This window comes from Lygodium microphyllum, chromosome 3 (assembly GCF_053477565.2).
Source record: "Lygodium microphyllum isolate KBCC chromosome 3, Lygodium_microphyllum_v1.1.10, whole genome shotgun sequence".
Classification (NCBI taxonomy): domain Eukaryota; kingdom Viridiplantae; phylum Streptophyta; class Polypodiopsida; order Schizaeales; family Lygodiaceae; genus Lygodium; species Lygodium microphyllum.
Genome location: NC_141137.1, coordinates 110,715,674 through 110,859,852, shown reverse-complemented (window position 1 = coordinate 110,859,852; position 144,179 = coordinate 110,715,674). Strand labels below are relative to the sequence as shown.

The window sequence follows — 144,179 nt, the reverse complement described above, 5'->3', positions numbered from 1 at the left end:
AATACCATTTTTACACATTTTTACATACAGAAGGGTCCCATATATAAAAGGGTTACTTATACATTGAATAGAAAAATATTATGTTTTATTCAGGATATTTATAAATAAGCCTTGAACACACGTGATATGGAGGGTATACATTCATTGAATTACCCAAGGATATTACACACGCCTCTATGTGTGTGTGTGTGTGTGTGTGTCCCCAATGTTTCACATGGGATATAAAAACTCTTTATGGTTTTTGAATAGACTAGCTCTTTTCTTGTACTTTTATACTCTTGAGATCTTGTAACCACCATTAGAATAAGCTTTTTGTGTCACAAACTGAAAGTCTTTGTGGTAGCTCTTTTTAATTCCATTCTAAAAGGCAAAGCTTTGATCCAAAATGTCATTTTTATTGTAATAAACAAACACTCATCCATATATCCATTAGCCATCCATTCGTGACCATATGTTTGTCAGCCTAGGCACACATGTTTCGTATGCGGTTATGATGTCATTTCTTATCTGTTCTTTTGAATCCACATTTAGTATTATATGTTCAATTAGAATATTTTTAAAAGGAATCCTCTTGCCACTTGCACGTATTCAAAGGGTTAAGATTTACCTTGGGCTGGTGGATTGGTGGGATGAGGGATTTGAGGGTTTTGAAATGCTCATTGAGTTTGTGGCGGCGGTTGCGCTCGGCCATCATGTGTTGACGGGCAGCCTCCTCTTGTTGTTGGCCACTACCCAAATTAGTAGGGTGCTGGGGGTCGCTGGCACTTGAGAAAGAACGGGGGCTGCCCATCATTGCCGCCGCCATGTCCCCCATTCCAGGTTGCATTATCATCATGTGCATCCGCATCCATGGAACCACCTCCCTCAGACATCTCTTCAGTAAGGAGCCCCTCCCATAAGAACAACCCCTCCCAGCATTGATGCCCCGATAATGATCGCCTGCCGTATTAGTACTGATCAGCATTTGATCCCTGCCGATCCATCGATGAAATGCAGATTCGTTGGAATGCCTGTGATTACTTGCGTTGCTGCTGGCTGCATGATCACGCGGCCACATGATCTGCTGTTGATCACCAACCATTAATTCGGACGTCACATGAATACTGGGCTGTAGTATTGTTAGAGATTCACTTGCGGTACTCGAATATGATCTAGTGAGAGGGGAAGGAAGATACTCTAGTCCGGGGCAGTTGTACCTATTCATCACGCTGGCTGCTGCTGGCGCACTCGCAGTACTGCTCATGCAGCAGCTTGCGGAGTAATTCGCATTAATCAAGGAGATCAGCTGCGCAGTACTGTTGTAATCATCCATCGGAATGTTAGTAGTGGCAGCGGAGCCCCGGAATTGAAGTGGATCAGTGAAAATTGAGGGATGATTAGTGTAAATTGGGGGCGTAATTGGCGAGGAGGAGGTGGAAGAGGAGATCAGAGGTGGCGTACTCCCTGCCAGCTGCTGCATCACGTGCCCGTGTAACAGATGCATTAGAGCTGCGTCTTCATCGAGCAGCTGTCCATGATTAATTGCTGAAGCCGAAGTCATCACTCCTAATTCCGGCCCTCCAATTACTACTCCATCAAGGACGTGGCAGCTTGGGCCAGTGATGGCCTGTGAAGATGGCTCCATATCCAGGTGATCCGACCTTAATACAGCTGCTACTTCAGTCTCGAATTCCGATTGTGAATTCAGCTGAAGCAGCTGCCTGATTCTCGCGAGCGTACGTTCATCATCATTTTGCTGTGAAATTATAGCAACACAGTACTTCCTTGTTAGGAGCAAATTGATGCTAACAATAAGTGCGCTATAAGGTTCCTAAAATTAGCCACAGATTGATGCTAAGATCAATAAGCATTAATGGTAAGAATAGCGATGAATGCGGGGATGAGAAAATTGATGAGGTAGTTATAAAGTAGATTAAGCGTCAATTGAGCGGACGAAAGCTCCAGAGTATGAGCAGCGCACCATATTGTATGATGATGATCGACGCTTGCGGGTGGAGCTAGCAGGTGCTGGTGATCGATTGTTGACCAATTTGAACCGGGGGTAAGATTATGAATGCAGAGGAATAGATTGAAAGGAAAGATGGCAGCAAAACTCTTGACGTGGAGGGTCGAGATGAGATGGGAAATGAGAGAGAGAGAGAGAGAGAGAGCGAGCTTAAGCTTAAAGCTTGAGAGTGGAAAGATGAGATAGGCGCTGTTTTATATAGTCGGTCCTTGCTGAAACCAGAGAGAGAGAGAGAGCGCTTTCGAGTGGAAAGATGTTTTAGAGGCGCTGTTTTATATTGTCGACCTTGCTAAGCGCACGTTGCTTAAATCGCCGCGCGAGAGAGAGAGAGAGAGAGAGAGAGAGAGGAAGAAAAGGAGAGACTCGGCGAAGTCAAGTGAGAGTGTGGTATGAGGCTCATTGCAGATGCAACCACACCTCACTTTTTAAAGGGTTGTCATTTGACCTCAATTTTTTAAGGGTTGCCCCACTTCTCATTTAGAGGGTAAGACATAAGGGTTGCCCCACTTCTCATGTTTTATGATTGGTTTTCATCCTAATCTTTTCAACCTAAGGGTAAGACATAGTTGGACTACTTAATCCATGATTTGAATTCAAAACTGCACCAAAGTCAATAGTCTTAAACAAACAAAAGCGAGTGTGAAATAACCAAGGCTACCCACGCATTGACTATGCAAGGACCCCGCTTGTGCCAACAAGGAGAGAGTGCGTGTGTGTTTGAGGTGAGATAGCTATTTAGAGGATAGAGAAATAAGTCTTAAGAGGGAGCGTGATTTCCACCAATCAATGATTGCCATGTCTTTGGACTTCTCCAAGTGGAGAGGTACTCCATAAGCTCCCTAAAGTTTCAACACAAAGTAAGAGTGGTCAATTAAACGATTCGTGCACTATTAAAGTTGACTAATAAACTTGTGCAAGTGAAATTTACTTAGGCGTGACTAGGTGCTTAGCTAATGTGATTATTGACAATCTCCAAATATATATATATATATATATATATATATATATATATATATATATATATATATATATATTCAAGTATGTGTAAACTTGAGTATATAAACTTGTACAAATGAAATTTGCTTGGGGGTGACTAAGCGCGTGATTTTTTACAATTTCCAAGTATTTACATATATCGTGTGTGTGTGTGTGTGTGTGTGTGTGTGTGTGTGTGTGTGTGTGTGTGTGTGTGATGTGTTTAAATTTGAAGCCCAAAATGGGCGTCATGGCCATTTTGGGCATCAAACGATACCTAAAAACTTGGGGCAAGGTGTCAAGATGAAGTCTAAGAATTAAGGTCAAGGTTGCAACTGAAGTCTAATAACGTTAGGTAAGGTGTCACCATATACATCTATCCATATATGTAGAATGAAGTGAGAAGACACACAAACATAATTCCCATGCTCAATAGCTTTTTTTAGCATTGATTTAAAAGCTTGGTCATGACTCAATTAAGCCTTATAATTCGCAATGAGTGACAGGACCACTTTCAAATCTATAAGGCTATATTAAGATATGGAGCCACATGTTTTGAGGAGAAACCTATACTTGTGTGACTTGTGAATATCTACTATAAATTGCATTTGGATTGTGACTCTACACCTTTTGCTCGATTTTTCCTCATTAGCTCGGCCCAACTTATTTGTGCACACTCTACCTGATGTGTTTGAACTTACACTCATAACTTATGAAGGTGCAAGCATTGAGGGTTGAGTAATCAAAGGCTGAATGTTGATAGGCTACATAGGTTTGTACAAGTGTAGTGGCAAAGTATCTAGTTGCCTTTAGCATCACACATTCAACCTTCAGGAGCTCTTTGAGTTAAAGCTCCTACCTTTCCCTCTATTACTTTTGGGCCTATTATTATCTTTGTACCCCTCATAACCATTGTGGTAGTCTCCTCCAAAACAGTCGACCCTTAAATTCATATGTCGACTCCACTTTTTGACAATTACTAGCAATCACTAATCAATGAGTAACACGTGTTGGAAGTTTTGACGCCCGAAATCACTGTGAAAGTGTCAATTTGATGGCCATTAAAAAGGCCAAAGGTGTTAGTAAAATTTGATTGAAGCACAACATCGAGAGTCAAATTTAAAGCCTGCAGGCTGAGTGAACAGTAACAGTATATGTATGTATTCTAAAGCGTGCAAAAAAAAATCACTCGCTTTCATTGGAGTGTGAGTCGTGACTGGACGTGAAGTTACATCAGTGTTGATGACGAGCGCCTTCTTGCCACTTGGCAGGTCAACGGCCAACAAACCGCTTCCACACCAAACCGCTTTGAATCCTTCTTGGCAGCAAACTGCTCCCGAGTCTCACGCGCCAAGCCCCGAAACCACGTTGGGCTGTTGGAGCCCCCTCGGGAGTCGGGCCTCCCCCTCTCTTTTCATCATCATCCATGTCACATGATCCATCCGAGGACCGACACCTTTCACTGCTTCCAACTCCAAGACCATGCGTGGATCCACGGCCGCCGTCGGACCCCCACGATCCTTGGAATGAGCCCCGATTCTGGAGCCCGGAGGGCCCCCCGCATCATATGCACTTCGCCAACATACATGGCCCACGGGCCATTTGCCTCATTCAGTCATGGCATTAATCCGCCGCATATGAACCTCCCACAACCCCAAGAAAACGAAAACCAAAATTAATCTCATCAAATCCTTTGATTAGGCAGGGCCATGTCCCGTTGGCTACAGGTATCACTAGGGTGAAGGGTTCGAACCCCTCCCCCTTCCCCTTACCAGCCTGCTGTCATGCGCGTTGTGCACAAGAATCCTAGGTTTATGGTAAACCTAGGGCATGCTAGCACCATGGTCAAGCAAGCGACGCTTCCCTACTAATACATTCGGTTGTCCTTTCTCAAACATAACAATATGATGAATAACCATTGACAACAAACTTTAATGGCTAATGCCTTTTGCACCAATTTGTTGATGAGGCAACTAGGAGCAACCACAAGTTTAGCAAGGGAGGGTTACTACTCGCGTTACCCACATGATAGCTGGTGCGACCTAGCTCTTAAGGGGGCATTTTTTCCTTCCTCCAAAACCCACACACAAAAAGATACCGATAAAAATTAAAGAGGGGTTTTGCACAAACCATGTCAAACAGGGCTTCTACACACTTAATATTTTGAATTTCATTTGCACATAGGGAACAATGTCAATTGTTACACCTTTTTAATAAAAAAATTAAAAAGGTTTATTTTCAAAAAATATATTTAAAAAATGAATATTTGAGAGCATCGACAATAGGGCATTAGACAAGGACACAAAGACTAAATGTGTGTACATGCTAATTATTCCATAAATTGTGTCATGAAGTCTTGTGCAAAACCCTTGTTATTGGCTGCAAATATACCAAGCCATGATTGTTTTGAAAGTATACTTCTTTTCTTTTCTTTTATATTATAGAGAGAACCTTGCAACATAAGGTTCATTTTAAAGTGGACCAAGTCATGATGAAAAGTGTTTGTTTGCCACAATGAACTCCTCTTGTAGTATGGACATGTCTATGTTTTGTAGTGGGGGTTGTGTGCTAGTCTTGATTTGGCTACATTTGGATATAGCATGGTACCTCATCCAACCGCTAGCGTGATAGTAAGACGAGTAGAGAAATAGTAAAAACAGTGGTAAGTGGAGGTTTGGGTATGTCAAGAGAAGCAAATCCAAGAAGATACACATACACCAAGAGAAGATTCAAGTATAAGAAGTTGACTTGTGATACAAGTGTTGGCCACCCTACCTTGATATACTCAATTCGAAGCTTGATATGGCGAAGATTATTTGAAGATGATATGGTATGATAAGTGGAGTTTCATTTATGCTTGAGATTATCAAGGTACGGTTGATGTTGGTGTCACAAGTTTTTTCTCTTGTGAGAGGATCTTCTCTTGGTACATGTATATGATGTAGAGTTTTTTAACTTGTAAGAGGATTTTCCATTTGTGTATTTGACTATTCAGGGTGAAGTCTATTCTAGAGATTGAGATGAACTAAATAGCTATCCTGGATAGGATGTAAATTTAGGCAACGTTATGGAATCAAACTTTGATACAAATTGAGACAAGCCTAAAGAAAAGAGGGAGAGAAAGTAGTAGAAAGATGGAGAGATACAGAGAAAGTACACTAATTATACACATGAATTTATTGTTATATGTTGTGACTATACTTCACTATGAGCTGGAGTCATTGGCTAATAGATGAGAAGATATTCTTGTTCATACATAGCAATGGCCATCAATAGAGAGAGTGGTTTGTTGAGGCCATGCAACAATCATTGTCACACTCAACATTGTGGGTAGAGTTGAAATGCTAGGCAAAGCCAACCCACTTGTCATCATCATCACTTGGGTTATGGCAACTCTAGTGGTTGCTCTTACAATTGTGCTAGTGATGCTTTCTTACTAGAGAGTCAATGATCCTCAACTCAATGGAGCATCCTTCCCCTATCATCAAAGAGAAAATGGCTAGGCCCTTCCACATCATCCCCTTAGTCCGTTCCTCAATCCAATGAGTCATTAGAGGCCCCTTTCATTAGCAAAAAAATGAACTCACAAATGGGCTTTTTAGCCCCTCCCTCTCTCCTCCTTAAAACAAGGAAAAGAGGAGAGAAGAATAGTAAAATAATCATATTCTCTCTCCACTTTTGCAATCTCCTTTTGCCTTTTTTATATTATCTACAAAGATATACTTAGATTCCTTCTCTCTCCTCATTCAAGAAGTCTTTTTCAACCAAATTTTATATTTAAAAAGGAGTTAGTTACGGGAGTGTGGTGCTTCGTTTTCAATGCAAAATGATTAGTAGATATGAGGTAATTGATTTTTAAATTGAGAACAAGGAAAATGAAAATTTCAAAATTCTTTTTAAGATAATTTGGGGATTTTTTATATTCTAACTTTTGGTTTAAAAAAAACCAACTGGTCAAATTTCGTGTTTTTTGAAAAAAAAAATTGGAGGTAAAATAGAAATTTCTAAAATCCGAAAAGTTTTGGACATCCCTACTCTCTAAGATATTTTCCTCCATATCTATACTCTCTCATGGCTCTATTGTGACCTCTTCTCCATGTTTATGCAACATTCATTAATAAAGTGAATTACTTACACCCTTCTTTCCCTTGGCACCTTTGTATGCCTCTCTGTGCATCTCCACTCTACCTCCTATGACAACCAAGTAGGCTCCCCATTTTTATTAATAAGTAAAATGAATACAGGAAAGAAGGAGTTGCATATTGAGGTAGAGATTGAATACGCCTCATTATTCAAAAGAAATCAGTGTACCAATGTCAACCCTCAAGTTCTACAGAGTTACAAGCAAATGGGATTGAAACATGTGGACTTGTGGGTTGATAGGGGAATCTACCCAATTGATCCCTTAAATAATAGATCTCCAACTTTCTCAGGAATCACAAATTTGCTGAAGTATGTGTGTGAGGGTGAAAATGGGTTGCTCACTTACACTAGACGGCTCAATGATCAGGCGTTCAAAGTATTTACAACTTGCCAAGCAACAAAAAAAATTGTCATGATGTAATCGCTGCACATCAACTTTGTTGAGATTCAGCACAATCACACTCACTGATAGCCTCTTTGTATGGAGCTTCAGGGCCAAGGACATGCATGCTTACCTATCCCATATGCACAGTGGTGCCTACTGCAGTTTCCTACTTTCCTATAAAGCATTGTACTTACTTACTCTTTTCTTTCCAGTAAAGTGTCAGTGTCATTGTCCACACATAAGATTGTGTTTATGAGTTCAAGTCTCAATCTTGAAACCTAATTCACTTGTGTGACAGTCAGTGTCTGAGTCTATGTCTACATGAGTCTTATTCCTATCTTTGAACCACCATAGCCATGCTCTAGATCCGTGTTTCTCAACATGGTATCAGAGCTCAGTCGGGCATGGCTCAACTTGGCTTAGGTCTCCTATGCTCTCTCTCATCTCATATTAACCTATGGTCAGCTTAGCTTCATCCCATGACTTCATTTCCCAACTCTACCTTCACTTGAGCTTCCATGGCAGCCATAGCCAATACCACGCTGTCAGATTGAGTCACTTATATCTCACTCCACAGGTCAAATCTCTTGGATCTTCCTTCTGGAAAAGTGTTCCCTAGCTCACAAAGCTTCCCTGTATCACATCATCCATGACACATTGTGAAAATTCTCAGTCTCACTGCCATAGTCTTCAACTGTGACCTGCAGGACATACCCTCCATGGAGCCTTCATATCTCTCTCTGTAGAGCATATCTTCATGAACTCTCTTCTAGATATATCTTTCTCTACTTAGGCACTCCCACCTGGCACAAAAATCGTCCACATTGTTGATCAACCAGCACGGCATTGTCAAAATTCGTGTTTGCTGAGAAAATTTGCGCCTGGTCTGTTCGTCCGCTCTGCGCGCGCTGTAGATGCTACGATCTTGACGAGGAGGATAGGGCTTTGGAAGAGCTTTAAGTAAGCTTCATTTCTATTTTTTTTTAAAAATCAAAATGATCAATTACAACTCCTGCAATCTGTAAAAAACCAAGCCCTTGTCTGAAACCCTAAACTGTCAGCCATAGCCAGTTTCATCAAAGCTCAAAAATCTCATCATTTTCTCTCTTCGGCCACCTGGAGCAACCCACTGCCACTCTGATCTACTGTCCTAGCACCAAATCAAGGAGGGGAAGAACCTGAGAAGATTGAAGAAGGATCGACAACCCCGAGCAAGGAAGATTCAAGCTCAACAACAAGTCTCTACATAGTGTGTTTTCACACTACCATTACTTGTGTCTCTTGACACATTGTAATCTGCTCTTTCACTTATAAAATCTAAGAATCTTGGAGCTGATTTGCTACTGCTCCAGCCATCCAACATGGGAAAAGACTCTCCAAATGCTCAGTTCAAGGGAGTCGGGTTTTACACCTGGCAAACCCGCATCAAGCTCATCCTGATGAAGAAGGATCTCTGGGCCATCACAAATGGCAAAGAAAAGAAACCTCGAGATGCGGACCTTGCAGTTACTTGGTAGAAGAATGATGACAAGGCACAAGCCATCATTAAGCTGGAATTGGATGGCAGCTACATCCATCATGTGGATGCCTGTGACACGTCCCATGACATTTGGGACAAATTGGATACCTTGTTTGGTGCACAGTCAAAGTTGTCTAAGTATGGTCTATTGATTGAATTTTTCCAACTTGATATGAAGCCTCATACATCCCTGGCATCCCATCTAAATTACATGGAAAGTCTCCTAACCCAGCTTGCAGGGATAAAGCTAAAAATGGATGAAGATGTTTGTATTGGTGTCTTATTAAAAAGTCTGCCTCCTGCCTATGATAATGTATCAACCACTCTAACCAATATGCCTGATCCTCAACTTGTTGATATTAAAGCCTCTCTGCTAGAGGAAGAAAAGAAACTTAAAAGCAAAGAAGAGCCTAGCACTTCAAAGGATGAACAAATGTTATATGTAAGACAAAGGTAAAAAGGAACCACTCTTCTGTGACTTCTGCAAAAGGACCGGACACATTGAGAAGTTCTGTCATGCTAGGAAGAGGTCCCAAAAGGCCTATCTTGCAGCTATGAAAGAAGAAGAAGACCATGGACCAAAAGATGAAGATGAAGACCACCAGGATCAGAAGGACAAGCCTCATCAGTCCTTCTACTCTCATTACTCTGATAGATTGTTTTAAAAGCCTTGTATTTCCTAGCCCTAATGCTTCTTGCCATAAGCTTTGTAAACTCCTCATGTAACTTGGCACTACAGTCCTTGTACACTTTGTGAGGCCCCTATTACAGCCTCTGGATGTCCATCATGTTTTGGTGCCTACACTTAGCATTTTCTGCGACAGCCTCTGGTGTTTACCATGTTTGTGGTGTGCCCACACTTTGCAGGTGGTTCTCATTACAGCCTCTAAACACTTTGTCTTTCTAGTTGTGATTGAGGAGGGGTGTTGAGATTCAGCAATCACACTCACTGACAGCCTCTTTGTATGGAGCTTCAGGGCCAAGGACATGCAGGCTTACCTATCCCATATGCACAGTGGTGCCTACTGCAGTTTTCCACTTTCCTATAAAGCATTGTACTTGCTTCCTTTTTTTATTGCAATGATAGTACTCTTTTCTTTCCAGTAAAGTGTTAGTGTCATTGTCCACACACAAGATTGTGTTTATGAGTTCAAGTCTCAATCTTGAAACCTAATTCACTTGTGTGACAGTCAGTGTCTGAGTCTATGTCTACATGAGTCTTCTTCCCATCTTTGAACCACCATAGCCATGCTCTAGATCCGTGTTTCTCAACAAACTTCATATACAATACCTCATAGGACAAGTGGTATAGTTGAATGATACTATAATTCAACAAAACAATCAAATTATTACAATGCTTGCAGGACACTATCCATGACATTGGTATCTCATATGAGGAGGCAAAGGCACAATTGGACGACTTGAGAAAGATCAATAGCAAGGTAACACAGGAGCGCAAACGAAAGAAGAAGCATTAAGGCCAAAAACGCTTCAAAAAATGCACTTTTGTTAATCATCATGAGATTAAGAAAATGTCTAAAAAGAGTTTTCCACATGTGCAAAAATATGGTATTCTTGTCTTCTCTTTTTTGGAGATAGTAGAGTCCACTTCATGATTCTCTCCTCCTTTTTAGCCAAAATCTCCAAATTCTGACATGTTTTGGTAGTCCCAATGTCCTTATTTACATATAAAATCTGACAAAGGGCATTATAAAGATACTGTGAAGTTAATGATGACTTTTGTGAAAGTCGAGAACTTTTTGGCGCCCAATATATTTTCATTAATCTTCTAATTAATATTCCTTTTTAGTTCATTCACCTTTCTCGGTGAGCTTCTTTCTCTACTTTTTAGTTCATTCACATTTCTCGCAATGAGCTTCTTTCTCTGCGAATTTAATTTAAGTATGGCATTTAGAAGGTGCCCTTGTTTTTTAGTAAACTCTTGCACCTTCTATAGCCAGGGAGCTGACAAAAATTGGAAGCCAAATATATTTAGCATAAACGATTAGGTTGCCATGCTGCCCTCTTGCAAGGACTCTCATAAGGTGAAAAGAAAAAAATGAGAGGTTATAAAACATCACTAGAAGGAATGTATCATTTCTTTCAAAATTATGCTTGAAGGGTGGTTTATCAAAGTGTAACATATTTACATGGCCAACGATATGCACTTGTCTCCAAATGAGCATGTTTCACAGCAAACACATTGTAAGTCTTGAGTTGATACTGTATGTAATATTTTTTTAATTTAAGCAAGTACTAATAATGAATTCTTGGTTGTAGATATATTTTTGTCAATAAGAACTGAATGGCAACCTATGGAAAGCTTAAGTGAAACCTTCCATGCAATTCATAAGGTGTTCATAGGCATTATCCATGCTGATCAAATTGTGGGTTCTTTTATTGAGGGAAGGGTTTTTATATATTATGTATGTTTCATGGCTTTGTGGAGGGGAATCAACTAGTGTGATTGCCCTATCCAAAATCAACTCAATACATTGCTCTCTTATTCACCACATATATCTTATGCAACAATAAACTACAAATTTGACAATTGAATATCCTTTTTAACAACTAGCATGGACTTGTCCTCAAGAGATATGCTTAGATAGTCCTCTTCCTCAGAAGTGCAAGAAACATTGATAACCATTTGTCCATACACCTCACCCATTCTCTTATAATTAACACGGCCAAGCACATTGATTTTTCTCATGCAAACATCATCCTTGGTTTCTATAACCTCTTGTGTTTTTTCTTCTTGGACAAACTCTTGCTGGGATGTAGTCTTTGTTAGGTATAGATATATCACATCCTCGATCTTTGGCCCTTTCGCTTTCCTAGACAATTTTGGGGGAATGTTAAGGATCTCAAACACTTTTTTATCGATAGTGAGCAAGGGCCTCAATACCTTGTCAAACATGTACTTTATTCTACTGATCATACTAAAATCTTTGTTCATCAAGGTGATCCTATCAACATGAGCAGCAACAATGTAAGCATTATGCATAAAGTCAATAATAAAGTCTTCAACTACCTCCTAAAGGCAAAGAATCCCTACAAGCTACCATTTCTTTTGCAAGTCGGTATTAGTCAATACTCTTGATAATCTATCAGAAATATCCTTGACAACTTTGATAAAAGCTATCTTTGGAATGACATGCTGTAAAGCTCTCTGGGCCTTCCTTATCTCACTAAAACACTTTTACATATAGTAAAACCTAGATCTTCTCTTTTTCCTTGGCTTGGAAGGCTCATTTCCTTGAGTAGAAGAGGGTCTAGATTCATTTATTGGCTGATCAGGTACTGTAGGGGAGATTGGAACCTTGGTAGTTGTCTGCATTGTCCTTGCCATCATTGTTACCTGAGAGAAAATGACAAAAAAATTAATAAAAACCTATTTGTTGATATCATTGATACAACATGTAGAGGATAAGTTGATACGACGTGAGAGCAGCAAAGCCAAATCTCTGCAAGGTCATATTCACGTCATATCGTGGAGTTGTTAATATGACGAGAGTGCGGCAAAGCATATTCTTCGGCACCATACTTTTTGCTCCGTATTGTGGAAAGCTAGTATGGCACAAGAGTGGCATAACAAAATCTTTGTAGGGGTCCTCCTTGCTCCGTATCGTGGAGGAGCAAACATGCCATTGCAAAGTACAACCCCCTATTCGCGTCATTTTGTAATGTCTTATTTTTTGTGAGACCTTACACCTATAAAAAAAAGTTTAAAAATTTTTCATTAAAGTATTAGACTTTCTAAAAAGTTGAAAATTTTTTAATATTTTGTTAAGCTTGTTTGCTATTTTAACACTATTTTTAAGAAAAAAGCCTAAAAATGACCAAAAAAGAAAAGAAAAATCAAAAAATAGGTTACCATGATATGATGTGAATAGGAGGGGTTGGGTGATAATTAACAAGCTCAAAAATAGTTTTAAAATAGCAAATGAGCTCAAAAATTTCTTGAAAATTTTTAATGTTTTTTCAAATCCTAATACTTTTATGAAAAAAATTTAGGATTTTTTTGATAGGTGTAAGGTCTTACTAAAAATAAAGATCATAACATTATTATAGAGTTACATGTGACCATTATCCTAAAGCTTAAAAAATTTTGGGCTACTCCTTTACTTTTTTTTCTATCCATCATTACATAATTTGGATCCAAAAGAGACTATCTTTCTGAATATATACTGCATCTTATTATAGCTTGATTTATAAATGTATCTTATTGTGGATTAAGAGGGAGCATATTGTCATGCTTTATAATCCAATATCACTTGGCATTGGGGGGGAGGGGGGGAGGGAGAGGTGTTGAGAGTGTATGCATTTGTATCATCCTTATGCTAAAGAGGATAAGGGGAGTTGAGTGTGAATGGACTTGAGGGGAAGGGAAAACCCTAATCCCAAAAAAACACAAAAAAGCATAAAAAATAGGCCATCATGATATGACACGAATAGAGGGGTTGCATGATGACCCAACCCCCTATCTTTTTGTGCTTTTTTGGGGTTAGGATTTTCTTTTCCCCTCAAGGCCATTAAAAAAATAGGCCATCGTGATATGACGCAAATAGGGGGATTGGGGGATGAGTGATGGCCCAACCCCCTATTCACGCCATATCATGATGGCCTATTTTTTGTGATTTTTTAATGCTTTTTTGGGATTAGGGTTTCCCTTCCCCTCAAGACCATTCACTATAAGATACAGGCCTCATACCGATGTTTAAAGTAACAAGAATGTTCATTAAAAATTTATCCCCATCGTCGCTAAACGCGTCTCCATAAAATTGTCACTATATGCATCGGTATTTCCATCGCAAATATAGCAACGGTTTGTGACGCGTATTGTGATGCCAATAGCGATGCGTATAGTAAATTTGTGACGTTAATAGTGACTATTATAGAGAAAAAAAATTGTGGCATGGCAACTTGTGCTATATTTATATTCTACAAATGAATTATATGTTAGGTGCACAATGGTCGTCAAGATGAGTGCAAAATATACTTGAACCCACAAGACTGATACATAGAATAAGTACAAGATCACTGATGAAAACTCATGGAATTATGGCAAGATACAAAGGATGATAACACCATAGTACATAGAAGATACCTACATAAATCACAGGACCAAAAAAGAAGGGAATGTGTGCTCCATGAATCCAAGCGCGAGCTATAGATCCTCGCCATTTGAAAGCTCATCCCGACGCAATGGAGCATTGAATAGACTCTACAAAATGAACAACTATACATCACTCCACCATACATAATGCATTTTTTAAAAAATAGTAACTATGGACAAGAAAGATAATTGACTTACTGGGCCATTGTGTGCATACAGTCTATCGATAAATTCAGTGAGACCGTGTCTCTCTGCATATTGAGTCTCTATACCGGTGGGATAGCGGTTTGTGATGGAGTCCGTCATATCTCTGAATTAGGCCATCTGATCTTCTAGAAACATACGTATTAATATCACTTGCAACTCCTTGTCACTCATTCGTCGACTCATCTTGCTCTCCAAATATCATCAAAGGTAACTTGTACAAACAGAAAATGATGTTAGCATAATCAATATAAAGATTTAAGAAAAGTACGGTAATATAATTCTAAAAAAATGATGTTACTTAAAATGCATATTCTAGAGTACTCTTATAAGTGATTCATCAACGAATTGAGTAGGCGAATGCTGCAAGTGTATGATGTAGCCTATGGTCCCATGTTAATCTCCTAACACAACTCCATGTACACTAGAAGGTCGATAGATAGGTCACCACAAAAGGATGAGTCCACTTTATTCTCAAAGAATTCATGGTCTCTTGTCTTTCTATCATCGTCACCCGAATCTGTCTCCTTTACACGCTCCAAGCCATTTTTGACCTCCACCCCTTGCAATATCGACCCCTTGTAGTCATCAACTAATGGACGGAGATAGACGTCCATATTCTTGACTTTGTAGTGCCCAGGAATAAGCAAGTTAAGGATCATGTGTCCTTTCTTCGTAGAAAGCCATGGCGGGATGTTGTAGTTAACAAGGACTAAAGGCCACACACACTGTAAGAAGTTGAGCAGAGACCAAATGGATTCACACCATCCATAGCAAGATCAAGCTGAAAATTCCTTGGCTCTTGTGCAAAGCCTGGAAAGGTAGAGTCAATGTGGCTCCATGTGCATGAATCCACTGATATTTGTTGAACTCCATCTGTGGATCTATTTTGTGCATGGCACATTGTCAAGCTCGCCATGCCCAATGTACGAAACATGTGACATATATGCGGGATAAGTGGAAAGTATCTAAGAAATTTCTAACAGATGGTTTACCCTCCCGAGTTGTCATGTTGATACTTGTGAGTATCACACTTTGGACATGTCTCCATAATCCCGTACTCTTCTCGAAATAGTATGCAATCGTTGACACATGCATGGATGCTATTGTGATCCATGTCAAGCTTTTGTAAAACATGTCGCTTATCATCATGAGACTCAGGCATGGTATTTCCAAGTGATAATATATGATACTTTAGCAACCTAAAATAAAATCATAAAACACTCTGAAAAAGCATAAGTTTATTTTATAATGGTACAAAAAAAATCAGCGAAGCATACGTAGAATGTACCTGAATAACTCTATCACACTCGCATCGCTCCACTTGTATTTTTCGTGCACACTTAGAAGTGCAAGCAGTGTCTTCAAGCGAGATACTCGACACCCATCATATATGATATAGACGCTTCCTCTCTTAGCAAATCAGATCCCTCGGCATCCATAGGCATCAATGCATCGATCATTGCCTCCATCTCAGGCTCCAAGATTGGAGGAAGGTCCGAAGGGCTACGGATCTCCTCTAGTATTGATGATATAGACTAAGTCGTGCTTTCCAAGTGGTGGATTGGCTCAGGCACTCCACCCATCGCACGCCCACAAACTCTTCTAGCTGGCTGCAAAATGTACATTCCTCCTTGGGATGAGACATCACCTCCCTGTATAAATTGTACAACCACATCTAATGTTTTTGTATATGATATTCAATTAGTTTACAAATGTAAGGCATGATTGATACATATTTTTCTTACCGTTCGCTCAAAGTCTGAGATCACCTAATCAATGATCTTTGATTGGAACTTGCCAAAGCTTCATATGTGTTCTATAGACAAGTGACACTTTTATCTGATTGCCAGCTTGCATTGAAAGCAAAGACATGGGACATGCTAATTAAGATATGCCTCGCGATCTTGGACATCACGACCATCATCGTTTTCCTTTTTGTCTACGTTACGATAAATAACATGTTTTTGTTCTCATTCTCTTTTTCTTTTTTTATTTGTCTCCCTTCATCCTTCTTTGCTTCTCTCTCCCCCTCTATTCTATAAATGTCTCTTTATCCCCCCATCTTCCCTTCCCACTCTCACATCTTCTCTCTTTACCTTCCATTCGTACTCGACTCACCTCGCTAAAATCAAAATCAAAGATCAAAAATAAAAAGCTCATAAAATAATGCATTGAAAGACTTTCTCTCCCCACCCCTCTTAATGCCTCTCTTTCCCCTCTACCATTCTCTTTCTATAATTTTGTTCTCTCTAATTCTCTCGTTGTTTTTCGTTTTTCTCTCTATTTCTCTCCCTCTCTATTTATTGTTTTTTCTCTCTCTCTTTCTCTCCCTCTTTTTGTCTCTTTTTCTCCAATTCTCTTTCTAGCTCTCTTTTTTTTTCCCACTATCCTTCTTCTCTTTACTTCACCCTTTTATCCACCTCTCCCTTCACTCTTAATTTATGTTCTCTCCCCCCTCTCTTTCCTTCTCTCTTTCTCTTTCTTTGTTACCCCTCTCTTTGTTTCTCTTCGCCCCCTCATTGTTTTCTCAGTCATTCTCCTCTCTCCCTCCCTTTTTCTCTCTCTCTCTCTCTTTTCCCACTATCCTTCTTCTCTTTACTTTGTGTTCTCTCCCCCCTCTCTTTCTTTCTCTCTTTCTCTTTCTTTGTTGTCCCTCTCTTTGTTTCTCTCCATCCCCTCGTTGTTTTCTTACTCGTTCTTCTCTCTCCCTTGCTCTCTCTCTCTCTCTCTCTCTCTCTCTCTCTCTCTCTCTCTCTCTCTCTCTCTCTCTCTCTCTCTCTCTTTCCCACTATCATTCTTCTCTTTACTTCACCCTTTTATCTACCTCTCCCTTCACTCGTCGTTTCTGTTCTCTCCCCCTTCTCTTTCTTTATTGCCCCTCTCTTTGTTTCTCTCCACTCTCTCTTTGTTTTCTCACTCATTCTCCTCTCTCCCTCCATTTCTCTCTCTCTTTCTCTCTTTCTTTGTTATCCTTCATGTTTATTCTCTCTCTCTCTCTCTCTCTCTCTCTCTCTCTCTCTCTCTCTCTCTCTCTCTCTCTCTCTCTCTCTCTCTCTCTCCACTTTTCCTTTTTTCTTCTCTCTCTCTCTCCCATTTCTTCTCTTTCTCCCTCAATGCATCTCATTCTCAAGAAAAACAAACAAAAGAAAAGAAGAAAGAACAAGAACAAACCAAGAGAAGGCAATTCACTTACCGCAAAGGCTTGAGGATGGATTCTTTGTCTCCTATTCGTGACATCCTCTCTTTCTCCTTCGCACATTTCTTCATCTTCTTCGCAAATGGTGGTGATGGCGACAGCGGCAGTGAGAAGCTCTCCTTCTCTCTCCCTCTCCCTCTCCCTCCCAAAGCAATGATCTCTTTCGCTCTCTCTCAAACTCTTTGCAGTAAAATGCCGTACTCAGGTTTTCGTCGTTTTTTTTTCCTAGAGTAGCATCGCTATTTTACATCGGAAACGACCATTGCTATACCCCCATTCCCTTGTATTTATTCACACTCAACTCCCCTTATCCCCTCTAGTATAAGGAGGATCCCCTTCTTCTTTTTTACTTAAAAATAGTTTTAAAATAGCGAATGAGCTCAAAATTTTCTTTTAAAATTTTCAAATTTTTTTAAAGCCTAACAATTTTATGAAAAAAAATTATACTTTTTTTTATAGATGTAAGGTCTTACTAAAAATAAAGATCTTAACATTATCACAAAGTGATATGTGACAATTATCCTAAAGCTTAAAAATGTTTGGACTATTCCTTTGGTTTTTTTTTCTACCTATCATTACATAATTTGGATCATCCAAAAGAGACTATCTTTTTGAATAGATATTGTATTAGTATATATTTACTATAGAAATTCTATCTTCTTTAAGAGATTTAAAAATATATATGAGATATTGAATAGTTATATATTTTTAAGATAATATATGTTTTTAATAATTTATTTACTAATCATTCTATTAGTTTACTAAAATATTTTTATTTTAGAGAGAGTATCTTTTTGAAGAGTTATGGAATATAGTTTATCTTTACTAAATAATTTATTTTATCCTTTTGAGCTATAGAAAAAGATTGAAGAGCTATTGAATAATTACATCTATTATCATGGGTTTCATGTAAGAATTTGACTACTGATGACTTATTTATTCAACTCCATTGATTTATCAAAAGTTTATATTATTATATAAATGACTCCACTAATAATTTATTTATCTAACTTCATTGACTTGTGATCAAAAGTTCATGTTATTTCATGTAGAGGACTTTGTATAATACTCTTTAAACTATTTTTAAAAAATAAATAAGATTATGAATGCTATAGAGTAAAGGAGATTTATAGTCATAAGGATTGTTTTGATGGTAATATTTTTTGTGAAATGTGAGATATATTACATTTGAAGAAAGATATACAAGGATAAGGTATCAATAATGTAGTGATGCTTTCAATAATAAAATCAGTCTGCATTAGTATTAGAGTTCTGAGAGAAAGAAATAGAGTCAATTCCTTTCTATTTCTTCCTACAAATCAAGGGAAGAGATCTTAAGAGATTTGCCATGATATGATAGCATAAGTAGTATTATCCCGTGACATTAAGCCACCATTTAGATATTGAAATCTGATAGTGCTATTAAGAATCACAATCGAGGATATTAAAACTAGATAGTGCTATTAAGAATCACAGTTGAGGGTATGATGAGAAAAAGACTCCCAAAAGCTAATATCAAGTAAAAAGTTGCATCCTTCATATTCTCCAAAGCATCCTGCTCACATAGAATCCTCTTAGTCCTAAAGTTGATATGATACACAATATCACTAATACTTTTATATATTACTAGGTTAATGTTTTTATATTTTAATTGACTAATAATTGAATAATAAATATTTTTAATCTATTACTAGATAAATATTTTTTTCTCGCAAAAATCAAAGTACTTCCTTTTTTCTAATTATATTACAACATTGTATAATGAATATATTATATTTTCAAGTGCCAAGATCAAGGTGAAATTTTTCACTTTCTATTCTATTAGCTTGAGGTTCATCCTTAGAATATCTATCCCTATCAATTTGTATCAACACCATGGGACTATTTTAACCATTTTCTTATTAATCAAATTGAAGAGATGAAAGAAAAAGCTTGGATTTGGTTGAAACAAAATCTTACAAAATGGATGTCTTAGGGGACAAAGTAAAGATGCGGCTTGGATATCCCAACCTAGTTGGATTTGCTGAAAACTAATGAGCTGATCTTGTTTTAGGTCCATGAAGTACCATATCTCTATAGCTCAAAATCGGCAAGTAAGTGGTATTAGTCCTCTGTGTGGTAGAGACTCTTTTGATTATTGATCACCTTCTCAAGATTTTACGAAAAGAGGTGAAGAGAGACGAAGTGAGACCAATGCAAACTGTTGGTAAGAACCGGACGTGATTTTGGTAAGAAATTTTACGACACAATAAAATCTTCTTTAAGAACTAAGAAACAAAGAGAAGAGGAGAGAACGATGGTTCAACTGAATGTAGACAAAAAAAGAAGCATGGTTTTGGTGCAACATGTAGGAATGTGAAGTGAGTGCTATTAGAAATTGGGCTATAGCATCAGTGATTATTGAAAAAGATGAGAAGAGATCAAGAAAATATGGTAACTTGCCAAAAAAGCATTGCTTTGTAGGAGCAAAGGCTAGGAAGTTTCTTTCAGCACCCATCAATGAGGAAGGGAATGTCATGGTTCATAGGCCATAGGACTACGATGGGTGAAAAAAGTTACATTTTGCAGTTCCTGATCGAAGTAATGGAGGAAAAACAAGGTTGGCCAAAGCTAAGGTTTAGATTAGTCTTAACAAATTGGCTCCCTTACCTCAAAAGATGGTATTTAACAATGAAGATAAGTAAGAATTTATCGATGTTGTGCATAGCTTCTATGAAAACATGGTGGAAGCGTGGGGCAAAAGCTCTATCACATATTACATGGTGCGTACTAAGTCAATATTTAAAATTGTATGAATTGTATAAACTATTGAGCATAGTTTTACTCATGTGTAACATATGTCTTTGTAGCATATCCTTGAGGCACATGGGCCATACTTTGCAAAAAAGGGAAGCATCAGAGTTTGGTCCACACAAGGGATGGAAAATTCACATTTGATAGCATGTGGTGCATACCAAAGAAAAACCGATCATGATGGAGGGGTGGATGGTAGCGATCCAATGATCCATTTGCTATCTTAGTGGTATAGGATTATAGTAGTTGATGAAGCTAAACTCTTGCAAAAGAGAGAAAATGAAAGCATTGAAGAAATGCAGATATGATGGAATCACATTGTGTCACTAAAAGAGTGCGTTATGAAGCCTCAAGTGCCAAAGAAAACCATGCCAAGTGGCTAGAAACAAGGCTTCAAGAAGTCAGCAAATGGGTTCGAAGAGAGCTAAGATAGTAAGATGAACAATATATTTAGTATGAATGTAATCCATTGTATAAGAGAGAAAGACAGAGTGTGCATCTATGTGAATGAGTCTTACAGTTTAGGATTATATAAAAGAGGTTTATCCTTTCTATCTTGTTCATTGAGTTCTCACATATATTGTGCAAGAAAGATGGCTAGGCCTAAGGTAGTGTTGGGGGTAAAGGCGCCTCCGCCGTGCTGCCCCGTGTATTACTACACTGACAGTACCCGCCACTGCACACTGCAGGTGGCGGGCGCCCGTCGCGTCACTTTATTCTTTATTCTTTTAGTGACAGTTTGAATAAAGGAAGGCCCGGTCACACATTGTGACTGTTGGAGTTCCCATTTCTTGTCTCTCTCTTTCTTGCTCTTGCTCTCCCGCCATAGATCGCATGCAAGCTTCGATCCTTCTCACCTTTCAACTGGTATCAGAGCTTGGCATTCTCTTACTCGAGCTCGACTCGGTGCTTCCCGACCTTCGCATCAACTTGCTTCACACATTGGGTCTCCATCCCGGCAGCCATAGCCGACCTCTCGAGCTCCCGTCACTCCCCAGCTTCCCGAGCACCTTCCCAGCCTATTGAGGCACCTTCAAGGCATTGATACTGAGGTATTTGATCATTCTTTCAGGGTTTTATTTCAGTCTACAGGTTGCAAACAGCAAGGGTAGACATGGCTTCAAACCCTTGAAGCTTATTCCCCTCATATTGTGCCTTACACCTATCAAGGCTCAAAGAGGCTTGTCATAGGCCTTTGATAGGCCCTTCTTGAGCCCCCCATTACCCCCTTTTCAGCCCATGTGGAGCAGTAGCAAGTTCAGCACCAACAGGGTAGATTGCACCATTTTTTTCCAGGTTGTTAGCACTCGTCTACTTCAGCTCCACACTTGGCCTTTGCTTCTCGCTCTCTACCTTGATCAAGAGGACTATAGACTTCATGTTTGATGTCATTCAAGCTTTGGACATTGGTCTTGATCATTCGGGGCTGATTTCTTCAATTTTGGGACTGTCATAAACTGTCATAACATGCTGAAAATAGGGCAGCACCATTGGCATTAGCGTTTGTTGCTTATACTCCATTTCGGTTGTGCTATTTGATGCCCGTATGCGGTCTACATGATGCCTAGTGCCTTGGGAATGTATGCACATGATTATGCCATGATTTTGGCCTGAAATATTGGCTGATTTGGGACTGTTATTTACTGTTATACAGTGCTGGAAACAGGGCAGCCACACTTGGCATTGGCATTTGATGCTTATACTCTAATCCGGTTACCTTATTTGATGCCCGTATGCGGTCTACTTCCTACCCGGATGTATTGGGGATGTATGCATTTGGTTTGACCATGATTTTGGCTTGAATTCGGGGCTGAAATATACTGTTTAGAATAGTAAATACATGCTGGAATAATAGTGGGCTGAAGGTACTTTACATGCTTTGGCACTTACCTACCGATACCGGATGTATGCTTTGAGCTTTGGCATGATGTCTTTGACATTTGGGGACGGCTTGGAGCATATGTATGAGATTATGGGATGCTTTTGAGCTTCGCATTAGCTCCGTCTTCAGTGGCATTTGGATTGACTTGGCATGCTCATGGACCGCCTATGCCTCATGTCTCTACTTGACAGTTAGGCTTTTGCATTACATGCTTTGGTTCGTGACATATGCTATTTGGTTCGTGTATGCCATACCGACATTTGGAGCTTGGATTTGGATGTATTTGAGCACTCCCGGCTTACTTGATCACTAATCTTGGTTGCTATTTGGATGTCATTGAGTTGACCGAGAGCTTATTTGGGCTTATGTATTGCTTCATGGTTAATACGACCGGTGCTTCATATATGTCATGCTCTCTTGGATGCGCTTGATGCATTGACAAGGTCACTTATCACTGGTGCTTTCTCTTGGTTTGTTTGAGCTTCTGAGCTCGCTTTGTACGCCTTTTGTGCCAGTGGGAGCATTTTACATGCTTGCTTGACCTTTGACAGTTGCATGCTATTGGAGCACTTACATGTATTTGGAGCAGTTTATGTCTTGAGCAGCTACATACGCATTGAGACTTTGGGATCATACTCCGATCTTTATGGATATGCATTGATGTACTCTTGGTTCACAGGATACTTATGATCTGAGTCTCATATTTGGATCTTTCTCTTTGAGCAGACACCTATTTGTGTCAGGTTTTGGCAGTTACAAGAACACTTTGCCTAGAGTGTCTGGGGGTGTGCCTTTCACTGACAGATGTTATTTTGACATGCTTCGGTGTTGAGCTCATGTTCTTTTCACTGTCATTGGCCTTGCTTATGTCCGTTTCATGCCGGCTTTGGACCTAGCATTGTTTGCTTGACATTGGATCCTATTTTGGGACAGTTTGCTCTCTAGACTGCATACCTGCAATTTATTACAGCAAGCAGTTATTGGTGGACTGAGGTGTACTTTTCATGCTGAAATATCCTGATTCGGTGTACCGCACCTAGTACTGTGGGCAGCAACTTTTGGCACACTTTGCTCGCCCTTTGGACCCCGTTTTGGTCATTTTTGGGCAGTTTCTGCAGTAAAACAACAAAAAGTTTTGGACTGTTTGGGCATTTCTAGCCTGCATAATGGCGTCATCTTCGCATGATAGTGCCATCTTTAACATTACAAAGTTGGATGGTACCAACTACTCTTACTGGAAGAGTCAAATTTGGCAGGTCTTGGTGCAGAAATCTCAGATTAAGCCACTTCGGTTGAGTGGGGAGCAGCCTGAAACTATGGACAATGACGACTGGCTTGAACTTGATGAGCTATGCAAGTCCACGATTGTATTGTCTCTCACTGAACAGGTACATTATAATGTATTTGAGGAAGCATAGAGTGCATGGGATCTATGGAATAAGATCAAGAATCTTTATGATAAGAAAAGTCCGGCAAGTCAGATGTACTAGTTGAAATAGCTTATGGATCTGCGTATGAAGGATAATGCGACTATGTCTACTCACTTGAGCCAGTTCCATGCTATACTAAAGAACCTGACTTCACAGGATATCACCTTTGGAGAGGAAGTAACTCCTCTTTTCTTGCTTGGGACTCTGAATGAGTCATGGGATGTATTCCGCACTGCCCTATGTGCCTCTAGTGCTACTCTAAAATTGGCAGATGTTGAGAGTGCTCTTCTTCAGGAAGAGGTGAATCGCAAAAACTTGGATGCCTCTCGTGGTAGTCATGCTTTGACAGTTAGAGGCAGGAATGACAGGTATGACCGTGGTAATGGCCGAGGCCGTGACTCGTAGAAGGGTCGGTATAAATCTCGTGGAAAGTCGCGTAGTAAGTCGCGTGGGCGCAACGCTAATGTCACTTGTCATCATTGTGGGAAAAAGGGCCATATCAGACCACAGTGTCATGAGTTGCGCAATGAGAAGCGCAAGGATAAGGGCAAAGAGAAAGTGTAGGAGAAGTCCTCTGATCGTAGCATAGTACCTGCAAAGTCCAGCGTCAAGATTGAAGAAATTAATGTCATGCAGACCGAGGATTCCGATGGTAGTGATGAGTTCATACTTGCAGCTAGTTCTTCTGATGCTTCACACTTGATTGAGACACCTAGTATGTATGCACAGTGCTGGTTATTGGATTCAAGTGCGTCCTTCCATGTGATGCCTTATCGTGAGTGGTTTCACTCTTACCGTACTGTATCTGGATCAGTCAGACTTGGAGATGACAGGTCTCTTGATATTGTGGGCTGTGGAGATATTCAGTTGCAGTTTTCCACTGGCAGTTCCTTTTTGCTCAGGGATGTACGTCATGTACCTGCGCTTACGCGCAGTCTTATGTCTGCATGACAGTTGGATGATGCAGGGTTTCATGTCTGTTTTGGGGATTCTGCCTGGAAGATTACCAAAGGCAGACTTGTGCTTGCTAGAGGCGCCAAGGCTGGCAGCCTCTATCCTCTTGTTGTATCTGGGTCTTCTGTAGACCATGTTTTGGCAGTGGGCTCTATCCCACATGTATCACTTTGGCATGCCCGTTTGGGGCATATGTCTTTGAAGGGAATGAAAATGTTATCTGGTTTGCAGTATCTTCCGCCTTTGGACTATGCACGTTTTGACTCGTGTGATCATTGTCTTTATGGTAAGCAGAATAGGTCTATGCATAAGAAATCGAGTAGGCCATGCATGAGTGAGCCCTTGGCTTTGGTGCATTCAGATGTTTGTGGGCCCATGCCGTGTATGTCTATGGGTGGCGCGAAGTACTTTGTTACCTTCATTGATGATTTTTCTAGGAAAGTGTGGGCTTATCCCATAAAGCAAAAGTCTGATGTCTTGGCAATCTTTCAGCGTTGGCTTGCTCTTGTTGAGAACCAGACTGGGTATAGGCTGAAATGCCTTAGGATTGACAATGGGGGAGAATATGTCTCACGTACTTTTGAGCAGTTTTGTGATGACAGGGGTATTAAGAATCAGTTGACCGCCCCTTGCACCCCCGCCCAGAATGGTTTGGCTGAGCGCATGAACAGGACTATTCAGGAGCGTGTCCGCTCTATGCTTAGCCACGTAGGCCTACCACAGAGTTTTTGGGCTGAGGCAGTTAGTACGGCAGTGCATGTCATAAACCGATCGACTTCCAATGGATTGGATTTCCAGGTTGCAGAGGAAGTTTGGGCTAGTAAGCCACCCTCTTATGCGCATCTCCGTGTCTTTGGATGTGAGGCATTCTGCCATGTGCCCAAGGACAAGAGGAGTAAATTGGATCCAAAGAGCATTAAATGCATATTCCTTGGCTATGGTGAGTCAGAAGAGATGGGCTATCGCCTATGGGATCCGCAGGCGTGGAAAATAGTACGCAGCCATGATGTCGTCTTCCATGAAGACAAGATGCACAGGCAGCCTGAGAAGGTGGTTGAGATCCGCAGAGTGATCTTTCAGGAGGAGCCTAGAGCTCCAGCACAGCCAGTAGTACAGCCTACAGCAGTTCCTCCACAGGGCCAGGGTGTTGGACAGGCAGTTAGACAGGCAGCAGAGCCTGCGGTGAGACGGTCTGCTAGAGACAAACGTCCACTTGACAGATTTCAGCCCTCTATGCATTATGTTTTGGTTACAGATGCAGGAGAGCCTTTCACTTATGATGAGGCTATGCGCAGGGGTGACAGTCACTCCTGGGAGAGGGCTATACAGTCTGAGATAGACTCCCTGCATAAGAATGAGACTTGGGATTTGGTTGCCTTGCCTAAGGGCAAGAAGGCTTTGCCATGCAAGTGGGTGTACAAGCTGAAAAGTACCCCTGGATACCCCAAGCCGGCATACAAGGCTAGATTGGTAGCAAAGGGTTTTAAGCAGGAACATGGTGTGGACTTTGATGAGGTCTTCTCTCTTGTGGTTAAGATGACCACCCTGCACTTGGTCTTGGCTTTGGTTGCACAGCTTGACTTAGATCTATATCAGATGGATGTCAAGACGGCTTTTCTACTTGGGGACTTGCATGATGAGATCTATATGGATCATCCTAAGGGCTTTGCAGAACCTGGCAGGGAGCACCTAGTGTGCAAGTTGAAGAAGAGCTTGTATGGCTTGAAGCAGGCACCTAGGGAATGGTATCATAAGTTTGATGCCTTTATGCAGTCACAGGGCTACAGCAGGAGTGCTATGGATCCGTGTCTTTACAGAAGAAAGCCCGTGATGGCAGTTTGCTTATCTTGGTACTCTATGTTGATGATATGCTGATAGCAAGGAAAGCTCATGATGAGCTAGATGCTCTTAAATCTCAGCTGAAGAAGAGCTTTGAGATGAAGGATTTGGGATAGGCTTCACATATACTTGGGATGCGCATTAAGCGCGATAGGCATTAGGGGCTTTTGTATCTCTCACAGCGGGAGTACATTAATAAAGTCCTTGAGCGCTTCCGCATGCAGGACGTAAAGCCTATTGGCTGTCCATTACCTTCGTATGTAAAGGTATCACAGGCCGATTTTCTGCAGACAGATGAGTAGAGGGCCGAGATGGCCAAGATCCCTTATGCTTCAGCCGTGGGCAGTTTGATGTATGCCATGATAGCCACTCGTCCAGATATTGCGCATGCAGTTGGTGTTGTGGCACGCTATATGGCTACACCTGGCAGTAGACATTGGGATGCCATGAAGGGTATCATGAGGTACCTGAAGGGCACAGCAGATATGTGTATTTGCTATGGCAGCCAGGATACAGGGGTCGTGGGGTACACTAACTCCGATTATGCAGGACATGCAGATAGTAGGAAGTCCACTTCTGGCTATGTATTCACCTATGCTGGAGGGGCTATCTCTTGGATGTCCAGGGTTCAGAAGTGTACGACTTTGTCTACCAGTGAGGCCGAGTATGTTGCAGCCACTGAGGCTTGCAAGGAGGCCATATGGTTAGGCCGTCTAGTTGTTGACCTTGGGATTGATGCTACACCTACACTGCATTCGGATTCTATGAGTGCCATTCAGTTGGCTAAGAATACGGTCTTCCATGCGAAGACGAAACACATTGAGGTGAGGTATCACTTCATACATGGTGTCGTGGAGGACAGGTCTGTTGACCTTGTCAAGATCTCCACTGACGAGAATCCTGCAGATCTGCTCACGAAGAGCCTCACTACTGAGCACTTTGCCTTCCTCAGGAGGTTGATGGGTGTTGGATGAGATGTCGTCTTTCCTCATCCCTTGTACCTATGTACATTTGTACTGTCTTTTCTTTTTTTCTTTTCTCTCTCACTAGGGAAGATTCGCCTTTAAGTGGGAGGTTGTTGGGGGTAAAGGCGCCTCCGCCGTGCCGCCCCGTGTATTACTACACTAACAGTACCCGCCACTGCACACTGTAGGTGGCGGGCGCCCGTCACGTCACTTTATTCTTTATTCTTTTAGTGACAATTTGAATAAAGGAAGGCCCGGTCACACATTGTGACTGTTGGAGTTCCCATTTCTTGTCTCTCTCTTTCTTGCTCTTGCTCTCCCGCCATAGATCGCGTGCAAGCTTCGATCCTTCTCACCTTTCAGGTAGTTGCAAATAAGCTTCCACTTAGAGCCCCATATCGTGTTTAGCCCCTTGGAGCACCTACTAGCTCAGATGCACGCCCTTCTCAATCTAACCAAGCTTCCTCAAGCCACCCTCACAAGGGTTCTCCTCAGCATCCCCATAAGAAACGCAAGTGGAAGCCAAGTATAGTGGCCTTGAGAGAAATCAAGAGGTATTAGTACTCTTTTGATCTCATCATTCCAAAGACGAGCTTCTCGAGACTTATTCACAAGATTGTGCAAGACCTCTACCATACAGAAAGCAAAAGGTGGTTTTTGACACAACATTAGGATAGACCTAATCGCTTCACAAAAGAATGTCTTCATGCTCTACAGTGTGCTGTAGAGGCCTTTTTGGATGACTTGATGACTAATGCTCAGCGTTGTGCAATACATGCAAAGTGCATCACTGTAACTCCCAATGACTTCCAACTTGTAAGAAATCTTCAAGCAATGAAGGATGTATTTGTTCCAATGGAATGAGCACAGTTTTTAATGTTATCTTTTTTGGCATAATGTTCTCGTGCATTGGACATATAACTACTATGTCCCAGTGCAAAACTGTTGTACGTACCCTTAAAATACAAATTAAATTTTTACACTTATCCTTCGTTTTCAACTTTGATTTTGCATCTTCACTATATTTTCAACTCTTACTTACAGTTTTTGCTAGCATCATCAATTTCAATATGAAAAAACATGCGAAAATTTGTCATTTCTTATTGCAAACTTTACTCATGATGCCTTTGTATAGTCTATGTGGTGCGAAGTTTCTAGAGGCTAGTAGTCACGATGTTGATTTCTTGATTATCAATCTATCCATAATTTTGGTGTGGGATAACTTTTAAAATACCAAATTGTATTGGAATGCGATGAAACTTTTAAATGCTAGGATTTATATTATCTACAATAATAGACCACTTGTGGCATTTATTTACATCTTCCATTACCAAAATCACTATGGTCTCTTCTAATCAATGAATGGATCTCGATCAAGTCTCGATCACCCACATTTGGCAACAACCATAGCTGCTACCTCCTTTACAACACTTAGATTTACTCAGGTGTCTACAAGAGCAACTCCTATAGGTACATATGATATACAAAATTCTATTGGGTGCTAGGTAGTGTGTTGCTAGGTGGGAGAGACCCCATGATATGCTAGAGTTTTCCCACTAGGCTATGTCTACTTGGTGGGCATGGCCACTCGTGTTGTTATTATGAATGATGAGGAGAAGAGACTCACTACATGCATGTGAGAGTTGTGCTAGTACGTGTTTTAGCATAACATCTTAGGTAGATGGAATCATGTACTCAAATGAAGATAGCAAGGGCTATGTAATAGTAACCTTGCATTAGAAATTTTTTATACTATCTTCTACTTATAAATTCTCCACATGGTGGATGATGGAGTAGATGTACACATATATGTCCCATAGGCACATTCTCGAGGAAGTTACTATATGTATATCCTCTACATCACGTGTGTTCAAGGCCTATTTATAAATATCCTTATCTATGAATTTTTTTTAAATAAAATATAACCCTTTTCTATTCAATCTGTAAATAATCACTTTATATTACACTCTTCTATATGTAAAAAATGTATAAAAATAGTATTTTTAAAATGCCTTATTTTGAACCCACATGATGCACACATATATTCATGAGTAACTTACCCGAGGGCACATTCAAATACATGCAAGGAAATAAAGAATGATAGGGAGAGGCATAAGTCATTGGACAAGGAGGACTAGAGGAGTCTTAGGGAGGAGGCCACTTCCTCTCCATAAAGATGGAAATAGCAAAGGGGTAGCAAAGAGAGGTGAGGAGGGCATGACTAGAGGCAAAATTTGTGGCATCACCTTGGCAGTGATGGCCATCGAACCTACTTGAATGATTTTGTAAGTTCTCCATATTTTTTTACTAAAGCTTTATTGTTTTCTATATTGCTTACAGTACTAACATGATTCTAACTATGTGAGTTTATGTGTTTTAGTGTAGCATCCGATCATAGATAGGATCCTATTGGGCTAGAAACAACATATGGCAAAAAGCATGGTCTATATACCCTCATTTCGATAAGATCTATACACACGTTGTCTGATATGTTGTGCCTCTCCTAATAGTGTAGGAAATTTATAGTTCTCATCATATTGCATCCAAATTTGGATTAACATTTGGTTATGTTATAGATCCCTTTTGAGGAGCTGCTAAATTGAGATGAGCTCTTAGATGGTGAGAGGAGCTATAGAAAATCTTCTAGATCCCTAGATTTTGGCTACTTGAAGAAGCCCTGTCTTTTTTGTCTTGTACCCTATCTTATCATCTCCACCATGTAAGGCCTTATGGTATATACCTTTGTTTCTTTTTGTGCCACTATTATTTATGATGATGTGATTATATTCATTGTATATGGCTTACGTTAAGTAATATTTATAGTCTCTATCACTTATTGTAGTTCTACCCCATCCACACCATAATTGTACATGCTATTGATAGAAGATATATGTACATTTTGCGAGATTCACTTGATAATTCAAAGTATATGCATACATCAAGAAGACCCTCTCACAAAATAGGAAAACCTTGAAGCATAAGCTCGATAAGCTCACTTGAGAAGTAGATCATAGCATCAATTTTTTTAAAAGTTATTTTCTTCTCAATGGAGGATGCAAATCAAACAAGTACTTGAGGATGGATTTGGCACTATAGTTAGCTTATCAATTGAGTATATCAAGCTTATGATTGAGTATATCCTTGGTGGATGCACCTCCAAAAATGTAATGTACTACATATGATCGATATAAGATTATCTTATTTAGTAAAATTTACAAGTTTACAAATGCAAAGGGGATGATAATTGCTAGTTAAAATTTCCATGGTAGGAAGCATGACTCTAATAAAATAATGGCACCAAGTGTTGCAAAAATTAACTAACTTCTTCCAAAATTTGTAAAATAATAACCAAAGGCTTCCAACATTTGCACCCAAATTTATACTAGTTAGTTTTTTAAATCTTATTATTATCCTTTTCTCTTGTATTTCTCCTTGCCGTGTTTCCATTAACAACTCTTTTCCTCCATATCACATACATTTCTTTCATTATTCACTCAAGTTGTCTAACGTGTTACAGGTACAATGTATAACCATTGAGGTTGTTGTGGACTATGGTAGAAGATCAATGTGTGGAATAGTTAAGATCCAATCATCATTATTGGATCTTTGTGGCCTTCAATTGCTTGATCGATTAAAAATAGGATTTACATAAGCTTGTAGTGATTCGAAAAGACAAACATATCTCACAAATCATTCCACTTCTTCTCAGAATCTACCTCTAGGAATCTAGATGGCCCTTGTTGAATGGAGACAAACTAGCTTTACTATTCCATGCCTTGCCAACTAAATCGAAGATGTCCTTATCTCCTTCTATGAAATCTAGTGTAGCAAGTCCAACAACTTATCATAGCCAAATGTATCGCTAGAGCAAAGCAACCCATGAACACATTTGATAGAATGAGCTACTATCATAACTCAAACGTAGTATCTAGCATAGATCAATGAATCATAGAAAATACAAGAAGCACTTAATTAAGTCAACAACTATTTTGACTAGCACAAACCTAACACAATCTTGATTAGTTTAATTACAAATGGTATCATTTGGAAATTGCATCTCAAGGTCTCTTATATACGGAGGATTAGCATTTGTGACTCAGAGATTTTATTTTATCAACACAAAAATTAAAAATATTAAATCTTTTAGGGATACAATACCTTCCTTGTACTCGCATAGGTTCATCTTGTACATACCCAAGTTAACCCTTGGAATTCGCGGTTAAGAATTCCTCAAAGAAATTATATGTATGAATTGAATAAAATCTATTTTTTGCATGCAGCTTCTGTTGCCTATTCATGGGATAAAGAATTACTAGAGCTCCTTTTATTTAAGAAAATTAGTACGTGAAGATCCGTGAGACAGGTATTGGGTTGATGGTATTCGTAGCTTCATTTGTAATCCCGGTACTTGCCATTCCATTTGTAGCAATTGTGTCTATAGTGTTATTGGCAGCTTGCTACCTCCGCCACCTTCATAGATTTCTTCTTTGGGGCCATGTCTTTATCGTGAGACCGCAAAAAATGAGAATTTGGCAAAGGAGCATGGGGGTAACTATATTGACGGAATTTTGATTGATGGGGGAGAGGGGGGGGAGCGATCACTAAAGATTTCGAGAAATCGAGAAGAGTCTTGATTCCATAGGAAGGAATAGGATAGAAGGGATGGAGGAATTGAATTTCAGAGCTCGCGAAGTATCCTCCTTGTCTTCTTGATAAGAAATTCTCGTGCTCATGCTTCTCTTGCCTCACTCCCTCTTATTCTATACTCCTGATAAGGGCCTCTCCCCTCTTGCTCGGATTACTCTCAATGGCTCCCCATGCCTCTTATTTATAGCTAAATTAGAGAGGAAGGGTTGTGGCTAAGAAGAAAGGTTCTTTATGAAGGGGATCTTAGCAAAATCAACAATCTGATGCTCAGATCACAAATCCGATGGTTCCGTTGGCTCCGAAAGCGGGATAAAACCTTAAGACCCTTGGTTAGAAATCTTCTAGATCACTGCTTCTTCTTCTCTCTATTCGAAGTAATGTTTGCTGCCTATAAACTGCGATTGCGACACGTGCGATTTTTCCAATCTCTTCTTTTTGCATTAAATCTCAAAAACTGGCTGAAAAAAAAACCACTTGTTTTTTTTAAAACATGAGATCCTATTCTAGAAATTTTCATATCTTTTTAGGATATTTACAATAAATAATATCTAAAATATGCTAGTCTTGTCCAAAAATTTAATATTTTTGGACCAATCATACTATACACATTGACACTAATGACTAATATGTATGGCTCATAACTCTCATTCATGTGGTAACTTCTGTGATGGGTGGCTACAATCCTTGTCAATCTAGGAAATGTCGGGTTAAGATCCTCGTGTCTTTTTGCTCGAGATCTTCTTTATTTAATGATTTTAAAGTCCATTTTGCGAGAAGTTGAAAAAATTTAAATTAAAGTCGAGATATCACATTGGTCTCTCTCATTAAAATAAATATGGGATAAAAAATATTCCCAACCTTCCCGATAAATATTTAGTGCTAAATATGTTTAAGGAGCCATCTACTTATAATACAATATATCTACATCAGATGCATGATTGAGGTTACGTAACTACTTAGAATACCCGCTAGTTAAAGAAAGCTTGAAATCTTGTACAAACCCCATGTCAAACTTTTTCGGGCCTTGTATGAAAAGCCTTATGTAAAAACCTTGTACAACCTATGATAAATCAATCATATAAATGTATAACTCTCTTTTTTTTTGTAAAGATCTTTCTAAGATTAGCAATGTCATGTCACTTTTGGATCCAATGTATTTCCCTGAAATAAACTTAAGAAAAAATCTATTGACAGACTTATTGAATTCCTAATACATGTTACAAAAATGCCTTCTTGTGTGTATGATCTTGTTAACACGATAATACGCTTTTTCTTTTCTAAACCAATAATTTGGCAAATCTAGTTATGTAATTAGAAGGTTTGCCAAATATGAAAAAGTGCAAGAATTGTATTGATCTAATTAAAATGTATAATGTATTTCAAGTTCCCTTGACTAGTATACTTTCAAAACCTACTGTGCTATTGGCCCAACTGAAGAAAAGGGGGAAAAAATTCCTCTCAAATAGGTCAAATGACCTAAATTTAATAGAGAAGTAATGAATTTTGAAGTTAATTCCAAGACTTGGATCAAGAAAATGGAAGATTACTTCTCTACTTTAGGTACTAGTATTGCAAACCAAACGATAATTGCACACCTAACATTGATAGGTGGAGCACGGCTATGATGGAAGCAATGGTGTCATGGCAAAGCTGTCATTGAAGCCACAATGACATGGACCCAAATCAAGGCAGTAGTCCAAGGCCATTATTTATCACGTGCTTATCAAACCCTAAAAATGAATGAGTAGTTTAGCCTAAAATAGCTAGGGTTAAACTTAGAAGGTTATTATTCCTACTTCATAAGACCTTTGAAATATACTTCCCACATGTCTATAAGTCAACAAGTGGCACACTTCTGTCAAGGGTTAAATCCACCTCTCAACAATGGCTAACTTAAGGCAATGAAGCCCATTGATTTGGAAGATGCATTGATGAGAGCACATCCATTAGTGACCGCCCTTCCCAAGTAGTATAAAAGATTCAATAGATTCCCCTATTCTGAAAGGACTCAAGAAAAGTAATAATGATCTAACTTGTACAAATCTTGCCAACATTCCACAAATCCGTAAGTACAATAACAACAATAATAGGAACAAGGACAATGAGTCACCTTGTTTTAAGTGCAATTAGGCAATCCATTTTCAAGATTAATGTCTCAATAAGGAAATAAGTACCAATACCAATACTCCTCCTAATCCTCCAAGAGGAGGAAATTTCAACAATCAAGGACATGAGCATGGGGCAAGGTGCAAAGTTTGGCTAGGAGAGCAAGATGTGGAGCTAGGAAAGGAGTAGTGTTATTTATAAGTTCCTTGTTCAACCATTGTTTTGCTATTTTTCCATTCCTATAAGTTCTTACTCCCAAGACATTAAGCCAAAAGACTTAGTGTATATTATTGTAGCTCAAGATGGTGTAAGTGGTAGTGTCCAAAGACTATCCAACAGGGTTGAAAGGTAAAGGAACTAATTTAAAGACACATGAAAGTGTGAAAGGATCTAAGATTGTGGGCTACCATTGGTTATACAAAAGAACACTGTGATTTGTCCATGGGCATATTCAAAGGGGCCCACAATAAGGAAAAAATCCCATGAGTAAGTGGGAGTTAATTGAAACCTTTAGGGAAAAATGTGGGGTTGGAAAAAATGAGAAAAATGTGCATGTTTTCAACATGGAAAGAGGACAGATTCATGTTGAGCTGATAGAAGAAAGCAAGAGAGGAGAGGAAAGCATCTTGTGGTCTATGTCATGCTCTCAAGACAAGGTGCAAAAGAAGCCATCAAAGCTAAAGTTAAGGGACTTGCAAGAGGGTATTCAAGAATAAACTAGAAAAGGCTTTGTTGTCAAAACATGGCACTACAATAATAGTGTGTTTTCTTTTTTTTTAAAATCAAATTTCATTATGCTTCAGGCCTAAAGTGATGCTAGGAAGCATATTCCACGATAGTTCTGTGGGGTTTTGCGGTGGATCCCATAAAATTATATTTATTTACCGAGGCTCGTACACAGGTGGATTCCTTGTGCGAAAAGTTGATAGGGACGCCTATACTTTTCGGGCGTCATGTTAATTTAATGTGCAAGTGGATGATTCCATAGTAGGTGACTTCGCAAAATACATATTTAAATTAATGGACGTTTATGAGTTTAGAGTGCACACTCGTATTAAATTAAGGTTAGGATAGAGTTCCAACCTATTTATTTATTTTGTAGCTGAAGACTGCTAGATATTCACTTTTTTGGTTTAATTTTATTATTTTCTAACAATTGTGAATACTTCAGTTGATGTGTAGAGCAGGTGGCAGTGGCACTGGGAAGCACTGAGCAATAGCGTGTATTCAAGTTATTTAGAAAAAATTATCATTTTTTTATGGGCGCGTGTCTTAGGCACGACGCCAATATTTATTTTGACGCGCTTATTTATTGAAGGGCTTGACATATATTTATTATTTTGTATGAGCATGGACGCACGATTTAAATATTCATTATTGGTCATTGTATTTTGGCACTGTACGACTCTTTGGGTGCCCAACTGCTTTATTCTTTATTTGGACAAAAGCAAACACAAAAGCGAAAGCATGCTAATTGTAAATTTGGGCTATTTTTGAGCTTGGAGATGAATAAAATATTAAATACATGCTTTGTGGAGCGCTCACACAAGACGTGGGGGGAGATTGTACTCAATTGGTCTTTTTGTTTCATGTCGTGCAAGTCTATTCTCTTGGATTTTGAGCTTAAACTAGAGCTCCTTGTTATTGGGGACCTTCCAACGCTCGCTACGTATGCATACGGTATCTGATTTGCGGACCAGTGGTATCAGAGCAAAGCTGAGATCGAGGGCTTCCAATCGCTTATCATCTTGCATGAAGGCGAAGCCCCTGGAATGATCGAACTCTACAATCAGTCTCACGACAATCCGTCAACACCAACGTGTTCCTGGTGGTGAAGAACCCCCTATTGTGCTATCAGAACGCGAAGGACCACTCCCTGCTAACGGAGGACCACTCGAGAAGCTCCCTTATCAACACGTTTTTTTTTCTCAGTTAGCAGAGAGAAGAGATATTAGAGTTTAAAAGCTTAATAAGCTTTCTAAAAAAAGCTTAACTTCATCAATTCAAACATCTGCAGTAGAAGTATGTTCTGGTCGTCACATCGATTACGCTGATGACATGCCATTGTCCTGGTCATGATGATTTTTAAAAAAATGTTTCAATTAAGCCTTTAAATTTAAAGCTTAAGACTCTTTAAGCTCTTAAGCTTAAAACTTTCAAAGTTTCAATCTCTCCCATAGCAGCAGTTTACACACAATAACTCTCGAACTCGTTTCAACCTCTCTGCAAGCTCCTATTCGTGCCTGCACGCTGACAAAGCCAAATTCTAGCAAGTAGAGAATCACACACAGACTATACGGAAGATGTATACGCTTGGAAGAAGGCCAACATCAATTTTCGTAACTGCGAAGGAGAAAGATTGCTAAAAATCCTTTTTTTTTTTTTAAGAGAACAAGCCTTGTAAACCCAACCTTGAGCTACGCTCATCCCGCTAATAAGATTTCAAGTGTGTGAGGTTGTTTGAAATTTTGCAGGATGACTGATCAAAATATGGAAGATTTTATGGCCGAAGGTGATTTACCGGAACCCACGATGGAGCAAAAACTAGACCTAATTATGATGTAGCTTCAAGAGGAATGAAGAGCATGTCAAACTTTGCAAGCTCAATTGGTGACTCTTCAATGATCTACTACAGATCAAGATGGACCGCAACCTAAAGATGTTATATGACGTACAGTCAATGCGACACTTGAAGCACAATCTATTCAGAAAGAAGCCAAGATAAGTAAAAGAAATTTCAAATTTCATACTTTCAATGGGTTACACGATGGGAAGACTGCTCTTGCTTTTATCAATCAGTTTGATTATTATTTCCATGAAGAACAGTATGTCGAAAAAGACAAAATTAAGTATGTCACTAATCATTTAGTGGATAAAGCATTGCTATGGTGGACTGTTGTCTGCAAAAGCATTGATTGTCCTACTACTTGGGAGAATTTTCAAAAGAAATTTTTGCAGAATTTTCTTTCACCCCAATTCCATGAAAAAGCAATCAAACAGTGGGATCTTCTGCAACAAATAGATCGTGAGTTTTGGGAAAAAAGGAAAAGGGAGGTTTTTTTATGTACAATTATATTAAAAATAGGAAGTATATTATTATTATTATTATTTCTAAATATATCTATCAAAAAGGGAGGGAAGTAAATTAACTATGTCATGAGGGGGGTCTATTTTGATATATATTAATATCAATTTAATATTTATATAATGAAGGGAGAGAGGGAAGGGAGGGAAAGGAGACATCATTATCAAGTTACGGCGGGGAGGGGAAGGGGGAGGGATGGGGTATCATGGATGACATGGAAGGGGGGGTGCCATATGATCAAGAGTGACCTTTATGCAACCCCCAACCCCCCACCCACCGACCCCCCCACCACCCCCTCTTATTCCCCCTCTTTAGCCTTTAAGGATTTTTTATTTTTTTAATTAATTATATTTTTAAGATTATTTATTCTTTAATGACTAAAAGTTGTCAACATCCAATTGTCCATATCGGATTTCAAATTCATGCAATAAAGATGTAGTTGCAAGCCATTTATTGGGTCTATCTACCCAATACATGAAAGTTTTGTGTGTTACCAAATTAGTGTCTTCAATGAAAAACTCTTCTCTAAGAGCCTTTTTAAAAACCATCCAATATGGGTCCTTTCTATAAAAAATTTCCAGTCACTCTTTTAGTGTATGCACAACAAGATGGGTAAAATAATGGCTCCATGAATATTGGGGAATCCCATAAATATCAATTTTTAATGCATATACATGTACATAAGCCGATACATTTTTTCGATTAAATTGCTTCATCTCTTGTTCAACTACATGCAAAGAATTCACAGCTACAACCTCAACCTTCTCAAAATCCTACATTCTTTGTTGTTGTGCCACTGTTGCTATTGTTGCTGATATAATTGATGTTGTTGTGTTTGATAAAACAAAGTCAAATGTTGAGCCAATTTTTGTAATACATAATTTGCACCTGATCCTAAAGCTCTTAAAGAATCACCTATCTCGATGCTCCTTTCGTCAACCTTCACATTGGGTTCACCAATGTCAAAGCATGTAAGGTAGAAGGTCTACCATAGGGGATATGAGACAAACAGATTTAGAGAGAATAAGATAGAAAAAAAGAAGAAAGGAAGTGTTTTGACGAAGTGTAAGACAATAAGGGATATGTAATCTGATGAATCTATTCCATATATGGTCCAACAATACATCTCAATACATCCATATAAGATGTCCAGATCATCTTGGGCATGCAAACACACTTGAGACGATTACCCAACACTTAATGTGAGACTAGAGCTCAGGAAGTCTTTGACGTGCATCAAGATCTCTACTACACATAGAACAAAATCAATGACATGCACCTCATAAATCCATACATACATCTAAATCCTTGTAGTAGATGGTGCATATTAATGCCAAGAAGTGATATCAAGTAGCAGAATCCATCAAAACCATTTTTCAACTATTATAGGGCTTCAAAAACCACTTCAGCCTTGTATGATAGTTTTATTACAGCAAGTAGAAAACACTCTTTACTACCCATAAATACATTCTAAACTTGAGTTTTGACTATATTTGAACCTTCTCTAGTGTTAGAGAGTTTGATTCCATCAATAGATGAATTCAAAAGCCAGTTTGAAGCTCTTGAACTTCATGCACAACGTGTTGCGCTATTTTTCCCTATTTTTCCCTATTAAAATCAACCCATAAACATCACAAGAAACTATGTTCTTACTACCCAAGTGCATCCAAAACAAGCCTTCATATTTATCTTTCCTCTTTCTCCTTGGAGAAGTACATGCAATACATGCAACTACTATGTTTACATTTTTATAACATCAATATATACCCTATTACGATAGTCAATTCTATCCCCAAATCATCCACGAAGGCTTCCACTTGATACCTCAAGTCCATGGCTAAGTCTAGGGTGTATCTAAGAGTCCCTTTATGGTATGCAAATCGGGTGCCGTATGTGTACGTAGCGAGCGACGGAAGGTCCCCAAGAACAAAGAACTCTACTTTAAGCTCAAAATCCAAGAGAATAGACTTGCATGACATGAAGCAAAAAGACCAATTGGGTACAATCTTTCCCCCATGCCTTGTGTGAGCACTCCACAAAGCATGTATTTAATATTTTATTCATCTCCAAGGTCAAAAATAGCCCAAATTTACAATTAGCATGCTTTAGCTTTTGTGTTTGCTTTTGTCTAAATATAGAATAAAGTAGTTGGGCGTCCCAAGAGTCGGACAGTGCCCAAATATAATGACCAATAATGAATATTTAAACCGTGCGTCCATGCGTATAAAAAATAATAAATATATGTCAAGTGCTTCAATAAAGAAACGTGTCAAAATAAATATTGGCACCACGCCTAAGACACGTGCCCATCAAAAAATGATATTTTTTCTAAATGACTTGAATACATGCTATCGCCCAATGCTTCCTAGCACCACCATCGCTTGCTCTACACATCAACTGAAGCATTCACAATTGTTAGAAAATAATAAATTAAACCGACAAAAGTGAATACCTAGCAGTCTTCAGCTACAAAATAAATAAATAGGTTGAAACTCTGTCCTAACCTTAATTTAATATGAGTGCGCACTCTAAAATCATAAATGTCCATTAATTTAAATATGTATTTTACAGAATCACCTGCTTTGGAATCACTCACTTGCACATTAAATTAACGTGGCACCCGAAAAGGATAGGTGTTCCCATCAACTTTTCGCACAAGGAATCTACCTTATGTACGAGCCCCGGCAAATAAATATAATTTTATGGAATCCATCGCAAAACCTCACGGAATCCACTGTGGAATATGCCTCTTGGCATCATACCCCCGGGGTGGGATAGCAATTGTCCTCAATTACTATTAGCTCAATGTGGAGCGAGCAGTGAGGGGTAAGCACTTAGGTCACGAGCGTGCATCCATTGGGCCTCTTCAATAGGATGATTTTTAAATTTCATCAAATATCTAAAACATCTACGGCCAGTTCTAGTGATTATAAAGTCGGTATCTAGAATAGTCTCAGGTTCAAGGATTTCAGTTTCTTCTTCTAAGGAGGATTTTCATAGACAGGGTGGATAGGTCATTGGCCTTTGAAAGGTCGTAACAAACTGATATGAAAAGTATTGTGGATTTTCCAGTGTTGGGGTAGTTCTAATTTAAAGACATTGTCATTAATTTTGTGAATGATTTTGAAAGGTCCATAAAATCTAGGAGCTAACTTTACAACAGGGTGGTTCTCAATACTTTGTAGTCTTCGCTTTTCAATTCATAACCAAACATAATCATCAATTGTGAAATTCATAGCTTTTCTTTTCTTGTTAGCTTGTTTAGTATATGATTGTTGGGCTTTCGCAATCATATCTTTAACTTCACCAAAAATAGTAGCATGCATATTGGCAATATCAGCAGCAGCTTGAACTTTGTTTGACAATGAAGTAATAGGTATAGGCAATCTACAATGAAGTAATAGATGTAGGCAATCTATATCCATAAATGATTTCAAAAGATGCTTTCTATGTAGTTGTATGTGGAGTGTTATTGTATGCAAACTGAAGTAAATGCAAGTGTGTATCCCATGTTTGTGGTTTTGAAATTGTGTATGCACGTAAAAGATCCAAAATTGTACTATTTGTAGCTTTTGTTTGCCCATTTGTTTCAGGATGAAACGTAGATGAAAAATCAATCTTTGTTCCTAAGTTTGCAAACAAAGGAGTCCAAAAATTATTGCAAAATCTAGAATCGCGATCAGAAATAATAACTTTTGGTAAACCATGGTTAGTAAAAACAATACGAGAGTCCATGAATAGGTAAAAAATCTAGATATCTGGAAGGAGATGGGGGGGATGAGTTGCACAAAGGGAAGAATTCATTTTTCTCCTTTAAAAAAATAGAGAAATATCTCCTTTTTTTCTTTTTTTTTTAAGAGAGGGGGAAAAAGATGAGTTGTTTGTTTTTTGGAAAAAAGGAAAATTGAGGTTTTTTTATGTACAATTATATTAAAAATAGAAAGTATATTATTATTATTATTTCTAAATATATCTATCAAAAAGGGAGGGAAGTAAATTAACTATGTCATGAGGGGGGTCTATTGTTATCGGATACAAGCATGTACCCTTATCCATATCTATCTATGAATAGAAGCCAAGAGGAGAAGAGAAAAAGAAGAAAGTAGAGGGGAATCCATGCTAGCAAGCCAACGCCAAGAAAAATAAAAGAAAATAAGAAACAAAGAGTGAGAGAGTGATAGCGAGAAAGACTGAGGGATGGTGAAGGTGAAATAGTGCCCATGGTTGCATCCACCATTAGGTGAAAGCCTCGACAACCCTTCTATCTCTCTTAAAATTCAACCTTCTCTCTATTCACTTTCTGATGCCCCCATGCAAGAGACTCAACATGGTGGAACTAACCCATGTGACAAGACCATCCAATGTAGCGGGTCCATCATCAACCACTAACAATGGGACATTAATGGTCACTCCTAATCAAATGGCACCCCCCCCCTTCCATGTCATCCATGATACCCCATCCCTCCCCCTTCCCCTCCCCGCCGTAACTTGATAATGATGTCTCCTTTCCCTCCCTTCCCTCTCTCCCTTCATTATAAATATTAAATTGATATTAATATATATCAAAATAGACCCCCCTCATGACATAGTTAATTTACTTCCCTCCCTTTTTGATAGATATATTTAGAAATAATAATAATAATAATATACTTCCTATTTTTAATAGAATTGTACATCAAAAAACCTCCCTTTTCCTTTTTTCCCAAAAACAAACAACACATCTTTTTCCCCCTCTCTTTTTTTAAATCATAGATACATGCTTGTATCCAAGCTTGTATCATAGAATTCGAGGTGTCATACAATGGTAAGGGGGGAGGAGATATTTTGGAGGGGAGCCTATTTGTCATTTAATTTAAGAGTTTGATTCATAAATTATATTCTCTCTTAAGCTAAGAGAGTCCATGTATAGGTAAAAAATCTAGATATCTGGAAGGAGGTGGGGGGGATGAGTTGTCACACAAAGGGAAGAATTCATTTTTCTCCTTTAAAAAAAGTAGAGAAATATCTCCTTTTTTTCTTTTTTTTTAAAGAGAGGGGGAAAAAGATCAGTTGTTTGTTTTTGGGAAAAAAGGAAAATTGAGGTTTTTTTATGTACAATTATATTAAAAATAGAAAGTATATTATTATTATTATTTCTAAATATATCTATCAAAAAGGGAGGGAAGTAAATTCACTATGTCATGAGGGGGGTCTATTGTTATCGGATACAAGCATGTACCCTTATCCATATCCATCTATGAATAGAAGCCAAGCGGAGAAGAGAAAAAGAAGAAAGTAGAGGGGAATCCATGCTAGCAAGCCAAAGCCAAGAAAAATAAAAGAAAATAAGAAACAAAGAGTGAGAGAGTGATAGCGAGAAAGACTGAGGGATGGTGAAGGTGAAATAGTGCCCATGGTTGCATCCACCATTAGGTGAAAGCCTCGACAACCCTTCTATCTCTCTTAAAATCCAACCTTCTCTCTATTCACTTTTTGATGCCCCCATGCAAGAGACTCAACGTGGTGGAACTAACCCATGTGACAAGACCATCCAATGCAGCGGGTCCATCATCATCCACTAACAATGGGCCACTAATGTGACCAATAACACCATTGCTTCAAATGCACAAAAACCAAGTATTCCTTTTGCATATTTTGTTTTGCTCATCAAATTAAATAAAATCAAAAGCTATAAATATTTTTCTAAAAAATAAATATATTATTAGTAGTTGGAAGGATAGATAATGTTAAAATTTTGATATGTGAAAAGAGCTAATAATAATACTTAATTGGATTTCAACCAAAAGAATATACATTTTCTTATGCAATAAACTTAAAAATATTTGAATCAAGATAGTAGTATATTTCATAATACTTACTCAATTATCCTTGGTTTTGTATATAATCAATTAATTGGTGAAAAGAGAGATGTATGATAACAATATCATTATGCTATGACTTATTACATGTCGTTCAAAGATGCATTTTGACTTCTTGTTTTGTCAAGGAAATAATAGACTAAAAATATTCATATTATATGTTAATATAGGGTGATAGAATTAAAAACTAGCTTTCTTGTCATGATAGGATTTTACTTACAAAAGTGCTTAATACTTTAAGTACATGAATTACTTAATACATATCTACCTAAATAAATAAGAGTCCAAGAGGGAATTATTTTTCCAATTTAGTATACAAATATAATTTTCTAGTTTAACAAGATTGGTTAATAAAAAAATAATGGGAAATGTTTAGACTTTAGGACTCTCTAACCTATTCAAGAATGATGAAAGATAAGCTATATTGCATAGAGGTTAGTTGGTAATGAAAAACTAAGGATAAACATAGGTAGATAATCTTCTAAGACCATAATATGGATAACCTACTACATAACTATCATCACTTGAAAGCAAGTTATTATTATAAATAGATACTTAAAATGATACTTTAAGAAATGGACCTTATTTCTATTATTAACATCCCAACTAAATTATCACTAGAGCTAAAGGTTTGTAATCCTATGGACATTTAGATTTCTACTAATACCCTAAATCTAATGAAACTATTACACTTTACTAAATTTGGTAAGTAGATGGTGGTAGTTTTGGAAAACCAAGACCAACGTATGATGGAGTAAAGTTATAACAATACATGAAGTAACCCTAAGAAATCAAGATAGTCTAATTTTTAGAACCTAAAGCAACAGGGGTATCACAATGTAATTGCTATAATGAAGAGATTGATAAAACAGATATATTTTATTGACAAAATCGTAACAATTTTTTTAAAATCAATTCTAATAAATTAAAGGTAATGATATTGATTGAAAAGGATTGGTTGCTATCTGTCTTGGATAATACTTGGCAATGATTTTTTTAATTGATCAAGGTGAACGTATACTCAGATGATGGGTGGTTTTGATGAGCATTGTGCCTCTCCAAGGGCAAGGTCTAGGTGTCCTACACTTGAGCCAATTTTGACCTTTCTATGGATACTTGATCTATGCCTAAGTAGAAGGTCTCATAGGGAAGGTTCCTCTTACCAAAGTACAGAAACTAGGGGGAACTGGTCTAGTAAGGATAATGTCATAGCTAATTCTATCATAGAAAATGAAATACATATTGTTTATAATACAATAGTGCATCGGGGACTTGGAGTTCATGACTGGGTGCTTGCCCTACAAAAGGGTGGACTTTTTCAACTTGTGGCTCTTATGAGTAGACATATCAATGTAAATATTTATAATATCAATACAATGTTTAGAAAGGCATGATCTTCTGAATTCATGTACGTATTTTAAGGAAGACATGAAATGAACCCTGTGATGACATGTAATTAAAGAAACTATTTCTAAGTGTCAAATAATGTGTATAATATTTGGAGTTTAGAAAACTTAAGAGTGCCATGTTACAAATGGGTAGCAAGCAAGTAATTTTTATTGATAAAAAATGCTCAATGGTAGAGTGGACATGATAAGTCGAGTGCTTTCTAGCTATGGAAAAATAGGTCAAAACTTATCAATGACTTTTCTAGGGTCCTATCATCATAGAACCTAACCACATGTCATTTTAGGGAAACAAATATGAGATTTTTTCCTATGGGTAGAGGGGTTGAGTACAACTCCCCTTGTCTCTCACTCACTATGAACCAAGTGCAGCGATTGGTCTATCCTTGATCTTGATATTACAAAGTGATCATATTGGTTGAGTACTAGAACTCTATTAGCACCTATTAGGTTGTCTCAATGAGCATGTAGATCTATCTTTGTGGGATGGGCAAGTATAAGAATTCAATCATGTCTGGCCCTGAGCAACTACTAAATGTTATCTTCTATATTAAGTGGTAGGTATGTTACATTAGGTCTAGTCTACCTTCCTTTATAATAAAAGAGCTTGATGACATACATTATTTAATTTTTGTACTTGCCCATTTTAAGAAAGATATGCTTATTTGATGCATTTTGATAATTCAAAATGACGATCATACTTATAAATGGTTCATGGTGTTCAAAGTAATATATAGGATTTCTTGTTAATTATTGAATATTGAGTTTTGTGAAACCATGATGATGATCCTTGAGAATTTGTCAAATCCACACGATACTTGAAGCCAATGGGGATGGTTAAGAGGTATGCCATGGAAAATTCCTCATAACTTCTTCACAATCAATCCCAATTAGACTAGAAACCTCCGAGTCAATCTTACCTCACCTTAGATAGTGCACCCATTTGTTCACTTCATCTAGGGTTTCTTAAGTTAGATGCATTCGTTGGATTTGTTTGTGATCAAAGGTCCATTTCTAATGCCATAGCCCTCACTCTCACAATAGAACCTTAGGTAAAATCAAGAGATAGGATATTGTGGGTATACTTGGATAAGTTATCACCTTAAGAACTACACCACACAAAAAAATTGCACCAATCAGGTACTTTAAGTGTGGAGCAAGATTCTAGGATTTCTTACCATCTCCTAGTTGCATTATCATGTGCACTTCATAGAAATGGAATACTTAGGTGTTGAACAAGATTCTAGGATTTCTTACCATCTCCTAATTGCATTGGAATGCGCACTTCACATCACAATAAGATAGACATACCCTAAGAGAGTGCACACTAATTAGAAGTATATCAAACACCATGAAGACAATAAGACTCTAGGCTTTCTTGGAATTTGGCCCATCTCCTAGCTGCATTGGCATATGTACTTCACGTCATGAGCCATACTCTAAGGGAGTGTACACTAACTACAAGTATGTTAAATATACTAAGGGATGGGCCATCATCCTCCACCCTCACCTATTTTTCAACTCTAACTTTTCCACAAATTCACCACCCTCATCCATGAGCCATCTTGCCAAAAGCCATCAAGAATTCCCACCACTCCTGCAGAAGAGTGCTACTTCACGACCATCCCTATTTTGCAACTCCAACTTTCCCGCAAATTCTCTACCCTCATCCATGAGCAATCCTACCAAAATACATCAAGATTTCCCACCACTCCTCCAAAAGGATGCTACTTCACGAGACAACCACCCATCCTTACTACTAGTGCCAAGGGACTAGCACTCATCTAGGAGGGTGTAAATTATTAATTAGAATTTTTGAAGCCCAAAAACTAAAAGATAATTTAACTGGAGACAATACACAAGTGTTTAATGCTACCCAAGGATACAGAAATCATTCTACACACATTTGTATTTCAAAGGACAATATTATTGAGCTGTGAGCTCTCTCGTGAAGAAAATTACTTATTATTAAGATCGATAAGGTCAAGACAAGGTGCACTAGCAAGCCAAAATTTGGGAAATGTTTTAAATATTAGAAAAAGAATGCAAAGGGATAGGACTGGTCATAGGAGTATGAAAAGAGTAGGATGCCCAAGAAGGTGAAAAACCCTAAAGCTCATGTATATAAGTGATGAGAACTAATAGAAAAAGCTATTTATGTGTGTGCTAAGTCTCTACTTTCTTACTTCTCTTTGCTACTTTGTGTGAGAGTGAAGGAGAGAGAGTGTGTGTGTGAAAGTGCAAGAGTGGGGAACATGGAATGTGAAGCTCTTGTTGTTCTTCTCTACTTCTTCTATATCCCTTCTTAGGGAGATGTGAGGTTAAAGGTGTGTGCATGAGATTGAGTAACAGAGAGTATAGAACGTTGATGGTAAAGCTCTTCTTCTTTCTATGCTTTTTTTAATTGTCTCCTTTCCATAATATGTGCAAAGTTGGAGGCAAGAACGTGGATAACTTGCGGAGCTATTTGTGGATTATGGAGCAATGTCTATCATAATAAGCAACTACAATGAAGGTTGCAACATTATATACTTGGTTATGATATTCAGATATTGATTTCATTCATTATTTTGTGCATAAAGTGATACATAGTGAGTTGGTATTAGGAGATGCACCAAATATGGTTATGTTAAGATAGCAAGCTCAACACGTGTGGATATTTATGTGACGAATTGCCTAGTTAGATAGGTCTACATATCTATACTTAGCATATTAATGGACATTATGAACTTCACATGGTTATTGACTTATAATATTTAGTTAGTTACATCTACCTAAAGCGAGCTACTTATAGCATCAATCGATTAGTATAGTCAATTGTGCACTATTTGACTTAGTAGGCAACTTTCCTTTATGACGTTCTTATCTATACTTCTTGTACATTATATAATATGATAGATAAGAAAGAAAAACTAGCAAGAAAATGTACTGGCCTCCATCTCTCTTCTTGTGTTCTTGAGTGAGCTTCTCCTCACAAGTATTGTGTGTGTTCACACACAACAAATTGAGCAAGTTTTCCCACCATATAATTCTTGATATAGTATTACGACAGATCTCTCCACCATGCAATTCGTGACATGGTATCAAAGATTCATCACTAATAGGGGCTAGTTTTGAGCCTTTGTCTCACTAATGGAGGCTAGTTTTAGAGATTGAAGTGAGTGATAAGGAGTAAGAATTCAAGCAAGCAAGCAACATGTAAGGAGCTTTTCCATTCTCTTGCTTCTCTAGATAGTGCATGTGGAGGCATGGAAGTAGGGCATAGCAAAAACCTTAGATTGTTGTGAGATTTGGTGAGTAAGAAGAATAGTGTATACTCTATAGAACAAGCCCTTTAAGGATTAGGTGCTCTAAATTTTTCCATCTGAGGCTGCTTTGGGCCTTGTTTTAGCTTTTCAAGGTTACATACAACAATTTTAAGATATACTACAATTTTATCTATATCGATCATTCTTAGATGTAGAGGTCATAAATGTCTAAGTTGTAAGGTGTATTGTAGGAAGTAAAGATATATAGACTTTCTAGTGAGCTTCCAAAAGATAACTCACTAATGCTAAAATGAACTATTTCACCATAGAATGAGAAGGATTGGGAATGGTATATGTAGTTAGAAAGTCTTTATATTGTTTTCTTGCCATCCCATTTATCTTATTTGTATACCATGAGATACTACTTGATCACTTCTACGACTACAAAAGTTAGTTTTCATTGTTAACGCTCAAATTAGATAGCTTTTATGTTGTCATTGATGATGTAAGGTGCAAATGCTAAAAGAAACTCCCTCCCTCCCCCTTCCCAAACAAGTATATAAAGGGGAGGAGGGTGCCACATTGGGACACATGACACTCTATGAAAGTGAAGCTAGAGGAAAGATCTCTCTCTTAGCTTTCTCCCTCTCTTCTAAAATTGTGTGAAGCTCCACCAAAATTCATTGAGCTTCTCTTCTCTTCTCCATACATGTGCAAAAGCTCTCACAAAATCCACCAAGCTTCTCCCCTCTTCCCCACACATATATGGAAGCTCTATCGAAATCCACCAAGCTTCTCCCTTCTTCTACATATATGTACAAAAGCTCTTTTAAAAGTCAATCAATCTTCTTTTCTCTTCTCTGCATATGCATGGAAACTTTATCGAAATTCATCCAAATTCTCTCCTTGTAACGTGCCTGCCTATCGGTTGTCCAAGCACATTTCAGCGGTCCATCGAGAAACAAGTCTAAACATCGCTGCCCAACACTCCCATGGAATGTTATGGGGTTTGTCACCTAGGTTTCTCAAGTCCGCCCCCCGCAATGGAACGTTCGCAGTCGCACCCACTAGGATTGACCTAAAATCTGGGTTTCTAGTGGACAAGTTCTCCTGACAACATTCTAGCGTCGGATTCCGGACATCCTATATTACGCAGGGATACCCAAGCCAAAGCAGATCCATACTGCACTTGGTTCAAAGAGAATGGAAAATGAGAGGGACACATCGCTCAACCTCTTTGCCCATAGATCATAGTCCCATTCTAGTCCCCTACAATGGCATGAATTAGATTCTAACTTAACAATGACGATAAAACCTTGTGAGAAGCCAACCAGATCTCTGGGACCACCCAACCGTAGGACACCCATCGGGGTTTTGCCCACCCGCTTCCCTTGATAGCTTTAGTTTTCTAATTGGGTCCTATCACATTTATGTGCGACATTTAAAAACAACTTTCTCAATTAAGCATTTTAGGGAACAGAGTTTGTTTGCATAATTTACAACACAAACACGAATATAGAGCAAGCAATCCTTTTGACAAACAAGTTCATTAACTTATTTTCTAGTTAATATTTGTCTCGAGTAAGTTACTCATAAAGATGTGTGTGTATCATGTGGGTTCAAAATAAGATATTTTTAAAATACCATTTTTATACATTTTTTACATACAGAAGGGTGTAATATAAACTTGGGGTTATTTACAGATTGAATAGAAAAGGGTTATGTTTTATTCAGGAAAAATTCATAGATAAGGATATTTATAAATAGGCCTTGAACGCACGTGATATAGAGAATATACATATAGTAACTTCCCCGAGATCTTTGTCTCCTGCCCATATAGAAGAATTATGTATCCCTTCTGTAATAACAGAAGTACCTGGACAGAAGTATCTGGTCTAAATCACATGGCACCATAATTTCCATCTAGTATCTAGAATAGGATCTTCCAACGCCCTAGAAGTTGGGCTCACGGCATAGTCTACAACTCCGTTCCAAACTAGGCAAGGGGCGTCCAGAGCTCCACTGACCCCAAGTGACCTAGGAGTGAGACACAACTTCCATGGTTGGCCTTTTCACCACTCGACCTTTGGCTCGTAAATCGAGTAGTGACCTCTCGGGTTGAAACACGACTTGACCTTGGAAATGATCCACCCGCATAAAATATGTTTCCTTAATTAATCCAATTAAGCACAATCAAGGCAATCAGCCTAATATCATCTTCCAAGAAAACATTCATTTATTTGATATGGCAACTTTTCATCACCAACCCCTACCATGATTTACCATCAAACAAAAAGCACTTGGAATAATCATCCAAATCATATCCGTACAATCAGTTTAATGCAAAAGCATTTAGGACGTTATTTGATCAATCAACAATAACAATGGTATCCTTTCCAAACATTACAGGAATAGTCGCAATAACCTTTCCATCGGGTATTTTCTCTCCCCCTTGGAATTAGGAGCAATTCCATGTAAAATTTACTTAACACACCCTTCTTTCGACTAAGGCATATGTTAAGGTTTCAAACATTGTACAAGACATAAGTCCTAGTAGACACTTACATCAGTCCAGTCAATGTGCCTTCTTTCCAAAATGGGTACAAAAGCATCGGTCTTTCCCTTGACTCGGGCTCTCCTAATCCTTGAGTTCTTCATTTTCCCTAGAGATGTTGTTGCATCTGGCCCAACCTCGAATAGGATTGATAAACATAGTAGCTATCGGGCAGATCTCAAGGCGTCCTAGTGTTAGTCCTAAGTAAACCCTTGTATGTTTGTTGAGCCTCGGATCAAGCAAACTCTCTCCCCTCAAGGAGTTCTCCCATTTCAATCGAGAGTTAAGGTAAAAAATCTACTAGCAACAAAGTATATCTCAAAATTCTTTACATAAACCAAAGCAGTTTCATTTGAATGCTTTACAAGGAATGATATAGTCCATAGCCTTCTTCTCCCATGGAGTGTAATTACCTTAGGGATTAATACATAGGTTATGGGTTTATCAATTGGTTCCAGGAATAATATTGCCAACTTTGAAGCCCATGCCAACCTAATCCTAGTGGTAATCACTGTCCAACCAACTTATTAATGTGATAACCTACTTAATGAGTTAGATAGCATCTGGAAAGCTTGCGATGTGGGAGGAACAAGCGTTACACTACAATTGGATGCTTAGGATCCGAAGTGCTTTTTTTGGGTTCCATGCTTGTCCTTCTCCTCGCGCTTTGACTTTAAATGCTTTGATCATCAACTCTTTAAGCTACGGCTTTAATAGCTCCAGAGACACCTCTCTCTCTCTCTCTCTCTCTCTCTCTCTCTCTCTCTCTCTCTCTCTCTCTCTCTCTCTCTCTCTCTCTCTCTCTCTCTCTCTCTCTCTCTCTCTCTCTCTCTCTCTCTCTCTCTCTCTCTCTCTCTCTCTCTCTCTCTCTCTCTCTCTCTCTCTCTCTCTCTCTCCATCTTCTTTTATTTCTTCTTCTTCTTTGTCTTTCTTTGTTCTCACCTCTCTTCTTCTTCCTCTTCTTTGTCTTTCTTTGTTCTCACCTCTCTTCTTCTTCTTCTTCTTCTTCTTCTTCTTCTTCTTCTTCTTCTTCTTCTTCTTCTTCTTCTCACCTTCTTTCTTTTTCTTCATCTTCTCTCTCTTCTTACCTTTCTTCCTTCCTCCTCCTCTTCTTCTTCTTCTCTCTTATCACTAATTCTTCTTCTTCTTCTTCTTCTTCTTCTTCTCTCCTCTCCTCTCCTCTCTCTCTCTCTCCCCCCCATGCCCGTGCAGCAATAGGTCAAGACCTTCCTGGCCTTGTCCCTACCTTCCAATTTGGGGGGGGGCGGGGGGGGGGCGGGGAGTACTGGTGGTCTCCCCCACCCACCACCTATCAGCCAGTTGCATGGCGTTGCGGAGGGATAGTAGGCCCGTGGCCTCTCCCTCTCTGTCATTGACATTATTGTCTTCGCAAGCTTCCATTCCTCTCGCCTCGGCATCGTCTTCAACCTTCCCTCCCCTCGCCATCTGTTCGGCGGTGATTAGGGAGTGGGATTAAAAAATTTAAACTCCTTTCATTAATTTTTTTTTGGGTGGGGGGGGTGTTCGTACGTGGCAGCGCAATGTTACACTCCTCTTCTTCACATATGCACAAGAAGCTCTATCAAAATTCACCGAGTTTTTCCTCTCATATTCTCTATTGTGTAGAAGCTCTATCAAAAGTCATCACGAATTTTCTCTCCTTTCTAAAACCATTATGGAATCTTTGTTGAAATCCACCAAGCTTTTTCTCCTTTTCCACAATTGTGTGGAAGATTTATTAGATTTAGTTTAAATAATGGTTCCCGAGAGGTATCATGAGGGAAGGGAGATTGTTCAAGAGAAGGCACTTCTTGAGAACTTGAGAAAGTCACCCTAATAGCAAAGAAAGTACATGATGGCATTGAGGATGTAGATCATACCATACCAAGTCCTTTAAGTTATTTATTTTATATTCACTTACTTTTATTTGGATTAAAACAGAAATTTTAATTGAGCTTGTTTATTGATTGGAAAATATTATACTTCTTGCTTTGGTATGTCTCCTTTATGATTTTTCTTGTGAATTAATAAGAAAATTTAAGGGGATCTATGGGGCTGTTGGATCTCTGGGACACCAACAAAGCCATTAACAATCGGACTAGTCCCAAGGTCAACAGGAATGCTAGAGTGATTGATATAAACTTGGCAGGGCACTGCTCGATATTCTAGGCCAAGATCTAAATGGTGAAAAAGGCAAAGTGAATTGTTACTACATCACCTTAGGTGGAGGAGCGTAAAGGAACTCGAGCCAATAAATCCCTTGGCAATCTATATAGGGAAGTTGAAATATACTTAAGCCTAATTCCCTTAGGGAGAATAGTTTAGTAGTCATCTAGGGACCAATCCTAGTTACCACCATTTGAGATAACTTTGAATAAGGGAATTTAGGTAACTAGGTGTTCCCTAGGTCTACCTTGCATGCCAAGTGTCCACCAACATTATACCACAAGAATCAACCTATGATTTCCTAAAGACACAACTATTGTCTCTAGTAGCAATGTAACATTGAGCTTAAAACAAACACATTTTGTGAATTAGTCTCTCTCTCTCTCTCTCTCTCTCTCTCTCTCTCTCTCTCTCTCTCTCTCTCTCTCTCTCTCTCTCTCTCTCTCTCTCTCTCTCTCTCTCTCTCTCTCTCTCTCTCTCTCTCTCTCTCTCTCTCTCTCTCTCTCTCTCTCTCTCTCTCTCTCTCTCTCTCATGCACCTACCCCTACATGGCCAAGTCAAACCATAACACTCTTTCGCAATTGCACCATTACGTCAAATTGATCAATCCTTCACACACAACATCTGCTCTCTCTTGAGTTCATATCCCAGAAAACCTACTCATGAGTGACAGCATGGAATGGTAGCTAAATAGTTATTATCTATGGAGACCATTTATAGAGCTACTACTCATATGCATCCCAAAAAGAACGAATGAGGAATCCCATTGTGAAACCACCTTAGTACATGTTCTCCTATTCCCACCACTACATGATTAGTCTTACTCTCTCGCTCTCTCCCCCCCCCCAACACACATGCACACAATCTCTCTTCCTCTAACATACAAACTAGGCATTGAAAACTCTCCCTCTTATGTTGAAAATCTAGTTGATAGTTTAGAAGCAAGAATGCAAGTTATGGATGTTGATTGTGCAAAACACATCAATTCCATGATCAAGTCACGAAAGGCTTGTGATTTTAGTTTTGAAATATGTAAGAAAGCATCTCTCTACAATATAATAGGTCTCATTGTCTAGCAACATCATAGAAACTATACCTAAATATAAGGGATATGCTAGATGTAAACGACATTCTGAACCGATGCATATACTATATAGCAGCTTAGCATTGTTAACTACCTAGAAGAAAAGGGTTATCTCAATAAGGGAAAACTTAGCACACATAGGAACTATGAGGTACAAGTTAAGAGAGAGATCAAGGTAGGTGAGCATTGCACTTGGTTCAATGAGAGTGAGAAATGAGAGGGAACTGAGTGTAACCCCTCTTCTTATAAGACACAATTTCATACCAGCCCCCTAACATGATACTTAACGAATCCTAGGATTGACTCATAGGAAGGTCATGATTGTTAGACTTCATTCTCAAACATGGGGAAAATCCAATTAAATGGGTCCACCCGATCAATTTTGTCAAGAAACCATCCACTCGTTTTCCATGGTATCGAGGCGTATTTTAGTATTTTAAACAGGTATACTACCATGCCATGATGATTTATACAAACATCTTCACTAATTAGGATTTGTACATGGTTCATTAGCACACGCTTAAGATACGAATACTAAGCAATCTATTTGAAAAACAAAGCTGTGTTTTGATTTGTATTCTCATTCAATCGCTTTAAGAGTGAACCAATCCAAAACTAGGTTACTAACCTTGCCATGTTCATCTCAGGCCTTTTAACACTCAACCATGCTAGGCTCGTATAGATTTCCAATCTATTTTATGTCCGCGAGACTGAGATTACAACTCAAACGAGAGCCTTACTACTTCTCACTTTCCATAAGGATGAACCTTCCTATACAGGAGACCACGCGTACTTAAGCGATGGCCGGCTGCCTTAGGCAGTATACAAATACTCTGGATGAAGAGTAACTAAGGCGGCCTTGAGGATGGCATTATGCCTCATTCTTGTGTGATTGCTACAACCATGAACATAATTAGTATCTTTTCAAAACAAATTTCCACTACATCAAAAATAATAAATAACAATTCTCATATGATTTCTCAATCAATGAAGTTCATTTTCGTATCTTTGAATCCACTTCATTTACGTGTATGTGAATGCACTTTATTTTCTATTTTTCTATTTAAAAAAGCATACTTCAGTCTTCTATATGTGTGAACTCACTCTAACAAAATAATGAGAAACTAAATTATTTTTTTGTGAAAAGCATCAAATTATAATAGTAAGAGTATTTATCCTAATTTTTACCAAGCAACTAAATAATTTAAAAAATGACCTTATTTAAGAAAATATCCTTTTTTACAAAGTTTAATTTTGATTTTGATTTTATGAGAATACAATTAAAGTTGAGATTTAATAATTTAATAAACCAAATGATCTTCAATGATAAATAAGACTTTTCTACAAATTTATGTCAATTTTAAGTAATAATAAGAATTTTTAGATAATTATTTAAATATATATTTTATACCTAACATTTTTAACTATAATTAATGAATTTTCAATTTAACTTGTTTATTTTTTTTTTTAACTTTATTAATTTTATTTAAAATTTGGGTTTTATTTTGACTATATTTTTAATTCAAAAAGATGGAGATATTAATGAAAATAAGACATGGCTTATTTTATGATTTAAAAGAGAGTTTCTAATATTATTTTAACTATGTCATAATTTTCTAGGAAATTAGGTATTATTTCAACTCTATTTCTCACAATAACCTCTCAAGAGTTCTTGATTTGCTTTCTTTTTTAAATGAGAGGGGGGGTGTGAAAAGGGGTTTAGTTTGTGGGGTGTTTGGGCTACTGATGGTGGCTACTCCCCCCTCTCTTATTAAGCCTTTAAGGGTTTGAACCTTACATCATTTTCTTTCTGCTAACTATTTGTTATTTATTATTATTATTATTTTCTTTCTTTTATGTTTTTTGTGTATGTATGTATAAAATTTAGGGATTATTTTTCAATTTAAAAAATATTTAAAAATATTAAAATTTTAAGATAAGGTCCAAATTATTTTAAGGAGATTAAGGCTAGGGAAAAAGATTGCAAATTTGTCAAGAAATCAAATTATTTTTTTGATAATTTTTATAGAATTGAATGATCTACATGAAAAGCAAAGGAATATCCAAGCAAACGATGCCAGAACTTCTTGATGGAGTAGATCATGCCAAGAAACTCTCTTTAGGTTTCTGAATAGTTTTTTTTGGCATTAGACAATATTTTGCTAGTATAGAATATTGGTCAAAACGAACACCATCGGCATCTTGCTACATAAGTACACTTCTAATGGCAATATCAGATGCATCTACAAATAGATGAAAACTCTTTGCACAATCTGGAAAGATCACAATAGGAGCTTTAGAAAATAATAGTCGAAGGCATCGAAATACTAAGTTAGCTTCTTCATTCCATTGCTAAGTAGATTTGGCCACATGCATCAATTTTTTGAGGGAAACATGCAAGTGAGCTAAGAGTGACAGGTGCCATACCACCAGATTTGGCTTAAAAATTAGAGTAACGCGGATGGCCATTTCGGTAATGAAGCTTGCATGATTGCTGACACCTTGGTGGGGTCGATAGCAATGCTATTTTGCGAATGATGTAGCCTAGTAAAATACCACCTTGAATAGTAAATACATATTTGAGTTGATTTAATCTTAAACTTACCTCTTGGCATCTTGTGTAGCAAAGTCAAAAGTACATCAGATGAAGCATGGCCTTTCCAAAAACACTCAAATCATCCAAAAATACCCTCATAAAATCAGTGAGGTAATGTCTAAAAATCTCTTACATATCTCTCTAAAAGGAGGCCGTATCATTCTTGAGACCGAATAACATCACTGTAGAAACATATACTCCCCATGTTGTGCTGAAAGTTGTTTTAGATTGGTCTTCTAAAGCAACATGTACTTGATTGTATCCTTTGAAACCATTGAGAAAGGAGTACATATTGTGGCTAGCTACCTTATCTAGGATGGCATCTATGTAAGGGATAAGAAAGGGATTCAGGATTGTGGCTACATTAATCTTTCTGTGATCCACACATATCCACAGCTTCTTGTTCTTCTTTGGAACAATGACAATCAGGGAGACCCATTCTCCTCAATCTACTAGAGTGATGAAACCTACTCTCAATACATCCCACTTCTCTTTGACTTGTTTGTCCATGTGAAGGTTCATTCTGTAGCATAGCATCCAAATTGGGATAGCATCTGGTTTTAGAGGAATCTGATGCTCATAGAAATGAGGATCCAACCCTTTCATGTTTGAAAATTCCCAAGTGAATACATATTTGAATTTAGTTAGCAATTTGATGAGTTGGCACTAATCTTAACTCTTTTGGTCTTTTCCTTGACCAAGATAGTTTGTGTCTAATTTATTTTATTTTACTCTTGTCACTTTCTTCATTTGTGCTTCAAACTCACACTTTTGATTCAGGATTCACTGATGTTAGTATCAACAATCTGGTCAGCAATGTTGTTGTTGCTTCCTATGCAGTTTGGGCTCTAAGTTTTAGAATTGTCTGGATTGTTATCCTTTTCTTACTCTTCCATGGCTTAAAGTTGCAAACTCTAGGGTTTCATGCACAATTCACTGATTTAGAAAATATTTGTGAGACACTAGGGTTGCATAATGGTATTAGCCTTCAAGAACTCCTCTTTCTCATCATCACTCAAGCCCTCAACCATATTAACTATTTTAGCGATAGCTAGTTGGGCATTGGGGGGTGGGTGGGGCAACATTGGTCAAGAAGACCATTACCATGTGACAATTTTGATGGATTGTTAGTTTATCCTTATCCAAGTGGCATAGCCAAGGTCTTCTCAATTGATGCCAGGAGGCATATTCCACGGTGGATTCCGTGAGGTTTTACGGTGGATTCCGTAAACTTAGATGACCGGGGCTCATACGCAAAGAGGATTCTTTGTGCGAGAAGTTGATGGGGACGCCTGTCCTTTTCGGGCGTTTCATTAATTTAGTGTGTACATGGGTGATTCCATAGCGGGTGATTCCGCAAAATGCATATTAAATTAATAAACGTTTATGAGTTTAGAGTGCGCACTCGTAATAAATTAAGGTTAGGATTTATTTCTAACCAGTTGATTTATTTATGTAGCTGAAGACTGCTAGGTATTCACTTTTGTCGGTTTAATTGTGTTATTTTACTAACGATTGTGAATGCTTCAGTTGATGTGTAGAGATAGCAGCAGTGGCGGAGGAAAGCATTGGAGTCTAGCGGGTTTCCGATCTTTCGACTATATTTTGATAGGCGCCACGCCTATATTTTGATTATGTCTATAGAGACATCGACTATTTATTATTATTTTGTATGCGCTTATGCGCTTGGATATGTTATTTTTATTTGGACATTGAGATTGGGCGTGCCAGACTCTTTGGGCACCGTCCATTAGCTTTATTTTCCTATTTTTGGTAGAAAGCAAACTCAAAAGCTAAAAGCTTGTCATATTTTTGTAATTGGGCTATTTTTGAGCAAAAAGATTGGAAATATATATTAAATACATGCTTTGTGAAGCGCTCACACAAGGCATGGGGGAGATTCAACCCAATTTGTCTCTTGTCTCATGTCGTGCTTGTTTTTACATTGGTTTTTGTGTTAAAAAGTAGAGTGCTTTGTTCTTGGGGACCTTTGGGAATTCACTACGTGAGCTACCTGCGTCCAATCTGCGCACCAGTGGTATCAGAGCGGAGCAGAGATCAAGGGCTTCCAATCGCTACCAATCTCGGGCGAAGGCGGAGCTCCAGGAACAAACGGCCTCTACAGTCAATCTCATCGCGAACCGTCGATACAGGCAGACTTCTGGCGATCAAGAACCCCTGTTTCCACTCTCAGATCGCGAAGGACCACTCTCTGTTGGCGGAGGACCACTCCCTCAACTCCATGAACAAGTCGTGATGAACAGTGAGAAATTTCTTATCTTCTTCATTAACAAAGCTTAAGTACAAAGCTTAAGAACTTAAGAGAAGCTTGATTAGCAACAAATCGTCAAGTGGTGATCAAGAGGAGGACCCCCGAAATTTTCGGCGGAATCAAAAACGGCCCCCCCCCCACGACTGAAAAACGGCGGCCTATTTCTCCATTACTTAAGCTTATTAAGCTTAAGCTTAACTAATTAAGCTTAAGTTACCTCTATACTCTGCAAGTCAGTGAAGGCAGATAAGTCTGCAAACTCTCGGTCACGCACTCCAGAAGACAAGTTTCGCAAGTCGACACTAATCAAGTACTGCAAGTCCTGCAAGTCAGCTAAGTTCAGCAAGTTCACAACCCTGCAAGTCTGTTAAGTCTGCAACTCTGCAAGTCAGACTAAATCAGAACTGACTAACGCTTGAAACTCCTAGAAGACTTGTTCGTTTGCAAAAACTCTGAACTGGAAAGTTGTTCGCAGCAAGCTGTTTTACCTATCTGCAACTTCGTTGAAGTACTTTCAGCAAACGGAGATAGAAATATTTCAGAATTTCTGAAAATTGAAGAAGAAAATACCCAAAAATACATAGCCTTGTAACCCCAAATTTGAGCTACGCTCATCCCGCTAACTGATTTTGAGTGAGAAAGGTTTGTTGAGTTTTACAGGATGACTACCCCACATATGGATGATCCTATGGCTGAAGACGACCTACCCGAGCCTACCATGGAACAAAAGCTGGATCTTATCATGTTGCAATTGGACGAAGAACGAAGAGCTAGGCAAGCCTTGCAAGCGCAATTGACAAAGCTACAAGGAGCGTCCACTGATAAAGAAGAACCCCAAGCTGAAGATTTGATACGCCGTACCATCGACGCCACTCTTGAAGCACAAACCATTCGCAAGGAATCCAAGATAAGTAAACGAAGTTTCAAGTTTCGCACTTTCAATGGCATAAGAGAAGGAAAGACTGTTTTATCATTCATTAGCCAGTTTGATGACTATTTCCATGAGGAAACTTATCCTGAGAAAGATAAAATCAAGTGTGTTACTAATCATCTGATAGATAGAGCATCACTTTGGTGGACTGTCGTCCGCAAGAGCATAGAATGTCCTGCTACATGGGAAGATTTTAAGAAGAAGTTCATGCAAAATTTCCTTCCACCGCAATTTCATGAGAAGGCAATCAAGCAATGGGATTTACTTCAACAACGCGACCGTGAGCCTATACCACAGTATACAGAGCGTTTTTGGAATGCACTTCTACAGCTACGCATGCTTGAAGACGTACCAGAGACGACACATAAGCGGAAGTATATGTCTGGACTTCTTGGACATTACTACGCTGAGGTGAATATGTTCAAGCCTGCTACTCTTGAAGATGCCATCTCCTTAGCTCACGACACTGAAGATAAGTTACGTGGAAGAGATCGACGACCACAGCCATTCCAAGCAAACGGTAATTATGGATCTAAACAATTCAATTCAAATTTCAGAAAGTTTAATCCAGGTCGTTTCTCATCACCACCTTTCCGTAAGAATTGGCCTAAACCACCCGCATTACCAACCACTGTCAATCCAAATCCTAAGCCTATCCAACAAGCAAATCCAAATATACCCAGACTCCCAGCCATTGCAAATAATGTGACCAAAGCCAAGCCCATCATATGCTACAAGTGTCACCAGCCAGGCCATCTCGCAGCAAATTGTCATTCAAAGAAGCCATCAGCACATATCAACTACCTTGGAGCTATGGACGAAGAAGAGCATGAGGATATGCCGGATTTCACTGAAGAAGAAGACGATCCTACTACTACTTCCGACACTTTACCAGGTATGCCTACTTTACATTCATTGTTGACTATGAAATGTATGGTGCATGGAAAAGAAAGAACTGTATTGCATGATGACGGTAGTACGCATGATTTTATTTCAGCAAAATTGGTAAAGGAATTGAAATTGCATACTGTACCTACGCACTATCGCATAAAAGCTGCATTTTTAGGTACTAGGTACAATGGCACACAAGAAGTTCAAAATTTAGAAATTCAAATTGGTCCATATATTGAAAGAAGAAATTTCTTAGTTGTCCCATTACAATCTAGCGACATTATTCTAGGAATGCCATGGAGACACCAGCATAATCCCAATATAGATTATTCCACACACACAATGAATATAAATTTTCAAGGAAAATCTATTACATTATTTGGTATGCATGCATCTCATATGTTTCCACTGCTTTCGCATACTCAAGCAAAACGTGCACTACGAAAGAATACTAAATCATATCTCATTTGGGTGAATGAATTGCACGCAAAAGAAACTCATATGCACCCTAGGCATAAGGAATTTCTTGCATATTTTAAGGACTGTTTTGCAGAAGACCTACCACCAGCTTTACCTCCATCACGTCCAGAAGACCATAAGATTGACCTAATACCTGGCACACAACCACCTTGCAAAGCCCCATATAGGCACAATCAAATAGAGCAAAAAGAAATCCAGAGTCAAGTAGAAGAATTACTAAATAGAGGTTTAATTCGACCTAGCAGTTCCCCATTTGGTGCACCTGTGCTCTTAGTCAAGAAAAAGAATAATACTTATCGGATGTGTATTGACTACCGAGCATTAAACAAGATCACTGTAAAGAATAGGTATCCTATACCTAGAGTTGATGACCTTATGGACAAACTGCAAGGATCTTCTATATTTAGTAAAATTGACCTTAAATCTGGATATCATCAGGTGAGGTTAGATAGATCTGACATATTTAAGACTGCATTCAGGACACAGTTTGGCCATTACGAATTCTTAGTTATGCCATTCGGATTAACTAATGCACCTGCCACTTTCAGTAGAATGATGAATCGTATTTTTCTAAAATATCAATATTGTGTGATTGTTTTCTTTGATGATATTTTAGTGTTCAGTCAAAGTGAAAAAGAGCATTATGAGCATTTATCATTAGTTTTTCAATTACTGAAAGAAAATCAATTGTTTGCAAATCCTGACAAGAGTGAATTCTTTAAGACAGAAATAGAATATCTAGGTCATATTGTATCAGAAGAAGGAATAAAAGTTGATCCTAAGAAAATTGACGCAATATTGCATTGGCCTATTCCTAAAAATGTTCATGAATTACGTTCATTCCTTGGTCTTGCTAGTTTCTATAGGAAGTTTGTACGTAATTTCTCATTACTTGCTTTACCATTGACCAAACTTCTTAAGAAAGGCATTGTTTATCAATGGACTGAAAACCAGCAGAAATCCTTTGATTTACTTAAACGTGCATTGACCAATGCCCCTGTCCTACAATTGCCTGACTTTAATAGACCATTCTTTTTAGTTGTGACTGATGCTAGCGGATCAGGAATAGGAGCTGTGCTTATGCAAGACAACCATCCAATAGCATATTCTAGTTCTAAGCTGAAACCCTCTGAGCTTAAATATTCCACTTATGACAAGGAACTCTTAGCAGTTGTCCAAGCATTGAAACAATGGAAGCATTATTTAATGGGTTCAGAATTCATGATAAAGACCGACCAGCAAAGCATTAGACATCTACTTAGCCAACCCCAAATTTCTGACCGCCATATCAAATGGGCTTCATTCATTCAAAGTTTCCATCCTATCATTCAATACCAACCTGGAAAAGAAAATGTAGTTGCCGATGCATTGAGTAGAAGACCTGCAATTCATAACATTTCTATCATATCTTTTGATTCTTTGATTGCTATGAAAGACACATATCACCAGGATATTACTTTTTATTCTGATTGGCAAAAATTAGTTCAAAATAATTTCATTCCTGTTGATTCATTATCATATAATGATGGATTCATGTTCTTTGAAAAGAGACTGTGTGTTACTATTCCATTCCGATCTTTTGTTTTAAATGAAATTCATTGTCCCCCATATCAAGGTCATAGAGGTATCATTTCTACATTACGCATGTTAACTGAAGATTTTTATTGGCCGCATATGGATGCAGATGTGTCTAATTTTGTTTCTGAATGTCTGATTTGTCAAAGAATAAAAAGACATCATGGTAAACAGTATGGGTTATTAATGCCTTTATCTATTCCATCTAAACCTTGGGAACATATATCTATGGATTTCATTACTGGCTTACCAAATACTAAATCTAACCATGACATGATTTGGACAATTGTAGATAGATTTAGTAAGCAAGCATATTTCATTGCATGTAAGAAAACTTTAACAGCATCACAAGCAGCACAGTTATTTTTGAAAACTGTTTTTACTAACCATGGATTGCCGAAAGTGATTATTTCAGATAGAGATTCCAGATTTTGTAATAATTTCTGGATTACACTGTTTGCAAATCTAGGCACAAAGATTGATTTCTCATCTGCATTTCATCCAGAAACAAATGGACAAACAGAAGCCACAAATAGCACTATTTTAGATCTTTTACGTGCATACACTATCTCTAAACCTCAGACATGGGATACTCATTTACATTTATTACAATTTGCATATAATAATACACCGCACACATCTACAAAGAAAGCACCTTTTGAAGTTATTTATGGATATAGATTATCTACACCTGTTGCATCTTTGTCTAATAGAATACAAAGTGCCGATGATATTGCTGTTATGCATAATACTATTTTTGATGAGGTAAAGGATATGATTGCTAAAGCCCAACAATCATATACCAAACAAGCCAACAAGAAAAGACAAGCCATGAATTTCAAAGTTGATGATTATGTTTGGCTTAGAATAGAAAAGCGTAGACTGCAAAGTGTAGATAGACATCCAGTTGTCAAATTAGCCCCTAGATTCTACGGACCATTTAGAATCATTCATAAGATTAATGACAATGCATTCAAGTTAGAATTGCCATCACATTGGAAAATTCATAATACCTTTCATATTAGTTTATTGAGACCATTTAGAGGGCAATTACCTATCCACCCTGTCTATGAAAACCCACCTTTACTAGAAGAAGAGACTGAAATCCTTGAACCAGAAACCATCATAGACACTGATTACATGACCACTAGAACTGGCCGAAGGTACTCTAGATATCTCGTGAAATTTAAGAACCATCCTGTAGAAGAAGCACAATGGATGCACGCTAGAGACCTAAATGCTTTCCCCACTCTGTTAGCTCCACATTGAGCTAATAGCAATTGAGGTCAATTGCTATCCCACCCCGGGGGTATGATGCCAGGAGGCATATTCCACGGTGGATTCCGTGAGGTTTTACGGTGGATTCCGTAAACTTAGATGACCGGGGCTCATACGCAAAGAGGATTCTTTGTGCGAGAAGTTGATGGGGACGCCTGTCCTTTTCGGGCGTTTCATTAATTTAGTGTGTACATGGGTGATTCCATAGCGGGTGATTCCGCAAAATGCATATTAAATTAATAAACGTTTATGAGTTTAGAGTGCGCACTCGTAATAAATTAAGGTTAGGATTTATTTCTAACCAGTTGATTTATTTATGTAGCTGAAGACTGCTAGGTATTCACTTTTGTCGGTTTAATTGTGTTATTTTACTAACGATTGTGAATGCTTCAGTTGATGTGTAGAGATAGCAGCAGTGGCGGAGGAAAGCATTGGAGTCTAGCGGGTTTCCGATCTTTCGACTATATTTTGATAGGCGCCACGCCTATATTTTGATTATGTCTATAGAGACATCGACTATTTATTATTATTTTGTATGCGCTTATGCGCTTGGATATGTTATTTTTATTTGGACATTGAGATTGGGCGTGCCAGACTCTTTGGGCACCGTCCATTAGCTTTATTTTCCTATTTTTGGTAGAAAGCAAACTCAAAAGCTAAAAGCTTGTCATATTTTTGTAATTGGGCTATTTTTGAGCAAAAAGATTGGAAATATATATTAAATACATGCTTTGTGAAGCGCTCACACAAGGCATGGGGGAGATTCAACCCAATTTGTCTCTTGTCTCATGTCGTGCTTGTTTTTACATTGGTTTTTGTGTTAAAAAGTAGAGTGCTTTGTTCTTGGGGACCTTTGGGAATTCACTACGTGAGCTACCTGCGTCCAATCTGCGCACCATCAATAGTAGGCAGTAATCTTTGCAAGCATGCTCCATATTCAAGACTACTAGGAAAACCAGAAACTGAAATGTGGCAATTTCAAGAAGTACAAACTTGACGATTCCCAAAGGTCATACATGTTTTGTTGATTGGCCATCCTTACTAGAAAGGGGTTGGTTCTAAATCCATCAATCCCAATTGTTAGCAAGTCATTAGTGTGATGATATTGACCCTTAAGAGCAGGATATTCTAGATGACCTAGTCCTTGCACTGAACATGAATCACCGAAATGGTTGGTTCAAATAGGGGGCCTATTGGGACAGATTGTTGTTGGAAGCATAGGTCGTCATGGCCATTACTTGTAGTTCAAGCCATATCAATGAGCACTTAGGTTGAATCATTTTTCAAAGGTGATCTTTGAAAGATAGGATTAGATTTAGGAGATTACCTAGTGGGACAGTAATGTTGACAAGTCCCCGTCTGGTGCTTCGGCAGATGAGTCTAGAATAGCCGAAGTGCTTGGCATGTTTCCTTCCCCTATTTTAGGTTTTCTTTCATTCTACTGACTTCTACTACCCTGTGGGATTAGCTTCTGGGTTTTTACTCTACCTCTTTCCAGGACAATCTTTTAGATTCTTCTTGTGAACTTTTTCGATATTGACACCAAAATTTGACTTTTCTGCTTGCTAGGATGAGCTTCTAGCTACTTTTCTATTTGAACTCTACGGTAACTACCCCGGTTCTTCAATCTACTTAGTTTTAGATCTTCTCATGCAACTTGTTTGTCTTTCTTCTATGTCAGGTGTATTGTTCTTTCGGCAAACTCTGGTTGCAGTTTAAACTTCACACACTCTAGATTTTTTATCAAGTTGGGAGTTGGGTTTTTTCATACTAAATGGAGATGAGTCTTCATAAACTATTGCATTCCTTGACTGGTTGGAATATGTTGAGTAGATTGTGACTACTTTGAGTGGCTGAATTGATTGCTAGGTTTAACCTTCAGGTTAAAGCTTGGGACCAAATGTTGCATGGTCATTGGCTCATTTATCTTGCCGCTTGGTGGCAAACTTTCTCTTGCTTGGTCCATGAAGTGCTTATGGGTCATAACATGGCATCCTTGTAGGTTTTGCTAGACTACTAGGTAATCATATGCACCTCTGGTTTGGACCATTCCTTGATCTCCACTATGTTAACACTAGGCATATATGACAATCCTTATCCATGTCTTTTCTAAGCATCATAGGCTTGGGCATTTCAACACTCAGATCACTAGTGTCCTTCCTACATACAAAAGAAGTAATGTTTAGCAAATGGCCAAAAATTCTCTCAACTTCTTCCACCTCTATCATGCCCATCATGGCCATTGTTGGGTTGTTGGTAGTCTTGATTAGTATACGCCATAGCTAGGGTAGGAATCAGATTGGCCTAGAGGTTTGTCTATTGGCTAGAAGTGCTTGCTTTGGTCTCTTGCCATCCTTTGGGATGGCGGGCCATTTGGTACCCACCATTGTACTAACAATACTCAATGTTATGCATGGCCATGTTGCAAATACTGCACCATCTTTGGTTTAGACCACATTTAGTCTGAACATGTCCAAGATTGTTGCACTATGTGCACCAAAGGTTTTTCACCTCATTCTTCTTAGTATTTTCCATTGTTTTTTCCCTTTGTCCTTCTTCTTACTCTTAGGTTACTTTTTTACTTATTTCTCTTCAAAGTTAGATTTTGTGCTACTGGATTCTACTTCTAGGTTAGAATCAAAAATAGATTCACTATTGTCATCATGTTCATGTTTTGGGATGGACTTACTAGATAGCATTGGGATCAATGTGATTGTTCACTATTGTGAACTTGGTGATATATGCTTGAATAGATCTATCACCCTACTTAAGGTGGCAGAGTCTTTCAAGTTTCAATGTATCCATTTGTTATGGTTTGAATGGGATACAAAAGGCCCGCAATGTTTTGCCACTAGCTAGGTTGTAGCATTTTTTTACATTGAGGATTTGAATACAAAAACCTTGTGGAGCTTCATTGACATGGTCATGGTAGTTGACTATGTATGCCACATCAAACTAGTAGATAAAAGCATTTGAATCTTCAATGGAAGATCTAGAGAACTTGGGGAGGGATATGTTGGGGGTGTGCCATTGAGATTGGAAGTGAGGGTGGAGTTGGGGCTATTTTTGGAACACCTACTAGGTTGAGTGAAGCTAGGAATTGACTTGTTAGGTTTAAGGGTGTAGTGGGAGGAATGACAGAAAGGTCAGGTTCGCAACCAATTGGAAGAGTGGAGCATGAATGACGCTTCTAGAATTTTGAAGAAGATTTTTTCACTTTAGATACAGCCTCATTGAGGATCAAAATAGCCTCAGAAGGTGGTATCATTGAATGTTGTAGAGACCTAGTGCCATGTGAGGGCTAATGTCAAAACTGCCTCAAGTAGATTATGCAAATGCATATGCATTCAACTTAGCATACGGAGGAACAGTAATCATGGTCACCATGTGTAATTGGTTGTCCAAGCACTAACATCATAGGATAGATGACAGGTGTACTCAGAACTAACACAAGCGGACACTAACATCACTTTCGATAGTCAACATCTAGGTTGGAGAGCGGGCATGATCACAACAAAGAGATCAAACAACAAATGTTATCAAAGATCAATCCAAAATATATTGACAAAATAAGGACAATACAATTATCAGAGATCGATATGGTCACAACATAGAACTTTGAGAACAGTTAGTGCAAGATGATAAGTACTAAACAACCATAAGATATAAGACCAAGGCAATACTACTACTAGATGTAGTGACTGTAGATGATACAATATAGGCTCTATTGATAGAGAGCACTCAAGAGACTAGCCAAGAGATACTAGTAGAAGGGACATTCATCAGGAAGGATATGGCAATGCAACAAGAGAATCCTTTGATACTTAACCTCTAGGGCTATGTGTATGCTTGAACAATAACAACAATAATTTTATCCCTTCCTTTATATAGGTTGATACATGCAGCAAGACATTTTCTCTACCCATGTGTCATGCAAGGTAGTCTTTATTGCTTTTGCACCCATTGACTCCTTAATGCATCACTGGTGGTGGCTCTTGGCTTTATAGGCTGCTAGTTGTTGATGTCACCTTTAACAACATTCAATTTACCTTTATAAACCCACTTACATCCAATGGCCTTCTTACTCTCTAGTAGATTAGTATGAAATATAATACCCTTTCTTTTGAACTCATGTGATATCTTACATGTTCTATAAGGTGGACTCCCTATGCAAACACATGAATATGAGATACATTTGGTTTTCTACATGTATATGCCTCTTTTTGAGTAAGATTGGCAAGTGCTTCTATAGGACTTCTATTGATGAGGTACATTGAAGTATTTACCACTTCAACAGCCCAATAAGCATTTGGAAGATTAGAATCATTTCACATAGACCTAGCATGCTCAACAATAACTTTATTCTTCCTCTTAGCAATCCCATTTTGCTAAGGGTTGCTCAAGTGTATTATCTTTTATACCATTTTTTCAACAAAATTCATCAAACTTATTTGAAATGAACACCCCCTCCATCTATTCTTCAAATTTTGATGTACGTATTTGCTTGGGGTTGATATGACTATGTTTTTGGCTATTTTTTATTGGATTTTTAGCTAATTTTTATATTATTTAAATGATAATTGATTTTTTTGAAAGTGTTTGAGAGAGCTTTGAAAAAGTTTGGATAAGTTTGAGAAGCTCATGATGTTTTTAGTGGAGATATGATGTGCTGAAAGGTTCTGTTGAGTGCTTGATAGGTTCTAATTGGTTCAGTTGAGCTTCTATTTTGTTTTATTTTCTTTGTGTATGAGATGATGGAATGATGACTGATGGAGTTTGAGAGTGTTTGGAAGCTTATTGAATGATTATTGATGGTTTTGAATGGTTTTAGTTCAGCTCAATGCTTTTGATGACTTTGTGTTAACCCTATGTTGACCGTCTATAGAGCCTCTATCTTTGTTCTGTTTTTGCTCTGTATGCTCTGTAAGTGTTCAATGGGATGAATGTGTAGCTTGGGGAAGTTTTATAATCTTTGGAAGAGATGAATACAAATTCAAAATAGCTCAAAGAAATGGAAGAAGTAGTTGCTAAAGACTCAAGTGAAGACTGAAATGATAGTGACACTGTTGAGCTGTGAAAGGACACTGTAGTGACTCTGGTGACCTTTCATATCAAACATACCTCTTGGGAAGTGTATCCACCGTGACCAAAGAGGGGTTATGGATGATAAATATTGATTATTTGAATGTACTATTGTGAGAGAGCATGTGTGAAAGATATCAAGAGTGAGAAATAGCTAATTTTTCACATAAAACATTGTATCTATGAGTGAGAGATTATGAGAGAGACTATGAAGATGAATACTATGTCATGATTTCCATTTAGAGTGGAGCATTTATTTGTGTTCTCTTGTTCTTTTGATAAAGAATATGAAGAATGTGTTGAAGTTTTGTTGTGTGAGAAGATTGGTGTTGTTTTTCATGTTGTGGTTGATTAAAATATGAAAAACATGCTTGTTGATGATAAAAATTTGATTTTCTTACAATAGATTCTCCATTTTCTTAGTGTTCCTTCTTTTGAGGCTCCATATTCTTCTGGTGTGCAGCTGGGGAAAACTGTCATTAACAAGCACCAACAAAGGCTGAAAATGGAAGAAGTGGCACAGTTGAAGAGAATCAAAAAGCAATGGAAGATTGGTGAATCCCTACAAATGTTGAAGAATTGTAGATCTTCATTGCCAAAGCCACTTTCTACAAGAAGTACATCCCTCAATGGTAGAATCATGTCACTATCTTGATGCGGGCTCTATGTGACAAAATGATTCCACTTTCCTCTTGAAGCTACAGAAAGTTATATCATGATAGCCAATTTTTTACTACAAAACTAGAAAGAAAAGCACAAATGGAGAGAATGACTATCCATTGGAGATTTAACCTTCATTAAAGAATATCTAGACATCATCAAGTGGGAGATTGTGCAGAAGCTTCAAGAGTCATGGTGGTCAGTTGAAGTTCACAAGAACAAGAAGGAAAAGAGTTGGAATCTATTCATGGATGCTCAACAATAAGATATGTGGAATGCTTTTGGTGCACTGACAACCTTCCATTTGTCCAATTGGCAACCCACTAGAACCTAGTAGATAGAGTGTTCTTCACAACCTATGCTATTTAAATCCTCTGAAGTTGGTATTACCATGACAATAGCACTATGGAAATCCTCAAAAGAATGAGTTTTGATACCTTCAGAACTGAATATCTTCCCCTCTATAGCTGAATGAAAACTGAATTCAGAGACATTGAAAAGAAGGAAGTAGAAGAAATATTGACAAGAGAGTCCTCTAGAGAGTGAAGCCCTTCTGATTTTGTTCTATTAGATATACACAAGCTAGGTGGAGCTAACTCTCTAATGAATCATGCAATTAAGAGGCAAGCAATAGAACAAGTTTAGAGGTACGTGAGAAGAGAGAAGGAAAAAATAAAAGCCGAGATAGTAGAAGCATCCTTTGACGCGCTTGCGGCACTCTTTACAGAAGTCCCCATGGTGACTCAAGATCCCCTTCCTAGTCAGATCTGTCCTAGAAATATTGATGATGGCAAGCCAGTGAATGTAGTCCCATTTCCCATCTTTAAGGGAGAGTACAATGATCTTCACGTAGCTGAGTTCATGGTAGCGTGTGTAGCTAACAATGCAAGAACCGCCCCTAAGCATTGGTTGGCAATATTCCCCATCACTTTTGAAGGTATGGCATTTCATTGTATGAGAGACAAACAATAGGAAATTTTGGCACATAGGACCTTCCTCACTAAATTCAAGCATGAAGATTTTGAAGAGCAAATGCAAGAGGAGTTCATGAACTTAAGTCCTCTAGTGAACTAGTGGAAGCATATGTCTCTAGAATGGAATCCATATTGAAGAGATGGAATAACCATCACTTGGATGAAGGCATCCAAAAGGGAGTTTTTCTTAGAGGACTACAACCAAAAGTTCATAAGTTTGCGGAAATTGAGAAGACCAGTCAACTTGCAAGCTATAATGGAAGGTGCAAGACTGTATGATGAAGTTGAAGTAATGCTATCAATGACCTCCAGAAGAGGAGTTTTACCTCCTCTCATGCCAGGAATGGTATACCCACCTAATGCAATCTCAGGGCCATAGTACAGTGCATCGAATCCACAATAGCCGTGAATTACAGTTCCTCAAATGATGGTTTAACCACAACAATAGTGGCTTCAAACAGCTCCCCCGATGGTGGCGACTCAACAATAACAGTATAACCCAACTAGAACCAACAGCCACCAGTTTCAACATGAGCTCTGAATCATAATCAGAACAAAGGACCCTCTGGATCAACCCAACCAATCTATGCAATGATTACAAAGGCTTCCCAAAACCCTACTGCAAATACTCCAAGAGGAGAAATTTTGAAGGACTACTTGTCCAATTTAGTTGCAAGCATCAAGAAGGAGCTGATGGATGTGATTACATAACAATTGCAAACATTGAAGGTGAATACCGCCAACATATCCAGTCCTGCAGGAGGTGGAAGATATGTGATGCAATCTAATACATGGTGAGGAAAGTGCCATCAAGGGAGATATCTAGCCACTAAATGTACCTGAAAACCAACCATCCTTGGAGCCTTCTTTTCATACTATTTAAGGAAGTATCATACAAAGGATATTTGTTCCTTGAAGGAGATGCATAAAAGAAGGAAGAAAGATGATGAAGCAAGATTCAACTTGTTGGAATCCAAGATGACCACCTAGGATATCCCTCTCAAAGTTATAGAGGACGACAGGCTAGTGGTGGCTAGAGATCAGAGGTGGAGTGTTATAGATACGAAGAAAAGGGACATGTCTCACCAAACTATCCAAACCCTAGAAGGTCTATGGACTACAAACCCTTATGCAGCTGATGCAAAGGAGAAGGCTACATTGCAAAGTTTATCCCAGTTTGGGCTCCTGTGAAAGTTACCTCTAATACCCAACAGAAGACCCAATAACCTATAATAAAGCATAAGTCACTTTAGTCTAGAGTAGGCTAGGGTTAAGTATAAACGGTGGAGGTGTAACATGTGTAGGATCTTTTTACCATTTTAAAAACATTACTTGTTTGAGGTCTCAACCTCCCACCATCTAAGAGGGTGAATACTCTTGGCCACCATAGCTTGGAGTGCATACCTTGCTGTAGCCTCTCATCATTTGATTCTCAACCAACATTGGTAATACCATTTCTTGCCAAGCCACCTTGGCTATGGCTTCTTGGCATTTTATGTCTATTTCTTGTATTTTCGGTTTAAAAGCTTGCTGTGGAATCTAGCTTTATTACATTAGTATCATAGCTTTGCTTTGATCTAAGGCAGGCTTTAATTCCATCATTTTCATGGAAGATCTGGTTATAGATCTTGATTTCTGTGTCATGTCTAACTGCAAGACTTCCACAGTTAGTCATGGCTATAGTTGAAGACATTATGGAGGTTCTTCGCAAAAGAATGGTGGTCTTCTTGCTATTTTAAACAAGTCAACATCAAATTAAAGCCATCTTGGGAGCCTTTCTTGTTAAAAGAGAAGGGGATTGGAGTTCAAGACAACTACAGTAGCTTCTTTTCTGAGATCCAGGGTTTTTCACTTTCCTTTCTCCTCATTGTTGAAGCTTCCATGGAGGTTCTTTGACCTGATCTTTTCTTCGTGACCTAATCTCTCTCTATGACCTACAAAGCATCATTCCTTGTATCTCAATGAGCAAAGGGAGCACCATTTTGCAAGTCAAAATTCAAGGGGGAAGGTCGGGCCTTCTAACTTCCTTGAACGGTCATCCAAAGCCTCTCTATCAAGCCTTGAAGTTTCAGAGTTGCAAGAGGGGCTCCTTAACAATCTTTCAAATCTTTGGTGAACAGCAAAGATCAAAGCATAGATCAATGTGGATAGGCTTGCTTGTTGCTGCCAGTGAAAGGCCCTTGTATAAGCGAGGGTATCTTGAGTTTTCATTTGAAGGAGCACTAGAAGCAAGCTTCTTTACATTGAGAAATCATCAGTTTCTCATTCGTAGACGATGGCCTCAACCTCTTAAACCCCTTCCAGTCAGTGAAAGTGAGAATGAGACAGCATCAATACTTTGGGGTGATCGCCTCCATCTTATTCACAGTCAGCACATGCCTAATCCTCTCTCTTAGAGCTTGACGGAGAACAATCTATCTTCTAATTATCTGAAATGAGGCTTGATTGGTTTGTGTGCACCACTTTTATGAATGAATTCTGTTAAAGGACTCCATGAAACTCAAAGTGAGGCCTCCTCCTCATGTCCTTCTAACTGAAGCCTAGAGCTAATCCTCAAACACTTGCTCACCTCAAAGTTCACCAGGGTCCTACTGTCCACACCTATAATGAAAGGCATAATCTTCCAGCCTCCTGGTTTGATGGTGGGTTTGGTTACTGCAAGTCTACAAAATGCCCTCCGGACTCACATCCACAACATGGCGTGACTTGAGGTCCCCAGGTCCACTAATATTTTGTGACTGCTGCTGTGAATTATGTGCAGCATTACTGTTTTGTGCATCTACATCATCAATCACATTTACTGGTTTATACCAGCTACTCATCTCATCAAAAACAACATCTCTGCTCACTGTAAACTTACGAGTAGAAGGGTTATAGCATCTATACCCTTTTTGCTGCAGAGAGTAACCAATAAAGATGCACTTCTCAGCATTTGGATCCAACTTGGATCTCAACTCATCTGGCACATGTACATAGGCAATGCAACCAAAAATTTTCAAATGAGAAATATCTGGTTTCCTACCAGTATACCTCTCCTCTGGAGTCATCCCATGTATTGCTGCAGTAGGAGTCATGTTCATTATGTAGACTGTTGTAGCAACTGCTTCAACCCAATAAAAATCTTGCAAGTCTTTTTCATTGAGCATGGCACGAGATACCTCTCCAATATGCCTATTTTTCCTTTCAGCAATTCCATTTTGTTGTGGGGTATGACTACATGAATATTGTTGCTTTATGCCATACTCCTGTAGGAACCTTGCAAACTCATTTGAGAGGTACTCTCCCCCTCCATCTGACCTTAGGCATTTTATTTGCAAACCTGTTTCTTTTTCAACCATAGCTTTAAGAGTTATAGTCATCAATAAAAGTGACAAAATAATGACAGCCTCCAAGAGATGCAGCTTTAGTAGTCCACACATCAGAGTGGATTAATTCCAATGGCTTCTTACTCTCTTGAACATGTCTAGGAAATGGTTTCCTTGCCTGTTCTTCAAATTGACAGGCTTCACATATCTTATGCATTTCTATAACCTTGAATTTGGGCAATCCTGCAACAATATTTTGGGCCTGCATTGATTTAAGTCGTTGTACTTTAACATGACCAATGCGTTTATGCCAGATATCAATATCTGCAACTACACCGGTTCCATGTGCAAACATTGATGCACTCAATTCAGACATGTCTGCATCCAACGTAAACATTCTGCCCTTCTTCTTTCCTTTTGCTATCAAGTGACCTTTATTTTTCATATCCTCAACAAAGCATCCATGAGGATTAAATCTGACCTGCAAGCCCTGCTCAACCATTTGACCAACAGAAACCAGATTCTTGGTGATATTCGGGACATGAAATACATCTGACAGGTATTTCTTTTTCCCATCCTGCATAGACAAAGGAATTTTTCCAATCTGCACAATAGGATGTGCAGTATCATCTCCAGTCTCCACAAATCCTGGTTTTTCCATTTTCCTTGCATCCTCCATCCATTCTGCATGACTTGTCATGTGGTTTGATGCACCTGAGTCAACATACCATACATCATTGCTTTCTTCTGCACTTGTCACAGAATTGTTCATGTGCTGCACCATAAACAAATGCTCATTTCTGTCATCACCCTGTCTGCTAGAAGATGCATAATTCCCTTGTTGCAGTTTTCCATTCATGATGTCATTCTGCTTTTTATAGCAGTCTTTAGCCATATGACCCATTTTACCACAGTAGTAGCATTCAACATTACTGTTTGCATTTTGGCCTCTTTGCCATCCACCATGACCTCTTTGGCTCCCCCTGCCTCTAAAGTTACCACGTCCTCCTCCATAGGACTGGTTTTCTTGAGTTTGCTACATATTCTGATTTCTACCACGGCCTCCAAATCGGCCTCTTCTACCTCTGCCTCTACCTCTTCCAGCATTTGAGTAGAAGACAGCTTCTTTTGAAGTTCCTCCTGAAGAAGATGCACCACCATTTCTCTGCTCCTTAGAAATTAGAAGAGCAATCAACTCCTCAAAATCGGGAAATCTTTCACGAACTGAAATGGATGTCCGAAACTGTGCATAATCCTTTCCTAGACCATTCAAGGTCACAGAAACTAAATCATCATCTTCCACTGGCGACCCAATGGAAGCAAGTGCATCTGCAATCTTCTTCACCTTCATGTGGTAGTCATTGATGCTCATATTTTCTCTTTGCACATTATGCAACTCTTGCTTGAGCTGCATTTTCCTGGCTTGCGTATTTGTGCTATACATTTTTGACAAAGTATCCCATGCCTCCTTTGGCGTACTTGCATCCTGAATATGCACAATCATAGAGTCTGAAATACTGATAGACAGCCAATACGTAACTTTCCTGGCTCTCTCATGCCATGCTTTAAATGCCTGCATTTGCTGTTAATTGGGAACATCAAGAAGAACTGGTTCTTCTTCATTTCCTGCAACAAATTTCCAATATCCTTTTCCCATAAGGAAATTCGTCATTCTAAACTTCCATGCTTGGAAATTGTTCTTGTCAAGCTTTTCAGTGACAATCTGTGAGAGAGAATCAGACGCCATTACAGAACACTGCAAAAAGTTCTGTCACTGCAAAGAACACAGCTTCAGCCTCACAAGGGCTAATCTACAAAACTTGCAAAAGTGGTATTTGACCACACAGTCACTTCCTAGTGACGATTTTGCATCAACAGGCAACAAGGATGATTCTATAACTCCCAATGTCTCTGCACACAAGCATACGATGCAATTTCTACAGTAACTTTTCACCGACCTGTAGAACAGTGGTCGCACAGTATAAAACTGGGCCTTTTCCTGAGTGCGTGCAGAAAACTTCCGCCTCCAAAACTGGCCCCGAAATGGCCTCAAATCAAAAAAACAGGGTCGCTCGCAGCATATACTGCCCTCTTCCTTCATCGCGAAGGACGTCTCAACCTGAGACAATGCACTCTTGCAATTTTCGGCTGTGCTACCTGCAGAGATCTGCTCCCAAAATAGAAAATGAAAGCAACACTGCTCCTCTTACCAGAACACCGCGAGCTTGGCTTGCTTTCTTGAGCTCCTTACCATGAACAAGGCTCTGATACCATGTCAAGATTGTGAAAGAGAAGGAAGGAGTCTCACTTGTAGCTTTCTTGCTTGCACAATGGGGGAATACACACAAAGGTGGAGCTGAAAACTGTTTTTCTCTTCTTAGTTGTGTAAGCCAAAAAGGAGTCTAGTACAAAGAAATAGAAGAACCCTATATATGGGTCTCAAACCAAACTCAACTAACTAAGGTGGCATACTAACTGAGCCACGAACTAGAGTAGATAAGGATAGCTATCATCTAGCTATTATTCATGGGCGGTGTACCAACCGCATCTGCAACTGACAAGTCGGTGACATAAATGCACAACGGTCACCCTGGCATATCACGAGTGGAGCTTGATTTCTCAACACTTGAGACACCATCGCTCTAGTGGGATAATTCACAAGATGCTTAGGGATAGCCATCTCTACTTTATGTACCATTTGTATGGATACTTTTTTATAAGTAACAATGTTGTAAATCACAATCAAGTCAACTAGTGTGACTACAAATGTTCTATCCTTAATTAAGAGGAAATAGTCCTTTAAAAGTAAGTTCTTTTTCATTGCATTTATATTACAACTCAAACAAGAATAGAACCATGATTTGCAATTGTATTGTTAGCACAAAAAATTTTAGTAAAGTAGATCTACCCTAAAAGAAGATGAAAATTCCCTTTGGATGAGAAGTAGTTAGCATATGTGAGATCTTAAAGGTATTGAAGAAAGAGCGACATCCAAAATTTCCATGAAAGGTTCTTGTTGTAACTCCATATACCAAGGTTCATAAGATTCTAAAGTATCAGAGCACATCCACCCAAGAATTGGGCTACTCTAAGAAATTAAATAAACTACATTATCTATGGTTGTTTATTTATCATTTTTTTAAAACATGTCTCATTAACCTAAATATGAAACAAAATGCAAGTTGCATCATCATATTGGAGTGGCCATTGGTAGTATTACCAAGATATCACATCCTCAAAAAAAATGAGGCTACATTCACAAGACAAAAGGAGAGGAGTGGAATAGCTCCTGGTTAGGAGGTTTTCCTTTCATTGAATGGCTGTGTATATTCAACTGGAGGAGGAGAGTGCTTATATATTGAGAGAAACGTGAAGGTGAATGGCTTGATACTTGATCAAAGCATATTTTTGTGATTATTTTCATCACTATAATAGTTTGAGGGTACAATTCCTTTGTGACTCAAGAGTTGACATTGTGATTAGAGGCTACAATTGCCATTCTAGAGAGTGCCAATATATTATAGGATAGGCTAATAATCTATAGCAAGGGAGCTACCATGAAATTTTGGGGAGCCACTATTGCTAGTTAGAAGGCCTAAGGGTTCATCATCCTCAAGGGGGTATGAAATTCATGAGCTTGTGATTGACAGGGTGATTGTCCCTATGGAGTTGCCTCTAGTATTTATTGGGCATAAGTCATAGTTGCTAATGGGTCGTAAGGTGCAACTACCCTTAATCACTGCACGAGGGAAAACTGTGGTGAGTAGCAACCAAAGCATGAATAGGAGGTGGATGATCCTATAGGCAAAAGTCCATGGTTCTATTACATTGGCTTTTGGCCCATTAGCCAAAGTACTTGACATGGTAGTGGAAATCATCTCATGCATGGGATGATCTTTGAGAAAGTTAAAGAGACAAGAAGTAGCCTTACAACACCTACACTTTGGACCAAAGCATAAGAGAGTTTCTTTTATGAATGCAACCAATATCATATTTCTTATCATAGGTTGTTTATGAAAACTTAAGATACATAAGAGAGCTTCTTTTGTGAATGCAACCAAGATAATCTTCCTTGTCATAGGTCGTTCATGCAAACTTAAGTACATATGGGGTTAGTCCAAAAATCTCCTACGAATCCTTGAAATCTTGTTTCTATATGCTCTTTTAATTGTGATAATATAAAATGTGCTTTGCAATTCCCCTTGGTCCATATTAGAGATTGGATCTTGTTGATGGGCTTGTATGTTGATGTTTCCTTCTATATCATATGATAAAGAAGGATTGCATATGGTATTCTTTGGTATCTTGTGCTCTTCTTCCATACAAGAACATGGATATGCTCATTATGAGAACTACAAAACATGGCTTATGGGTTATCTCCAAGTTGTAATAGCATGGAAGAGAAGACATATATGCATACAAAAGGATACACGTCAGTGTTTACTTCTTCAAATGAAGAGGAAGATTGTTCTTATGCAGGTACCATTATGATTTGCGGTGATGGAAGTAAGGGGGAGGGCTCTCATAAGTCCCCCTACAGTTTATGGCAATGCATGATTTCTAGGTGTTTCATTTAATCATGATGGTTGTGGTTTGATTTTGGTTGTCTCTTGTGAGTTTGGCAATGTTATGAGTGATATTTCTAGTTGCGTTGATGGTAATTCTCATTATCATTATGGTGATGCATTTGGGTTTGATAATGATATGTTGATTGAAGCACAAATTGATAGATTTTGTATTATTAATGAGTTTAAAATAGAGCACTGATCATGGATGCTAGAAGATGTATGTACTTTTGAGAAACACGCTTTGGATTTGAATGATACTTCTTATGTTGGAAGACTAGATAATATAAGGATGCAAATGTTGATGATGTGGAATTTGTACTCAAGCTCGATGCATGTTAAGGACAAGGCAATGAGAATGAGGAAGCACCCATTATCTCTCCTTCTACTTTTGAAGATAATACTTTTTGTGAGTCATACATGCAAGAATCTATTATGGATGAGCATACCAATGATAATATGGATCAAGAGTTGGATCTAGACATATCTTATGAAGGCACCCATCTAAATATAAAAATTGATAGAGTTGGCTTCCTTGAAAAGAAAAATTAGGATGTCATAAAGTTGAAATGTACTTCACAAATAGAGCATGCATCAAAGGAAGCTAAAGAGAATGTTAGTACTATGGTCTTGCTAGAAAACGTAGCAAAGGACGTTGTTGTCAGGGAATTTTGAGTTATACAAAGTGAAAGTTCCTTTTTTAAATATAAGCAAGGTATTTTTGTTGAATAGTTGGAAGCAACAATGTGTGCTAGCAAAGGTAACAAGGAAGAGTGCACAATGGATCAAAGAGAATTGATACTTCATGAGAGGAGATGTTGGAAGAAAGTATGACTAGTCACATTATCTTATGGAAAAGAGGACAATAGAAGTAGTGGCACTAATTGCTTCATGTATGCTTATGAACTGCAAATGTACATTAAAAAAAGGTCAATTTTGGCCCTTGGATACATGCAAGTTCTTATTGTAGGTCATGAGAAGTAGATGTTGTTAGTAGGGCATATTAGCCCTACAACTTTATAAGCATTTGAGTTCACAATGAAGGTGCATCAAAGTATTTTTGATTTCAATGCTTGGATACCCAAAAGTTCTTGTAAATATGCATGCAAAGGTGCTCAACAATATCTGTATGTGTTAGCTTGGAAACTTGTGGGGACATGACTTATGTGAAGCATTGCAGTTGGGATGGCCACTTGGGGTAGTCATATACATATGATTTGAATGGTGTGGATACCATGCTTTCTTTCCACCTTCTAGTGTATCTACCATGGGATGACAAAGACATCATCTTTCTATTTGTTCCAAGTACTTAAGAAATTTTTGAATAGCATGATAAGAGAGGCACTATTTTGGACTTTGATGTAAGCCAACATCCATGCATGAACAATTGTGGACTCGAGGGAGGGCTAAATATGTCATGGGATTTCCATCATAGAATATCTACCCTAAAGTAAGATGTAAATTCCCTCTAAACCTACAGCTTAGGTATCTCACAACTCAACATGTGTCATATGTATAGGAAAACAATTGCAATGCATCCAAGAATTACACCATGTGATATGCGCAATGCAATTGTGAATGCCATAGTGCTCAAACATTTTATGATTCATTAATCAGCATTGTGAAGTGCAACAAACATTTCTTTCCATGATTCCAGCCTACACGTCATGTTGTGTTGCTAAGGGTCGCATCATCAAGCATTCTCATGCTGCTTAACCCCTTTTAACTTAATTTATAAACATCTTATATGGTATGCACAAGCAAATAGATCAAAATTTCAAATGTTAGAAGTTAGAGTAAGCCAAAACCTAAAGCTAGGTTCTTATAACTTCATTCTTCACGGTTCACAAGATTCTAAAGTATGAGAACATATCCACTCAAGCACTGGACTACTCCAACAACTTAAATAAACTACATTTTCTGTGTGGATTTTTATTTATTAGTTTTCAAAAAAACTGAGGGAAGCTGCATTGAACGTGGGGAAGGAGGAAAACCTTAGCAAATAAAAGGCTCACTCTCAAAGGCTTACTAGTCTACATATGGAAAACAGGTAGGTCAGTTGCATGATCATTACTCAAGTGACCAGTTGTGGTATCAGTGAGGTATCACATCCTCACCAAAAACAAGGCTACATTGGCAATACAAAAGAAGAGGTGTGGAAGTGTTGCTGATTGGGACCAAGCATAAGAGAGCTTCTTTCATGAATGCAACCAACAACCTCTTCCTTTGTATAGGTTGTTCATGCAAACTTAAGATGCATATGGTTTTAGTCTATAAATCTCCAAGGAATCCTTTAAAACTTATTCCTATATGCTCTTTTCATTGTAATCATATAAGATTTGCTTTGCAATTCCCTTTGGTGCATAAGGGTATTGCATCTTGTTGATGGGCTCATGAATTGATGTTCCCTTCTATATCTTATGATAAAGAAGGATTGGATATTTATTATTTGGTATCATGTGCTTTTCTTCCATACAAGAATGTGGATATACTCACAATGAGAATTGCCTTTGATATTCTTCCTTTGTGCTTTGGAGCTTAGTACCCTAGATGCCTCATAATAGGCGGCTTCTCTTAAGTGGTTATATTGTGCTCTAGATTGCACAAGACTAACGAGTGATGCTTATGTTCATCATTGATTATCTATCTATCTACATGTAGTGGATAGATCTTGTTGCTGTTGGTTGGCTAGGTGGTGGTATGGGAATCACTCTTTTGAGGTTGGGTTGTCTTTCGTGCCATTTATGGTTGTGTGGAGGATCTTGGAGGCCATTATGTGTATCTAGTTGAGTCAATTACCAAGCCATGCACCCCTACTAGCATTGCTTTGCTTCTTATCATTAGATTGTGAGTTGGGTTTTCTCTTCCACCACTCGCATGACACTATATCTTATCCATCATGTGGAATTATGAAAAATGGTAAACTAAGGTTTTCTCTTAAGGATTTCAAAATGTGATTAAAATGACCTATAATTTGGTCTAATTGACATGAGTCTAACCCAAGGTCTTTCTTCCAAGGGTTTAGGTCCATTCGTTTACAACAATCCCAAGTTAGTTATCATCCAATTTTTATGACACAATTTAGATAAGAGTAATTTAATGTTCATAGCTTTATTGATTTCTTAGGTAGAGTTCAATGAATACTTGCAGTAGTATGATAAAGATCACAAATTGAAGGGAAATTGATCGATTGAAAGATAACAATTTTCTACAATAGTTGACACGTAATTTATTATTTAGTACAAATTATAAAAATGTATTGATTTTTAATTCATTTTACTAGTTAGAATTGAGATTTCCAAGACTTGATTAATCCATAATTAAGACTATGGCAGTGTTGTTTGATTACTTATTGCATGTAATTCACTTAGTATGCAGGTTGCGAGGTAGATAATGGGGTTGTGTTGATGATCACAACCATATGCTCCATTTCAATTGGGGTAGATTTAGGTTGAGCTACATTAGTACATCACTTAAAGGCCCTCTTGAAATGAAAATTCTTCACTCCAATCTGTTCATTCGGTAAACTAGCTAATTTTAGTGGGTAGTTTGGAGATAGCGGCAATGAGATTACTAAATAGTGCCCAATAGATTTACAAGTAGCTAATTTGGGATTGTTTTTGGGGCTTATGGTGGAGAAGTGATTACAACATTAGTTAGCTCTATAAAATGAAATAAATTTTTATTAAAATGAGCTCAAAAAGTAAGATCGATCACTTTCTTCTAGCTTGAGATAGTGTGGGGATCAAACTAATTTTCTAGGGTGTTAGTTTCGAGCTAGGAATGAGATTTTGGGGCTAGATTGAGGACATGGAAGGGTTCTCAATTGAGTATAACATTATGTAAGCTCTCTTGGGGCTGCTTTTAAGCCGTGGGGACTCCCCGTCATTTGTCTAGGTATGGTTTGGCATTATCTTTAGGCTCATGGATCAATTAGAATGAGTCTTTAGATATCATGGATGATCATCACAATTTGCTGAATCTCTTGATTTGCTACTATAAACCTCAGTTTTTAGTACGCTTTAGCCTCCCTTATGAGCAATCTTCACTAAGAGCTATCTTATAATGATTTGTGTGATCAGTGGAAGAGAGTCAAAAGAGAGTGTTTTAGAGCAGTTTAGAGGTAGCAAAGTGTTTTGAAATGGGTGAGGAGTAGTAGAGGAGAGAAAAAAACATTATTATTGTATTTGTGGCTAAAGGTTCCCCATCTTCATATTTCATGATGCATTTTTAGCCACATTTAAGCCTCCCCCCCTTAGCCATTACCTTGTGTTTTTTTTCTATATCTTTCGTTATTTGTAATTGTTTTTCTCCAAAATTTGAGAAGAAAGTGCTCTCACCTTCTAGCTTGAGTTGTGACTAAAATGATTATTTCTTGTGTTCAAACATTATTATTTAATGACTGGATTTTTTGCAACATTATTATATTATGCTAAAAGTAAGAATTTACAGGATTATGAGTTGATAACCTAGAATATTACCATACTGGTTATGATAAATTATTCTAACGAAGTCATGTGAGTATTTATACATTGAAGATTTTCGATGAAGGACAAAATTAACATAACAAAGTTGTAAGGAGAATAGAATAAACTTGCAAAACCATATTAACTTGTCAAGATGGTTTTAGATAACTTGGTTTCATTGGGGAAAATAGGCTTGAGAATGGGTACATTACATCCTTCCCCCCTTAAAGAAATTGAGATGTTCTCATCTCGAGAGAATGCGAGGTTATTATTGCCAGATTCTAAGACCTATGGGTTGGAAGCCACTATGCTTTTTCTATGCATTCTAATTATACTATCTAGATGTCATGATAGTATAAGTGATCCAAGACCAAATTTATTAACATAATAATCTCTCTCTCGATGGCTTATGAGGAGGCTTAATAGATGCAAAGTGTTATCTTTTTGCTAGTATTTTTGCAGTCAAATTAGCTTTGCCCCTTTCCATTATTCAACTTTGGGTACTAGGCATTGAAATGGCCTACCTCATCACAATTGTAGCATCTTCAACCATCATTATGTTTGTTGAATTGGGTAGGAGTGTTTGCGATATTTGCTCATCAATTCTTCCTTTAGCCAATTTGTTGATTTTATTGGCCCCTCTTGAGAAAGGTTTTCTTCCCATTATATTGATTGTTTCATCTCCAATAACATTCAGTATTAAGCTTCTCATCAAAGTTTTCTACCAATGGATTTTCTTGGATAAGTGTGTGATGCAAGTCATTCGGGCATATAGACAACAATAATGCACTTGAGGGGTCATTGAGACATTGATGGAATCTTAACCACTTGGTTAGCCGTTTCCAAGATAGGCATGTACATGTTCAAAGCAACAAAGTGTGATTTTCTTGCTTTGAGGTTGAAAATATCATTCATTTTGATGAACTTATAGGTAGCATGAAAGTAGTATCCTCTTAGAGCCTTTTTAATCTCTTCTCAAGTAACATTGGCCTTTGAGGTGATGTTGTCCATGCACCATTTCTTTCACCAAAGTTGTGCCTCTACTATTAGCTTTAGATTGGCTATCATTGCCTAATTAGCAGTGCTAGTCCCAAATTCTATCCATACTTCGCCCTCAACCTCTTTGTATTATTCACATTTACTATTGTACTATTATTTCCTTGATTTCTTTCAATATTCCTTTCATAAAACAAGAAAAAAACTTACATCCTTTTGCATTAACTTATAATCAACTACCGATTGAATTTTTCTTCTTTATAATCAATGGATATCTAGAAAAATGCAGCAAAGCTGACCATTAATGAGTGCTCACAACTTATGATGAACCCAAACAATGGGTTAAGAGAGATTACACTTCCATCTACATAACCCAATTGGACACCTATGACCAAAACTCCAGTGTATTGAGGTTACATTACATTCACACACACAAGGACTAATCTCCTGTTTTAGTGTGGGCTGGATCCACCAGAATAGAAAATTAAAAATTAACAAGATGGCATTGGTCATGAGTAGTTTGTACTATGTACATATGTAGTTTAAAAGTTTAGCATGTGCATATATTTACACAAAAACCTCATATGGGGATTGTAGGACTAGTTTTGTAATATACTCGAACAGAGCTTTCATAATATCCAAATTACCACAAAGACAAATGATGCAAGCAAAGCAATAAGGTACACGAATAAAGAAAAAAAATCTATTGAAAAGACCTATACACTTGGATTTGTCCGGTTTGCTTTATATTAAACCTCAGTTTTCCTGTATACATAGAAAATGGTTGACAAACTGACCTCCTCATAGAAAACTGAAGTAAAGATGTTTCCACCAAAAAACAAGATCAGAATTGCACTTGGCAATGGTGCTCTCTACAATCTTGTTTGTCCCTTCATCCAGTTGAACATTTGTGGTTTCACTCATCATATGTAGAAACAAATTTGTTGAGTGGGAAAATTGTCAAGGTGGATATTCTTCTCAAGGTTCAAGCCCTTGGATGCTAAAGAGGAAGGAGATTCAGAAAAAGTATACCCAAGAGGCACCAAAGCACCAGAAAGGCTGGATTTCTGACATGCAGAAGGAACATATAGACCTGGATTTGAAGAATTCTCAAACTTACAACGAGCAGAGTCTCCGCTAGCAGAGCTTTCTGTGGGAGTGCCCCTCAACAAGAAAGGCACGACCGTGACAGAAAGGCCCTCATTAAGTGTTTCAACAAATCCTTTGTCACAAAAATGCTTTCACTTGCAAGTCCTTAAAAAGCAAGGTATGACCATCAACCTAACATGTTTCACCACAAGTCAGATCTTATCCTGCTGTTGACATATCGAGGTAACAGATCAATTGTTGAGGACCCGAGTAGCTCATTATTACTCGCTGATAAGATCAATTAAGCTGCTTTCCTCAGACAGTAGAAGTGCTTCCACTAGTCCTGTAATTACACAAAATGGTCATCATGACTTACAGCTTAAACACTTTATAAAGAAGAATTAATGAGCAAATTTCATTGTTCTGGATGACAAAGATGCAGTATTAGAAAGTATTTATTATCAGAGTAAACCTGGACAAGAACATACACAGAGTCGGAATCAAAAATATTTGCTGCAGTGCTTAAAATACACCGACAGCACATGTATGAAAGAGAAAGCGTTGTTCTGGTTCAGAGGCCCATTTATTCAAAGAAACATGCCTGAAACTGCCTGCTACCTTGGATTGAAAAAATGTGGGGCCATAGAAAACTTACTTGAATATGCTGCCAGTTTGCACAGGAATTCAAAACCCCCCTCCCCTCCAAACCCCAAAAAAAAAGGTATGTCCCTGCGCACAACCTCTTATTCAAAAATGCATAGAGCAGACCAGATACAAGACTTGAGAGCTCAGAGTGAACCTCCGCTAGCATTCTCAAAACACACATGGACTGTGTCTTGACCGCACAAGTTCATGAAGATACCCTGTAACATTGATACAAAAATCTTCCGTGTCATGCCCCAACTTCTCCAAGTCATCTTACCCTTCCTCCCTGCTGCTCCCCAGGAATTCGCAAGTGTTCCCAGCTAATCAGAGTGCCCCCAAACTTTTGTAACTGCTGAAATCTGCCCCAGTAAGACATCATACTTGCTGCAGGTTGCCACCAAACATCTCACTTGTGGTCCAAAAGGGCCAAGAGAATGTTGCTTCATTGTGAAGCCAATTTGGAAATTGTCAACCTTGCCACTTATCCATCAACACATCAAAATCACCAGTACAGAAACTTTCCTCTGGACCTAACACATGAGAGAACACATCACCAAAAGCCTCTTTCCAAATGATACCTTCATAGTATTGGACTCGAGGTTAGTCTATGAAAGAGAGAGAGAGAGAGAGAGAGAGAGAGAGAGAATAAACATCTGCAAAAGAAAGAAAGTTATACTAACATCTGCAAAACGCCAAAATGGCCCATCTGACCTGAACATAGTAAAAATGAAGATGATGTCTCAACACACACACATGCATATACACACGCATGCGCACAGAGAGAGAGAGAGAGAGAGAGAGAGAGAGAGAGAGAGAGAGAGACCATGGGCACATGACCAATAGACAATATGTAGCCCATTAAAGTTGGTGGAGGGAGGTGGCAGGCCATGGAATCTATATATATTTCTCTGCTGGGTTCTACCACAGTCTACTGTTTTCCACTATGCTGAAAATATTCCATTAGAAGACAGCAGCTGAATGATATCCAATGGCTTCAGCCCACATAACCTCATCGCTGATCCATCTTTGAACCAACCAATAGCTGTACAGCCTATGATGCACATATCACCATTAGCCTAAATGTGCTCAAGAAGCCAATTGCCCAATATTGGTAAAATCTTCCTACCCTTGCCATGCCATTGCCATCCATGTACCCCTTTGGAGGGAGGGGGCAGAGAGATGTTCCTTGGGTGTACATCTTTTTTTTTTGTATCTCTAATGACAACAAAACAAATCAGGTCGTCTTCTTCCATGCACGGTTAGAGGCTACTAACATCACTCAACATGCATGAAAAAACAAGAAATAGTTAAGGACAAATGGAGAAAAGTGTGCAGCAGTGTGGCCATTGAAGAATCTTTTTATGCTAATGTGTCATCTAAATAGTGAAACCTTTGCTTTAAACCACATAAAAATCTGTGGGGGACTCTAAGGAAAAAATAGTCGAGTGCAAAGCTGCAAAGAGGTGATCAGTGGGAGTAAACAAGGAGGAGAAATACAAATCTCCACAACTATGGCTAACTGGTAAAAGTAGCAGTGAAAGCAGTAGCAACTAATGCTGGATCTTAATATAACAAATGCTGCAACGGCTCAAGTGTGCTCTTAAGACTGGCAATTGCCATGGACTACTGATCTTACTGACTAGGGAACTAGACGTACACTTTGCTGCCAAGTTCCAACAGTCTTTGAGTCAGGGATGCATTATCCTGAGGTGCAGCATTATTAAATGCAGGAAAAATAAGAGCTGCAATAGTGTAAGTGAAGAAGGAAAAAGAATGGGCAGAAACGACTCTCCTCATATGACAGGCATTAGTAACATTGATATCTAGACAAAAATGATTCCACAGCTTCTTATCAATGCTATGCTTTCGTATGCAAACCTGGACATCACATACACATTATTCAAGACATTATGGCTACTTCCCTGTCCAGGACAGACATTCAATCAACCTTTAGCAGTCCCAAACCACAAACCCCCAAGCCTTGAGCCATAAACCACAATCCCAGCACTGTCCAGCTGTTGCTGGTGAGCAACCACTAAAAGATGGTATGGGAAAGACGAAACCAATGATGAGGATGAGAAGAGGATGCCACTCAGAGCAGTTGGCTGTCCATGCAGCTTACACAACTCATCACCATCGAGTTGGGTTGCCATCACCATCCTCCAGCTCTGCACCATGCCATATAGCCCTACTGCAATTGACCAGTCCCTCCTGCCCAGAACCCTTGACACTTTCTCAACTGCACGTACGCAAACACCCATGCACACAATGCACAAATGCATGTGTGCACACACCCATAGGCACACACAAGCCACATTAATGTCTCAAAAAGGCCAACTGATACGTGCAACCCAAAGTAGTGGATACGATATGTTCAGAACAGTTATCCATCATGTGGAGCAAAATAAAATTTGTTTCACAAACTAAAAAACCAGCTACTGCCTCACCTACAATTCAGTCCCCCCATGAGGCCAGCCAACCATAATATGAGGTGATTTGATCCATTTTATTATTTTCCATTATGGGTGTTGAACAGTATATTGCAAAGTTTAAGCCTAAGCATGTAAATTCCACCCCCCACCAACCCAACCCTGCCTCACATGCATACCAAGCAAAGAACAAGACACACTTACAATACTTGGAATCTTCATATTGCAGTAATAGCACTACACATAACTAGCAATGGTGAATTCTAGAGCCCCCAGGGAAGTGAAAATTGGGCAGGGACTGAAAAGAGAGAATTATACCTCTTTACCTTAAATTGCTCTAGTATTATACGAGCCACATTTGCTGCACTTATGATACAACCAATGAAAAGGAGCAGTACCCTTCTGCTCACAATCATTGCAGAGGATGTCCTGCATAAATTTTATACACGATATGTGAGCCTCAACTCAGTGCTCAAAGCATTTGTTTGAAATGAAGTTCAAAGTTTTAACCAACAGACCTGTTGACGATTTCTATACTCTTCAGGTAGTTGCTCTGAAGCCAATAAAGCATCAAGCATACCAAAGTATACCTGTCAAATAGACATATGGAGGAGCCCAAATTTCAAAATCTATGTATTTCATAAGAGCCAAGACACCACCATATACAGTAGATTTTGCTACTTACATCCATATCCCCTAATGACTTACTGCAAATGGGACAAGTGTAATGGCTGTAAGTATAAGCCTGTCAAACAAGGTCCAACGAGTTAAGATGAAGTCCTAACTTACATTCAAGCATCAGAGCTAGGAAAAGAAAATGTAAATAGCTTACCCGATAACAGGCTGAATGCATGAAATGTCCACATGACAAAGCTTTTACAGGGGTATGTGATGTGAAGAGAAAATCATGACAAATTGGACAGTTTGATTCCAGTCCCTTCTCACGGCATTTGTGGCTTGTGAGAGATGTAGACATGCAGGCATTGCAAGTCATGCAGTGGAAAAAGTCAACCCCTAGACCTTTTCCTACTCGACATAGGTTACAAGAGGGGCAGTGATAAATATCCCTGCAGAAGTATCATCCAAACCATTCAGAAACCAAACACAACATCTAGCATAACTGTTTCTTCTAGTGTATAGCTGTTCCCTTTCACAAGTAACCTCTTGTGAGAGCAAACTGAAAGATAATATTTGGTACCTTTTATCATCAAACAGCTTGCAAATGTTGCAATAGTACTTTGCCATGCAGAATCCATTGCAGGAAGGAGTAGCACAGTATTGAGACACAGGTTGTACACGTAAGCATTTCATGCACATCATTTCCTTTGTTGCTTGCCTGTGAATATAGAGATAATAGGGGATCCAAATCAGTATATACAAGGAGAATATGGATGAAGTACCAAAAAACCAAAAAATTGAACTTACCGATCCATGGTGTGATCACTAACTTTATCATGACAGAATCGGCAAGGAAAAAGAGCTCCACAACAGGCTGCCCGAATCTTACAATTTCGTTTGTAATGCTCACAGCCAAATATAGTTTTCTCAGCATCCATGTAGGATGGACTGTGGCCAGGGATGTCGTCATGCTCACCATCTTGTGGACCCAACATCCTAGGAGGATGCTGTTGAGCAACAATCCAACGACTGCAAACAAGCCAGATTAAGATAGGAAATATTAAACTAGAATTCTGAACCACTCAAGTTTATATTATTACCAAGAGGATAACAGCAAACCTGGTTATCAGGTTCTGCATCAAATAAGCTTTGCGGCGAGGATCTAACGAACTATCACCTGACACTTTCCGTACAGCAGCTTCAAGCTCCTTTTCATTCATTCTAAATATGTCTTGCCAACCTGGCTTAAATTTTGTAGAACCTGCTTCAATTGTGTCTTGAAAAGCCTGTTCACTAGTACACTCTTTCTGATTTTCAGAATCAGGATTGCAGCCCTGAAGTGCTGAAGCTTGTGAATAAGCAGATTTCAGCGCTCCCTCTTTTGCCAGATCAACATCCATGCATGATGTATCAGGAGTAATAGCTTTTTTAGAGTCACTTAATTCTGCTTTAACAAATTCATCACCCTTAGCAGTACCTTCACAGATTATGGACCTCCCTTTTGAAAGGTAATCAGCTACCAATTGTAGACTTTCTGGAGTTCCAGACTCTGGTATATCTTCATCTGAAGCAGATGACTCAGGTGATCGAGTAGGAGACCCTTTCCACCATGCCCTAAGCCACTTTCCAAACATCGTGTTCCTAGTAGCTTGCCGCCATGTGTACATCATAGTGCTCTGTTCCTCATCTGATAGAGCAGTAGTAACCCATGGAAGCATGGCCTGTAGTACCTCAGCTCCAGTTGTCCCTATAATCTGACCAACTAGTTTTTCTTGCTCTTCTACAGAAAAGTGCATTGCAAACAATGGCCATAACTCAAGCTCTTCCCTGGACACATGCTGATCCAAAGTCACATGCACAGCCTTACACATCCCTTGCAATTTTGCAGCAAGACCTTGTTTATACAGCATATTACTTTGATAATCATACTGACCACCTTCTTGAGATCCCTGCATTCCAAGTGAGCTTTTAGGATCTTGTCCACGCAAGCGTCCTTGAAGTAGAGACAACTCAGACAGCACATTCGATATATCTTGAAAGAGTTGTTCTTCGTGTTTGTGGTCAATCGTATACGAGTGACTGACATTGTGCAGTGAATCTTTGGCTTCCAGAGCTGGAAACACAATTTCATCCTCAGCATTGCTATGGGCCCGATAAAGACCCCAAAGGAGCCGAAACCTTCCATTAAACTGCCTTAGAAATTCATCATCACAATCAGCAAGCCCCGCAGACTCCTCGTCCAAGTACTCCAAATCCTTCCTTATTGCCTTGTGGAACTGAAAGATTGTGTCAATTGGCTTTGCATTAGCACCCGTACTGGGAGACCCAGGGTCACTTCCCAAGCCAAATAGCCCAGAGCCCAAATAGCCACTTTGTAGAGGATTAAGTGGCAAAGAACGAAGAGATCTCCTTCCTGAACCTGCAGCAAAACCAAAACTGCATCCTCCTACACCTAAACCAGGTACACAGCAGGATTTTGTTGCCTGCACACAGTCCGATCGAGTAACCTCTTTTTCTTCCTGAACTGAACTATCATACCGTATACGCTTACATGATCTTACTTCATCTTGGTCAGACCTAGGATCTTCTTGCCCCTCTGATGAGAGCGTGACTGAAGGCATTGCACACCTGCAGCGAGATTCATTCCTCACTGACCTTAGCTTTTTCATGAGGCAATCCCCAGAACCATTCATGGAACTGCAGCTTAAGCTTCCAGAAACATGACTTTTTTGAGCCTGTCCTTTACACGCCCATCCCAGAAGTAATGTGATTAGGGCTGCATCACTAGGAGGAGCTGCACCAGAAAAACAAGGCTCATCAGTAGAGAAGACTTATGAGATTTCAACAAATCTAAAAGAAGACAGATGTTTTAAATAAATACCTGCAAGGCATATGTTCTCAAGCATGCTTTTAGCTTCCTCTTCACTCAGTGTAGCCACAAGCCAGGGTAATACTTTTTCGAGCAGTTTCAAAGGCATAACTCGAAGGGACTGATACATAAGATTTTGTTGCTCTTCTCTGCTACAATACTCTTTTGCCAGAGGAAACACCTGAAGCAATGGAATATAATCAATACATGGGATGCCTCTGCATGCATTTTTTAGACAGATTCAAAGAGATGATAGAACCTCAGTTTCTTCCATGAAGAGGTGCCGTTCAATGATCTGTACAATTAGATCTGCCTGCTTGCATAATTTTTCCAAGACCTCAGGACGCCCTTTTCCATTTTGGACACCCTCTAGCAAACACCGCAGTTCTTCAAACAGTTGTTCTTCCTGCAAATGCTCTGAGCTGAAACAGATGCTTTGTTTTGCTCTATTTCCTATTGCTGGAAACAGAACCTTGTCCTCTGCAGCACTGTCAAAACAATGTGAATACCTTAAGCTTGGCATATAACATTTGCAAAGTTGATCAATGACCTTAAGCATCAAAGAATGAAGAAAGCTTTTACCTATGAAAGTTACAGACTTCTGCTAAGAACTGCAAATGTTCACTGAAAACTTGCAAATTAACACAGGCCGAAGATCGCAGTTTTTTCACCTCTTTGGAAAAACTATATAACTCTCTTTTAATTGCCTTATGCCAAATAAGCAGCACATCATCAGGAAACTTCCCAACTGATTCAATACCTAAACCATGATCTCTAACAACAGGGCAGTTACTTTTCCTCTCATAATATGTCACACATCCCCCATTAAAAAGAAAACCTGCTTTAGCTTCCTTAGGTTCAAAGGCACTGCCATTGGCCACCTCCATGGTTACAACATTGCTATATGCATCCTTCCTGTAACTAACCTTGCCGTGTTCTTGTGTGCTTCGTCCTTTCAACCATGAGAATACAACCTTCACACGCAAAAAAGACAGTCCAGTATTTGCCTCTAATCATTTCAACAATTGAAAGATGAGTAAAAGCTCAAGAAGGTAGTCCAACCTGCTGAATAAGTTCTTCCTTGGGGACAACCTTGTGCATACAAGCAATCATTTCTCCACGTTCATCTTGTGACAAACAAGAAGCCAACCAGGGAAGAAACTCCTCCATAAGATTTACAGGAATGCTACACATGAACTGCCATACGAGCCCAGCTTGTTCTTCAAAACTGAAATGTTGGATGAGCAACGGAAAAACCTGCATCAATGATTCTCTGATCAAAAAAAAAAATCTTCCTCATAGAAAAAAGAGTATACTATATGTGAGACCCCCTTACAAAGCAATAACTCTATGATGGGATGCCCCATACAAAGCAATAAGATTGAAACTCATGAAAGGTCTGAATAGATACTGCCCTGACCTTGTCCTAACCATTTGACCCAGAGCCCATTCTTTCACAACAAATCTCCTATATAAGACTATAATGACTTGAAGAAAGAGCCCCTGAGGGGAAACCAGACTAAGAACTGAATTCTCAAAAAAAGTTACACTGCAAGGTTGTAACTATACTGCAATCTTTAAGTGCTTATGTGCCTGCTTACCTGCTCTTCCTCTTTGGACATATGTTTGCAGAGGGTAGTCTGAATAGCTTCTGTACAGCATATAAGCTCACGTCGCAACTTCATTGAAGCATCTGATTTTGATTTTAATGCTGAGTTCAGTAACTCTAACATTTGATCAAACAAATCACTTTCCTCCTTGTGCTCTAGTGAATACGTCTGTGCCACATTCTTCACCCGACTATCAAGAGCTGGAAAGATAACCTGTCAAAATAAACTCCAACTTAGAGGGAAGTTAACTGTAGAACTTTGCATAGACTTAAGGCTAGTGACAAGAACACAAAATATGCAACATCAGAGGTAAAAGCTGACTTGTTACAGACACACAGTTGCCAGAATCATAAAAATACATGCTTCCTATCTCAATATGCACGGCATAGTAAAGTGAAATGAATGCCCAAGAATGTAGTCGAAGATGAAGGTGATAAACAAGACTGCATAAGCAATGAAGACACTCGAATACAATGGCAGCCCCTGCAAGTGGTGTGATGTGCATCTGCAATGAAGGTGCTGACGATGAAGACTGGAAGGATGGCTGCCTGAATGAGTATTTCGATAGTGACATGACTCAGTGACCATAGACTAGCAGCCAAATCCAAAAGAAGCCAGGTGTACCAAAATGTCAGTAATGCCCAAACTTATAACCTAAGTGGAGAAAGCTCCTAATGTCCCCCAGTGACATAATGTTGGGCTCACAAGCTAGCATCCCCACTCACATCCTGATTGTGCTTGAATGCTGAAGTACAAATGATGAAAATTTGAGGGAAGGAAAGCACCCTCATGAAGATGTCTACCACAATGTCCTTGGACCATATACAAGCCCCAACTTTGGGCTCTCCAAAAATAGGCACTAAACTCAATGTGCTTCATGCATGAAACGCTAGATCCCAACCATAACAGACATCTATGGTTGTCACACCCAAGAATTGTCAATAGAAAACCAACCTTTGCTAGTAGTCTCCTCAACCAAACAGCCTCTCAGATATACACGCATGAAGCAAGGGCAATGGGTGTTAGCAATGTACATATCCTGGGTGTAGGGACTCCCAATAAAATGCATTTCACTTTTGACAGCAGTACGCTGGCCAACCTAATTTATTGGCCACATTTAATGCTAGCCAACCTGCTTTTTATAATGTATTATTCCAGCTTATTTTGAGTCTCTCTCCACCTCGTTTCTATCTGATACAAGCACACTGCATCCTGTTGGAGAGAGAGATCCAGAGCACTCTGTTGGCTGCCCACAGCCTGTGCCTTTGTTCAAATTCTTGTGCCTTTACAGAAGCTCTATCTTTTTGCTTCCATTTCTTCATATCACTCTGACATGGTATCAAAGTCCAAATGTCTTGGTTCTAATGTTGTGTCTTATTGCTGTCCTGATCCCAGCTGGCATAAGTGCTTCATTTGGCGTTTGTACACATACTTGTGACTTGGTATATGGATTCTGTTTCCCAAATTTTTATCTGCCCAGCAATTGTTTTTCACCTACCACTGACGTTTGCATCTCCTATGCAGTCAATTTCATTTTTTTCTCACAGGAAGGCACCTGTGTTTTTTCTCCTCTCTGCATTTTCAGCCTGCTTTCAGTATTAAAGGAAGGTTCACAAGTCAGTTGTCCTGCCTCTATTCACTACACTCACTTCATATCTCTTGATTTTGGACTTATTAACTAAAAGTGCCCCAAGTATTCTCTCTAAACCCCCTCCTTACGTTCTCTGCATGCCATCTATCAATGGCTCCTCCATGTTGCAACACTGATGACAAGCTAAAGGCCATAACTATCTAACTTCAAGTCCAGTGACGACAGCTTGGTTTGTGCAAAAGCAACTCTGATATATAATCTCAAGATCTGGTCCCCTCTCCTCTTCCATCCAATTGGGATGAAGACAATTATGAGGAAGAGTCCTTGATTGAGACAACAATGGTACCGAAGCACATTTAGCACTTCTTCAATGCATCTCGAATAAAGTTCTTCCAATGGTCACCTCCTATAGAACATCTCCCAAAGTGTGGGAGAAGCTCCAATTTATGTGTGACGCAAGGCAATTGATACAATCTGATATGATTCAATCATTCATTCTCTGAGTAGCACAGATCTAAGACCAGCTTAACAACATGTAGTCTGCCCTTCTCAAAGTCCATCCACTACCTCCAGAGTTTGTTGGAGTTACCAATGCATTACAAGCTCATATATCAAATTATCCCATCAGTTTCCAACATATCACCTCGATGCTAGAGAAATGGTACATTGAAGGAGGGTCAATGCTACCATTGTGGCAAAAGGAGGCATCTCCAAAAGGATTGCAAGAAGCTAGCAGCGTAACAAAGGAGAAAGAGAAGAAGAAGAAGAAGGGCAAAAACTCCTTCAACTCTTCATCATCCTAGAGTTTTGATTTCGATTCCAACCATGGAACAAAGACCACAACGGCCTTGAAAGCATTCTTCTAGCCCTAGTGGTGGTGTCATCCCTCACAACTCTCCAATGCCAAAGGGAGTGTGAGGTGGTGGCGCAGCATCCAAGCCTCATCTATATGCACATGTGGTGGACCCTAAATGTGACTTTCTACATTTACAAACAAAGTCTAGCAATTTCAAATCCTGGAGCTAGTTTTCCTTTGAGATTCATGATGGGATGCTTGATACAGAGCAATGTTTGCTCCTAGTTTGTTTGCACATGAGGAGAGACTTTGGCAGTCTAGCTGAAAGCAAGGAATACATGGCCATGATAATGCTTTGCACGCATCGGTTCATGACAAGCATCAACATTTAGCTATTTCTACTCTCTATGGTCAAGGATTGGTACAACCGACGTTGACATTAGTCTTTCTGAGGCACCTTGATCATGGATTGATCACCCACTGCTTGGCTATCCATAGTCCTATTTCATTGTCATTATTGTACGCACTATCATATGTCTTTCAACATTGTATACTTTATTGTACTCACCACCCGTGACCTAAGAGAGGGTGTTAGAAATGTACATATCCTAGGTGTACGAACTCGGTCAAAGTGCATTTCATTTTTGAAAGCCGCACATTTAATGCTAGCCAACTTGATTTATTGGCTACATTTAATGCCATCCAACTTACTAATGATGATGAATACATGTGAATTAATTTTTAATCACATGGTTAAGTAAATGTCGCACACGTGAGGTGTAACTGGAATTAGAGTAAATTTACGAGCCCAAGACCCAAGGAAATTATGAAATATCAAAGGCAAAAGTTGCTATAAGTTATGCCGCACACATACTTTGTGCTATCTAGTGCCAGTTGTTGACCTAGGTCATTCAATTGGCCGTAAGTGATTTGTGACACTAGACAAGTGACATTTACTTAACATGTGGATTAATTTTTAATCACATGGTTAAGTAAATGTAGCACATGTGAGGTGTAACTGGAGTTAGAGTAAATTTACAAGCCCGAGACCCGAGCAAATCATGGGATGTCAAAGATAAAAGTTGCTACAAGTTATGTCGCACAGGTACTTGGTGCTATCCGGTGCCAGTTGTTGGCCTAGGTCATTCATTTGGCCATAAATGTCAATTGGTAGCTAGAGAAGTAGCATTTAATAATACCTAACGCCAATCTAATGGTCAAAGATGATGCAGAGATACTCATGAATGGAAGTTGCCTAGACAATTTAATTATTGGCCAATCTAATTATTTTTCTAGGCACCAAAATAGTTATTAGCTTAATTTTCAATAAATACTAAAAATTAATATTTAATTATTGATAATGCTAGAAAAACCATTTGGGAAGGCTGCCACTTGTCAAAAATGTCCATGCAAGACTAAAAAACGTCTTTAGAGACTGGAGAGAAACATTTTAGTGCATTCAACCTGCAAGAGAGAGGAAGGAGATACTGTTGGCCTGATTTGCAGTTATTGGAGGATCTTTTGAGACAACCAAGGGCAAGAAAAGACCAATCAACAATCGATGACATCATACACAAGTTGTTGAGATAGAGCCATAGTAGTAAATGATTGATTTTCTTTAGTTCTTTGCATCTACAAGCTGTTGAGACAGGGCAGCAACAATAAATGACCGATTTTCTTCAGCTCTTCACAAAGAGTGTTTGAATTTTCTCTCTCCTCAGCATTCTCTCTCATCTCCCAGCCTTTCTATAATCTTGCTCTAAAAATTACACCATTGAGATCACCAGAAGCTGAGAAATTCCAGATTTCTTTGCTATAAACCCTAATCTGCAAAGCAAAAATTAGGGTTTAGCAGCAGTCTCTGAAAGCATGCCAGAAATTGGAAGCTCCAAGACGTGGATTCAACAAGGCTGAATTTTCAGTCAAATTCAAGTGGAGGGACCAGTAAATCAATGAATTTGGGGCATTTTCCATCTCCATCAAAGCGGGTGAAGGTCAATTGGCTGCCAAATCAAGCAGCAAATCAGATTGAAGACTTGTGGTCATTTTGGACAGCAAGGGGAGTTGGAATACCGAAAGAGATTGAGAGAATCCCATTGTACATCAGCTTCTTCTTCAATTCAGTTAAAGAAATACTAAAAGGGGCGTCAATTTTAGGGCCAACAGGGTGTCCATTGTCCAAGATTGTAAGTTAATTTGCATTTCTCAATTTTGTAATAAATGTTATTGCTGTAACTAAGGTGTAATCAGGGAATTACTACCCATCTACGGAAGGAAGACTAGTTTCACTGAGAAAGATCAAAAAACTACAAATGCAACTGTCAACTACTCTATAGAGAGGTGTAGGCCATAGTGGAAAAGTAGACAACAGCTCGAGGACTTACAATGAATGAATGCGATGGGCCCAATGGAAGGGTAGCCTCCTTTTCATAGATGCGGATCCTATTTATAATATCCCGAGGCATCCCATCTTGAAGCAGCCAAGGCATTGGACAAAGCATGCATGTCGATTGACCAACGGCCTATCAAGACTACAAAGGCAATGATAATCATACCCTCGGAGTTTAAAGGTCACCGTAGAGAGACCAAGGCATCAGACAAAGGATGCTCATCAGCTACCCCCATTGAGGCAATGAAACTTTGAAGTTTTTCTCCCTTTATTTTGTCTTTTGAAGTATATGTCACCCTAAGGGAAAAGTAAAGGGATGGTCAAATCCAACATTACAAAACAAAAAGTTGTCCCAACCACCCCATGGATGTTGATGATGATGAAAATATGGGGGGGTATGTAGTGTATGATGTGAGAGTGCACAATAGAAGAGGAACACGAACATAGAGAGAAAGTGAGGACTGATTAGTCGCTGCATGCAGCCCATAGCATCAATGAGGGTATCGTGTCAAACTGAATGGTGCTAGTACCGTCAACTATGAGGTGATAGAGATGGTGACGGAGAGAATGCAACCTATTGTCCACATCAAAGTCCGAAAAGACTGCAGCCACCTGACAGAGCACCTACAAGGCAAAAGAGAAGTGATCTTCCCCAACCACAAACACCAGCTATAAATAGCTGAAAACCAGCAACTCTGTCTGATCAGCAAATTAGGGCCACAAAAAAACTTACTGACCTGAAATACATGCAGTCCGCAGCTGCTAAACACTCTGCAAATGCTGATGTGTCAACAATCAGGCTGACATGGCACTCCTCGGACCGTCGCAAGGTGGCAAGGACTAGAAACTAACTCACAGCCTGAGACAAACACAGTCAAAGCTCCTATGTCTCCGTCTATTGTGAGTGGCTATCAAGAAGCGTGAAGATATTTTGCAACAGAAGAGTGCAGATGAGTGAGAGTGACAGAGAGAGAGCACGATATGATTTTGGGTGTACCAACAATGTGTTGGTACACAAAGAATAAAATGTATTTATACTTAGGGCACGTAAGGGTGCATTCACATGTACAACTAAATAATACACATGTACAATACACACAGGTAAATAAAGGACCTTTATCCCAACAACCTCCCACTTAAAGGTCCGAAGTGAACCTCTAATCAACTCCCACTAGTCGTATGCAATGCTCATACTGAGCCTTGCTTAGACTTTTAGTGAGAACATCTACAAGGTTGTCTTGTGTTTTGATCTTGATCAATGTGATTAGACCATCTTCTAGAATCTGTCTAATAAAGTGATATCGTACATCTATATGCCTTGTGCGTGAATGATACATGGCATTCTTAGCCAGATAGACAGCACTCTGACTATCACATCCCAGCACTGGAGTACTCATAGACATGCCAAGATCATCTACAAGTCTGCTCAACCATATAGCTTCCATAGAAGCTTCAGTAGTTGATATGTATTCAGCTTCAGTAGTACTCAGTGCTACGATGTTTTGCAACCTAGAGCACCAAGAAACGGCCCCACCAACAACTGTAAAGACGTATCCGCTAGTGGGCCTACAAGCGTCCAAGTCACCTGCCATGTCTGCATCACAATAACCCTGTAGACTAAGTGCCCCCTGCCCATAGCAAATACACTTTCTTTGTGTACCCTTTAGGTATCGAAGAATACACTTGACAACTTCCCAATGTGGTTTGCTAGGATTTGACATAAACCTGCTGACAACTCCCACTGCATGAGCAATGTCTGAACGAGTAGCAACCATAGCATACATAAGAGAGCCACAAGCTGATGCATAAGGGACTCCCTTCATAGCATTGGCTTCCATGTAATCTTGTGGACTGTTGGCTTTACTAAGCTTAAGATATGAAGGTAAGGGCACCCCAAGAGGCTTAGCTTCAGCCATGTTAAATCTATCTAGTACCTTTTCAATGTATTTCTCTCGAGATAAGAACAGCAATTTCTGCACTCTATCCTCGCGAATCCTCATGCCCAATATATGCTCTGCATTCCCCAAATCTTTCATGGAGAAAGCTTATTTCAACCGATCTTTGAGAGCATCCAAGCTAGTCTTTCTTTTCCCAGCTAGCAACATATCATCCACATACAAAACAAGTATGATGGGGTTGCCATCTATATCCTTTTTCATGTACAAACAATGATCTGCATGGTTGCGTGTAAACCCATAAGAGAGCATAAAAGCGAGACTCCAGAGTGACACCATCATCAACTGACAAAAGTACATTAATCATATAAGCTTTGGTAATCTGCATATCCTGCATGTGACATACAAGGACATCATAATCTACTACACATAATACATCAGCCTCTGCATCCGAGAGCTCCTCTATGACTACACTAGAGGCCACATTGGCCTTTTCCTTGCCTTTAGCTGCCTCACATACATCTGTCTTATCTTCTTTCTTTTGTCTCCTGCATTCTTCTTTCTCTCTTGTTCCTTCTTGTAGTACCTGCAATCAGGCTTCTTGTGACCCTTCCGACCACACTAATAGCAAGTAATATCACTCTTTTCCTTTCCTTTGCTCTTGCTTCTGCTTCTTTGTCTAGCATTTGCATTTTTCTTTTCAGCCCTGTCTCTAACATTGTAAGCTGAGTTGTTGCCTTCTCCACTAGACTTACGTCTAATTTCTTCATTCAAGATTGAACCCCTCGCACCATCATATGAGAGATTGGAGTTATTACTAAGAGGAACCACCAAGGTCTCCCAGGAATCAAGCAGTGTCATGATCAAAAAGATCACCCTCAACTTATCATCAAAATCCAAATTAGCATCCTTGAGCTCATTTAAAATACCAGTAAATGCACTCAAGTTCAACAGCAGGCTTGGACTCATCCAGTCGCATATTCACCAACTTGCGCATTAAATGCACCTGATTAACAAGTATAGTGATCTCATAGGTAGTTTTCAACTTCTCCCATATTGCATAACCAGTATCTAAGCCCTTAATGTCTGTCAAAATGTCATCAATGACACCCATCTTTATATAAGCCGCAACCTTTTTGTTGACTCTAGCCCAATCTGCATCACACATTTGTGTGGGTGTATCTTCCTACTAAGCATCCTCACTATCCTTTAAGAACAATATGCCCTGCATACAGTCTTTCCAAAGGTCAAAGCCCTGACCATCAAACCATTTGATTTCCATCAAACTCTTAATGTCAAAATTGGAAGAACTAGAAATAAATCTCTGTTGTTTTTACATAAACCAATCACCACACGGGCAAATACTGTAGAAATATACCAAAATCTGCACAAAATCCCAAATTTCCACATCCAACAGTGCATAAATGTCAACCAATCTGACCTAGCTGAGCAAAATTTCACCAAAACATGAAAAGCACTAATTTTTCCGGGTCCAATGTCAGGAAACTTTACTTTGCTCCAACAAGAAAAATTCCAACAAATTTGGCAAAAATCCCAATTTAACTAAGGTCAATACGCACAATGTCTGCAATTTCTGACACGTGTCGTTGTCAAGCATAAACAACTTCAAATCTGGGAAAATCCCTAATTTTTAGGCTCAAATTTGCACAATCTGAAACCCTTGTCAGAGCCAAGGGGATAAAATGAGATTGAAAAATTTTCAGGCTCAAATTTGCACAAATCTGAAACCAATGCTTCCACGTGTGAACCCTCTTCAGAGCCAAGGGGATAAAATGAGATTGAAAATTTCCTGATTAAAATTCCTATTGACGCCTAGTCAACTGCCCACTACTCGTCGGCCTGTCACTAACGCGACGCCCCAAATCTGCTGCGTGCGCCTATTGACGCCTAGTCAACTGCCCACTACTCGTCGGCCTGTCACTAACGCGACGCCCGTTGCCTAGTTCCCCGCCTCCGCTCAACCCTGTTGCCCAATCGCGTCACCTGGTTTCGCTAGCGCTTGGTCTCAACATGCCGCCTGGCCTCCACACTAGTCCCCGTGTGTGCCTACCGCCTGGTCGCGACCTATCTGCTATTGGTTGGGCGGTTACCTGCTTACGCCTGTTGATTGTCACGTGCAGTCCGTCTCGCCCACTAGTCTCAATGAAGATTGCATTGTGTGTAGTGATTGCCGGCTTGTACCATCAGCTCTGATACCAGTCTCAATGAAGACTGCACTGTGTGCAGTGAATGCCGGCTTGTACCTGTTGGGATGTAAAGGTCCTTTATTCACCTCCGTGTATTTTACACGTGTATTATGTTGTACATGTGAATGCACCCTTACAAGCCCTAAGTATAAATACATTTTATTCTTTGTGTACCAACACATTGTTGGTACACCTAAATCAGCTCGTCACTCTCACTCTCTCTCACCTGCACACCTGCACATTTTTCCCTGCTGCAAATCTTCACGCTTCCGCTACCCACGCTCTCCAACAACTGGTATCAGAGCTTCGGCTAAGGTGCTCGCGCTCCTCGAAGTCCGGGTGAGACATCTCCAATGTTTCGCTCGCACGAAATCAATTGGTCGTTTTTGACCTGGCAGGCGAGAACAGGTCGTTTTTTGACCTGGCAGCAGGACAGGTCGTTTTTGACAGGCGACAGCAGATTCAGTGAGGCGACAGGTCGTTTTTGAACTGGCAAGCAAGGACAGGTCGTTTTTTGACCTGGTGGCAGCAGGACAGGTCGTTTTTGACAGGTGACAGCAGATTCAGTCAGGCGACAGGTCGTTTTTGACCTGGCAGGCAAGGATAGGTCGTTTTTTATCAGGCGGCAGTAGGACAGGTCGTGTTTCATCAGGCGACAACAGGACAGGTCGTGTTTGATCAGGCGACAGCAAGCGATAGGCTGGCAACAGCTTCCGTGACATCAGGCAGCACTTTCCAGGTCACGACAGCAGGCGGCTGGTCAACGGCACCAAATTCGTCACTTTTTTCATGCATTTTTCCTTCATTTTTTTTTTATTTTCTACAAGCAGCCCCTTACTGACGGGGGTTCGCGTGTGGAAGCACAGTTTTCAGATTTGTGAAAATTTAAGCCTGGAAATTTGGGGCTTTTCCTAGATTTGATGCTATTTATGCTCGACAGTGACATCTATGTCAGAAATTGCAGACATTGTGCGCATTAACCTCAATTAATTTTGGGATTTTGCCAAATTTGTTGGAATTTTGCTCATCCGATAAAATTTCTTGGCATTGGACCAATAAAAATTGGGGTTTTTCATGTATTGATGTAATTTTGCTCAGCTGAGTCAGTTTGACTGACATTTGCGCACATTTGGACCTGGAAATTTGGGATTTTATGCAGAATTTGATAAATTTCTGCATTATTTGTCTGTGCGGTGGCTGGTTTATGTAAAAACAGCAAAGGATTATTGCTGGTTGGGCAAGAACAGCAGTGTATTTGCTGGTTCAGCTTGTGCTCTTGCACAATAATGCACTTACACTTGTGTTTGTGATAAAAATGGCTGCAACTTCTTCCAGTCCTGACATTAAGAGTTTGATGCAAATCAAACGGTTTGATGGTCAGGGTTTTGATCTTTGGAAAGATCGTATGCAGGGCATATTGTTCTTAAAGGATTGTGAGGATGCTTTGCAAAAGGATAAACCCACACAAATGTCTGAGGCAGATTGGGCCAAAGTCAATAAAAAGGCTGTGGCTTATATAAAGATGGGTGTCACTGATGACATTTTGATAGACATTAAGGGTTTAGACACTGGTCGCAATATGGGAGAAGTTGAAGACTACCTATGAGATCACCACACCCGTTAATCAGGTGCATCTAATGCGCAAGTTGGTGAATATGCGGCTGGATGAGTCCAAGTCTGCAGCTGAGCACTTGAGTGCTTTTACTGGTATTTTAAATCAGCTCAAGGATGCTAATTTAGATTTTGATGATAAGTTGAGGGCGACCTTTTTGATCATGACATTGCCTGACTCTTGGGAGACTTTGGTTGTTTCTCTCAGTAATAACCCCAATCTCACATATGATGGTGTGAGGGGTTCAATCTTGAATGAAGAAATTAGACGTAAGTCTAGTGAAGAAGGTAGCAACTCAGCTTATAATGTTAGAGGCAAGGCTGAAAAGAAAAATGCAAATGCTGGACAGAGAAGCAAGAGCAAGAGCAAAGGAAAAGAAAAGAGTGATGTTACATGCTATCAGTGTGGTCGGAAGGGCCACAAGAAGCCTGATTGCAAGTATTACAAGAAGGAACAAGAGAGAAAGAAGAATGCAGGAGACAAAAAGAAGAAAGAGGAAAAGACAGATGCATCTAAGGCAGGCAAAGGCAAGGAAAAGGCCAATGTGGCCTCCAGTGTTGTCATAGAGGAGCTCTCGGATGCAGAGGCTGATGTATTATGTGCAGTGGATTATGATGCCCTTGTATGTCACATGCAGGATATGCAGATCACCAAGGCTGATGTGATTGATGCACTTTTGTCAGTTGATGATGGTGTCACTCAGACTTGGATTGTAGACTCTGGTGCCTCTTTCCATGTGACTCCATGCTTGGAGTGCTTTGCTACTTTTGATGCAGGCTGTTATGGCAAGGTTTACCTTGGAAATAATCATGCTTGCAGCATTGATGGGATTGGCACCATACACTTGTCTTTGGATAATGGGCAAGAACTTGTGTTGAAAGATGTCAGATATGTGCCTGGCATCAAGAAGAGTTTACTATCTGTTGGACAGCTTGACTTGCCTGGTTACACCACACTGTTTGGTGGTGGTTTGTGGAAATTAAAAAGGGGTTCCATGCTGATTGCTAAAGGAACCAAGAAGGGCACTTTGTATTGTCTGCACTATAAAGCTTTGAATGGCAAGTTTCTAGCAGTTGCTGAAATTGGCTGTCATTTGGAGTTATGGCATAAGAGATTAGGCCATATGAGCCAGAAAGGACTTAATGTCCTTACCTCTTTGAAGAGGGTTGATGGAAAAGGCTCTAAACTTGATTTTTGTAATGACCACTCAGACAGGTAGAAAGCTGAAATGCTTGAGAACTGATAATGGGGGTGAGTTCACATCTAATGAATTTAAGTCCTTTTGTGACTTGCATGGAATCAAGAGGGAGCTTACAGCCCCTTATAGCCCTTCTTCAAATGGTGTGGCTGAAAGATACAATAGGACCCTATGTGAGAAAGTGCGGTGCATGCTATCCACTGCTAATCTCCCTCATGAATTTTGGGGAGAGGCACTTAAAACCGCGGTTCACATTTGCAACCGCTCTCCAAACAGGTCCTTAAATAATGGCATCCCTGAGGAGGTTTGGTCTGGCAAACCGGCCTCATATGACCATTTACGAATATTTGGCTGTGATGCTTTTGTGCATGTTAGAAATGAGCTAAGGAATAAACTTGACCCGAAATCCACCAAAGTCATTTTCATGGGCTATGGTGATGAGGGTGAATTTGGCTATAGAGTGTGGCTACCTCAGTCTAAGAAAATTGTTTGCAGCCGTAATGTTGTGTTTAATGAGGCAAACTTGCTGAAAAGTACTTTAGCCTCTGATGAAGACATGAAAAAGGTCAAATTTCAGAATTTGCAGCCACCTATTACTTCATATGATGAGCCTCATGGTGCTGTACCACCGGCTGAAACTGATGATCAACCGGTTATCTTTGAGCCAAATGATGATGGACAACAAATAGAAGCACAGGGAGGTCATGGATAGCAATATAGACTTGCTGATTATGAAAATGTAGGTGCTGGAAATGAAAATGAAGGTGTTGTACAGCATGAACAGCATGCTGAAAATGGCTTACAGCAGCCAATAAATGCTGAAAATAACATGCCTCCAGATGTAGATCCGATTCCTGAGAATGTAGATCATTGGGTACGCAGGTCTACACGCCTAAGAAGGCAGCCACATAGGTATGACCCCTCTTTGCATTATGTGATGCTTACTGATGAGGGTGAGCCTCTGACATATAAAGAGGCCAAGTCATGCAAATTCAGCAATAAGTGGGAGCTAGCTATGCAGGAAGAGATTAAATCTCTGTATGCTAATGATACTTGGGATCTTGTGTCGTTGCCCAAAGGAAGAAAGCCTCTTCCAAACAAATGGGTTTACAAAGTAAAGACAGTTGATGGGAAACCCAAGTACAAGGCAAGATTGGTTGCCAAAGGGTATGCACAGAAGGAAGGGATTGACTTCCAGGAGGTCTTCTCACCTGTCGTGAAGATGACCACACTACGTGTGCTTTTTGCTCTCACTGCTGTATTGGATTTAGAGCTGTACCAAATGGATGTGAAAACAGCTTTTCTGCATGGTGACATTGATGAGGAGATCTACATCAAACAGCCCGAGGGTTTTGTAGTTCCTAGAAAAGAGCAGTTGGTGTGTAAACTAAAACGCAGCTTATATGGGCTGAAACAAGCACCACGGCAATGGTACAAAAAGTTTGACACTTTTATGCTCTCTCATGGGTTTACACGCAGCCATGCAAATCATTGTTTGTATATGAAAAAGGATACAAATGGCAGCCCTATCGTACTTGTTTTGTATGTGGATGATATGTTACTAGCTGGGAAGAGAAAGACTAGCTTGGATGCTCTCAAAGATCAGCTGAAATCAGCTTTTTCCATGAAAGATTTGGGGAATGCAGAGCATATATTGGGCATGAGGATTCATAGGGATAGAACGCAGAAATTGCTTTTCTTATCTCAAGAAAAGTACATTGAAAAGGTACTGGACAGATTTAACATGGCTGAAGCTAAGCCTCTCGGAGTACCCTTACCTCCATACCTTAAGCTTAGTAAAGCCAACAGCCCAAAAGATGACATGGAAGCCAATGCTATGAAGGGAGTCCCTTATGCATCAGCTTGTGACTCTCTTATGTATGCTATGGTGGCTACTCGTCCAGACATTGCTCATGCAGTGGGAGTTGTCAACAGGTTTATGTCAAATCCTGGCAAACCACATTGGGAGGCTGTCAAGTGTATTCTTAGATATCTAAAGGGTACACAAAGAAAATATATTTGCTATGGGCAGGGTGCACTTAATCTGCAGGGTTATTGTGATGCAGACATGGCAGGTGACTTAGACACTCGCAGATCCACTAGCGGGTATGTCTTTACAATTGCTGGAGGGGCCGTCTCTTGGTACTCTAGGTTGCAGAACATCGTAGCACTGAGTACTACTGAAACTGAATACATATCAGCTACTGAAGCTTCTAAGGAAGCTATATGGTTGAGCAGACTTGCAGAGGATCTCGGCATGTCTATAAGTACTCCAGTGTTGGGATGTGATAGCCAGAGTGCTGTGTATCTGGCTAAAAATGCCATGTATCATTCACGCACAAAGCATATTGATGTGCGATATCACTTTATCAGACAAATTCTGAAGATGGTCTAATCACATTAACCAAGATCAAAACACAGGACAACCCTGCAGATGTTCTCACTAAAAGTCTAGACAAGGCTCAGCATGAGCATTGCATACGACTAGTGGGAGTTGGTTAAAGGTTCACTCCGGACCTTTAAGTGGGAGGTTGTTGGGATGTAAAGGTCCTTTATTCACCTCCGTGTATTTTACACGTGTATTATGTTGTACATGTGAATGCACCCTTACGGGCCCTAAGTATACATACATTTTATTCTTTGTGTACCAACACATTGTTGGTACACCTAAATCAGCTCGTCACTCTCACTCTCTCTCACCTGCACACCTGCACATTTTCCCCTGCTGCAAATCTTCACGCTTCCGCTACCCGCGCTCTCCAACAGTACCGTCAACTTTGATACTAGTTGTTGCGAGTGGCTATCAGGAAGGGTGAAGATCTTTTGTAGCAGAAGAGTGCAGGTGAGTGAGAGTAACAAAGAGAAAGTACGATATGATTTTGGGTCTACCAACAATGTGCTAGTACACAAAGAATAAAATAAATTTATACTTAGGGCACGTAAGGGTGCATTCACATGTACAACTAAATAATACACGTGTACAACACACGGAAGTAAATAAAGGACCTTTATCCCAACATCTGTCAAACTCTCACGGTGCTCACAACTAGGAGATGATTGACTAACTGACATAAATAAGGTAGACTAATACTCCCTCTCGGATTGTGGAAGAGTCTAGAGATCCAACAATCTCATGTGATGAAGCATGGAAACCCTGGGCAAAGGCTTCGTTAAGAGATCTGCCACATTGTTTGCCGTAGAACACTAGACCATAGCTAGCTCAAAATCCATGAGTTCCCATACATAATGATATTGAACCTCTATGTGCTTCATGCAAGCATGAAACTTGAGGCTCTTGGCTAGACCTAAGGCACTCTAGTTATCCATGCGTAGCTGAGTAGGACCTATCTATGAAAAGCCAATCTCCGCCAACATCCGACAGAGCCAAACCACCTCCATAGTTATGGAACAAAGGGCACGATACTCAACCTCTGTAGAAGAAGGTGTCACAGCAGACTACTTCCTACCACTATACGAAATAGCTCATGATCCAAGGGAGAAAGTATAACCTATAGTAGGACGTCTCCAGTTCACATCACCTACCCAATCTGAGTCACTCCATCTACAAAGACTAGCCCCTCTCCATACATGATCCCATAGAATCAAGTCCCCTATAAATAGCGTAGAATACGTAAAGCAACTCTCCAATGAGCCTAAATAGGAGTCTTCATGAAAGAAGACAACAATGCCACCACAAAGGAAATATCCAGCAGAGTGTGAATAAGCTAGATCAATGAGCCAACAAGGCACCTGTATGGAGTAGCATTTAGAAGGGGAACACCATCTACCAACTTGGACTCGAGGTCCATGGGGCAAGAAATAGGACAACACTCAAACATACCAAACTCTGAAAGTAACTCGGAGATGTATTTGTTCTTGGATATAAAGATGCCATGTGCCATCTGATAAATCTCCAAACCAAGGAAAAAGTGTAGGATCCCAAGATCTGTCATATTGAACTCCTGCGCAATATCACCCAAGTCCGATCAACCTCCTGTGAATCACTCCATGTGATAATAAGGCCATCAACATACAAAATGACCAAGACACACCTATCACCCTCAACCTTATAGTAAAGTTGGGGTCATGATCTAATCGGTAGATGCTACTATGTAAGAAAAATCGATCAATCCTCTGGTACCAAGCACGAGAAGCTTGCTTTAGGGCATAGAGGGCCTTCTCCAACCTATAAACATGGTCCTCCTTCCCCTACACAAGAAAACTAGGAGGCTGTGAGACAGCTTCACAAATACCTTCCACTCGTAGAAGCTCGAGTATGCGTCACTCTTATACTTCAGAAAGTAATGCCACACACATAGCAATTGAAATCAACAACAATCAACACAAACTACTTGGCCTTCCCAATGAGGTTGTTCCCATAGGTCCACAGTGTTGAGAAACCACTTCTTCACTTCACATACTTCATTTAGGGTTTCGCACTGACAACCCCAAAAAGGACTCGCATCCACATTCACCCACACAGCGATGCGCCACCCTAGATAGCTTATGCTTATAAATAGGCAATCACTTCATTCATTCTTCACCGCTCTTTACTCATTCTTCATCCCTCTTCCTCCTTCACCAAACACAGTTCCCTTCTCTCATCAACCCCTTCCACTGCCCTCGCATCCCTTCAGGAGGACATTGCAGTTTGTGGCTCGTGCTTGCCTTCACCCTTCCTCTTCTGCTTCAAGCATCCTATTCCATTATCACACCTTGCGTTTGGAGCATCTTCTACTTGGCATCACCATCATCTACTTGGAGTCAACACCCTTATCCTTTAGGCTTCACCTTCACTGCGTTTTTCAATCTAGAGGTCTTCTCCTTATTTAGTGTCATCATCTCCAGCTTGCACCATAGCCTCTAGCAAGAGTCTCCATCACTGAGCATCAGTGATTTCATCACTCTTCTATTACAGTGGCTACTAAGACCTATGTTTTTGCAGCCTGGCTCCACCTTCATCACCTCGCGTTACTCATCTATAACTGAAGCTGCTGAGACCTGCGGTTTTGCAGCTCGGCTCATCCTCCATCATCTATCGTCATCATTATCCACCTGGCATCAAAATCTACACTACTCTCCTTGCGTTTGACAACTCCAAAACTCCGGGATTTGCATTTTGCTACCAAGATCACTCCCCGCTATCAGAGAACTGCAGTTCGCTCCCTCGACAGCTATCCTTCACCTTCCAATGATTACTTCAATAGCCCACTACTCGAAGGACTGCATTTCATTCCCTTCACTATGCAAATTCTCACAAGTGCTACCGCCTGATTCAAATAGGACAATGCAATTGTCTTTTGAGCTTCAGCTCCACTATATCAATTTTTCTTCTCATAGCATGATTCAATGTATCATCATTGTGGTCTTCTTGTGTTTCTAAGTTTCCCTTCTCTCTTAGTGTTTGCCGTATACACAATGTTACTCCTTGCAAACCCTATTTTCTCTCTGCACTGTAGTTTATTTTGACATGGTATCAAAGCACAAGAGCTTAGAGAGCTAAAGACCTTGTTCATCAAAGAAGGCAAAGACGGGTTGCAAGTTTGGCATTATCTATTGATTTCCCCCTTCATTTTCGTTGCATCACCAAGAGACAAAGATGCCCTTCTCTTCCTCTCACACCCATCCACCCTTTTATAGGTTGACACCCCGGTGCTATGACTTCTCCTCAGGTGGATGAATAGATCACTAGGTGCTCCTCTTTTGGCATCACCAAAACCCCCAACAATGCTTGCCGACATGAACATTTGCGCCCTACCCCGCCTGAGTACATCCATCTATCCCCAAGCACTTGTTGTGCCACCTCTCCCTTCTAGGCCACAGAGCTTATTCTGCACCAGCTTTTAGATTTTTATCCTTAAGGCCAAAAAAAGCATCCAATGTGCACTAAGCTCTTTCGAGCCATAGGAGGATCGACTAGTACCACAGCCTCCTCATCACGACCACTGCAATGCACTATGGAGGTTGCTTCTACTTCTTCTTCTAGGGTTTCAAGAATGCCATCTCAATAACCCATGGTTTTGCAATCCACTCCCTTGAGAGACAATGATTATTGGATATTGTCCCCTCGGCAATCCACTCGTTCGCGAGACTATGTCTATTCGACCCCTTATATTACTTCGGCTCTGCATTCCGCTCCACTAAGAGACAATGATCGTTGCCTACCCTAAGCTCAACATGAGCCTCACCTTTCCCCACCCTCAACTATTCAAGTTCAAGAGGCCACCTCTAGGAGTTCTTCGACATCTTCAATACCCCAAATACCTTCTTCAACGTGACCAACAACCCTTCCTTCGTCATCAGCTGATTCCAAGCGCGTGATCCATGAGTTTCTTGATTCCCTATCTCTTGTAGAGGGAGATTCTGATGGGGATGTACTCTCTTTGCCCTTAGAGAGGATTTCTACTTCTTCGACTTCAGAGGGGGCCCCTACGTCTCCGCTCTCGAGGGGGCACCTACTCATCCTAAAGTTTGTCACCCTCCATTTACTCTATTGGGATGGATGTCCTCGAGGAGTCATTTCTCCTCCTAATATCCAAGATCTTCAAAGGCCGCCAAGATCGGGGCCTTGGAGAATCAATCACGACTTGGTGACAAGACCTTTGAATTCCTTCCATGATGGAGTTACAGAGCTAGTGGCTTTTCTCTTAAGATAGAGTCAAATTCTATAATTTATCCCGTCTATTGTTCCTTACTTCAAGTTACCTTTCAGGTGGAAATCTTGCATCTCCGAGATCCTCTTCTTCTTCATCGTATCTCTCTTCGCTCCTCTTTCTTCATCCCTTTTTGGGCCTGAAAGGGGGTGTTGAGAAACCACTTCTTCAGTTTACACATTCATTTAGGGTTTCGCACTGATAACCCCAAAAAGGGCTCGTGTCCACATTTTGACCACTTTTTCAATAGGCAACCACACAGTGGTGCGCCACCCTAGATAGCTTATGCCTATAAATAGGCACTCACTTCACTCATTCCGCAGCACTCTTCAATCATTCTTCACCCCTCTTCCTCCCTCATCAAACACACTTCCCTTCTCTCACCAGCCCCTTTCACTGCCCTCACACCCCTTTAGGAGGACATTGCAATTTGTGGCTCATGGTTGCCTTCATCCTTCCTCTTCTGCTTCAGGCATCCTATTCCATCATTAGGCCTTGCATTTGGAGCATCTTCCACCTAGTGTCACTACCATATGCTTGGCGTCAACACCCTTCTCCTTTAGGCTCCACCTTCACCTACATTTTTCAATCTAGAGGCCTTCTACTTGCCTGGCATCGTCATCTCCAACTTGGCATCAATATCCTAGCCTCTAGCAACAGTCTCCATCACCGAGCACTAGTGATTTCATCACTCTTCTATTACAGTGGCTGCTAGGACCTACGTTTTTGCAGCTTGGCTCCTCCTCCATCACCTTGGGTCACTCATCTGTAATAGAGGTTGTTGAGACCTGCGTTTTTACAGCCCGGCTAATCCTCCATCATCTATCGTCATCATTATCCACCTAGCGCCAGTGTCTGGGCTGCTCTGCTTGCGTTTGACAGATCCAACACTCTGGGATTTGCGTTTTGTTGCCCAGGTCACTCCCCAACATCAAAGGACTGCAATTTGCTCCCTCGATAGAGCTAGTGATCATCTTCCACATTTCTGACAAAACCACAGGACTATGATTCACTCCCTCAACAACTATTCTTCACCTTCCAATGATTACTTCAATAGTCCACTGCCCAAAGGACTACATTTCATTCCCTTCGCTGTGCAAATTCTCATGAGTGTGCTACCACCTCATTCGGACAAGATAGTGCAATTATCTTCTGAGCTTCGGCTCCACTATATTAGCTTTTCTTCTCATAGCATGATTCAGTGTATCATCATAGTGTTCTTGTGTTTCTAAGTTTCTCTTCTCTCTTAGTGTTTGCCATACGTACTCTGTGTTACTCCTCGCAAACCCTACTCTCTCTCTGCATTGTTGCTTATTTTGGCATGGTATCATAGCATACCTATTATTTTGACACACAGAGGCTGATATGCACCAACTTAAGCAAAGTAGTAACCCTCTCTGTGGCAACTTGTGGATGTGGCTATTAATGTTGCTTACCCCAAAGGCAGCTAGGGCAAAGAGAGTGAACGGTAGGAAAATCTAGAAGTCCCTCCACCATCTGTTTCTATGAAGCCAGTCGAATAGCATCAAAATTTAAAAGCCCATAATGAGCATGCCAAAACAATCCAAGCTCGTGTAAAGACCGCATAGCAAGGGTTGCAAGTGTGTAAAGTCCACCCTCTTGTGCATCCGTCCAAAGAGTGGCCCCGGAAGACACATCCTCCACAATGACATCTTGAGTGAAAAGGACTCCAGCATCTAGCTATGTAAAACTGTAAACAATCGTAGAGGACAGCTTAAGGCCAGTAGACTTGGCTCATTGAGAAACATGGAGTGAAGAAGAGGGAAAAAGCTGCTCTGTATGATGAGACCTTGGGATCTCTCGCCTCTATTCTTCATGGTAATCACAATCATCACAATAATCTCGTTGCTACTCCAAAGAGAGTCAAGAAAGACTCCTCGTCCAAGTCACCAAAGTGTGTAAACTAAGGATAAGACATCTTCCACACTTGCACACACCACAAAAACATGTGTTTTGTTGTAGACACTAGAAATCACCTACACCTCCACGAAAGGAGTGTAGGGTCTGCCTATGTCGTAAGGATCAGCCATATGAAGAAAATCTGTGTTTGCAGCAAAGAACGAATCACTGAAAATTTGCATTTTCAGCCTAGATGGTCTCCTATGCAAACGACAACTCTGTGTTATCACTTAGACAATGATACCATGTGAGAGCGCACAACAAAATCCACAAACATCAGCTATAAATAGCTGAAAACCAGAAAATCTAGCCTACCAGCAAATTGGGGCCACAAAAATCTGAACAACCTGCAATAAATGCAGTCAGCAGCTGCTGAACACTACGCAAATGCTGATGTCGCAGCAATCAGGCTGACGTAGCACTCCTGGGGCAATTGCAAGGTGGCAAGGGCTGAAAACTAACTAACACAGCCCAAGACAAACGCAGTCAAAGTTCCCATGTCTCTGTCAAACTCTGACGGAGCTCACCACCACGAAATGACAAACTAAGACATAACTAAGGCAAGCTAACATATGCTACCATAGAGAACACATAGAAACTACCATGGGAGACTGTCATGTGAGCTGTCATAAATATGTTGGATCCAAATCGCCCACTCTCTAACCAAAAAGGGATAAATATGAGCTCACCACCACGAAATGACAAACTAAGACATAACTAAGGCAAGCTAACATATGCTACCATAGAGAACACATAGAAACTACCATGGGAGACTGTCATGTGAGCTGTCATAAATATGTTGGATCCAAATCGCCCACTCTCTAACCAAAAAGGGATAAATATACACAAATGCATAAGAACAAAATGCTAATGCATGGATAATGCAAAGGGCAATGCAAAACGTGATGTGCAATCAATAACATGCACTAATGCCACTTGAACAATGTCCAAATGGGGATTTGTTCACTTGTCCAAGTGCCCTTTTACAATCATGATCATCAAAATGTAAATAGATAACGATAAAATAGTACAATTGTCACTCAAGCATAAGGTAACCAAAATCTTATAAGCACCAAAAGAAGAAGCTACCCCCTCTCACCACTAGATAGTGGAAGGGAAAGCTAAGAGGAAACCCCCTTCCCATCAAGCTAATGTAGAAGAGAAGAAAGCACCCATGCAATCTGCGGAGGTAAGTACTATAGAATCAGTCTGTCCTCGTCAGACGTCTATAAAATTATCTAATAAAGACACAACCTCTAGGCGGATAGTACCTAGCTCAACCTACTCTCTATTGAAATGAAAGTGCACTCCAATATGATTTGTCTTCAAACTAATGATGGGTTTACCAAATAGTGCAATGGCACTATGGTTATTGCAAAAGATCACAATCAGAATGTCACATGGAAACTAAAGCTTCGCCAAGAAGCTCCCCAAGTAGATGGCCTTTGCGGTGCCATCATAGAGAGCCTAATACTCCACCTCCACAATGGAGGCAACCATTGTCTCCTGCTTACAACTAGACCAAACAATGAAAGCCGTATCCAAGAAAAAAATGTAACCACCATGGAAACACCGAGTATCAAGATCTCGTGTCCAGTAAGAGTCAATGTACCCTTGCAAAATCAAACCTTTATTTTAGTGTAAGCCAAAAGAATAAGTACACCTAATGTATCTCAATATATGCAAGCAAGCCATCCAACATAACATTTTTCGTACATTAAAATACTAATTGAACAAGGAAACTAAGAATACAAGGTCTGGTCTAGTGTGTATCAACTAGATAAGCTTTCCTACTACAAATCGATAGGTGTACTCATCTAATCCATGGGTACACAATGAACTTGTCACCTTCAATGTTAGCCTCTAGCCAACTATAGAGTGTTCCAAAATGCAAATGAACACTTCAACCTATCAAACTCTAAAAATTAGGGCCAATATTCGCCTAAACAACCATCCTATATAGTTCCCATGAAATCGCACACTATTCCTCTCACAAATAGAGAGATTTCTCGAGATGAAACTGTAAGAACATCACTTCCTTTGTGTAAAGTTGCCCAAAAAGCACATTAGGCTTGAGATCTCAAAGGAGAAGAAAATATCTTAGCCAATAGTGCAATAATTGTGAGAGTGTGCAACAGAGGAGAAATACAAACATAGAGAGAAAAGGAGAAGAGAAAAGACAGCACGAATGAAAGTGAAATCCGCACTAAATCTAGAAGAAATGTTGAATACAATGATGGACTGATCAATCCCTACACACTGCCCAAAGCATTAGTGAGGGCACTAGATTAAGCTAGAAAATGATAACAGCATTAAAGATGATGATGGAGACGGAGACACTGACGAAGTGTGCAGCCAATGGCCCTGCCAAAGTCGGAGGAGAATGTTGCAGTCTGAGTGTGCACCTACATAAGACAAAGAAGAATGATCTGCCCCAGCCAGCCAATCAGCTATATATAGCAGAAAATGCAGCAAACTAGCTGACTACTGCAATAAATGCAATCAGCTGCATCAAAACTGCCAACCATACTGACATTGCATGCAATAATTGCTATAGGGGACTGGAAAATCAAATCACAACCTAGCAGGGCTGATTGCACCCTATAGGAGCTCCACAAGCTCGTAGGAGCCTAGCAAAACCAAGAAATGCACATCCAAACTGACTAAGAAAGAGAAATGTGTACTCTGAATAGAGCTGCCTCCTCCGTCAAGGCACATGACACACATGTCAGAGCTCCTAATGTCCCCATTTGACTCAAATTCAAGCTCAGAAGCAGGAGATGATAAGGCATGGCAAACATGATTGCTAATATCTCATATCTCCTCTTAGATCCTGGATGTGGCTAAGGGCCGAAGAAGATCCAGATTCAAGGGTGACAAGAAGAGTACCAATGCCAATGAAGTCTATTGATGTAGACCACTGATGAAGAATCTCCTCACAATACTAGGGATCCCTTTCTAAAATACTAGGACTAGAAAGTCCACAACCACATCACCGATTCTATCCCCATCTGAAAGGGGACGGAGATATGGGGAAATCACTGGAGGAGAGGGTAGGGGATGGGATGGAACCTATGGAATAGATGGTGCACAAGTTAGGACTAGTGCAACAATAGGCAACTACCTCGCAGGACCTTACATAAGAGAAGGGGAACGAAGCTTGTAATAGCCCACTTCCTTACCAACATATGTAAGCACTGGGAAAGAACATGAGAACGACAATACTTTAAACTTAACCAACTCGACTGATTATCACCATGAAAATTAGGAGAGAGACGGGGGGGGGGGGGGGGGGGGGGGGGGGGGGGGGCGCTGTCAGAGTGCAGCGGTGCGGAAGCGTAGGACTGAGAGAGAGAGAACGCAGAGAGAAAAGGGAGAGAAAGAGACAGTGTACAATGAAGATCTGCTGTATAAAGAATGCTGAATACAAAGATATACACGGGCGCAGTGCGCTGGACTGCGTGTCTCCACCTCGACGATGCGACCTGCTGTCCACCTCGAAGTCTGCTGCAGTCTGCACTGTCTGCTGTCTGAAATCTGTGAACAGAGACAGAAATCTGCACGGCACCGGTCTGTAATCTGCGACAGAGAAGAGTGTGTAGACTGCTGGAAACGTCGGCAATAAATAGGCGAAAAACCACCTAGAACGGGGCGCCAAAATAGGGCGCAGCCTGGAATAAATCCGCTGCAGGCAGTCGGACTGCCACGTGGCAGTCCGACTGCTGCTGCTGGTCCGACTGCCCTCCAAAACAGGCTATGATCTCTGACACCCCCTCTCAGAGCCTGGACAGGGCAGAAGCCTGAGGGATCGGGAATGTTGCCGAAGTAGAGCCTAAGGAAGCGCCTTCGTAAACAAATCCGCAAGATTATCCTCCATCTTGCAATACTCCACAGTGATGGTCTCATCCAGAAGCTTTTCTCGGATGAAGTGGTACTGGATCTCAATGTGCTTCGTCCGGGCATGAAAAACAGGATTTCTTGCCAAGGCAATGCAACTCTCATTGCAATACTCCACAGTGATGGTCTCATCCAGAAGCTTTTCTCGGATGAAGTGGTACTGGATCTCAATGTGCTTCGTCCGGGCATGAAAAACAGGATTTCTTGCCAAGGCAATGCAACTCTCATTGTCACATCGCAGCAATGTAGGACGAGTCTGGGGGCACCCAAGCTCCTCCAACAATCTCCGAAGCCACACAACCTCGCATGTGGTGGAAGATGCAGCCCGATACTCCGCCTCAGTAGACGAAAGGGCTACCGTGGGCTACTTCTTGCTACTCCATGAAATAACACCTGCACCCAAAGTAAAGCAGTAACCTGATGTAGACCGCCTGTGATCCACGTCACCGGCCCAATCCGAGTCGCTCCAACCTGCAAGTACAAGATCTGACCCATCTGTCCCTGCGGGGTAATGAATCCCCAAATCAGACGTCCCCCTCAGATACCGAAGTATCCTCTGAGCAGCCTGCCAATGCACCGTCTTAGGTTCACTCATGAACCCTGCCAAGAGCCCAACAGCAAAACATAGATCAACCCTTGTGTTGAGAAGCCAAATCAAGGACCCTATCAACTGTCGATAGCGGAAAGCATCCGCCAAAGGAGAAGCTGAGTGGGAAGTGGCCTTCCAGTTCGGATCCATAGGAGTAGAGAGGGCCCGACAATCTTCCATCTCAAAAGTCACCAAGAGCTCCTGTACATATCTCTGTTGGGAGAGAAAGATCCCCCTCTGAGACTGATAAATCTCATGGCCTAAAAAGAAATGGAGTAGCCCTAAATCCGTCATCTCGAACGTCCGATGTAAAGCTGACTTTGTCTCCTGGACCTGCTGTGCATCATCACCTGTGACAATCAAATCATCAACATATAATACAAACAACACACAACCATCCTCGGAAGTGTGAACATACAGCTGCGGATCGGCCTTGGACCGCCGATATCCCAACTGAGTCTGGAGGAACGAATCAATCTTCTCGTTCCAAGCTCGCGGGGCCTGCTTGAGACCATACAGGGCCTTCTTCAACCTGTAGACTTTCCCATCTGAAGAACCAAAACCAGGAGGCTGCTCAACGTAGATCTCCTCCTTCAAATCACCATTCAGGAAGGCCGACTTCACATCCAGCTGATAAACAGGCCATCTCCTATGGCCAGCCAAAGCAAGAACAGCTCTAATGGTTGCCATACGAGCTGTAGGGGCAAAGGTGTCATGACAGTCAATCCCTGGGCGCTGGGCAAAACCCTTAGCAACAAGGCGAGCCTTGTGCTTATCCAAAGTACCATCACTGAGATATTTGGTCTTGAAGACCCACTTGACTCCAATCACCTTCTTCTTCGGGGGGCGTGGCACAAGTGGCCAAGTGCCATTCCTCTCAATAGCCTCCAACTCAGCTTCCATAGCTTTCTTCCATGGGGCGGACTGTAAAGCCTCCTTCACGGAGGTGGGCTCTCGATCCTGCATAACTCGGGACATCAAACAATAATTGGAGCAAACAAGCTCCGAAGAATGCGCCTGGTGCCTCCGTGACCGCCGCGGACCATCCTGCGGTCCCCACTCCTCAGGAACCCCTTCGATCCCTGAATCACGGAGTGTGTCACGGACCCAGCGAGGAGGAGGCCGAACCTCCCCTCGTCGTTCTCCATCAGTAGAAGACTCTGGAATGTCCACCGGTGGTAACTCCGCAGAAGGATCCGGTGGAACAGTAGACTCTGTGTCAGAAACAGAATCATAATCAAACGGCACAGGCTCCAGTGGAACTGTAGAAGGAGCCAAACTCTCCCCTGGATCTCCAAGAACGGGATGCTCCTCACCCGTTGAAGAAGCCGGAACCTCCACAAACCGCACATCACGGCTAGTATATACATCCCGCTTGACGGGATCATACAGTCGGTAGCCTTGGGACTGGGAGCTGTAGCCAACAAATACCTGTTTTCGGGAAGCCGCTTCAAATTTGTAACGGTGAGCCTTGGGAATGTGAACATAGGCATCACACCCAAAGACCCGAAAGTAAGAAACATCTGGCTTCGTCCCAAAATAAGCCTCAAATGGAGTCATCCCTTCCACGGCCGAAGTAGGGGATCGATTAAGGATGTGGACTGCAGTAGCCACAGCCTCAGCCCACAGAACCTGAGGGGTCTGTCGGTGCTCCATCATGGTGCGCGCCATCTCGATCACACTGCGGTTCTTCCGTTCTAGAATACCATTTTCTTGAGGAGTATTGGTATTGGCAAACTCCTGGTGAATTCCTCTATCTGCACAAAACCGAGCAAATTCATTAGACACAAATTCACCTCCCTTGTCGGATCGCAAGGTCTTCAACTTCCGGCCTGATCGGTTCTCCTCAAAGAGAAGCCAATCCTTGAAGTGCGAGAAAGCTTCTGACTTTAGTGCCAAAAAGTAGGCCCATGTCATCCTGCTGTAGTCATCCACGATCAGCATGAAGTACGAGCTCCCACGCAGGGACTCATTCCTCATAGGGCCACATAGATCCGTAGATACTAGCTCCATCGGTGAAGTAGACTGCCGCGAAGCTATGTGGGGAATGGCATCCCGATGCTGCTTCCCCCGTATGCAGGAGACACATGGCTGCTGGCTCACCACTATATCCGGCAACCCTCGAACAAGCTGTCCACGTGACGCCTTCCGAAGATAGTCATAGTTCAGGTGACCAAACCGAGCATGCCATAATTCAGACTGTGACTGTGAGGTAAGAAGAAGAGAAGAGAGGGCAGTGGAAGACTTCAGTTTGTAAATGCCGTTCTCCTCATATCCAGATGATAGAACCTTCCTCGATTCACGATCAAGGACTCGCACAGTAGAACTGTCAAATTCCACCAAAAGACCAAGGGAGCAAATCTTATGAACTGAAAGGAGATGGTACCCCAATCCTGGTACATGCAAAACCTCTGAGGTATGGGTGCCACCTCGTCCATCCGGAATAAGCTGCATCTTACCCCGACCTGCAATAGAAACTGGAGAGCTGTCTCCAATGAGAACCTGCCCACGCGAAGGTCGCAGCTGGGCAACACCATCTGATGAAGGAGTCATGTGCCGTGAGGCACCACTATCAATAATCCACTCTCGAGATTGGGGAGCCGCCATCGCAGCATCAGAAGCATTCGGTGAAGCGTCCTCAATGACAACTAAATGTAGAAATGCAGCTGATGAGGGTGCAGCCACCACTCCAGAATCCTTGGTTTCCTTCTTCTTGGTGTCCTTCGAGTCTTTGTCAGGGCAATCCTTCTTCCAATGGCCAGTCTTTCCACAAATATGGCATGTGGAGTCTTTGTCCTTGTCCTTCTTGGACTTGTTATCCCCCTTCTTCTTCTTTTGGTCCTTCGCCTTCTTCTGAGAGGCTTGACCTGTCAACGCCTCCGTCTTGGAAGCATTCTGTCCCTTTAACTGTTCCTCTTGGTCCAGGACCATAGGAACCAACTCTTCCCACCGAAGAGTAGACTCTCGCCCCGAAGCAATAAGGGCAGAGTAAAATGTACCGAATCGTGGCGACAACTGGGACAAGAGTGTAATCGCCATGTCTTCGGAGGAAATTGGCTTCCCCGCATTCTGAACCTGCATCTGTAGCTGCCTTAGCTTGTTAATGTGTTCCCTTAGCGAAGAAGACTTATTGACGGACAAGGTCCGCATCTGTACCTCCAAAGAAACCCTCTTCATCAGGGTCATCCGATTGTACATTTGATCAAGCTCCAGCCATATCTCACGAGCCACCGTCAAGTGCTCGATGTGAGCGATCACGGCTGTAGTGCATGATAGAAAGAGAAAGGATCGAATCCTGGCATTCAGTTTGTCCCAGTGAGACTGGGCCCTGGACAACTCCGCACGAGCATCGGAAGAGAGTTTGGACTCATCTCTTACCGAAGGCCGGTCAATATCTTCCTGGACCAACTCCGCCAAATCATAGGACTCAAGGATGGCCAACATCATAACGCGCCAAATGCGGTAGTTGTCGCCGTCGAGCTTCTGATCTGTAGGAAGAGCCGGTAGGACAGGCACCTTCCGGTCCATAATCGCCTGGAACTCCAAGTCCATCTCTGTAGACATCTTCACCTGCAATGCCTTCTCAAACGCAAAAGCAGCCCCCTCTGACTGGGTAAACTCAGCCTGCTAAGGCTCTTCCGCGTCCCGAAGCTTCTTCACCCGCCGGAGGCGATGAAAAAGCAAAACCTGCACTTTTAGGTTGAAAACTCAAACTTTCTCCGCGTAAAACAGCAGTAAACAGCAGCAAATCCACCACCTGTACTCCTTTCCTGTGCGCCCACACTCGTTTCAACCTTGTTCCAAGGCGCAGCCCTCCTGTCTGCCCTTAAACGCAAAAAACGCAAATTTGTGTCGCGATGGAAACTCCTCTTCAGGTTGATTCTACACTCAGTCAGCCCTCAAACACTGCTCTAATACCATGTCAGAGTGCAGCGGTGCGGAAGCGTAGGACTGAGAGAGAGAGAACGCAGAGAGAAAAGGGAGAGAAAGAGACAGTGTACAATGAAGATCTGCTGTATAAAGAATGCTGAATACAAAGATATACACGGGCGCAGTGCGCTGGACTGCGTGTCTCCACCTCGACGATGCGACCTGCTGTCCACCTCGAAGTCTGCTGCAGTCTGCACTGTCTGCTGTCTGAAATCTGTGAACAGAGACAGAACTCTGCACGGCACCGGTATGTAATCTGCGACAGAGAAGAGTGTGTAGACTGCTGGAAATGTCGGCAATAAATAGGCGAAAAACCACCTAGAACGGGGCGCCAAAATAGGGCACAGCCTGGAATAAATCCGCTGCAGGCAGTCCGACTGCCACGTGGCAGTCCGACTGCTGCTGGTCCGACTGCAGCAGTCCGACTGCTGCTGCTGGTCCGACTGCCCTCCAAAACAGGCTATGATCTCTGACCGGGGGGGGGGGGAGAGAGAGAGAGAGATGAAGGATGAGCGAAAGTGCCGAAGTAGTGTGCGTAGCAAAGGAGTCATCAGCCTTGATACCAGTTTGAAGGACGAACGGAAGTGCTCAGGTAGTATGTGCAACAAAGGTGTGTTCAATAATAGGGAGTGCAGAGAGAGTGGAGACTCGAGTTGGGTGTGTACCAGTGTGGTACACAAAGAATAAACGAATGTATTTATACTTAAGGTACAGTATACTTACACTTGCAAGCGTGCGGTCACATATACAAGTAAATATATATACACGAGAGTAGCAAAGGGCCTTTACACCCAACGAGAAAGAGAGAGAGAGAGAGAGAGAGAGAGAGAGAGAGGAGTCAACGCCATGTTAAGAAGAGAATCAGCCCCTCCCCCTTTACAAGAATTTATAAAAACAAACCATGGGTACCAAGTGTCTGAACCATATACAAAAGGGCTGATTTGTTGCAATTCTAAATGTTAGGGTTTTAAAACCCTAATTCCAACAAACTCACGGCAGCAAGCTAAGTTTCTTTTTGAAGTCTTTGACACAAACAAAGCTTCCATTTGAGCAACTTTCAAAAATAGTAACCTCCTAAATTTTAGAAATTGCCAAATTTTAGCTTTTGGATAGCTTCATTATATAGGTTTACTGGTTCATGGTTTGTTTCTTCAATAATAGTTTAACTTTCTAAAACCACTCATTATATGGGCTTCTAGTTAATGTGACTATCTGAGTGTAAAAGTCTTCGTCATTTGAGCTTTTTGGTCAATCTGACCGCCCAACTAAACTTTTAATTTCTACAAATATCGAACATGATCTAAGATCCAAGATTTCCACCTCAAAGAAAACTTGTAGTAAGGAACAGTAAACAAGATGAACTATGAAACCTAACTCCACCTCAGGAGAGAAGTCACTAGCTCCGTAACTCCATGCTAAAAGAAATTCAAAGGCCTCATCACCAAGTCCCAATTGGACCTCCAAGGCCCCGATCTAGGCGGTCTCTGAGGATCCTGGGTATCAATAAGAGAAATGCCAAAAGAGAAAGGGTGGGTGATAAACTTCATGATAAGTAGATGCCCCCCCTGAGGGTAGAGATGCACGAGTCCCCTCTGAAGCCAAAAAAGTAGAAGCCCTCTCTAAGGGCAAAGAAAGTGCATCCCCCTCTAACTCAAAAACACAAGAACACAGTGCTAATGCATTGAATCATGCTATGAGATGAAAAGTTGATACAGCAAAGCCAAGGCTAAAAAGATAACTACACTATCCTGACTAAATCATGCAGCAGCACCTGTGGGAATCTGCACAATGAAGGGAGAGAAATGCGGTCCTCCAAACAGTGGGCTATCAAAGTAATCACTGGAAAGTGAAAGACAATTGTAGAGGGAGTAAACCTTAGTCCTCTGATGCCGTCGAAGATATGGAAGATAATCACAAGCTGTCGAGGGAGAGAACTACAATTCTCGGATACCGAGGAGTAACTTAGGTAGCAAAACGCAAATCCCAATGTATCGGACCTATCAAATGCAGGGAGCAGCCCAGATGTTGACACTAGGTAGACAATGATTACGCCAGATGATGGATGATGAGCTAGGCTACAAAAACGTAGATCCTAGTAGCCTTTAAGACAAACGAGTAATGCCAGGTAATGGAGGGACAAGAGTGCAAAAACGAAGGTCCTCATAGCCCCTATGACAGACGATGACGCTAGGTGATAGAGGAGCCAAGCTGCAAAAACGCAGGTCCCAACAACCCTTGTGATAGATAAGTGATAAAATCACTGATGCTCAATGATGTAGACTATCGCGAAAGGCTAAGATGCTGACACCAAGCTAGAGATGATGACGCCAAGCAAAAAGAAGGCCTCCAACTTGAAAAACGCAAGTGAAGGTGGAGTTTATTTAAAGAAGGGTGCTGACACTAAGCAAAGGATGGTGATGCCAGGTGGAAGATGCTCCAAACGCAAAGCTTAATGCTAAAACAGGGCGCTTGAAGCAAAATAGGAAGGGTGAACGCAACCACGAGCCACAAACTGCAATGTCCTCTTGAAGGGGGGTGAGAGCAATGGAAGGGGTGAGAGAAGGGAAGGGTTCCTAATGACACAAAAAGAGAAGTGAGGAATGACTAAAGAGAGAGTGGTGGAATAAAGGAAGTGATTGCCGCATAATTGTCTAGGGTGGCACACCACTGTGTGGGTGCCCACTGAACAAATAATCAAAATGTGGACACCAGTCCTTTTGGGGATTGTCGTTGCAAAACCCTAAATGGAGCGTGTGAATTGAAGAAGTGGTTTCTCAACATGTACTTGCTATGAAAGCCTTCATAAAATTGGATCCACTAGCTCCTACCTCTTAGAGACGCTTATCATGCTCCAAGACCAGTGAGTCTTGTCAGACTGAAGCAGTGCGGAAGCAAATGGCTAAGACAAAGAGTGAATAGAGAGAGGAGAGAGAAAGAGAGAGAGACAATGAAATGCAAAAATTTGCATTGAAGAATGTTGTATAAGGATGCAGAAATATACATGGGTACAAAGAGAATGTTTGTGTATGTCTACACCTTGAAGATCTCAATCTCCATCAGCCCCGAGGGCAATCTCCACAGTCTGCAGCCTAAAAACTGGAAGCACAACTGAAGAAGAGTGCAAAACGAGTCCAATAAATAAGCCAGCCAAAAAGACCCAAAAATAGCAGGTCGGCTGCATTAAATGCAGCCGACTGGTCAGCAAACTGGCCAACCAACTATCCGCCTTGCAATCTGCCCTCGCCTAACATGTGGCAGCTGTCACGTGGCACTCTTGTACCAATCACTGCCTGAGATAACTATTATACATGCTGCCTGTCCGGGGAATGTCCAACTCTAACACCCCCTCTCAGATTCTGGACATGGCAAAAGGCAAAGGGATCCGAAGTGCTATCGAAGTAAAGCCTGAGGAAGTGCCTTGGTAAACAAGTATGCAACATTGTTCTCTATCTTGCAATAGACCAAGGAAATGGTCTCATCCAGAACCTTCTCCCGAATGAATAGATCTCAGTATGCTTCATCCGCGCATGAAACACGAGTACCTGGCCAAAGCAATGCAACTATCACTGTCACAATGTAGAACAGTAGGACCTCTCTGTGGGCAACCAAGCTTCTCCAAGAGCCTGCAAAGCCACACTATCTCACATATAGCAGAAGACACCGCTCAATACTCCACCTCAGCTGAAGATAGGGCAGCCGTGGGTTGCTTTTTGCTGCTCCATGAAATAGCACCAACACCCAAGGTAAAGCAATAACCTGTGGTGGATCTCTGATGATCCATATCACCAGCCCAATCAAAATCACTCCATCCTATAAGTACCAAGTCTGTAGCACCTATACCAACTAAAATAGATCCCAAGATCAGGAATCCCCCATAGGAACAACAAAATCCTCTGAGCAGCCTGCCAATGCACCATCTTAGGTTCACTCATGAACCTGGCCAACACACCTACGGCATAACATAAGTCAACTCAAGTATTAAGAAGCCAGAAAAAGGAGCCAACCAATTGCCTATAATGGATAGCATCCACTAAAGGAGAATCGGAATGAGCTGTAGCCTTCCAATTTGGGTCCATAGGAGTTGCAAGCGACTTGCATCCCTCCATCTCACACATAGTCAAGAGCTCCTGGACATACCACTGCTGGGAAATAAAGATCCCCCTTGGAGTCTAATAGATCTCATGATCTAGAAAGAAGTGAAGAAGTCCCATATCCATCATCTCAAACTTCTCATAAAGTGTTGCCTTCGTCTACTCCACCATCTAAGTATGGTCACCTGTCACAATCAAGTCATCCACATAAAGGACAAACAACACACGACCTCCACCTGGGGTGTGTACATAAAGTTGAGGGTCAACTTTGGAACGCCGATACCCCAACTTCTCCTAGAAGAACGACTTAATTTTCTCACTCCAAGTACGGGGAGCTTGCTTAAGGCCATAGAGAGTCTTCCTCAACTTGTACACCTTACCATCAGAAGAATCGAAGCCTGGATGTTGCTCAACATAGATCTCCTTCAACTCCCCATTCAAGAAGGCAAACTTCACGTCCAGCTATAACAGACCGGCCATCTCCTATGCCTAGCCAAGGCAAGAATTGCGCGAATAGTAGCCATCCGAGCTATAGGGGCAAAAGTATCATGGAAATCAATGCCCAAGCAATATGCAAAACCTTTAGCAACAAGGCGGGCCTTGTGCTTGTCCAACATGCCTGGTCTTAAAGACCCATTTGACGCCAATGATCTTCTTATGAGCAGGCTTCGGCACAAGATACCAAGTCCCATTCCTCTTAACTGACTCCAACTCCTGCTCCACTGCTTTCCACCAATGATCATGCTACAGAGCCTCCTTCACGGAAGTGGGCTCTCGATCTTGCATAACACGAGTCATCAAACAATAATTAATGTAAACAAGCTCAATGTGGTGTGCTTGGTTTCTCCAAGAATGTCGCGGGCCATCCTACTGGCAACTGCCACTCCTTAAGGATCCCTCAATCCCTACATCACGAAGAGTGTCACGAGCCCAACGAGGCGGCCAAATCTCACCTCGTTGCTCTCCATTGGCTGAAGTTTTTGGAAGGTCTACCGATAGCAGGGGAGTAATTAGTGAATCGGGTGGCTGAGAACTGAGCTCCTTGTCTAAAGAAGAGTCCTCAGGAGGCACGTGTTCCAGAGGAATAGTCATCATTAGCACCCAACTATCACCAAGATCTCCAAGAACAAGGTGTTTCTCACCCCCTTCTGAGGCTGTTCCATGAACCTAACATTACGGCTCGTGTAGACATCCTGCTTAACGGGATCATACAATTGGTAGCCTTGAGACAACGAGCTATAGCCCACAAACACCCATCTTTTGGAAGCTGCTTCAAATTTGTCACGCCGTGTCTTCGGGATGTGAAGATAAACATCACACCCAAAAACCCTGAAATCAAAAACATCTGGCTTAGCCCCAAAGTACGCCTCATACAAATTCATACCAACAACGGAAGTAGAGGAATGATTAAGGATGTAAACAGCAGTAGCCACAGCCTCAGCCCATAGACACTGAGGTGTCTAACGATGCTCCATCATGATATGGGCCATCCGATCACACTACAATTCTTCTACTCCAATATGCCATTCTCTTAAGGGGTGCTTGTATTGGCAAACTCCAGGTGAATACCACGATCTGTACAAAAACAAGCAAGCTCATTAGAAACATATTCTCCACCCTTATCCGATCGTAAGGTCTTCAGCTTCTAGCCCGATTAGTTCTCCTCAAAGAGCAATCAATCCTTACAGTTGGAGAAAGCCTCCAACTTCAACTTTAAGAAATAAGCCCATGTAATCCTGTTGTAATCATCCACAATTAGCATGAAATACAAGCTCCCTCTAAAGAACTTCGTTCTCATCAGTCCATAAAGATCGATAGAAGCAAGCTCCAAGGGCGTTGAAGATTGCCTTGAAGCCCTATTAGGAACAGCATCACGAGCCTACTTCCCATGGGTGCAGAAGACACAACGCTGCTAGCTCACCACAATATCCGGCAAACCTCAAATAACCTGTCCCTTGGACGCCTTTTCCGAAGATAATCATAGTTGAGGTGGTCAAACTGAGCATGCCGAAGCTCGAACTAAGTGTGTGAGGTAAGAAGAAGAGAAGTCAAGGCAAAAGAAGACCGCAACTTATAGACTCCATTCTTCTCATATCCTGAAGAAAGAACCTATATCAATCCATGATCAAGAATCTAAAAAGAATCCACATCAAATTCGACCAAAAGGCCAAGAACACAAATCTTGTATACCAAAAGTAGATGGTATCCCAATGCCGGCACATAAAGCACCTCAAATGTATACTGTTTTCAAACTTGTCTGTGTAGTCTGATCCTCCAAAAAATCATCAAGCTTCTCTTGAAGCTCAGGATCAGCTGCTTGTAGAAACAATTCAATTTTTTGACTTGCAAGAGCTTGCTGTTCTACAAGATCCAACTGCTCAAATCGACTTTCGAATTCTCTTAACAATTATGTAGCCACAAGACCCTTATTGGGTTGTATAACCCACTCCTGATCTTGCTTCTTCATTCATGAAGATCTTGGGGGGACAAAATCCAACTTGTATATGCAAGATTTCGGCCAATTAAAGTTCTAAGAATATGTTTTAAGGGTCATCCCACATATAGTTGTTCCCTAGGCTATTTTGAAGCAATCCATGGAAACATAATAACTCACTTTTAAAGAAAAATAAAGTAAGCTTGGGTGTGCACACACATGGATGGAACATGAGTTCACCTTGCTTTAGATCGCCTATACATTGCACATGTGTGGTTACTAGCCTTCGTTGTCGTAGCACGTAGGGTTTGAAGGTCACCACAGGGGTTTGGCAAGAAAACTAGACAAGATAAATGGAGATGTATCTTGAAGAGATAAGTAGATTACAATGAATGTTTAAAGGTTCAAGAGGTACTTCACGTAGGCACCACCTTGCCCATTTGGAATAAGATACATGTTTCCCCGTCCTTGTATAGGAATCTGGTTATACGAAGGCCGCAAATGATCAACACCTGCTGAAGGAGTCATGTATCATGAGGCATCACTATCAACAAACTACTATCGAGTGTAGGGGGCCGGCAACGCAGCATCAAAAGCTGTCAAGTTTAAATTCTCAACCACCTCTCCAAGTGGAGGAAAGTAGCTAATGAGGGAACAGCCACCGCTCCGAAATCCTTTAAAGATTTCTCCTTCTCTTTGTCCTTCTCCTTGTTGGGGCAATCCTTCTACGAGTGACTTGTCTTGCCACACATGTGACACATGGACTCCTTTTCTTTGTCCTTCTTGGATTTATCCTCTTCCGTCTTTTGGTTCTTCCCCTTTTTCTGAGAGGACTGACCAACCAAAGCCTCAGATTTAGAAGCATCGGTCCCTTTCAATTTGCCCCTCTTGGTTCAAGACCATAGGAACCAATTCTTCCCATCGGGAGTCTCAAACTATCCTGAAGCAATCAAGGCAGAATAAAAACCACTAAAACGGAGTGGTAACTGTGAAAGAAGAGTTATCGCCATGTCTTCAGAAGTGATCACCTTTCCTGTGTTTTGTATCTGCATCTGAAGCTACCTCAGCTTGTTAATATCTCCCGCATAGAAGATGACTTGTTGACACTCATGGTCCACATCTACACTTCCAAAGGAACTCGATTCATGATGATCATATGATTGTACATCTGATAAAGCTCCGACCATATCTCCCGAGCCACCGTGAAATGCTCAATATAAGAGATAACAATTGTAGTACATGAGAGAAATAAAAACAAGCGGATGGATACAAGCATTGATTTTATCCCAATGTATCTCAGCCTTTGTCAACTCTACCTTATCACTGGAAGAGGTCTAGACTTTGTCTCGTGAAGAATGACAATGAATAGCCTGTGTAACAAGCTCCAGTAAATCATAAGACTCCAAAATGGCAAGCATCATGACCCACCAGATGCGGTAATTCTCACCATTGAGCTTTTGATCTGATGGAAGAGCCGGTAATACGGGTACCTTCCGATCCATGATCACCGAAACTTTGCCTTGGTCTCAAAAGACATCTTCACCTACAATGCCTGCACAAAACACAAAAAGCAACCCCCTATGATTGTGAGAATACAGCCTACTAGGGCTCTCCATTGATCGTCCCGCTCCTTCACCCGCCAGAGGTGATGAAAAGGTAAAATCTGCACTTAAAGGCCCAAAACGCAGTCTTCTTCCTTCTCTAATAGAGAAAACTAGCAGCAGCTTCAACAAATCTTCTCCTTTCTTGCACGCCCACACTCACCTCTGCCTTGTTCTGATGCACAACCCTCCTAATCACCCTTGAACACTGAAAATGCAGCCTTGTGTCGCACTAAAATCTCCTCTTCAAGTAGGTCCACCCTAGATCAATCCTTCAATGCTCTCGTACCATGTCAGAGTGAAGTGATGTGAAAGTGAATGACCAAGACAAAGTGTGAACAGAGAGAGAAGAGAGAGAGAAAGAGACAATGAAACACAGAAAATCTGCAATGAAGAATGTTATATAAGGATGCAAAAATATACACAGGTGCAGAGAAAATGTCTGCACATGTCTCCACCTCAAATATCTCAATCTCCAAGGGCAGTCTCCACAATTTGCCGCCTGAAAACTGGGAGCACAACTAAAGAAGACTGCAAAAACCAAGGCTAATAAATAGGCCAGCCAAAAAGACCCAAAAATAGCAGGTCGGTTGTTGCGTTAAATACAGTCGACTACTCAGCAAACTAGCCGACCAACTGTCCAACCTGCAATCTACCCTCGCCTGCCATGTGGCAACTGCTGCGTGGCACTCTTGCACCAATCGCTGCTTGAGATAGCAGCTATACGTGCTACCTGTCTCGAGAATGTCCAACTCTAACAAGTCTAGCTCCTCCCATAGAAAATGTTTATCAAGTCCTTGATGTAAAAAATTGGTATGGAAAACATCATACTTCGAAGATCAGATTTTGGCAAGAGAATCATTGCCATATCCTTGAAAGATACCATCTTGCCAAGGGATGTAAGCTCATCCCTCATATCCTCTAACTTGTTGATGTGATCATTCATGGAAGGAGAGTCATCAATACTGAGCATCCGAAGTTTCTTCTTCGGGGTGATCCTATGGGCAAATGTCTTATGATGATACAAAGAAGCAAGTTTTGTCCACATTCTAGTCGTTTACAGTCTACATACATGCACTAGGACAAAATTTTGTAGACTCATAAAGAGGAAGGATCTGGCTCTAGAGTTAAGCCTATCCCAAAGGGTAGCAAGATCCATCATTAACCCCACTTGGGGATCTTCCACACGACTAAAAATAGGGTGGGTAACAAACTCCCAAAAATCGAAGATTTTAAAAATATACTCCATCGTCCAAGAGCAAAGTGAATAATTTGCCCATCCAACTAGTCTTCTTTGGGCAAAGAAGGGAGAGATACCTGTACTAGTGGTGTCATCTTAAGCATCCTAGGGCCAAAAGAACAAGCCCTATGGGAGATATAGAGAGAGGAAAGAGGAGATGGCTGCTCCAATCTGTGACCTGGCAAGAGAGGATTTCAGCACAAGGCTCTAACCTCTGATCTTTGCGATGATCATGCTGCCTATCAAAGGGAGTATGAGCAGACTCCTCATCTAAGTCATCAAAGCCTTGGAATCAGTGATATTCCATGTCTCTAGACTTGCAAGCACACAAAACCTGTTGTGTTTGGCTGTAAAAGAGCTTAAACAGAGAGAATAATCAACTACACCTGCACGAAAATAGTTGTAGATCCCCTGCATTTGTCAAAAGCACTTGAATAACGCGAAATATTTGCATTTTCTGCAATAAACAGCAGGCTGAAATTTCGTGTTGTGAGCAGTAGGGTGGCCTTCTCTGAAGGAAATGTCTATCCTCACTTAGGCAATGACACCATGTGAGAGCGTGCAATGGAAGAGGAATGCGAACACAATGAGAAAAGGAGAAGAGAAAAGATAGCTGGAATGAAAGAGAAATCTGCACTGAATCTGGAAGGAACGTTGAATACAATGGACTGATTAGTCCTTGCACACAACCCAAGCGGTCAGTAAGAGCATCGGATCAAGCTAGAAAATAATGATAGCAATAGAGACAATGACCGAGATGGAGACAGAGACAGAGACAGTGTGCAGCCAACAGCCCCTACAAATGATGGGGGAGAATGCCATAGTCTGAGTGTGCACCTACAGAGGACAAAGAAGAATGATCTGCCCCAAACAGCCCATCAGATATATATAGCAAAAAAATGCAGCAAACTCGCCAACTACTGCAATAAATGCAATTGATTGTATCAAAAATAGCCAATCATGCTTACCTAGTAGCCAATAAATGCCGATAGGGGGCCGGAAAATCAAATCGCAGCCTAGTAGAGCTAATTGCAGCCTGTATGAGCTGCACACATAGGCAGGTGCTTGGCACGACCAAAAAATGCACATCCGAACTGACCGAGAAAGAGAAATGCATGCTTTGAATAGAGCTACCTCCTCCATCTAAGCACATTACAAACATGGCAGAGCTCCTAATGTCCCCGTTGGACTCAGACCAAGGCTCATTGGCAAGAGATGATAGTGCATGACAAACATAATGCTAACAGTAATAACCTGTTTTTCTTATACTTAGCTCAAAAACAGCAACATACCTTGCTGAAAACAGAGTTACAAAGCTGCCCAATGGATTTCCCATACCAAAAGGAGAAGATTGGCTACTGTCCATGCTCCATTCTTGCTGTCAGCTCATATTTTATGGCAAAAACCAACAATTTCTGCAGCAAGGAGAAGAAGAATGGCCCTCTCTACTCTTGGGTTGCTCCAAATGAGAGAGGAGCAACACCAAATAGCCAAGATAAGCTTTCTAAATGAGTAGCTAGTTGCTTCTTAATCAAATCTCATTTTTTATTAAGGGCTAATTAATGACTTGGTCACTCACCATGCAAGGTGCCTCAGGTTCATAGTGTACAATCTTAGACTAACCTTCATTAACTCTTCCCAACTTTGTTACATGGCCCCTCTCAAAACCACCTAGTCTACAAGGCTAGAACCCTTCCAATGTCTACTCATTATGGCTTCTCCTCATTTAGAGCCTACAACATTGGACACTTGAGCATAGCCAAATGAATGAGAAGTGAGCATAAGAGTAGCCTCCAATGGTTCTAGTGAGAACAAGAAGGAAATAAGGAAATAGATCGCCTTGTTTACACACACATTTATATTACAATCTTTCACTATTAAGCCCACCACAAACCTGGAATTCTCAACCCTTTATTTAAGCATAGTCAATTAATTCGCCCTTAACTAAGGCAAGGACTCCCTCAATACCACATGTACTAGGTGCCTTGATTGACATACTGAAACACCATCAAACACATAGTTTTAATATTGAAAGCACAATAATATACTTTCTCACTATTCACACCCAAGTTCAACACATCTAGGAAATTTTATACTAAAAGGCTACCATGAGTAAATCCCTAAAAGTCCCAAAGGTGATGACCTAGTTCTTGAAACTTTGGCACATACTCATCAAATTGTAGGTTCAAATGTTGATGGGTGCATCATTTCATTCAACATATACGTTCACATAGTGCATTCATGAAAGTCCAAGCTATTGCGCCCCTCAAATACTCAATCGGTCCTCCTCCATGGTAGGATCAACAAGGAGGAGGATCCTAGTTCCATCAAGCTTTGTAATTGGCTTGCAAGCTATTCTATCAATGCCAATGTGACTCTTGCTAGCTCTCTAGACTAAATTTTTGGAACCCATTGTGGGGGTTTGGATCTCACCCAAGAAAGAAAAAACCTAAAGGGATATAGGGAAGAACTAATACATGAGACTCTCAATGTATCACTTTTAGGAGTGCTTCAAGGTTTTTTCACAAAAGCACACACATACCCCAAGGATTTTGCACAGACCCCAATGATTTTCAAATTTGACGAGAAACAAGTTCACGGGGTTTTCAAATTTGAGAAGAAAAGTTTTCATCGCCAAGGGGTGATCACTCACATATTTACAGCAAGTAATACACAAGGGATATATTTGATGTTAGAGCCTATGTCAGGAAATGGTCTTTAAAGTAAATATGTGGTTTCACATAAACCTTAAATGGACGTGGTATATAAGGGTTCCTACCCCCAAAACCTTTTTCCCAAGTAAATATGTGGTTTCACATATACTTACCCCCAAAACCTTTTTCCCAACCCACACAGATGCTTGGGAATAGAGAGAACCTTATCATGTTTCAGGCTTTAGAAGTACTCAATGAAATTCATTAATGCTTGTTGGTGATCCAAACAATGAAAACGAGCGCACCTCATCTTCAGCGTTGCTATGCTGCGTATACACAACTCGCAAAAATTCATAGCGGTCACGAAGTGCTTGAAACTCCCGTTCTGCCCCTTTCTCCACTGCCAAAGCATCCCTGTGAAGACGGCTAAGCTCTGCTCGGATGGCTTTGTGAAAGAAAAGAAACTCGAGAATAGGGGATGTGATGGCTGCAGATCCTCCCGAGGAAGACGTGCTGGGTGCAGACTCCTCACCAAAGAGTGCTGTGGGATGAGGATATGCCACCTCTACAGAGCCTTCCATACTGACAGTATCGATGTCTGCGTCCTTCTCCGCACACGTCCCCTCCAGCTAGAGAAACTGATAACTAGTGGTGAGCAATGTGGGTCCTGAGAACACTGAGAACAGAGAATCCCTCAGCCTGCTTGCAATCCTTGTGTCCAAAAATTGTTTCATTCCTTGCATCTGCTAAACAATAGCTACAGTGATACACAAGGTGATATTATGGGTAAACGCCCCAATTCCGTTGCTCAGACTGCAAAGTCAGTAACCGCCTGCCCAGCTTCTTCTGTCTCCAATTAGGCATTGGACAAATCCAAAAAAGCCCTGATTCTGTATCGAATTAGGATTGAATCGGAAGACGTGTGACAGTAGGATATTAGCAAAAAAGCAATGCGAAATGCGAATAGGTGTAAGGGGGAAAGTGATATACTAACACTTCAGGACAAAGAGGGAACAGCGTTCAGTCGATCTTGCCAACAAGCAAACCCACGATAAAAAAGGGGAGAACAGGGGAAGGGGGGGGACACGCGAGACTGATGAGATGAGATAAGATGCGTCGATGCAATGACCCTCTAAAAACTGTGTCTTGCAAGCTGCTAGCGAGGCTTCTGTCTGTTGGGGCAGGCAAAGGATAAGAGGTGTCGTTAGCGCGCGGGGGTAGAGAGAGAGAGAGAGAGAGAGAGAGAGACTCTCACGCAAGGGCAAGATTGATGTGAGTCGGGAGATTTGACTAGTGAAACCTCGAAGGTAGAAAAAGAGGGCAGTTTCTGGGCTCTCCTCTCTCTCTCATCTCTTTATGGGCTCTTCGTCTTCTCTTGATTACTTCCAGCTCTGCTTTTTTTACCAGAGACTTGGAAGTTCGCCCCCCACGCAGACCACTCCTCCCGCACACATGCACCCAGGGCCCCCACACGAGCCTAGCCCACTCTCTCACACGCCCCTCCCGATCTTTTGTCCGTCCAGACTAGACTACCTCTCCAGACTCCTACCCACATCTGAGTGCACTTCCGCCTGTCCGATTTTGACCTGTCCCAAACGCCCATCCTGCCACCTCACTGTCCTCTCTTCAATTTGTAGGTCTTTTAGGCAGGGCATTGTATTTTCGTAACAGAAGTACTAGAATTTCGAACAACTTTAAAGCTTTTTGGGCCTTCTGCCCACAGGTGACAGGCTCAAGGTCCATTGTATTTGTTTGTTGCAGGGCTAGTTTTTTTTTTCTCTCTCTCTCTTAAGAGAAGAGAGTATACCGAAAACAAATATACTCATCTATTCTATTCTACATTATACATAGTACTACATTCTACATAGTAGTATTAAGAGGGTTTTTTCTTTCGGAAGGGGGCCACGTGGGAACTATATAAGCACCATCGAGAGCCTTTAGGTATACCACCTGGCAAACCCCCCCCCCCCCAAAAAAAAAACACCAACTTCTTCCTTTTCATGCATCTAACAATATTATCTTCCTTCTAAACCTCTCAAGTCCTGATCCATCCCTCTCTCCTCCCCATGATCTTGAATCTTCAATGGGTAGCCTACATGTGTGTGTGTGTGTGTGTGTGTGTGCGCGCGCGCGCACATGTATGCTTGCTTACCATGTGCATGAGGAGTTATAGCGTTGGATGTGCGAAGGAGGTGTGTTGTTAAAGAGGATGAGGAAGGCATGGAGGTACCATTGGAGAAGAGACTCTCTAAACTATCGAAAAAGCTTTCAAACACTAAGCATGCTCCATTCTGTTTAGAAATGAGAAGAGACATAGTGTCAATGGATCATCTCTCTCTCTCTCTCTCTCTCTCTCTCTCTCTCTCTCTCTCTCTCTCTCTCTCTCTCTCTCTCTCTCTCTCTCTCTCTCTCTCTCTCTCTCTCTCTCTCTCTCTCTCTCTCTCTCTCTCTCTCTCTCTCTCTCTCTCTCTCTCTCTCATAGGGTTTATTTTTTGTTTTTCAACTAGGGTTATCTCTACTAGATAATAAAGCCATAAGTTTTTATTTTTATTGCATAGGTCAACTTCTTCGATGTCGTCTCTTTGGCCTTGCACCAAAGACCATGAATGAGAGGCTAGCTATGATATTCTGTATATTTGTCGATAACAATGGAGGCAACCAACAATGAACTTATATCATAGATCTCAAAGGTAGGGATTATGTGGTTCATCTTATTGGTCTTGATCATCTCTGGAGCATCTTTGGTGCCCATATTCAAGGGCATGACCATGGAAAGCAAGTCTTGCACCATGTAAAAACATGGAATGATATAGCTACCATGTATGGCTTGGATGTTCTTGCATCCACTGAACATGCTAAGTAGGGCCCATCCATTTGAGAGCTCCTTCTTGAAGCTTAAACTTAGCTAAGCTTAGGCTTAACTAGAAATGGATTCAAATCATCTCAAATGTTATTCGAGATATATATTCCTTGAGTTTAGAATTAATCAAATTGGATTACCTCCTCAAAGGTTGCTTTATTTGTATGAACGCTTTTACAATTTAGATTTATTGGATCGCCACAAATGTTATAACCCTTTTTCTTCAAGTGTGTTTATCATTTTCCTATTTTTCTCACTAATTCCATGAGTATGCAATAACTAAATTGAGTCTACACCTTTTTTGAACACCATCTATTATTTTCGTCATTGTTCAACATTGAATTGAATTGCCAATGTACATCATTTGCTATAGCTCTATAATAATAGGTTTGCATACATTTACTATCATGAATCATTTTTCCTATTTATTGGAATTTCGCTAGGGCATTATATTTGGTATATTCAACAATGCTAAAACTATAATGGTTCTCATTGGGATGTTTGGAAGCATATGAGTGTTGTAGAAAGTTGATAAGCATGTAACTATCATCATAGTTGTGAAAAAGCCTTGTGTCGAATTTGAATAGAGGAATACAAGGCTCATACATATGTCATAAGTGTCCTAAGACATAACTTCTTAACTTTACCCCAAGCACCTTGATTGCAAGTTAGGGAATGAATAACCATTTCTCCAAGTGTTCTTCAGGAGTTCCCGTGGTTCATTTTCCAAGATTTTTAATTTTGATTTTCAACTTAAATATTTATACATGATCGACATGAAAAAATAAATGCCACTCGAGAAGGCTAAGGCAAATATCAACTTTGGCATGTGACCACATGAAAGAAAATCAAATATCACTTTTGTAAATAAGGTTAGATGATATATCATATGCAAGGTCATGTCAAGAATAGAGTAGGGGTTAGGTTCGAAGGCTCATTGAAAGTAAGGAAGCAATGATCTTATTGTAATCAAAAGTGAATGGAAAAAGATAAATAGACAAAAAAAATGGCTAGAATAAAACTTTAGTCCCATCACATTCTTAGTATTGCAAGTGCAAAGTGGCATATTGCATCATGGACACAAGCTTCCCTCATGCCAACCAGTAGAAGCCTAATGATATGTATGGGCTTTTAGGAGTCTATTAATATGTGTGAGAAACTATAAAAGTCTAATAACACAGGAGGTGAGAGTAAAATCTAATAATGTATATGATATTATGAGAGAGAGAGAGAGAGGACATGGCAACTTTTAGGTACAAGTTGTGAGTTGACAGTAGAAATCCAAAAGTAAGTGCACATTTTATATTTATTCATTGATATAAGGTTTTACCAATGTGTGAACATGTACCACAAGGATTCCAGTGCATATAACATTTATATATAACATGACTTGCATTCAAAGTGTGGCATGGAGCATAAAGCCAATAGTATTTTCATAACATTGCGTGAAGGGTGACCTTGATGCAAACCCTAGGTTGCAGAACTCTCTCTCTCTCTCTCTCTCTCTCTCTCTCTCTCTCTCTCTCTCTCTCTCTCTCTCTCTCTCTCTCTCTCTCTCTCTCTCTCTCTCTCTCTCTCTCTCTCTCTCTCTCTCTCTCTCTCTCTCTCTCTCTCTCTCTCTCTCTCTCTCTCTCTCTCATATACATACATACATGTGTGTTTGGGTGCGTTTATCATTCGTAAGGTTAAAGAGATTAGTTGACCTTATATCTCCATGGTGTAAATTATAAGTAACAGCTTACAAATTATTTGAGCTAGTATAATACAATATGTATTGAAACAAAGTTGATGTAGAAGGAAGAGTACTGATTATAAGCTGTATGAAAGCCCTTTTTATCATCTTTGCAATTGCCAATCAATCCTATTCACTAGACTAAGGGATGTTGTCTCTTACCAATTCCCATCCTCCAGCCGCCACCATTGAGAGTTTCTCCAAGTCCACTACCACCCTCATGGAGTTTATATGGTCAAAGTTGTAGATGCACTCACCTTCCAATGACCTAGAGAAGTAACCTACCATGGAAATCTACATCATTCATTTTATATATGTTTTTACAATGGTACATTGACATGGTGAATTTTTTTTCTAAAATACTTTTAGTTTTCATGGTAAACTTTGTTACCATATTTCAATAGTGATATGTGTAAACACTGTTAGAGTCATTAGGGTACTTTTTTCCCTCTCTGGGAGGTCTTTTTCCCTTGGCCTTTGTATATATACACTTTCAATTTTAGGGCATAGTTAGTCTTGTAAATCTTCTCTATTGATACCAGTTAATCCACTTTCTGTTGTGCTCTCTCGAGCTTCTTCTTCTCCAAGTTGTGTATATGCATTCTCGCAACTCTAAATCCAACAATTGGTATTAGAACGTGCTTCAAACTCTTGAGTAGAGTTGTCAATATCATTCGCTTGATCTCCTCCGATTGGAACGAGATTTGACAAGCATTCACATGTTGATAAATACTAAGAGCGAGCCCATAGGGATTGCATCATCAAATTTTTTATTTGGATTCCTTTTGGCTTGCATTTGCATTGTTGCTAGTACTATGCATGATATTTTGTCCTTTTGTGCATAATGTTGGACAACGGTCAATTCTATAGGTAATATCACTACAATCTCATTTGTACTATGCTACATAGCATAGGTTGGTTTTGTGCATATTTTGCTCTATAGATGCAACTTTTCTATCAAGCACAATTAGGCCATGGCTAGAAACAACAATGCATTTGCTTGTCAAGGACATGTTGGATGGAGCCAACTATTCACAATGGGCTTATATGAGTCATGGATTGGTGCAAAAGGGACCTTGGAACAGTGTGAATGGAATTGAAAAATGCATGGCTGGTGTTTTGGAAGCTATAAGTGCAATAGAAACAACAAAAATAGGTGTCCTTTGGGATGTTGCATGTTCTAGAGTTCTACTCCAATTAGTGTTAGAGCAGCAGTAGCACCTACTCCTCATCAAAATTATTGGGATGGTAGAGATGTAGAGGCTCATACCTTGATTGAGTTGTCTGTTGAATGTACCATGATCCCACACATTTACTCATGTAAGACATCTAAAGATGCTTTGGATATACTTGCACATTGTATTAAAGAAGAAACAAGGCACATGCTGCTTACTTGCATTAGCAACTAGATAGTGAACATATGGATGAAGGTGACTCCGTGGATAGTTTGGATACACAAAATTCCAATCAGTACAATACACGCATTTGCAAAATAAACTCTCAATGTTGCCAATGGCCAAACTCATGAGACCCCTCAATAAGATTGCACAAACAATGAATCTAAATGCTTCAAAAAGCACAATCGAAAGCGAAATAAAGATGTAGGACTAGAAAAGCCTACATTGCACTATAGGGAGCACATACACATTGACTTATTTGTGCCGATAAACTCTTGAATCTAGCAACATCCATTTTCAAAGTTGACATTTCCTTTTGCATTATAGACGCTTGCTCTTATAATTGCAAAAAAGGGCATCAAATAACCCTTCTTACAAACTATGTGTTCCTCCTCCCCAATCCCCTAGTATGCATGACGCATATCCTCGACCATGACATGTATATAGTCTGTGTGCATTCAAAGATTTTTGTATCTTGCTTGTTTTTTTGAACTTCTTGTCAATGTCCTAAAACATCCAATGGAGAACTCCTTATTGCTTCTATAGTCCTTATACACTTGAGAGAGTGAGTGCATGCTCATCTCTCTACTTCTTTGGTTCATCATTCATGCATTGAGCCTTGTTCCATCACTACAATAGCCTTTGCACTACAAGGGAGCAAATAGGAATTATACATGTACACTCTCAAGGATCCATGATACCCCTTAAAAGAGCTTTATTTGAGTACATCCTTCATTTCATAAAGCATATAAATAGCCTAAAGAGTTACATGGAGAGGTATAACCAAACTTAGACAAAGTAGCAATGTTTTTTAATTGTATTTGTATGGTAATGGTAACAAGTTATGCACATGCTTATATGATGGGGCCATTGGATAGTTCGACAGAACATAGCACATCCCATACACACTGGAAAATTTAAAGAGAAGACAAACACCTAGTGCCAGGTGGCACTAAGAAATTGGCAAGCATCATTGGGATTTTGTTGATGTATTATCTTTCTCATCTATGTCTTCGTCTTGTTTAGGGACTTGGCAAGTGCAATATCTATGACACCCATGATAGAGAATTTTCCATGTTCCATCATTATCTCAATATATATTTAGTGCTAAAAATCTTGCAATTAAACCCCAACACAAATAACATAATAAGAGTAAGCCAAATGTCAATCCCAAAGCTAGTAGCACTTGTTGTTTTTCTTTTTTTTTTTGAAATGCACAAAATATAAGGGGGGTCCTTTGCATGATATAATAGCATGCTCTACATGCCATTGAAAGGGGAGAGAGAGAGAGAGAGAGAGAGAGAGAGAGAGAGAGAGAGAGAGAGAGAGAGAGAGAGAGAGAGAGAGAGAGAGAGAGAGAGAGAGTGTGTGTGTGTGTGTGTGTGTGTGTGGTTTGGTGTCCAATTGATGTCCAAGTCACACACACATACATGCATGCACACACACAAATGCCCAAATGATGTCCAAGTTAAAAAGGGCTCACTAAACATGCCATTTAGACCTATTAATGATGTCCAAGTTGATGAATTTTTCATTGGGTATCCTAGATACCTAAAGACTTGCCTTGGTCTCAACATCTTGATGCCATAATGTGCCATCCATTGCTCCTCTCCATCAAGCAATCATAGACTTGCAATTAATTGTCTACATTAGTCTTTTTAGCTACCAATGTGTTTGAGTTATCATCAATGAACATTTGGGTGCATAGATTTTCACCATTGGGTAGAGGGAGATCTCTTAGCACACCAATCAATCATCCTTAGTAGAGGATCAAATTTGATAGCAAATAGTAGGGGTGCCAAAGGGCATCCTTATTGTACTAAATATATGAGTTGAAAGCTATGTGAAGTAGAACCATTTGTGAATGGCTTGGCAATCATTGTACAAAAAGCATTACCAAACCCCATGATTTCCAATGTGGCTATGATAAAGAGCACCTCACTTAATCATAGGCTTTGTCCATATCCATGTTGACTAGTAGGAACTTTCCACCTCTCTCTAACACAAGGTTGATTGAGAGTATAAGGTCTAGGATGGCATCATGAATGTGTCTCTCTTGCACAAACCTGTATTGGGCTCTATGAAGTATTCTTGGTAACAAAAACTTAATTTTATTGCTGATTGCTTTAGGTATGAGTTTGCAGTCGAAATCAAGCATGGTCAAGGGCCCCCATTGACCCATTTCTAGCATGTCTATGGATTTAGGAATGAGCTTGATCACCCCATGGTTTATAGAGATTGGTAGAATATCACTTCTTCGAAACTCATTTGCAAAGATACATATGTGACAGTTGCACACATCCCAAATTATTGCAAACAACTTAGTCGATATACTATTTGGCCCTAGAGACTTGCCTCTCTTCATCTTCTTGACCACCATCTCTAGCTCCTCGATTGAGAAAGGCAAGGCCAATGTGCAACATATATCTAGAGAGGACCCTATCTTGCAATATTCTAAGAACTATTGCAAAGCCTCTCCATAGCCTATAGGGTATTCATGTTCACTCCCCATGATAGACAATACGTGCTCAATAACTTTAGAGATAAAGAAGTCATCCTAATTCAAGGCCTTGATAGCATCCCTAATGATAGAGATAGTCTCCTTGTGCCTTTGCACTTCAGAGCTTGGAAAAAGAATTGCAAGGTTGGGTCACCTTCAATGTCAAAACCTAGTATTGGGTTTAGGGCTTCTACTTTGGTATCTCTCCTGCATTTGAAGATAATTTTCGATATCCTATAATAGCCACATGAGAAAGTCATGATTAGGACTAACAACAAGAGCACTAAATACATCCATGAGACGCTTACCAACACCATTGGCACAATGCCTTCTACTTCTTGCTCTGCCCTACCATACTTTTTTGAGAGAGCAACTACTGCTTCGAGGCAATTCTCAAGCCTCTAACATAGCGATAATGTGCACAAAGATAGTTACTTCCATGCAACCTTCACTTGATTTAAATAGGCCTCCTTGTTCGAGAAAGAGAAGTTTAGTTTAAATGGTAGTAGCACATTACCCAACACCTTGAAGCACTTTGAATGTCACCTCCAATGGGGTGTGATCGCAATCGTAATATTTTTCAACAATCTCATTTTTGGGACAAACCACCAAGTTCCATGATTAGTATAGGCATTGAGCCAGTTAGGGCAATCCCTTGCGAAGTGCTTGAATAGCAAGAGTTAAGGAAGAAAGAAATATTCAATAGTAACTTCAAGCCTACGAGGATAAAAGAGTTCTAGATGGTTGAGTTTGTGATTCCACAAGATACATGCTCTATTTTCTACCATGATGATCCCAAGCATGGCTATAGGTAGGGACATCAACTTTCCCAAGGATTCAGCTAGAGCACGCAATTCAGTATACATACAATGACAAAGCCTATGGAATAGTACCCACATAAGGCACTTTTGATCTAGGGTATCATTTGGGGAGAACTTGGGTGACCATGGTAACACATGGACATAATTTTCTCTATACCCCATTGATGAGGCCAAGATTCTATCATGTTCTTGCTTAGAGCCCACCAACATAAAGAACCCTTTTTTGATAAATTTGTATCAAAGAAAAGAAGACTTAGCACTATATCTTCACAGGAACCATTTGATGAATTCTTCCTTTGATGGAATTCTCCCAATGAAGTAAATAAAAACACTAGCAGTAGCAAAATTTATGTGTAGTAATGCTTGATGCAGTACAATGAGAATAAAATAGTTGTTATTTGTACCTTCTTCTTGTTCTAAACAACCTCTTTCTTTCTCTCTAAGAACATCTTGAGCTTACCACACACTTGCTTCTCTATTGTCACCATATCACCTCAGCTTGTAGAGCAACAAGGAGGAAATCTATGTCCATGGTTTCCCTATGATGACTCACCTTACTTGTCTATGTAGCTTGGAATATCTCTCCATCTCTAACTTGCTTGCTTGTGAAGGTGATGTCTTGCATGGGTTGGGAGTGCCACGTGTGCACGCTAGCCCAAACATCACCTTAAATGACCTCTATTGCCTTAAAATGGCACTTAGCTTCCACTTGCTCGTCTCGTCCACCCGAGAGACCCCTCTCTATGTATGTTTTAGGTAATGTGCAACACGTGCATGCACTTTAAGGATAGTCAAATTAACGTGAGAAATTTGGATCTTCCACAATAGAACTATGATTGGTATGGGTGAAAACGTTTGGATGAATAAACCCCTATGATGATGTGGGTTACATCTAAGTAGATTGTCTCTACAATCCTCACATGAAATGTATATCCACCGACAAATAGAATTAAAACATAAATGAGTATAGATTTGTGTGATTGTTATAAGAAAATTTACATGACCAACCGCCATGTACACGATTCACATGCGTGTACTAAATGAATTTGGCAGCAGATCACGAGCTTATGTGGGTATTCTTGCATAAGATCAAGCGTAGTAGGGTAGAGGGGATGTGTGAGCCGGTGAAAAGCATAAAGGGCCATTGATTATGAAAGCTAGGGGAACCGAAAGCACCTACGTGGCAGCCTAGCGGCTCCTTCCTTCGCCTCGCCAATCACGTGGCAGCACGTGTCCGCCGCCACCCTGAAGCCCAAGACCTCGCGCTCCCTGTGCCAG

General features: G+C 40.2%; 2 protein-coding genes across 4 annotated transcripts in view; both read right to left on the bottom strand.

Annotated features, from left to right (window-relative positions):
- The window catches only part of LOC148038748 (uncharacterized), a 2,935-nt gene extending 791 nt beyond the window's left edge, over positions 1-2,144 (bottom strand). The window contains exons 1-2 of the mRNA XM_087675466.1: positions 1,961-2,144; positions 608-1,735 (exon numbers count right to left, since the gene is read on the bottom strand). Of these exons, the coding sequence (XP_087531592.1) occupies positions 608-1,735; positions 1,961-1,963 (1,131 nt within the window). The 5' untranslated portion in view covers positions 1,964-2,144. The remainder of the gene's footprint in view (positions 1-607; positions 1,736-1,960) is intronic.
- Positions 2,145-84,323: 82,179 nt separating this feature from the next.
- LOC148038747 (zinc finger protein BRUTUS-like) lies at positions 84,324-134,959 on the bottom strand. Of its 3 annotated transcripts, XM_087674598.1 has the most exons (15): positions 134,586-134,959; positions 133,897-134,481; positions 92,886-93,107; positions 92,347-92,541; positions 91,867-92,258; positions 91,544-91,772; positions 91,297-91,465; positions 89,535-91,209; positions 89,223-89,444; positions 88,996-89,133; positions 88,630-88,864; positions 88,483-88,542; positions 88,316-88,387; positions 88,116-88,226; positions 84,324-85,066 (listed from the first exon to the last, which is right to left on the bottom strand). In XM_087674598.1, exons 2-14 carry the CDS (start codon positions 134,170-134,172, stop codon positions 88,125-88,127), a joined length of 3,987 nt encoding a protein of 1,328 aa, XP_087530724.1. In that variant the 5' UTR covers positions 134,173-134,481; positions 134,586-134,959; the 3' UTR covers positions 84,324-85,066; positions 88,116-88,124. The 3 variants fall into 3 exon arrangements, with proteins under 3 accessions (XP_087530724.1, XP_087530723.1, XP_087530725.1); XM_087674597.1 differs by having other exon boundaries at positions 133,897-134,959; XM_087674599.1 differs by having other exon boundaries at positions 88,124-88,226; positions 133,897-134,959.
- Positions 134,960-144,179: the final 9,220 nt, after the last annotated feature.

Excerpts from the sequence above, each read along its gene's own strand:
- LOC148038747 (XM_087674597.1), bottom strand. The coding sequence starts at position 134,172 with ATGGAAGGCTCTGTAGAGGTGGCATATCCTCATCCCACAGCACTCTTT. Across the intron at positions 91,466-91,543 it reads TCTTCATGGAAGAAACTGAG|GTGTTTCCTCTGGCAAAAGA; the intron begins GTTCTATCATCT and ends CCATTGCTTCAG. Across the intron at positions 89,445-89,534 it reads ATGCAGAACCTGATAACCAG|TCGTTGGATTGTTGCTCAAC; the intron begins GTTTGCTGTTAT and ends GCTTGTTTGCAG.